Source organism: Electrona antarctica (genome assembly GCF_951216825.1).
Source record: "Electrona antarctica genome assembly, chromosome: 13".
NCBI lineage: Eukaryota > Metazoa > Chordata > Actinopteri > Myctophiformes > Myctophidae > Electrona > Electrona antarctica.
In genome coordinates, this window is record NC_136794.1 from 16942986 (window position 1) to 17087164 (window position 144179).

The following is a 144179-nucleotide window of genomic DNA, read 5'->3' on the forward strand; positions in this document are numbered from 1 at the left end:
GGTAAAAATCTATGGGTAAGGATGATGTACAGTACATACAGGTATATGAAAATATACTGAGTAGACCACATAAGTGCTTTGAACACACATGTGTACTCCTCAAGTGAAGATTATTTCTAAAATCACTCCAAGAGTACAGAGTAAATTAAATTTACTTTTTTTTTGCATCTTCCGCCCAATACAGTAGGCCTATACAAGATGAAATTAGTATGGCCTCAATGTATTTCTAAAGCTCGTCCTCCCTTCAACCTCCTAAAAGATCAATTCATGTCACAAGTGGTTGAAAGTAGTGCAGATTATATCGCCAATGAATGCCAATTAATAACTTTGTAAATGAACCTTTCTATAGTAACATTGAATTGTATTAATTATTAACACATTGAGAACAACCAGTTACTCAGGAAGATAGACAATAGGATGTCTTCTTATGTTCTTCTTTTCCTTTCGACTTTTCCCTTCAGGGGTCGCCACAGCGAATCAATCATCTGCCTCCATCTCACCCCATCCTCTGCCTCCTCTTCTCTCACACCAACTAACTTCATGTCCTCTTTCACTACATCCATAAATCTTCTCTTTGGTCTTCCTCTTCTAGGCCTCCTGGCTGGCAGTTCCAACCTCAACATTCTTTTACCAATATACTCACTATCCCTCCTCTGTATGTGTCCAAACAATCTCAGTCTGGCCTCTCTGGCTTTATCTCCAAAACATCCGACATGCACTGTCCCTCTGATGTACTCGTTCCTGATCCTATCCATCCTTGTTACTCCTGGAGAGAACCTCAACATTTTAGTCTCTGCTACCTCCAGCTCTGCTTCGTCTTTTCCTCGGTACGACTGTCTCTAAACAATACAACATAGCTGGTCTCACCACCGTCTTGTACACCTTCCCTTTCATTCTTGCCGATACTTTCCTATCACACCTGACACTTTTCTCCACCCATTCCAACCTACTTGCACTCGTTTCTTCACCTCAAGTCTCCATTGCTCTAAAATGTTGACCCTAAGTACTTAAAGTCCTCCACCTTCTTCACGTCTACTCCCTGTAACCTCTCCTTTCTAGCCTTCCAGGGCATATCTCCAGATTTTACTCTACCTGCTCACTGCTCTCATTACAGATCACAATTTCATCTGCAAACATCATGGACAATAGGATCATAGACATCAGACAATAGGATGTAAAAAGCCAAATTTATTAAATATTATCTTTGTACAGATGTCGAGGGAAATTATTAAATAGAGTAAGGAAGAGAAATCCCTTGTGTTAAAAAAACAAAGAAAATAATTATATATCTCATTGAAACATCCTTAATAACTGATTACTACTTATGCAGATTCACATTCAAATAAGACGCTTTTCCCTTTAGTAAATAGGTGGTCTTATAAAAGACATGTGGAATATAATGTATCTGCAATTACACATGCAGTGGTGCCGTACAAACATTGTCAAATCTCCCCTCCGTAACCCTATGACGACGAAAACAACAAAAGTTGAACTTTATCTGAACACCACAAAGTACAAAGACTAGGAGATATCCATTTTAAAACACCCTCAGGACAGTCTAGTCAACAACTCCCCGGTTCAAGTATTCCCTCCAGACTCCATGCCTCTTCAAGTATTCCTGTCATGACTTCTGACCTTCCATTTCATAACCATTTCTTAGGTTTACAACAAAAGCTATGATATAAGTGCACTGGAAATTCATCTATACATTACAAAATAATAACAATAGCCATAATTAGGTAGTAATAATTAATCACAATCATTTTCTGCTTTCATTATGTACAAACTGTGGCATTCTCTCACTAACACATCACAGTTCCCCACCCCCTGAGCGTTCAAGTTTAACCCCTCTAGCTACCAAAATGCAAAGTTTGGTTACATAAAGTAAACACCATTACCGATCTTGGACGACCACAATGACCAGAATCAGAGTGATTAAACCTTTCCACAGAATCATGTGCTTGCGTGTGACGGACGTTTCTCGACCAGGATTTGCCCCCCCCCCCCCCGTCTTATTTGTGAAACCCAAGCAATGACAACCTACGCCCTGGAGAAAAAGAAACAGCACGTGTAACAAACATTCTCACATACAATTGGACAAATCAACAGTGGTGCTTAAACAGTCTACAAAACATATCCCAAGCTTGTGGGAAATATGGCTCACACCTGCAGACATGTGCATTCGCTCTGTTCACACTTCCACCAAGGATGGAACACACGTAACAAGAGCGTGGCACGTATCTTGAGGGATCAAACCCCCTCACCTCAGTCCCTTCTTACAGGCCTGTAAGTTCTTATCAGGGGGCAGCAGCAATACAGCCACGGCACTTGTACAACTTCTGATCATGGTTACGGATGTGATTCCTCACATTCCGCAGCCGAAAGAACGTCTTGCTGCACAGCTACATCACGCCATGGGAGAGAAAGGAAGCGTTAATGAGAAAAGGGATGTTTTGCAGTGACAATATGAATGGGAAAAGACAAAATATGTTTTGATGTTTTTGTAGAAATTGCTTACCGGACAGGGCCAGTGCTTGCCCTCAATGTGCTTGAGGGAATGCAGGATGAGGGCATCACAGTCCTTCACAGACGCATGACACTCCACACAGTTGTGGGCTCCCTTCAGAGCCTTGGGAGCTTGACTGCGAGGACCTCGTAGCTGCTTCAGCCGCGCCCGACGGATTGACTCCAATAAGACAAACTTTTTATTACTCGTAGGCAGTATATTACCCTTCTTCTGCAGCTACAAAAAAAAGAAACACGTTGTGTGAGTGCCAACTGCCAAGACATGTCCAGAAACATCAGCCTATCAGATACATACAGTACGTACAAAATAAATGGCATTATTATGAACCAGTAAAATGAGGAATAAAGACAACCTAAAAGCCCATTAAGCGAAAATAACTGTACAGCTATCGTTCCCACTGAAAGATAAAAATGGCTTTCTATTCACTTGAATCCCTTCACTTCTGTCGCTGTGTGTTGCTTGCGATGGGACAAAAGTGTTGATGTCAATATTTAGCACGTATTGAATAGATAAGATCGTACTGGCATAGCGACACAGGATGGGATGAGTAGGTTGTTGTGGTGTATCATTCAGATTGTGTTATCTTTTTTTTAATGTGTTGACTTAATTGAAGGAGAGAATTTTTTTGAAAATGTGAAATATTTGCATGCATTATGTTTACAATTTAAATTAGCAGACAATAGTTTTTTCTTATCTTCTTACTCTAGAATTTATGAATCTACCCAGATAAGTCTTGTAAAGTGTAGCTTTATCCTAATTTGGATGCAGGTACAAAAGTATGCCCTCTCCTACCACCTACCTTTGGTATGTTCCGTGTGGTCTTTGACACTGTGCACTTTGCCAGAATAGGAGTGTTGTTATGGTTGGAGTTTGTCTGGGATCTGTGGACCATTCTTTGACTCACACTTCTCTCATCCCTCTCCCTTCTTGTGTGAGGTGGGGTGGGCGGTCCACTCCTGGCCCTCAGCACCCTGGGCTGAGCACCCTGAGCTCCGAATGTCTCCCCCTGCGACACAGAGCGCATCAAACAGATATCCACACTCTCTTCCTCCCTCTTCCCTGCCACCATTGCCCCCCCTGCTGGGCGATAAAAGCTGAAGAGGAAGCCTGGGTCTAGTAGCTTGACAGGGGGCTTGCTCTGGCGTTTTCCCCGGTCTGGGGAAGGAGGGTCTGGGAATGGTACCGTCACTGGCAGGGGGTCTGCTGGCTCCTCTTTAATGACCTTATACAAAGGATTGTTATAAAGGGATGAAGGAGTTGACAGGTCAGGTATTTGGAGTCCTGTGGATTTGTTATCCTGAGCTCTGGGATTACAGTCCATCAAACCAGTCAGTACTTTCCTTTCCTCTCCTCTGTTCTTAGACTGCGACTTCTTTGCTCCTCTCACAGCGCTCTGCTTCAGTTTAGTCTTCGCTGCTGGCCGACCACTGTTGTAGCGTGGCATTCTGACGGTGTCCAGGGTGATCTTGGTCCTAGTCCGCGTCCTCAGCGGAGGAGGGGGTTTGTAAGAACGCGCAGGGTTGTGGCGGTCATGGGATGGAAGCAGCTGACCTGAGATAGAGTAGTCAACTGGCTCTGGTTTGATCTTGACCATGTTCCGCGCCAGAGCTCTGGAGCTGCCACCGCAAGGAGGCAGCCTGGCAGCGGCAGCATCTCTCCTTGCCAAGTGTCTGAGTTCCCTCCCACCGAAAGCGGGCCAGGACGCAGGTTGCAGAAGATCCGGAAAAGTGACTTTACTTCTCATGCTCCTGTCGCTGGGAGGGACTTGCCGGGGGGTTGGTTTTGACCTTTTCCGCCTAATTTCATTCACACTGACTGGATCTTCAGGCTCCGTCTTGATGATTTTCTTGATGAAGCGAGTATTAACCGGGTTACACAGGGGGATTGACAGGGGCAGATCCTCAAACGCCATTCCTGGAGTCGGGGGTTGAGTTTTCCTCCGTTTAGTCAGCGAGTAGTTGTTTGCCTTCAGTTTCCTCAGACGTTTCTTCTGTCTCCAGCCAATCAGATCTTCTGGTCGCGGCAACAAGGCAGTCCTCTGCAGCCCCAAAACGTTCATGAGCCGGTACTTCTCCTGTGCCCGTGCGTAGTCCTGCTCATCCTCTCCCATGTTTTCGGCTTCCTGCTTCACCCTCAACGGACTCCCCATGGTACTGGGTCTTTGTCTGGACATGGGGGAAGGCCTAGGAACAGAGTGAGATTTTCGGTTCCGCCGTGGACTTTCTGGCCGGGGAAGCAACTTCAGAACCTCTTGGGCAGCCCCGGGACTGGAACGGAGGAGACGGGCGGTTGGCGGGGAGGACGCGGGGCGATTCCGTGACTGCGGGGTGAGTGATGCATTCCGGGGGGCTTGAGGCCTCTTGCAGGAGGGGGATTTGAAGTCCATGAGCTTCATCCTGTGTGTGGGACTGAGGGGGTGTTCGTTGTGTCCCTGGACTCCTTGTCTGAGGGGTCTGCGCAAGGAACGCCTGGGACTCTCTGCTAATGACTCATCTGATGCGTCCAGTGTCAGGGAGAAGCCATCGCCCACTCTGTCCTTATCAGGTGAGACCTTCTTTATTTTTCTCTCCCTCAGTTGGTGGTGGAGCTCTGAATGAGACCCAGCGTTACCCAATGGGAAGGCCATGCCCAGGTGCCCTGTCCTAGGACAGTGAGAGGGTGGCTGCTCCTGTTCCCTCTGGAGGGCAGAGCAGGCTTCCACAGCGGGCCACATACCGAGGTGGCGGGCCAAGGTGCCGACTTCAGGCAGGTCCTCCTGGCGCACACACAGTGTGGAAGAGTACGAGAAATCCAGCAGAGACAGCAAACTCTCCTCACTGAAACCTAAAATAGAGCAAGACAGAGGGCCGTTAATCAGACGTGTTCAACTTTGGACTGTGAGTGAGATAAGCAAGATGCAAGTGAGTGACTGTAAATAGCGGATTAGAGTTGGGAGAAAGACTACCACCAAAGTGTAAACATGAGTGAGGTGATTGGATTTGAACAACTGCTTTAATCAGAGCAGCTTCTGTCTTGATCAGACAACTTCATCAAATGTAAACAGTGTGAAAAAAACAAGCAACCCAGGATGCTGTAAGATTTATCAAAGGCGTTGATATTCAGGTGTCTGATGGCACTTTATACCTAACAAACGGAGCCTAACCTTAAATAAAAATGAATATTAAATAAAATGTGCATTACATTCAGCCATTCACACACACATTCATACACTCGACAGACAGCAAAAGACGACCATTGTGTAACTGTAAGGCCAACCCGCTGATCGGGAACAGTTAAGTGTCTCTTGCTGAAGGACACTTTGGCGCTATGTCAGGAGCCAGGGATCGAACCGGGCAGGAAACTTCTGATTCTCAAGTGGCCACTGCAAGAAAATTAGCGAGAAGTGGCACATACGTATAAACCACACTGTAACGGTGCCTATCCGGAACCAGCAGCAAACTATGGCCATGAGATTGCCACAATACAAGTTTTACTGATGAGGTGGCTAAATTTCCACTATCGTTATCAAAACCAGTTTGTCTCAATGTGTTATATACTCACCGGTGAGGTCTATGTCAGCCTTGGCGCTCAATTCCGTCTCTGTGAATATTTCCTGGAAGTACTCGCTGACGGCAGCCAGAACGGCCCTATGAGCAGAGTAGGATTGTCCGTTTGTCTGCAGGGTGATGTCACAGAACAAGCCTGCCTCCCGCTGACTCCTCAACTTACTCAGCACGTCACCGCTGTGTGACAACATTGTCTTTGACACACGTCCTTCAGTGCCCCTGTCCTGTGATACAGACACAAATAATACAAATGAGGTATAGGTGTAAGGCAGACACAGGAGGAGTGCGCAAAAACAATGGACGGAAAGAAATAAGGGTAAAAATGGGTAATAGAATAATTATATGATATGTTCAGACACTGATTTGTATGTATAATTAGGGGAAGTTAGCAAAATGTGTAAATCTGCAAAAAATGCTTATTAGCTTTCTTCACAAATGTATTCACAAACATCAGTTTGTTCCAAACAAACTCCCTTGTGACAGCTAGCTGCTGTAAGTGGGTGAAAGTTGGGGTACCATTAACAACCTATATAAGGCAAAATTTCCCCAAATTTCATTATGCTTTATATAGCATGTGACGTGTCAAACTAGGTTGATTTTCATGATTCTGAATCCATTGCAAGCATTAGTTTTGCACGAAAAACACTCCTTGGGCTGAATTCAGCCATCAGCAGCTATCAAAGTTTCCCATGGTAGTTGGGTTGGAACAAATTGATAGGCGATAGTAGACACATTTTATGAACACATTTGCGAAGAAGCCTAGTGGTAAGCAATTTTTTGGAGAATTGCCACACATTTCGATACACCTTTTCTAATTAGTAGTCAGTTATACAGCCACTGTGCGGTGCTAGCCCTCCCTGGCCTTACCTCTGATCTCTTGTTGTGCTGCCCCAGGCATTCTGGACAGCCCAGGACATGTTCTCGAATCTGGAAGTACATCCCTGAAAAGAGAACAATGGCACATACATTACAGTCCCAGACAAAGAAGAGCCAGGGCCATGATTAACATCTCCATTCACAGACTTGTGGTTTAATCTTTAATTTAAACATGTCAGTATGACAGTAACCTAACTTCCCTCAAAATAGAATGAATGACCAGTCTGCTCAGATAAATAAAACTACAAACTAAACTGCAGAACAAAACTACACAAAACTAAATTTAAAGGGGGAACTCGGTCATAAACTCATAGCTACGGTACAAATGATGATATCCTGTCTTCCCACCCTGCCTATGCAACAATGTGTAAACAGTGGGTCAGAACGCAGAACACATGCTGTTAAGTCGAATACATTATACATGATGGCTAGCTCTGGTCCATAGCTCTATGCCATGTCATTAGAGCTATGGACCAGAGCTACATGATGGCAGACATTTAGCCGACATACCGTCCCACCAGTAGTTCTCAGCCACACATTTGTAGGTCTCCTCCAGGGAGAGGTGGCGTGTGCCGCCGGCGGGCCGCCTCCGGTGGAAGGCGGAGATCGCCTCGTGTCTCCGGTCCTTAGCCAAAACCTCACGGTAGTGGATGAAGCCCCGCTCCAACTTCTTGCGGTACAGCAGACCGTCGATCTCCTCAAAGTTGGACGAGCGCGGCATCGGCCCACGCCCTTTCAAGTTTCCGTCTGAATCAACCTCTCCGTCTGATGGTTTGGACGGACAAAAGGTTTCTGCCCTCCCGTAGTGTGTGTTGTATGTGCAATCGCCGGCCATTTTAACGGGGTTTAATTGTCTTATGTGTGTAACTTTGTCTTTACCAACGCCAGATGCATAGGCTGCCTTTTGGCCTCACCGGGGCGGCGGAACAAACACAAACTCAAGCCTCCTTTTGCACCGAAGCCAGTCGCCCCTTATGTATCACAGCAGGGAGCCCCAGTCACAACTAGAGTCTGTCTAGACCACTGTCCCGACATCAACTCCACGTGAAGACGATGGCAGTAGACCAACAACAAATAATATAGTTATGTCTCCAGAAGACAAGTGCAACTCCGACACCTTAATTTAAAATGGGCATAATCCATTGCAAGGCAGTAATTTCCTTTAAACATGTATCGGCAATTCAATTATGTTTAAAAATGATGTCTTATGAATAGCGTTTTTGAACAAAAAGGAAAACGTTTATTTATATTATAAAATACAAATATGACCGTCCTCACGAGTCAAGCAGCATCCTCTTGGATCATTTCCATACATTCCAGGGTCGTGCATCGTAGGCTACAATTTGCCAAGTCGAGGTCATCCCATCTCGCTATCTAAATAGTTGCAGAAATAAAAGCTACACGTATTAAATCATTCTTTCATTGGTAAAGTTGTATGTAAAACACTCCGTTGTGCCTCGAGGATCTTGCCGTCAATAGGCTATAGTGCATATCAATAACAATGTTGACTGATGCAAGTGGATATCGCGCCAATCTCAGGCTTCACGCTAAATGATACAAATTAACCAGTTTTAGAACGGGTCGCGTTCAACGGCAGTCAGTCTGGTTTATCGATAGATGCCAGTCCATTGTTTGTCTGCCTTTAATGGATCTGAGTGTGATCTTTGTAGCTTTACCTCTGGTGTAACTTGTGATTTGTTTCGGTAAGTCGAGTCGGAAGCAACATGATGATGCAGCTCTATCTATCCAGCATCGCGGGTTGAACGACCTAAAAGCGGCGTCACCCCGAATGTTGCAATTCACACCCTGATCCTATCCAAAGCGAGCCAACAATCTGTGGTTTGATAGCCGACATATTCCATATCTCTCCCATTTGCGTAAAGCGAGTCAGATGATCAAATAATCCAATATTTTAACTCGTAACCTTCTGGGTTGTTACTAAATATCAGCCAAACTAAGACATCTCAACCCCGCCTTCAGACAAAGACCATTAGTGGATGCTTTAAGGAGCCACAAAAAGAAGAAATGCGATTGGCTACTACAACAGTCATTCCGAAGCCCCCCCACCATCACCACCACCACACACACACTCACGAATCAAGATAGGCTGTTAGCACAGTACTATGACAGTAGGATATTGCCAACGCTATTGCTTGCCTCACTGTGAAGTAAAACTTAAATACTAATCTTGATTCCTCATTGCCATCCGGAGAATAGTCTGATTTTGTATCCAAGCCCAAAATGTGATCCAACCACACCACAGTATTAATTAGTAAAAAAAAAAATCATATGGACTGATGATCTTAGTCTTTTGGAAGTTTACCCTATCAAAATATATATAATCTTTATGCGTCATCAATATTGCAAAATGGCATAATACTGATGGCTAATAGAAAACTATGTATGATTTGACTGAATGTCAACAACCTGATATAGCCAAAATGTCACAGTGATCATCATCTGATACCTTTTCCTCTTGATACAATGGCTACCCATAACTGATTCTACAACCTAAACTGTCTCTAACCTGGGGATATGTTTTATTTATATTTGTTGATATATGATAAAGTGACACTTTAATATACACAGGGCTATATTTTCGTCCATGCTAAACCCCTTCTCCCTAAACTACCTTGCATTTTTTACCATTTTGAAAATGTTTGAATAGTTCAACTAGCCGATCTACACCTCATTGTGAACTGAGCTCGTAGATCAGGGGTGCCCAAAAGGTAGATCGCGATCTACCAGTAGATCACAAAGGCTGTGCAGGTAGATCACATGACATGCCCCTAAATAATATTTGATTTAAATATATATATATATATTTTTTGACATCTGCCACTTGAATTAAGTTGACTTGATTGATTGACATAAAAAAGGGCCTGTCAGCTCAAACCCATAATGCAATACTTTGTTTTCAAGAGTGTTGCTGCTCACAAATGTCAGCAGAATTACAAATTAAATCCAAAACCCTTACCTATTCCATTTTCTCCCTCTATTTGCCATTCCAAGTGCATTTGTCTTATACGCAACGCCAGCGCCGCTATTCCAAAGCCGCCCCAGGTACATTTTTAAACTACAGTATTTTCAGCAATGGATTTTTTTTTTTCAGTGGGTATATCTTGTTGAACTGGCCATTTTCAAAGTACCTCTCAAGTCAAAACAGTGTGGGCACCCCTGTGTAATTGTTTTTTCAAAATAGTAAAAAAAAGGCAAAGTAGTTTAGGGATAAGGGGTTTAGCATGGTTGAAAATAGAGCCCTTAGTCTTTCCATTAGGTTAGTGAGCCTTATTGCATTTGGCTCAATGACAAATATTTGCAGTGGAGTTTCAGTTTCACATTCAAGTTCTTGATGAGATGTAAACAACAAAGAGAGATGGATCATTTTATTTTATAGATAACTTTATTCTTCTAAATGTTACTAACTTCGGCAGTATATAATACAATTATCAGTTCAGCGAAACGCAAAAGAGAAGGATAATAAGACCAGGCAATTTTCTTTCACAGACAGCACATGCACTGATATTAAACCTTTATCTAGGTAGATAAAAAAGAAACAGTCCATAAGACCACTGAGCATCCTGCATTTAGCACTAAGGCTGAGTGACATTGCTCTTGGCTGGTGGGTCACTGGTCTTGGGACGCTTGGGCTCAGGGGGCTGGCATACTGGATCAGAAGGAGGCGATGGGCGCTCTGGAGGAATACAAATAAAGGGATCAATGAAAGAAGGGTTACAACCATAGACATAATATACGTAGATGCCGCATTTACCACTGGATCATTTGTGGCATGAACCCTGGTCAAAATAATTAGTAGAGTGCAAAAACAATGTAGCCTAGTGCTTTAAAGCAACAAGGACACCAGGTAAACATTATGCAATGTACAGTAAATAACAGGTCAAGCAAAACAAATCTAAATAACATTTTTTTGAGTGGTGTAAACCACTCCTACAACTGGCTTTTTTGTGCAGAAAAAATGAGCATGGTTGCTATGTTCACCCTGTTGTAATGACGTAATGAAATCACACCCGGGTGAACAGGGTGAACATAGCAACCATGCTCATTTTTTTCTGCACAAACAAAGCCAGGTAATGAAATCACACCCGGGTGTGATTTCATTATGTCAGACATGATTTCATTACGTCAGACAGACCTTACACCACTCAGTTCACACGGGTGTGATTTAAAAAAAAAAAAATCACCATAGATCAGCATAGTATAATTAGCATACCGGTATATTTTAAAGTGGTACAAACACACAAAGCTGGGCATAGGAGGGGCTAGCGCCAAAAAGGACAAAGGGATACACAGAGAGAGGGGGAGAGTCTGAAGTGGTCAGTTATCAGACTTTTGGGAAGGTTACAATCAGAATAGGAAAATGAACAGTGGTGGTTACTGGCGCTGTTCAGATGATTTCACACGTCTTTAATTATAACTACTTTGCCAAAAACCTGACAATGACCAGAGGCTCAAATCTCTCTGCCACCTGGCTCGATAAAATGCACCTGCTAGGGCTCAAGTGCTTTCCCACACTTACGGTAGGTTTGATATATGTTCATGCTCATAGTATAGTCACTTCCCTAAACTGAGATGTCAGGAGGAACTATTATCACACATCAACAGGAAGTGTTTTAATAGTTTTTGAATGTTGAACCGTGAATTCACAAAAGCTGTGACGGAACTGAATGACCTGTATGAAGTATAATTCAAAAGGGGGCCCAAAATGATGTAGCTTGAGTGCCAACCTTCTTTTTTCTTCTATAGGGATGCACCGATATGGAAGTTTTTGGCCGATACCGATGTTTAAAATAACAATTTAGCCGATAAGGATACCGATTTATTTAGTTTTTGTTGTTTTTATTTCCCCCTTTTGTGACAGGGAAACAAATACGGAAATACGGAAACAAATACATCTTCAATACAAGAAATAAATGTTCAGAATCTACAGTTTGGTTGGCTGCAGATAACCAACACACCAACATAGCCAATGCAAAATGTATGCATACATCGGTGCATCGCAATTGTTTTTTTTACCTTGACCGTGGGTGCAGAATGTTTAAATGTATCCAGAACCCATGGTATGTAGTTTCATTCAAACCCAAACGAAGAGAGTAGAGAGGTGACAAGAAAATGCAAACTATAGACTACTAGAGTAATAATGACCTTGAGCATAGCATACTGAAATGTGAGCTTGCTGAAGCCATTTTGAGTGATACTGAACACCTGTATGAAGCTTTACTGAAATCAGACCCTAAAAAGGGTGGTAGAGTGAATAGACAGTTGAACGGCGTATTGTATTACAACCCGTCGTTGACAGCCATATCATAAAAATGACTTAACCTAAAGGTTCCCTTTATAAGGTATACTGACCGTGTTTGGCCTTCTCAGTGGAGGAGGGAGTGGTAAAGAAGGGGCAAACAGCTGGAGATCGTACCCCGACAGGAGTCAAAGATATCCGCCTAGAATGAAGTGAAAGAGACAAATCAATAGTAGTATTGCATACATACTGTACACATGCACGTGTGTGTGTGTGTGTGTGTGTAACTGTATGTATGCATGCATGTGTATATAAACAGATTTATTTTAAACATAATCCGGGTTTGAGTTAATTCACTTGCTCCTATCCTCCCTGTTTTCTCATCTTCTCAGGATGAATATCTGTTTAATTCTCCATTACTTTTTCTTTAGATCTTGAATCAGCTGCCGGTTCTGCACCTTCTCCTGTACCTATCTCTCTGGATCTTGCATCTCCACTGTGTGGAACAAGCTGTATGTTTGTATTGGTGCTAGCTTAGCGTTAACACCTATACATCTAGCTATCTATAAATGCACCATGTCTCTGTCTGTGTGTGTGTACTGTTGTAATCCACGTTACTCGAGAACCGTTCGCCCCACCGACTTCACACCACCACAGGGAGTGCAGTGCCCGGTGTAGAGTCGGTCGGACCCACAGTTGTCCAGAACCGCCCCAAAAAGGCCTCTGCCCAGGCTCTGGACAAGGCCCATGCCCAGGCTCTGGACAGGGCCCCTGCCCAGTGTCCATATATGGAGCTGGCCTGTTCGGACATCATTCTGACGTCTGCATAGACTCCATATATGGGCATAAAAGGGACACAGGCATAAAGGGACACAGACATAATATCTGGGTGGGGCATCCATTTCCAAATCGCAACATTAAGAATATTGTGAGTAAAAATGTTCAGTTTTCCTGTGGTATATAGAGTACAAACTGTTGTAAAATACATTGTGAAAATGTTTTTTTCCCCCCCCAACAAATATTATTTGTTGCATGTTTTAAATGTTCAAAATGTGCTGCAGTCAAATCTTTGTCTTCCTTCTGTCTCCAGTCTCCCCTGCCTGCCAGGGCTTGTGATAGCAGCAGCATGAGTGAGCAGCGCTTGTTTTCCCCCACATATCACGTGTGGGTGGTAGGTTGCAAACAGAAAAAGATTGGTTGGTGCCTTGCATTGGTTCCTCTGTGTGTGGATGGGTGAATACTTTACATTAAATGCAGTCCATTTATCATTTGATGTACACGATCTGTCCTAAAGTAACTTTAGAAAGATGACTAAACGAATTCCCAGAAGACAGGTACAGAGGGATCTTCTCTACAATGTACAAACTCATGTAAACAATACATCACTGTTCATTGCCTACTTGATAAATTATTGGCTACTACTAGCCCAGTGACAACTGCCAGGCAGACCGTTGTCTGAGCAGTCTGTTAGAGACATTGTATAATAATCAGCAGGAGGTCCAACGAATCCTCATACCAGACAGGGCTTTGTTCTCTCAGTTCCAGTATTGAGCAGCACACTCAAAAAACATATTTTTAACTGAAACAGGCATTTAAAAAGGATTCACTTCTTGAATTAAATGTAACAAAAAGATTTTGCACTGCCACTACACTTCTGAGCACGATGCTTCGTCAATCTCACTGAAGAGAATCAACTGTGTTGACATACTTCCTCTGTATAGTTACGCAAGTCACCAAAGACAGAGAGCATTAAATGCTCTCGGTCTCCTTTGAATAGGAGTTGAAGATTTACATATGCGGTGTGGGTACGTACACACCGGTTTGCCCCTGCATGCTAATCTACATGGTATTGCAATTGCTTGAGGAAAGGTACAATTTATTCATCTAACATGAATACTTTGGGAGATATATTGATGATTGACAACAACTTTTTCTTGTGTAGGTAACTCAAAGCAGTTACAGGATTTTACATATCTTAACTCTTGTTTTGAATACTTCACGTCATTCACTTAGTTGGGACTTTCAATCAGTCATGTCAACAAAACACTGAATAGAGCTTTACAAAAAACCGACGGCATGGGATACATTTTTGAGAGACGATTCCTGTCATCCTCGAAAGACCACCTGACCTCGCCCTCAGTTTTGTGCATTAAAACATTTGCATTAAACATTTGCATGCATTAAACAAGATTATCTGTAATCAGTTTATGCTTTATGCCATAACATTGGCATATCACAAATTCAAATAACCAAACTCCTTTTAAAAGAGCCCCCCGTTTGTTTTTTTTATTATTAATCTTTATCCCACGATTTTGCAACCCATTTTTTCACCCAGTGTCAATTATCTAATGTAATCCTGGGCGCTACACTTCCTCTGCCAACCTGGGGGGCAGCAGACTGACCTCATGCTTCCTTCTATGCATGAGGAGTCCAAGCTGCTTCTTTTCATCTGACAGGGGGGGAGTTTCCCCGGCCGGATGTAGCGTGGAAGGAACACGTTATTCCGACCAGTTCCTTTCCCCTCCATCAGGCGCCCCGGCTGCTCAGGGGGAGGTAGCTTAGAGACCAGGATTACTGCATTTCTTTTGTGAGGGTACCTACCCTAGGGGACACGGGGAGAACATGCAAACTCCACACAGAAAGGCCCTTTCACCAACCCCACCTCGGGTATGGGCACTGATGACGCGGAGGAGAGAACACGCCCACAGCGTCCCCAGCAGGAATCGAACCTCAACTCAGGACCTTCTAGCTGTGAGGCGACAGCACTACTGACTGTGCCAGCGTTCCCCCCGTTAGTTTTTAAACATGGAAAAACCATACATGATCGTATGGTCAAATCACATTTACCTCCCTTACCATCACAGACCCAGACTACTTTAGTTCCCATTTCTGACAGTAATCACCGTTACATGTACTTGTAATCATTCTACCTCCATCATCTACAGATGCAGCACCTATTCTCACACCATACATATGGGAAAGAGTACCCCAATTAAACTGCAGTAAGTATTTTATCACCAAATAAATAAATGTGTTAATTTCATTCAGTCAAAGTTGATGTGGGAGGCTGGGAGCTACAACACCAGCAACATCTACACACCTCTGAACACCATAGAGCACTATCCAATGTAGTAGCACCTCATTTTGTTAAAGAAAACCATCCCATCGTTACAAACTAAAGCGGGCCTCTTTGCCCAGAAGAGGTGGCGGCTTAAAAGCTGATGTAATCCATGTATAACACAGGCAGTGAGGTGCCTTGAGAGTCGTCCATGCCAACAAGCAAAGCCCCTGGTGAGTGTAAAAAGACTCAATGCTGCAGCTGCAGCTGCACAATAACATTTCCAGTTTGTTTTGGCTGAAACTAAGACAAAAGTCCCATCTGTGTGAACTGAGCGGTGCAACCATACGTACTGTTCTGGCCCTCCTCCCTGGCCTGTGTGTGTGACGCTGCTCAACAGTGCCATCCAGCTGTATTGGCGAGGTGTTGAGCTGTCTGTGCTCAGACATACAGACACAGAGACATACACACATAGCTGCATAATGGAGCGGTTAGGCACCGCTCAAAACTGCTAGTATTTACCTTGGAGTGGGACCCTTTGGGGTGGTGGTAGCTTTAGGAGTACTGGGCCCAGGAGTGCTGTTGAGGACTTTAGGAGTGGCAGGAGTGAGGGGTGTAAGTTTAGGTTGAGCTGGGGAGGAACTGGTGGGGGTAAGAGGGGTGGCATCTGGCTGGGGTGTGCATAGAGCGCTGGTGCTCTCAGAGGATGGGGTCTGGGGAGCAGAGGGTGTGGACTTATGGGTAGAGGGTTTACCCCAGCCCTCCAGGGTGTTAAGTGTGATCCTACGGGACTGAGGTTTCGTTTTGACACCAGGGAGGTTCTTCTTGTCCTCTGGTAGAGCAGGGTTCTGAGGGGAAGCGAGGCGTGCAGAAGGGTTCTGAGGGGACGTGAGGGGTGCAGAAGGGGAATCTTTACTCAGATTAGCTTGGGATGTGGTGGTCAATGTTTGGGGCTGGGGTACTGGTGACCTGGTCCTGGGCAAAGACTTTTTCCCCCTTTTCTCAGGGCCGATATTTGGGGTGAATACTTCCAGGATAGGGGGCTCCTTCAGAGGAGTGCCCAGTTCCCCAGGAGAGAAGGCCAGGAAAGAGCAATAGCCATCAGTGGAGGACACTGCCAGTAAGGAACCATCCCGAGACCTAAACAGGATAAGTTAATGTTAGTGGCAATAGCAAAAATCCCGTGATATGGTATAATAATGATGGTTCTTCTACAGAAACAAATGGGAATAGAGGGATTTGAGCTGGCCTACCAGGTGAGGTCGCTGAGAGTGTGGTAATGGATGTTGGACACAAATGCAAAAGGAAGGGCTTGCTGTGTATCATATAAAAAGACGGAATCTTCGGATGCCACAGCAAACACCATGCGATATGGCAACTGGAACACATTGGGCACTGCCTCCACTGTACCATCTGTTGAACAGAATGGGAAATAAAGAGAAGAAAAGTGTTGACATCATCATCATCATGTGTAATAATAGTGTACTTATAGATAGTGTTATATACACGCTGTTACCTTGCGCTTTCTTTGTCCTCAATTCAAAATAGACAGGACAGCAGCGCACAGCCACGGTAGCCTTAGCCGGACAGGGGAAGTGAGCGATCGGCCTAAAACACACAGATTTACAGGTCTATTAGTTACTATGCCCACCACTGCAATTCTAGATAATGTCACGGTCATAGTCATAGCAGAGGTCACCTCTTGAGGCCCTTCCTGGAGAACATATAGGTGGTGTTCGTAATGTTTTCTCCTGCCTCCACGCAACCAGCTGGTAAACAAGACAGTGAAAGCAGAATCAGAATGAGAAATATGTCTCTTGATTAAGTATGTTCACGATACGAGGCATAAACGGGGAATTTGTCTTTGTGCATCCGACAGGAAAAGTATATGATAATCAGAGGCAGGTAAGGGCTGGTCTTGCCCGAATGAGGGTATGAAACGGAATAACGCTTCACAGGATATAACAGCACAAGGTATTTCCTGTTCCCAAATAAATATTAGACAATAAGAGCTGCATCTGTTCACATACCTGGTACGAGCAGGAAGGATCCGTCCGGTGTGAAGGTAAGGCGTCTAAAGAATGACCTCATGCTGTCATCGTGGAACATTCTATACTGTTTGACCTGCAGAAACACAAGAGATGACAGGCAAGTTAACCAAGTGCGTGTATGTTGCAATATGTGCCACATTCACATTTTGACATAATATACCAACGAGCATGCCCAACACTGACCTCTCCATCTCCTGGTGACCCAGAGGTCATCTTACTGACACAGTAGGCCTTCTTCCTGGTGTGAGTGCTGAACACACGCATCACTCTGAGTATGGGGGGAGAAAAATACACGCATGTTTAACAGGAGACATGTTTAACATTTAACATGTTTAATTGTTAAGTTATTTTCTTTTCTTTTAAGAGTAAAAAAAAAATCACACCCGTGTGAAGTGAGGGGCTCTCTTATCATCGTACATCATCATGACGTAAAATAGACACTATGCCCATTTGCTCAGACACCGACAGAAAATTGTCCATTCATTGTCAAAGGGAATTTAATCTTTGTGTCGGACACAAATAGACACTAAGCCGATTTGCTCAGATACTATGACGTAAAATTCTCCATTCATTGTCAATGGGAATTTAATGTTTGTGTAGGATGGAAATTTACATGAATAGCTGAATATAGGAGGGGCTAGTGCCCCTCAAAAACAGGAGGTTTTCAATAGGATTTCTCTACCTGTCACAGCTGAGAGTGGCAATGTATTGTCCCAGAGGATCCCAGGTCACCCCCTGCACATAGCTCTTATGGTCATTGAAGATGAACAGTTTCTGACCTAAAGACAGAAAATGTTCAGAATAGTAGTGACAAACATGACAAAATATGAAATGTTGATGCACTGAACACAACACAAAAGCTTAAATGCTCATCAAACCTTTGGTGACATCCCACATGATAGCAGTATTGTCCACAGATCCCGACACCATGGAATTTCCATCACGGGTCCAGGAGATGTCATAAACATCTTCTATGTGTCCCCTACAAACATTACCACGGTTAATAATGATCTTTGTTGTTTGTCCATTTATAATATATAACCAACACATTATTCGCATTACAGCATCCTCAATAACCAAGAACAGCATCAGAGCCTTGATATCCGAGCAGCACCATGAAAAAAAAGAAACTAAAACAATGCTCCTGTTGGGTTTAAAAAAATCAAAATGCTTGTCATACAAAAAGTAGAATAGAAGACCACAATCAACCTTTTTCAGTTAATAGGTAAATGGCAGGTAAACTGCAGCATTAACACCTTGAGGGCCCGGGACAGAGGTCTCCGCCTTATTCATTAATTGCGCCTGATGCCCAACACGGAGATTAATCAAAAGACGGAACAGTAGCACCATAGAAACAGAGCGCACCACTCCAACGGCTGGGAGCACCTATTTAGCAACATTCGATGCCATTTCCGGTTGGGACGTCATCCAAAGTGGTCCCTCTTCATTTTAGTGGATGAGATCGAAAATCTTAAAACGTGAATAACTCTTGATCTAAATCAATGCTTCCAATTCTAATCAAAGATTATGTTTTTGACGGGCCATCGTGGTCCCGTCGCTAGTCGGTTAGAAGTAATCATACCTCCCGTTGTTGTCGAACCCCTCTGGGGTGTTTTGGCTACATCTAGCTACTTCAGCTAAGCCAGGATGGTGCCTTGTGCACCTTGAAAAGGGCTCCGTAGCTGCAAATCGCTGGGCACACTGATTTACTGGTCCCAACTACATCCATGCATTCAAGGTGTTTTGTGGGTATTTTTCACAGCCAACTCCTGTCTATAGTTAACTCTGGCACACAGATAAAGACCTAAACGAAACATAGCCAACATTTAATACCATTAACTTCAGCTGCAACTTATCAACATGTGATAAATCCATCAGCCATCATTGCTTGGATGCATTTGGTCAATCTCAAGTTTCAAGGGGGTTTATTTATCACTCATTCATACAAGTGAAATCAGCTTTTGACATGTTGTGCAAGACTGCTAACGATATCTAGTGACATGTCACTAAATTCTTGCTATGTGGTTGCCCTCCGGTATGTCACATCCAACAATCTGACTGGCGACCGGTCGGGCTGCACCGCTCTGCCATCAATCCCACAACCCCATGCGCAAGACAATACAATTCCATACAAAATGGAAACATTTTATTTAATATATAGATTAAATCACTTTGTGGATCTGTACTGTAAGACTACAGTGAGGTAGCTGTTCATAGTTCATCACCTTAGCGTCTTCACCACAGTCCAGCTCTCCTTGTTGAGCTGAGCATCTTCTTCCTCTTGGAATGCGGTAGTTTGCTCTGGCTCTTTACTGTCATTCAACTGCCACAGCAGGATGGCAGCATCTACACCATATCAAATCACAATAATTTATGCCTCGAAAGTTGGTGGTTACTTTACTAAGACATAATAGTTCATATCAAAGCACAATTCATTCGCAATGAAAAATGCATTTAACACAAATTAATAATGTCCACCAATGTGCAATTTGTAACACACACACACACGTTTTGAGATATCTTGTTTTGGCCAAGAGTGTTGGACAGACCAGCTAACATTGCCATCTTTGGACTGAGTCATGCCACTAGGACGGCTAAAAAAGAAAACCCAGACATGACCATAACCCAGTAGGTAATGTGTAGATGTGACATACCATCTCCACCTGAGGCAAGCAGCTCGCCGTTGGGGCTGAAGCGCACCACGTTTACAGCCTTTGTATGTCTGGTCAGGTTAGATAGGAACCCCACTACAGCTTTCCCATCTGCGGCTGTATCAACCTGCCACAGCTGCACCAGAGTATAGATTGAAATGATGATCAAAATGCATGACAGCCAGGCATATTTGAATAAATCAAAAACCAGTATGGCTGCACATCTGAATTATGTATGATGATGGTAAACCGTAAAATGTGCTACCGTTGCAACATTCATTTATACAGTCTGGATATAAGCAGGCTATAGACACAGCTGTTTTCATCATGGGCTCCAGGATTACTATCAAAACTAAATGTAACATTTTACAAGATATGTAGATACAAAATCACAGCATTCTAGAAGAAATACAGTAAGCTAGGTGTTTGTGTTCAAGAAGTCCAGAATCCAGAGAGCAGCACACACATCCTAAAAAAAGTGTGCCAAACTAAAATACGTACGTCTGACCTAGCGGTGAAGACCCGATGGGGTCGAAGAGCTGTACCCGCTTTAAATCAAATTCTATGAGCTGATATACAGTGTCAGTCTGCAGACTTCCTTCTTCAAATGTTTACAATGGCTCAGTTATTGCCATCTATGTTCATTATTTATGTATTGATTATACTTTATACTCCTGCCTGTACGACTCTTCGTTCAGTTTCTTTTTAAGGTTGTTAAATTAAGATATTATTAAATGGAAATGTATTGTCAAAAATACATATAACACACACACACACGATCATTCAGAAGTTTTAACAGTCTTCTAGTGGTTAGCCAGAAAATACACAGTGATTTTAATGTACTTACTCTGACAGTGGATTCATTTCCAGCTGTAGCCAAACGATGGATGCGACCATCAGAATTGTGTTGGAAGTCCAAACTATAGACAGGTTCCTTGTTGTGCCATGCAATCTCACACGTTACCACCTTCATGTTTCTGTCTGAAACCGACTTCTGTATATAATGGAGAGGTGTGTGTGTGTGTGTGTGTGTGTGTGTGTGTGTGTGTGTGTGTGTGTGTGTGTGTGGGGGGGGGGGTGACATTATATAGTTAATAACGAGTACACAATACAATAATTTGCAACAATTTGGGTATTTTGTTTTTTGTCCAGGTCATAAGCTAATAAATACTTAACTAATGCTGTATGTTACCGTTAAAGATAGCTACTGGTTTAGCTTTCATGTTGATTTGGCATTATTAAACACGATTCAGTTTTCAGTCTGTATTAAATCAATATCATAGCAGGACCTTGGACGTCATTAACACGCCGTGCTAACATATTAAACAATATACACATTACACAAGTCATACCTTTCCCCTTTGTTTACTATGATTATTGCTGTCCCTCGTAAAGTCTCCCTGAACTCCACGGGTGAAAACAACACTGCAAAAAATAAATCTAGAGTTCCCGCGTAGCGGCGCGTACGATTCTCTGACAACGTCCGGTGTAGGAAAGGGCAGGGATTGGTGGGGAACAGTAGGGTAGGCTCGTTTTGCCTCCATCGTGTCCCAGGTTGTTGTCAACACAGAGACCCCAGAGATCAATACTACATTTCATTAAATAAACCATGATGGGTTATGATAAATGTTGTGTAAGCATAACCCGAGAACTGTAAGTGTCTGATTCAGAGTGTATTTTACTTTACCACCCCGACTCGAGCACTCCGTCTCCTAGCCCTGAAACATGACTGCCATGATAATCATCATGACAGTCATGACGCAACTGGAGCCTGTTTTACGCGATCGCTACATTTACAGTCCAAACGTGTATATAAACATTCCGTTTTCAAATATAAAGTACTCACAATTTGTCCCACGGGTGTTAGAGATTTGTTGGTACAGCGATTAGCATTGCTGCATCCCGCGTTGTTTAATAAAAAGCATTTTTATCCGAGCTGTTTTTTTGCCATTGGCTTTCAACTACGCGCCCCTATCGGTCGGGAGGAGTGTGGCAGTCTGAAACACTGGGTGTGTTCGATATAGGCACGCTGACAGCACTGCCAATACAGACTAATAGGCGAGTGCGCTCCCGGTGTGCAACTTTGTATTTCCCAAACGAACCCCGTTTGAGAAAAGTAGCCGGGGAGATCGGATAAAAATGCTTTTTATTAAACGACGCGGGATGCAGCAATGCTAATCGCTGTACCAGCAAATTTATAACACCCGTGGGACAAATTGTGAGTACTTTATATTTGAAAACGGAATGTTTATATACACGTTTGGACTGTAAATGTAGCGATCGCGTAAAACAGGCTGCAGTTGCGTCATGACTGTCATGATGATTATCATGGCAGTCATGTTTCAGGGCTATCCGTCTCCCTGTCCAAAGCACAGAACTGTGTTTGTGTTCTCAGTTGAGTATACTGCCTCTGGCGGTTCACACAGGACGGCACGCTTCCATTCAATTCAAGACCAGAAAATGTTACCTGTGAGATCTGAGAAGTCAAAAATGGAATGAACTCACGGTGCCCATACATGGAGTTCTATGAAATCAGACTGGGTTCTGAGAAGAGGTAGAGCTGCCCAGAAACACTTGATGTTGATAAGCTGTTTAAAGCCTATATACTTGTCAGATGGATTAAGAGCGTCTGCTAAATGCCTAAATTGTAAATTGTAAATTGTAGATGTCTGGATACTGTCAGATGCATGTGTAATAGATTTCCCCTGTTTCAGGGGTAGGCACTGGCATATACACTTGCACATTACATTAATTTGAGTGTCACAATTTTGTGATTTGTGTGTATTCTCTGACTATTCCATTATTGCCAATGTCTTAATTTCAGTTGCTAGACAATCTTCATAAGAAACAAAATCCATAAAGTGAAACACTACTGGAATTATATAAACTATTTATCCACTAGATGGGGCTCTGACACCTGTATTTCGTATGAATGGGCAGACAAGCAGTTTAGTTTCTTATACAAAACTATGCCATGCCCATGAGACAATAACAAAAGTTTGTGACTGGATTTGCTAGGTGGAGTTCAGATGAGCTTCACACTGATAATGCCAAACTATTCACAAGCAGTGTTTGAGTTTCACTGTAGCCTGTGTGTGGGCATATGCTCACAGTATGGTCTTGATTTTAATATAAAATACAATGCTAAGAAAAGTAAAATCATGATTATCCGAAGTAGGGAAGACAGACATTCAGTCTTTCCTGACTTTAAAATATGTTTTTTGGCCAAAGCGATAATACAACAAAGTATATTGAATGATCACAGACATTAGGTAGGCCTATACGCCAAATTCTGGTAGTGAGTTTTTAAACTATAAAGGACACCACTCCATTGTTTTGATGGCAGTTTACGTACGTGGACGTAGGATCCTATGGCAGAATCTGATGGGGGGGTGTTTGCTGAATGCACCTTTGGTTCGGCACTGCAAAGTGGCAAACTGGATCTCCCAGCCCCCAAATACTACCTGGAACCACCGTCCCAGCAGTGCCACACGTCTTCATAGGAGATGCTGCATTTTCACTGGGTGCCAATCTTATTGTATATATAATATATGTTATATTATATATGTCTCCCTATGGAGGTATGTTGCTAGGACTTTTATGCTTCCAGACGATTATCATTTACCCCTATTCTGTATTATAAATGATACAATTCCGCATGAATGCAGTAAAATGTTACCACTGTGTGTGAGAGCACAGGCCAGAGAGATTCATGTAATTGAAAGCAAGGTTATGAAGTGTATGAATATCCCTTCTCTTACTCTAATACAGGGGTTTTCAACCCTTTTCATATCAAGGCCCATTATTTATTGGGCATTTGAGCCACGGAGCACCATTTGATGACATTTAGCCTCTCAGACCCAAAACTAAAGAATATGTACACTTTTTCATGCTGTATTGATGTATCATTATGTATCATGTATCATTAGGATAGACAACATGCAGGCAAATTATCAAAATAACAATTATACTCATTGTAAATTAACTAATGCAGATGTTTAACATTAATGTAACTCTTGAGAATGTAAAATGAAACCAAATGGACAGTTGAAACCAAATGGACAAAAACTGAATGTCACATAGCTGAAATGGCAAGGCGTTGTGAGCTTGTAGATTTTCACAATATTTATCTGTGGAACTGACTCCAGGGTGGGGGGTCCCCAGTTCAAATATGAATCTTATTCTGGGGCCCCCCCATCCTGCAACTTGCAATCCTGCTTTCCACTGTTGACTCATATCGGAACATTATGTGACAAACTGACAACTCTAAATTGTTTTGTTTACACCTTTTATGTAGGCTACAGCTCGCGGTCTTGAGGAGAAGCAGCAGATCTACAATAATCGCCACTCAAGAGCCCGTATGATGATTGATTGATTGATTGATTGAAGAATTTATTAACAGTTTGCAGAATTACAGTACATTTCAAGCACAAACTCAATACAAAGGCTGTTAACTGTGAGTGGACGACCCAATTAAGCATTACACTTGTTTCCAATAGGGTCCACCATGTTCAAATCATCAAAACATTTAGAGACGTACAAATAGACACTTCTATAGACAGAACAGGAATTCATCATAAAGGAGGTAAAAAGGGAAAATAAATATATACAGTGAGGGGAAAAAGGCGGGGGGGGGATTCAGATTTTACAGGGGCCAGTTTCGAATTGCAGCCATCCGTAGGTGCCCTTTGAGAGCGGTTTTGAAGGAGTCAAGGGATTCGCATGTCTTAATGACAGTTGGTAGGGCGTTCCACATTTTGGTGGCATAGGAGCGAAAAGAATTTAGTCCCTTGTTTGTGCCGAATCTGGGTTGTACATGGTTCGTTGCACTCCCTCTGGTGTTGTGGGTGTGGACTTCGTTAACATTAAGGAAGTATCTAGACAGGTACATGGGTATCTTGGTGGTGTATCGAATCTTGTGGACCAGACCCATTGCAAGATGCTGTACTCTGTCGTCGACCCTAAGCCATTCCAGCCTGTCGAAGTGGGCAGGGGTGAGGTGGGTTCGGGGGGCTAGATCAAGTAGGAGCCTGACCAGTTTGTTTTGGGAAGTCTGGAGCCTGGTTTTAAGGGCCTTTGAGGTGCTGTGGTACCAGGAGGTGCATGCATAGTCAAAGAAACCCTGTACAAGGGCTCCTGTTAAGGTCTTCAAGGTGTTTTTGTTGACCAGTGAGGAGATCCTGTAGAGGAATCTTGTTCTATGGTTGACTTTTTTGATTACGTTGGTGGCCATTTTATCACCGGAAAGATTAGCCTCCAGGATGGAACCTAGGTAGGTAATTTCATCTTTACGTGTGATAACATTGTCACCCACTCTAACCAAGAAGCCATTTGCCTTGCTGAGATTACTAATAGAGCCAAAGAGAATGGATTCAGTTTTTCCCAGGTGTAAAGATAGTTTGTTATCAGCGAGCCAGGTGCAGATTCTACCGAGTTCAGAGCTGAGGGCATTTTCAACCTGCAGTTTGTCCCTGTCCGAGACCAGCAGTGCTGAGTCATCTGCGAACAGGAACAAGTTGCAGTCACAAGCTGAAGTCATGTCGTTTACATATATTAGGAACAGTAGAGGCCCTAGTATGCTTCCTTGTGGAACGCCACAGCTCACTGGGAGGGGGGGGGACAGTGTTCCGTTCACTTCCACCATCTGTTCTCTCCCCTCCAGGTAGGATTGCATCCAGCTCACTGATGTGCTATCGAAACCAATTGCTTTTAGCTTGTTAACCAGTATGGAGTGGTTCACGGTGTCAAAAGCCTTTTGGAGGTCCAGCATGACCATGCCGCAGTATTTGCCAGCGTCCACCTCTTGTTTGATGTGGTCGCTCAAATAGAGAAGGCATGTGTCAGTGGAGTGGGATGTTCTGAAGCCAGATTGGAACTCGTACATCAGATCAGACTACCAAGACCTTTTTCTTGTTCATCTGTTCCAGATCACAGGATCAGACTACCAAGACCTTTTTTGTCTTCCTGCCGTTCCTGGCCGAGGATCAACTTGTTATTATGACCCCATTTAGTAATTATTATTTTTTTGCAGTCTGTTCTTTTTTGTTCTGAGGCTATATGATTTACAGTAATATGTTTGCAAAATCGTGGGATAATTTGTTTGTACCCCTTTTGGTAAATAAAGTTTTTGGGGATCTTTCAAAACGGTGTGCAGACTTATTCTTTCTGTTGCAGTCTGTTCTTTTTTGTTCGCACACCCGTTGAATGAACCCGGGATGTGCGTGCACCTCCTGACCACAAGCATCAAATTATCTCTGAAAATATAGTTAAATGAACGTTTGGTTTGAACAGACTGTTACAGACAGATTTATAGTTGTAATATAAAACTTGTCTTGTTTTAATTTTAGAATCAAATGACAATTAAGTCAAGTAACCTTGGTTTGAACAGACTGTTACAGACAGATTTATAGTTGTAATATAAAACTTGTTTTAATTTTAGAATCAAATGACAATTAAGTCAAGTAACCTTGGTTTGAACAGTTACAGACAGATTTATAGTTGTAATATAAAACTTGTCTTGTTTTAATTTTAGAATCAAATGACAATTAAGTCAAGTAACCTTGATCCAGTGTTAATTTTGACAGCAACTGTACTTGTAAATATCAATTTAATGATAAATGTTTTTTTAATGCGTCTGCAATGCATCTTCAAGGTTTAAGGTTTTTATTTCTTTTGTTAGTCATTGTAGCAGCATTAATAGTAATACAAGTTTATAATACAGTACATTACAATAGAATATTCAGTAAATACTAGCATAAAATAAATCTTGAGATGATTTCTGTTTCAAAGTGTATAAAGGGGAATGTGTTATAAAAGGTGTTAAGACAAGGTGTTGTGGAATGTACTAGAATGTAACACTGAAATCATGCCATATGAAGAGCCTATCGGAAGCTCGCACACGCACACACACACACACACACACACACACACACACACACACACACAGTTCAGGAAGAATTCTCCTTTTTAATTACACTGTGTGGTGGTCCATATTTAAATATAACATAAAACCCACAATCAAGCATGGACATAGCTTTGGAATAAGTGTCATTCTCATAGCATAATAGGAAACAGAAAAACTGATCAGATATCAAACATGACATGTGTCAAATATATACGATATATACATGATAAATAGTTAACAGTGGGACGAGGTAGTAAAACAACAGTAGTAATGTAATAACATATGACATGTGCATAAGGTGTCAGGGGGACAAATGGACCCAAACCATGGCAGGAAAATAGAGGCCAGAGCATAAGAGCTGCCAGATCCCCTCATCGAAGGGGGAACATGATGGATTTGACCAAATGCCTTCTTTCCACATCTCCCTACAACAGTGCCTATCGTTCTTAAATGTGCAATTCTCTTTGAGGGTTTTACTGCAACGTGTAATTCTAGACACTGTACCTGCTGATAGATAGTATGATCATGTACTGCACCTGACCCCATTTACTGAAATTGCCAGAGATACATAACTGTAACTAGTAATACATGCTTATATGCTAGCCTGGCTTGGACAGCCTCATAGCGGGGATTCACTGAAGATTCTTCCCAATCTTCAGTGAATCCCCGCTATGAGGATGGCCAAGCCAGGCTACTTATATGCCTCCACCAACCAGTTTTTGCCATTTACATCCATCTGTCCAGACTCAGTGAATTTAATCAATGTGTTTTGTAAGGTCACAGTGACCTTGACCGCCTACTTCTAATCAGCTCATCCTCGAGTCAAGTGTCATGACAGGGAAATGTTATACCTCGGGCTACAGCTTTCGCCGGTGGAGGCATGTCACTTCAGTCACCGTTCCAATTGAAAGTCTGTGACTGAAGCTCCTGCCTTCCATGCCACAGTAAATAAGATTCCAAGGAGCATGATCAGATTTGAATTGCTTAATTGTATCATGCAGTGCATATGTATGGAAGCATCTATACTTCTCCACTCATTATTCCATTATTCAGGGCTTACCTTTAATTTGTCAACTGTCTGTATCCACTATATAAACCCGTTTATAAGATAATGAAGGAAATTAGGGCAATTATGCTTTAAAAAACTAAAACAAAATTATAATTGACATTTATTCAAAATGCTTCATAAAATGACAAGACAAGTTTGGAACAGAGATGAGAACAATTGTGCTAGCAAAAGGTAAAATCTTTACATTTACAAATAAATCTGTCATAAAAAGTATGGGTTCATGAGCAATTATTGCTCTAATACGTATAAGACTTAACAGTAGAGCAAAGTATTGTATGTATCGGTAGGCTATATGAATGAATGATTTACTCCATTTACAGTCAAAGTATTGTATCGGAATAGGATTTACTGCATTTACAGTAACAAAATTGAATATTTGAAATCCTTCATAATTGAGTTAAGTCTGATAAGTTCTTTTTTCCATAGTCGTATGGATCATTATCAAATGTATACATTCAGAATGTGGCAAAGGTGCCCATACCCTGGATGGGGTTTGCAAAATCGTGGGATAATTGTTTGTAAAATATAAAATAAAAATCAGACCCGTCTGACATGAGACATGACGTGCTGTACTGTACTTGTGCTGTACGTACTGTACTGTACTGCACAAGCCCTCCTCCCTGGCCTGTGTGTGTCTGTGTGTTAGGCTGTGCAACAGTGACACTTGGTGGTGAACAAACGCTATAACGCTATTTTCGTGTTCGGCCACAGCCACACATAGCTCTATAGGAGTGGTTGCACCATAATAATAAATACAAAAAATAATAAAATAAAAAAATAATAATGTGGCAAAGGAACAATAGAAACTTCAGATCTGCTTCTCTGACCCCATTTATACCTTTCAATTTCATTTCATCTGGATAACAAAAAGCATCATTTCTCCGTGTCTTGCAGAAACTTGTCCAGCAATCCATCAATGACATCAGTCTCATAATCAATTTGGCTAAAATCAGTATGTGGATGGAAAGGCACCAGAAGGCGTCCAATATTGTGACGTAGCTTGACCATCCTGAAGGACGAGAGAGAAAGAGAGAGATTAGAAGGGGATGAGCGATTGGAGAACATCTAATCATCAGAAAAGTGGACAATAATTGAATACTCCGACCCACCTCCTGATCTGATCTGAACCCGAGGCTGTGCTGGAGTGTTCTGCACCTCCAGAACGCTCTGTCTCTCTTGATGTTCCCGGGACACAGGCTGTGCTCTGCTCAGTGGAGGGACCCTCTTCTGGGTTTGCCTCCTTCTTCTCAACCTTCAACTCCAGCAGTTGAGATTGGACCACCAGGTTCACACACTGCTCCTCCACAACCACCAACTTTAGTCGACCACAGATATCAAAAGAGGAAAAGGGAGCATAGTAGCATGAGGAGATAATATTCTCATATTTGCCTTCGTCAAACATTTTCATGCTTGCGAGTCTGTGACTCTACATAACTGACAATGTTGAAACAATACATCTTTGGTGTGATATGAAATAACAATTCAACGCCTATGTTTTTCTTCCAAGTCAGCTTATTCTGTGCATTGCAAAAACTTAATCAAATCTCAATATAAAAATACAAAAACAAATCTAATATATTAATCATCTGGCTTGATTCTGTGGCTAGGTCACAGCTCAAACTAATTTCAACTAATGAAACTGGGAAAGCCCGATGGCTGCCATCGGCCATATACCAAGGAAGCTCACATTAGGAAGAGACGCCGCTGAGGTCATGGTACATGCCATGACACTTTCATTGACACTTTCATGGGAGACAAACTTCGCAACGGAAGTTACATGAATACATGGCAGTGAATGGAGCCGACTGGACCAGCTTATAACAAACATTATTTCTGAACAGTTGTGACCTTTGTCATATAATGCACAGTACATAATTTTATTTGAGGATCTAAACAGCAGAAGGTATCGTTTGTCTCAGAGGTATCACAAGATTTAGCTGCCAGACAGTAAACGGCGGACAGTCTCGCGATACTTGGCACATTCAGAAAGGTACCATGTGCTCTTTAGATACCTCTATAAAATTACACAGTGTACACATCGAAAAGCAACACAGCAGACAATAATGTCTTCTGTTATTTTCCAGAAGCGATTGCTTTACAAAGGTTGCAGTTATTCAGAAATAGTTTGTTCATGAGCTGGTCACTGAGCTCTCGCTGACTCCAGTGCATTCCACCGAACTACCGGGTGTAATTTGGCTCCCATGATGCGACAAATCTGCCGTCTGGAATTGCATGATAGCGAAAATGAAACTTGCAATAAACGTGACCCACACACCTTTGAGTTCAAATCGTCCCTTTCCCTCGTCCTTTCCTCTACTTCCTGCATGAGAGCTTTAATCTGTGACAGGGTCTCCTCACTGGGTTTATGCTCAGCTTGTTGGTCGGCACTGGAGTTGGCCAGACTAGCAGCCAATAAAGTCTCGTTCTTCCTTCTTAATTCAGCCACTTCCCGTTTGACCTGCTCATGCTGACTTCTGTAGTCGTCTGTTGGCTCTGACTGGCTGGCCTGATCCTTGCACTCTTTGTTCACAGTGGTCTTAGAAAGCTGCAGTCTTTGCTCCATGTCACTGAGCTGTTGCGTGAGCTGTTGGACCTGATCTCTTAAGGTGTCTCTCTCCTGGGCCGTGGCCTGCATGAGCTCCATGAGCTCATCTTGCTGTCTTTGCGCATCACTTATGTTGTGGATGTCAAGCGCTGGAGATTCAACAGCTGCGAGATCTGGGCGAGAACAACTGGCTGCTTCCTCTGTGTCCTGCTGATTTGCTGGAGGTGGTCTCTGCTCAGATCCCTCTATCTCACCTTTTTTCACATCTTCCTCTCGCTTTGTTTCCTCCTCTTCTTCGACCTTTACTCCGGGTGGTTGGGTCTGAGTGGTAGTGCTCGCATGACCTGGAGGGGGTGGCGAAGAGGGCCCGGTCCCCACTGCTGCAGTCTCTGTGGAGATCATCCCTGTATCGCTGCATTGCTCCGTCTTCACTTTAGACACGTCAAAGCCGGACTTTTCCGGTACAGAGGTACGGGCAATGGCATCATCATAGACGATGATGACATCATCGTCGTCGTCGTCGTCATCTGAGATATCAACACAATCCTCATCCTTAACTGTCGTTGATGCGGAGGCCGGTGAACTCTCCTCCGCTGATGAAGTCTGAGAGATGCTTCTATTGAACCTGGGTCTTTTGGATTCACGTGCTGGAGTGAGATGTTGTGTTCTCTTCGCCCTGCTGTGCACAAAGGGTCTAGTGGGTTATCTGATCCCTCATGTACAATCCCCCCACCTCCCATTAAAACACAAGTATTCAGAGAGAGAGAAAGACAGACAGAGAGGGAGAGCAAGATTTCTACCTTGACCTTGATGGATGGATTGTTGCCATTGTTGCCAGAGAGCGTACACCAGAAATCACAGGAAGACTGCCACTAGTGGAAGGACTGCAGGCTAGAGAAACAAGTGAACATACCGTTTTTATTCCCGGCCTAAACCATCAAAAACACAAATAAAGCAAGCTACAACTATCAAATATTACTTTAACCTGGATGATAACAAATCAACAATTACAATATTTGACCAATTTCTTTCATGATTCTTGCAAAAATCTTGCCGTGATACATGGTGGCAGTTAATCCGTCTTCAAAATGTTTGAAGGAGATGGCATTTTAAATATACCAATAGTTGTATTAGCACAACAAAACAGTTGTACTTCTATGTGAGCTGTGAAATGTTCAAGTTCACGATGAACTTCCTAACCTGACTCCGCCAGATGTGGGCAGTATTGATTCACTAGTTCACAATCCAGCATCTATCTGGGCTAGCTCAGGGATTGGCGTTGAACCGGGTGTGACGCCATTGAGAAGCGCCTGTTGCAATTGTATTTCCTAGCATCTTAAAATTGGAAAATCGTCTATTCTAGAAAGCAAGCAAACACTTTTATCGTTCGCGGGGGTTGTTTACTTTCCTGCTGGCGCAGCTACTATTATGTCATGTATACACGTCAATTTGATTGACAGACGGTCCCATGCAACCACCTGCCAAGTAGCTTGAAAAAAGGGACGGCTTTCTTCAGCGATTGGGCTACAGTGATCCCAGATGGAAGTATGCTGTGAAACAAATGTGATTGTGCAGCAAGCGTCACTTCCATCTGGCGGAGTCAGGTTATGAACCTCCTGCCTTAAAATTAATTTCCAGGTACCTCCAGTGAAAACCACTGCCTTTGAAGGACTGTGGCTAGTCAGGCAGCTTCTGTTTAAGACAGCCACTGAGTTAAAACAACCATCTTACCAGCTTGAGACAGTTTAGATGAGCAGCGCGGAGAGGATGCAGCCCCCCCGTAGCGTGTCGCAGGAGTAGAGGGAGTATGGACAAGAACTGAAGAATCAGACTGTGTGTCAAAATAGCAAAAATAAAAAACATATTTTATATGTAATTATACTCTTAATTACACTAGTTCATTGAATATCATGTATTATACCACAGGTCGTTTTGAGGAAGCAATCTGATTGGTTGAAACAGCCTTCTAGCCGTGGGTTAAACCAGCACCATTCACCACCTAATCAAAACAAAGAATTCAGCTGCTCTGTTCTCCCAGAGCGCTAGCAAACTCGGTGGCTAGGCTAGCTAGTTTCTTGGGACATTTGTGGTCGTAGTGACTACATCTGTCATTAAAAAAATATATTCTTTCAGCGATTTTCTTAGTTTTAAGGGTAACTGTTGTATAATTGCAATATTACACTCGAGGGTGTGGGTTAACGTGATTATTGCCACTTCAGTGATGCTTGCGGAACTCGACTTCGTCTCGTTCCTCACCGCATCCCTGTCGTGGCAATAATCACGTTAACCCACACCCTCTCGTGTAATATTGCTTAAGTAGTAATCCAGTTTGTAATTAGCAACACCTGGGTGACAGAATCACAAGACGTTTAAAATTTAACCAGTTACAGTGGAAATCATACAGACTTCACAATTTTGCCATGGTACAAGCAGGAGAATGCAGTCAGTTAACAAAAACATTACATACGAACATTATATTCGTATGACCGTCTTGCTTAGAGTGGATAATCCCTTACATATACTCACTCACCTGTCCTTTCAACAGCCTTCTTCTCAGCTGCTCTTCTTTCTTTTCTTTCTGTTTCCTTTTGTCCTCCCTCTCCCTGTAGCAAATACATCGCAGGAATAATGACCACCATGACAATAACAATCTGTCACAGTGGATTGTTACATGTATAACTTTATGTAATGCTACAGCTATAAAGTTACCTGGCTTATCTTGCATGCTGTCTAATGTGTGCATGACTAGGGCTAATATCAGGGCCAACATGGCGATGTTGACTTACTGTTTTCTGAAGGTCTTTTGATATGGCTGTTCATCGTCCGAGTCCTCTGGCTCCTCCTGCGCCTCGCAGGTCCTGGAAGGACACATTACAACATACATCAACGTGATTGTAGATTAATTAGCAGAAATAAGGCGTGGGTTAGTATATTCTCCAATTCTCCACCATGACATATCTTAAAATGTTTTTTTGTGGCTTTCGCCTTTATTTTATATATTTTATGGAGGGACAGACAGTAGGCTGACAGGAAATGGGGAGAGAGATGGGGGGGAAGACATGCAGTAAAGGCATAGAGTATATATATAATAGAGACTGAACTAGCGCGAAGCTCCGCCCCCCCAGCTATTCATGTCAGTGGAAGTTGCTCAGTGGCGTTTTGAAGCACCCGGAAGACTGCCGGAAGTCCCTCCCAGGACCTCAACTTTGAGGTCCTGAGTGACGTAGGGCAACTGAGCGCTCAACGTTAAAGCCCAGCTGCACGGGGTTTCCCGGTCATGAATCCACGGGTCCGCCTGTAGTCCCTCGTCCTACCACTAGGACCTAGAGCTTCAACGTTGGAAAGCCTGCCTGCCCCCTTGAGTAAAGGCCGTCGGGATCGGGAGTCGAACCCGCGGCACACTGCCAGACTGGATTACCAGCCAAGGTGCCTGGACCACTGAGCCATGGCCCAGGCCACCATAGTGCTGCCGGAATTGTCCAAAAATGACATTCGGATATTCGTTTAAAAAACCCACGTGGATTCGACCAATTCGACCCATTCGGATTTCGATTCCGATTCGGGGCCATTCGGACTTTTTAATAATTATATTTACACCAATACAACCTGAGACATAACATTTAAGATCGCATTGCTGGCGCAACTCTCTCTCTCCGCGCATTGGCGCTGCTGAAAACCGAGTTGGAACACAACGCATGCATTCTCCCTTCTCCCATAAAACTTAAGTATTAATTCACAGAACAGAACACGGCATTGCTGCTGCTGCCGGACCGGCGCCGCAGTTCATCCTGTTCATTCCTGAAGGATAAAGTCGCTTCATGATTGAAGATTGATGAGTGATAGATCTGTGTGTTGTTGTCTAAAAATATACTCTCCCGTCCGTCCGACACAACACAACACAACACAGCAAAATAAGTTTCGGTGTAGGCCAGGCCTGTCTCTGATTCTGATCACTAGGTACGCTGTTGACGGAAGATGTCACCCTTCTGAGCAGCGTACACTCACTGCGCAAATAACGTAAAAGGCCCCGCCCGCCCTGTGCTCACCGTTATTTGCGCACCGTCCGTACGCAAATAACGTAGTGCGCTCTTTGCCGACTTTGCGCAGGGCGGGCGGGGGCCTTTTGTGAATCGGAACTACGCAGCCTGCGTAGTCTGCGTTTAGGAAGAGTGCGAGGCAGCTGATTTATTCTTCAATGTATGCCGGTGTCGGCGCGTGGCAAATATAACTAATCTACAAGCTCACAACGCTTACCCACGGAACTGTCTTGCGAAAACTTGCACAGCATTTTCTTTTTTTAATTCGAATCTTAATTTTATATATTCAGTTATTCATTTATTTTTTTGATTCGAAAATTTGTTCGAATATGGAATATTCGTTGGCAGCTCTAGGCCACCATGACATATCTTAATGCTAACATTTACAAATATTTTGTCAAAAGTAAAACGCCACCTAAATATATGTTTATGAATTGAATACATAAGACCGGAATGGAAACATTCCATTCCAACATTTTGGTGGTATCATTGTAGACCAAGTCTTTGACCATATATTGCTGTTTAGCATTTCTGTCTAATAAAGTATAAGGTATTCAATCAATCAACCAATAAATAGCTGCTATTATAGCAATGCAAGCTCTCAACAGCAATCTCTACTAGAATTCACACAACTCTTTTTTTACAGTTCTTAAATTACATGATATTAAAATCTCTCTGACAGTATTCCATTTTGTTCAATCTGGTGATTTCTCTCTGTCTGTTGTTGACAACATTTAGCGGGGGGTGACCTTGCGTCACTCCACCTTTTAGACAGCCAATCTGAAAATGATGAGTTGTAAACAATCATGGTTTGTAGATCAGTAGACTAGCTAGCCTGTAGGCTGAGTTTTGACGACCAAGTTCAACTGTAGTAGGTCATTCCTCCACACTGCAACAATCACTGAACTTTAATCCATTTGTATATAGAGAATATACAGAACACATACATGTATGTATTAAATGAATTTCACATATCCAAATGGTAATACTAATACAAATATATATGGGGAGGCATCATTGGCAACATATTTGTTTCAAATTACCTGAATTGAGGGTCAGGGTTCTTATTGCAGAACCATTTCTCTGGGAGCTTGTTGCAGTCAACCCCATCTGGAAGTTTCCGCCAGCGCAGACAATCATCACACTGAACCCAGTTCTGATCTGGTCGTTTCCTATCAGACACAGAGGCAGACAAAATGAAAATGAAGGACTAAAACACATTGGCCCTCTGCTTGTTTATCAATCGAATGTAGGAATCTGCTCAGATCTGACCGCAGGAATCTCCCGCCAGGGTTCACGTGGGATTTAGGAAATGGCCGTATCCCACCAATCACAGCTATTTGTTGTGTGTTGATAAAGGCAGTGGCTGCAAAGGATCATCTAAAAATAATAAAATATCATGCCTAAAATCCCTTGACTTTGCAACATGAAATAGAGGAATATGGCGAGGAAGAGAAACTTCTCCAACATGGAGAAAGACATTTTAACATCACAAGTCAAATGTCGTCTGGGGAAAATAAATCATTGATCCGGTCAAAAGCGTCAGAGATAGTAGTAAATCCTGCACTTCTAGCCATCAAAGACACAAAGATCAACCAAAACCTGAAACATGCAAACGTTGTACGTTTCCTGCAATGAACGGCCAACTTGCCAAATATAATTTTAAAAGCGAAGAATGAGGTCTCTGTCTCCTCTGTCACTGTGCTCTTCACCTCTATGGCTGCAACGGAACATCTAATGGACCATTATAGCAATATTATGCAGAACGCCAAAGGTCAGAATGTCTCATTCTTTTCCTGCCATGGTGTGTACAGTAGACACCACACTGCTGATCCATGCAGCCAAACCATGCATGTTTTGGCACAATGTGGACCTGAACTGCTGCAGTGTTTGCCAGTGCGATTACAAGGTTTTCTGTGGGTGGATCATCTTTGTCACTCAGTAGATCAATAAAACCAAAAAAACAAACAAAATCATGATTGGAATACTTTTTGGATAATCAATCACAAGAGGAAATAACTCCATCCTTACAGTGCACCTTGGAGAGATGTGTCTGTACGGTGGTTTTGCAGAAAATGAACTAAGTTGTCTCCTGGTTTGGTTTCACACACAAAATGGTAAATGGTGCATTTATATAGCGACTTTATCCAAGGCGCTTTACATAGATTGTGCATCAATTCACCCATGCACGCACACATTCATACACCGATGGCGGCAGAAACCATGCAAGGCACTAGCCAGCACATCGGGAGAAATTTGGGGTTCAGTGTCTTGCTCAAGGACACTTCGACACTAACTCTGGGGGAGCCCGGGTTCGAACAGGCAACCTTGCGGTTACCATCCAGCCACTCTACCCTGGCCCTGAGCCACCGCATCCCTCACAAAAGTACAGTCAATCGCAACATTCACATTAAGAAACCCCCAATATAGGAAAACACTCGAACCGTACCCGATAACGGCAATATTTGGAGAGACTAGTTGTGCATCAAAAGAACGCTTTTGCCTTTGCCTCACTGTTGGCCCGTCGTCTCATATTGGTGAATTGGAAAGCAATAAACCCACAGTGATTCAAACAATGGATCAATGAAGTGGTGAGCGCATTAAAGTTAGAAAAGATTAGATACTCTGTAACCGGAGCAAGAGAGAAGTTCGATACAACATGGGCTCCATTCATGAGATATGTAGAGAACCAAGCTGTCATATAATAACATAAACCAAGCTGCCATCATCCTGATTCTCTTCTCTCTCCTTCCCTCTTCAGATACACTGTGCAGACTACATCGCTGTCCATTCAGGGCGGCAGGCGCAAGCCCCCAGTAAGGCTATCCAACGTTGAAGATGCCACTACCTACTGGCGAAATGTGGAATTGCAGCACTTAATGGAAGTGGACGGACGTTCATGACGTCACGTGAAAAGCCCGGACCTCAAAATTGAGGTCCGGGGCTAGGCTAGCCTAAACTTCTGCTCGCTCGAGCCATTGAGTTATAATTATACTTCCGGAAGTCTTCCGGGTGCTTCAAAACGCCACTGAGCAACTTCCACTGAAATGAATAGCGGGGGGCGGGCTAACGCTAGAGTTCGGTCTCTATCCTTTATATACTCTATGGGTAGGCGGAGAGGATGTGGGGGAGGTAGAAAACAGAAGAAATAAAATCAGTATAGGAAACATCTAGTGACTCTCTCGGAGGCCTGACCATGCCTATTGTATTTTCTGTGTTTTTGTTTTCTTTTTCATTTCTACTATGTCTACCATTATTAATATCTTACATCCATGGAACTGGTGTAATCAGGGACCTCTTATGCATACTACATTGATTAACACTATTACAGTATTGTTACCTTCATCACTATGTCTCATGTTTATATCAACAGGTTCTATTTTCTGTATTTTTATTTATACTCTCATACAATTCTCATCACACAGACAATCACTCTATGCAAATGGAACAGACTGTACGAACACTCGGACACTGACTCTGGTGCGGGAGGGGGGGGTTACATAATGTATGTATACAGGCATATAGAAAAATGGGGTGGGGGGAAATGGCACATGATTTACTGTGAAATAAAATTGAAATGGAACACTGAGTGGGGAAAGATAATGTATGGAGAAAAAAACAAAAGTATAATAATACTGTAAATGTTTATGTTGATCACTCTCCTCCCAGTTCTGTACAACTGTCTGAATGAAATGTTTTGTATGGGGAAAGGAGATAATGGATAGTTTTCTCGTTTTAAATTGAGAAATGAGCCGTTTTCTTAATTCTAACTCTCTATTTTCATTTGGTCCCTATAACAAGAAAAGGAGAAATAGAGTGGTTTTCTCGTCATGCAGAAAACGAATATATATATATATATTTTTTATCTCCTTTTCTTTGTAATGTTTATATGAACGACTAGGGTTGGTGACTCACTAATTAATCACCTGATGTATGTGGATGATTTGGTCATTTTCAGCCCGTATAGTGCTGCAGGTCTCCAACAGCTTCTGGGCATATGCTCACAGTCACAGTATGGACCTATGGTCTTGATAATTCATTGTACGAGTGATGTTTGTTGTACTTACTTGGTATCCTCCACTGGTAGGCTGCCTGGGTGCTCTGTGCGTCTCTTATAGCTGATTTCCTTCCAGTACTCCTCCAGTTTTATCCCTAAATTGTTCATCGTTTTCCTGCAATAACAAGCATAACCATTGTGATGACCCATCCTGTTTGTGTGATGTTGCTGTGTTCTGATAGTGTTGTTCTCTGTCCATGTGTAGGAGGAGGGGACCAGCCTGCAGGGCTGTGCCTAGAGGAAGAGGCACACCTGACTCCAATCTGGCTAGGAGTATTTAAACAGGCTGGTCAAGGCCATTCTCCCTCTCACCCCTACACAGGATTGTTTGGTTTTGGTTCTTTTGAGTTAGTTTGGTCCTTAGTTAATGCACCTGCACATACACTACATTCTCACACATCCATACATGCACTAGACTACACTACTGATACAACTGACTACTCACACCCCACTCTAAAAGTAAAGTATAATTTATGTTTAATCTAGTTTCAAATAAATACATTTTTGGCATTTCTGTGTGTCGTCTCCCATATTTGTCATGATTTGAGTCAGTTCATGACACCATCCTTCTAATTGTGCTTAAAGGGGAACTTCACTGATTTTGCACTTAAATGCATTTTAATGGTCTGACTGGAACTACAGGAAACATGGACTGTAGTCCAGGACAGACACAGACACAGACACAGACACAGACAGACAGACAGACAGACAGACAGACAGACAGACAGACAGACAGACAGAGACACACACACACACACACACACACACACACACACACACACACACAGACACTCTCTCTAACAGTCCTGGGTACATTGAAGGTACATTTAATCGATACAAACTAACTTGTCATGATATTTAACATGAAGCGAATACTATTCAGCCTGTAGCACTTGCCCTAGCCTCGACGACTAGGGATGTCCCGATCACGTTTCCTTGCTCCTGATCCGATTCCGATAATTCTATTTTGAGCATCTGCCGATACCGATATATAGAACACATTTATGCCATATCACAATAGTATAATACCCCAAATCACAGACAATATCCAGTCTAATATCATGATATGGATATAATATTGATACTAGGGATGTCCCGATGGCCCCGATTTCCGATCCGATCGGGACAACCCTATCAACGACCTTACATGTGTATGCAAAGGCTCAACCTATGTAATTTAGATAGCATTTTAGGTAGACATAGCACCCTATAGAGTATACGCATCGCATAGTTTCATTATATAGATATTACACTGTTAGACGGATGTTAGGTTCTTAGCTTGCTTACGATTCTTGATGACTATTTCTGTGTATTTGATGTATTTGATGTGTTGTTCTTGCTTACTGTAAATTGCTCTGGATTGAGAGCGTCTGTCAAATGCCTAAATTGTATTCATTATTTAACGGTGACCACAATGGGAACGGTGTGCTCAAAATTGAGCAAAGATATCTGCTAGTAGGCACGGCCAAATAAAAACACCTACACATGACGCACATGAGACATGCATGCACGCAGCATGCACATGCATAATACGCATCATGTGTGATGCAGTGTGGTGTTGGGTTATGGTACGCACTACGCACACCATTTTTCCTCTCTCTTTCTCTACGAGTGTGAGAGCCGTATGGAAGACCTGATCTGATGTAGCGACCTTTATAAACTTCAGTGAGATGAACACTACTTCACCACAACAATGTTAGTGTAACTAAAAGATTCACTGGAAAATATAAACTTCTAGACACACTACTGACTCCCACAGGTTGGCCTGTTCAGTGGGATGTGGAACTAGGAGGGAGTGTGTTCTTCCGAGTGCATTAAGTACTCCAGGTGAAACTCTTCACTGTCAGGTGAAAAGAAGTGGCCTTCCTAGGACCTGTTGTATGAGTAAGCAGTGACAAGAGAGTAGAATACACAGGGAAGTGGCATGAAGACTAATTTGGGAGAAAAAAAGCTAAATATTGATATAGCTGTGGGTTCATGGAAAATATTCTGGGAATGAGTTCCTTGGCCTGCTGGCAGAGTGCAGAAATACATTTTAGAGTAGACACTGATCATTGTAGTATTTTGGGAGATTAGCCGTGGACAGACACAGATGGGGTGAACACAAAACTCTCTGCCCTACCATTTCTGGCCTGGTGGAGCTAATTACCTTGACAGTAGCGCTCCTACCTGTAGTTATCAGTATTGAGAAAATCCTGCTTGTTGTGGGTAGGATCCAGAAAGTTGCATTCGACAACTCCAATGACTCCAACACCTTTGTTGTTGGCCTGTAGGAAACAAAGATGGATGAGACCTAGCCTAATTACTGTGGGAGAATGGAATGGAGAATACATGCATGTTAATTCAAACACATGCTTTTACCACAAACTGACCTTGAGCTGGCATCCTACACGTTCATAAGGTTTGATGAGGCGGTTTTTGTGATACATCATTATGCCGTATTGGTCTTTACTCTTGGTGTTGTACCCAAAAGTGATAGGGACTATCACAGTATTGAGACCATTGCTCTGAACATTGACTTAAGGAAGATCAGAAAAAGTAAAAAGGAGATATACATATCCCAAATCAACATACATCCATCAATACCGGTTCTTAACGTTTTATCTGAAAACACATGGTAAAACTATAAATAAATATAGAAACGTCGTCTTGAAAATGCGTGAAAAGGATACTAGAAAATTGGGCCTGTAGTGGTCCTTGGCAATAAAAGCCAGACTCTTAGAGATGAGCTGAGTCTTCACTTTCTGGCCACGAATGATGATCTGCATCCGAGGCTTCAGGTACAGAATGCTGCAGTAGGCCTAGACCCATTAACACAACTGTTATTAGATATTATAAATTAAAAGCTTAACCACATACATGACAACTAGCTACACACGACAAAGCAAACAAAAGAATACCAGTAAAGATTTGATAAGCCCCAACTTGAAAGAGTATGTCACATACGGTTTCCAAATCAGGAAACGAACAATACATTCATTAATGTATTATGTAACTTTATTCCTTACACGCAATGAAAATTCAGTTTCCGGGATGGATGAGGCGAGGCTGTCTTGTTGAGGGTCACTGAGGGTCTCATAGTACACTTCAGTTGGAATTATGATATTGTATCGGTCTTTCTCAAAATCAAACTCTGACTTTCCACTGGTTGTCCTGTAAAAAAGAAATGAAGATAATAATGTTATTCTACTAGTCCAGTCTCTATGGCAAATCAAGTGTGTTTATGCTTATGGGTGTTTATTAGGGCTGTTGGAACAGTATCCGGAGAACTCGCCAGTTTACCAACTCGCCGCAGCGAAAATTCTTCATCAATGTCTTCATCGTTATGCTAACATGCTGTCTTCATCAGTATAGTATGTCAAACCCACAGATGTTCCAAAAGTGATCAAATTATTTTGTGCAATTAAATGGTCAGCTAGATAATGATACAAAGTTGAGTATGTGAATACCAATGATAGTAGGCCTACCAATTCAGGATATTGTTTACTAATGAATTAAATGAGGTGAAGTAAAACAAAAATTCACTAAACCGTGGCGAGTTGGTAAACTGGCGAGTTCTCCGGTATCAATTGGAACGAATTCCAGAAGTTGAATGTAATTATAACGTGTTTTTTAAAAAAAAATCTTCGAATGTTGAAATTGACATTCGAATGTAGTAGTTTTTTTTGTTTGGTTTAGTTTTTCCCTAAATGTATAGAGCACCGAAGTCTGACGTCAATATCGGTAGAGGGCGCCAAGTCCACGGGTTCATGTACTTTTCTATTTGCATTGTAACACCTCATATAAGAACTGCGTTTGAAACGGCCAGGATGATTTGTTTATTTTTCATTCATATGGATATGAAGAATCAAGTGACTGAGAGAAAACACAAATGTTACTGCTGCTGAATTAGTTACATTTTCGCTAGAAACAGAAAATATAAAATATAATTGACTGACTGTCGTAAAATGTAAAATAAAATCATTCAAATTCTAATGAGATTAAAGAGGAAGATTGACAGCCGTTTATAAGTGTGTGAACTGAAAGGACATACTTGCGGAGGTTCCAGATTATGATTCGGGTCCCTGTGCTGCCCATGGGGGTGGAGGAGATGGCAAGGATTTCCGTGATCAGTTCAAGTTCTGTCTTGAATGGGGAGTAGCGCAAAATGTCCTGTAGACTGGCTTCATGTTCGTCTTCTACACTGAGTTGGTCCGAGGTCAAGGACAAACCAGCGCTAAATTGATAAAGACAACCTAAAAAGACTGTGGCCCTTTTAAAGTCTTTAAAATTTGAGACAAATAATGGCAGTAATCTTCATTTTTAGGTGAAATATATGTGTATAGTCTTCTTGATTTTGCTATTATCGTCTAAATCAGAACATTACAATAAAGGATACACATAATTTGGGGTGACCTTGTTAAAACCAACAATCGGTACAATGATCTGCTTAGCCTCAATCTCCTTCAGGTAGCTCTGGGAGAGCATCCCAACGCACATGGCATCTTCTGACTTGGAGAAGACAATGGCATCACTCCCCAGGCGCATGGAGCCAGACTTGAAGCCATTACCATAGATACCAATAGGAAGTACACCATTTACTGGCTGCTTGTCACTGTATCCAAAGCTTGAAGGTAAAAAAAAACAGAGACATTAGTAACGTAACATGTTTAAAACATAACTTTAAAGGACAACTTTAGTTTTTTTCAACCAAGGTTCATGTTTTAGGTTGTTATTAGAGAAAGTAAAAGATGAGTGTTATTTGTTTTTCATTTGCTGCTTTCGTTCGTTTTAGGGAGTTAAGCTGTTTTTGACAGGGGGGCGGGGGCATTCGAACATGGGGTTAAATATGTATTTTTACACAATTTTATAGCGATTTATTTTTTTATTATTTACTACAGTCCTACTAGACCCCAGGAAATTACATCTGGCCACAAAAGATCACAGGATCTACTGAATGTGAAGGGGTGACAAACTGACATGTTGAGCCATACAACACAGTGTGGCAGCCCCCTATAGTACCCCCCCTTCACATTCAGTTCATCCGGTGATCTTTTGCGTCCAGATGTAATTTCCTGGGGTCTAGTAGGACTATAGTAAATAATAAAAAAATAAATCGCTATAAAAATGGTGTAAAAAACGACATATTTAGCCCCATATTCGAATGCCCCCGCCCCCCTGTCAAAAATAGCTAAAATCAGCAAATGAAAAGCAATTAACGCTCATCTTTTACTTTCTCTAATAACAACCTAAAACATGAACCTTGGTTGAAAAAAAACTAAAGTTGTCCTTTAAAAATCAGATAATATTAAGACAATATTTGTGATTAGGTAAAATCTATAGAAGTGTCCATACCTGAGCATCTTAAGCATCATTTCATAGTTCAGCCCTTTTCCATTGTCCATGAAGATGAGACAGTCTTCTCCTTTGATCCGGGTCTTATCAATCCAGAATTGTTTGGCATTGACATCAGGGTCATAGCCATTGTCTTGGGAAAAACAGGTTGATCAATGATTCAACTTATAATGATTGAATCAGCATTCTTACTAATAAGAAAGAAGGCAAGCCAATCAAAGATATGACAAAAAGAGAGCGATTGAAGGAGAGAGCGATATCAGAATTAATCTGTCTGACAGACACACAGAGAGACAGATTCATAATTTCATTCTGATTCAAAACTTTTGGCAGTAGCGTGTGCATCATTTCAGCAAATGACAGCAACAGGTGACCACTTCTTTAGCAGCTTTCATATAGGTTATACTGCAACTAAATGTGTATATTTTGCCATATTTTAAATTAAATCCTGTCCATTTGAGAAACTGTTCAAGCAATTGTCTAATGACTCACCTATGAGTTCAGCTATGGCACCGAAAGGCCATTTGTGGCTGGTGGAGTTGGTATGAAGAAACTTGGGGCAAAGCTGCAAGAGGAAGAGCTGATTAAGTGCTAGTGAATTAAAAATGAAACAATAAAAATACCAATACAACAAGGAGGAAGAAGAAGAATTCAACAAATTATTTTCCATAAGAAATATGGTATTATTTCTTTGAGCAAAAATTTACTTTTTTACTTCTTGGTGCTCTAAAAAGCACTAAAATGTAGCACTGTTTGTTTAACAGTTGGCCATCACTACAATACACACAACATTTTTATTCCTGATGTTTTTTTAAACTGGCAAATTACAATTCAATCATTATCATCACTGCCTTGGTCAAATTTCTATCTACTGCTTTGCTTGTAAAACATCTCGTAATATTGTCCCTGCTTTTTAATGCAGATCATTTGTAAACCACTTGGTCTACTAGTAACAATTTTGTAGGATTAAAATTAAGATCAAAAATGATTAAAATAACATCACAAGCCCGGTTTGACAAACAACAACCATGGCTTTGTGGACAGTACTACTGCATGCTTAATTGTTACAAGTAGAAGTAATTTGGTTCTAAGGAGACATGCAGTGAATGTTGATAGGATCATGTTGTGTATGGTATAATAAACCAGTGACTCTCAACAAGGCTAGAAGTGAAGTGACCAATGAAGCCCACCACCACAATGTAAGTAGTTTAGTTACTTGCGCAAGCAGAGCTCGCAAGTACTGTAATGGGCTGCGTATGTCGGTGTGTGTATGTCGGTGTTGTCCGTCAGGCAAATGGGGGACCGCCATTCTTGATGACGTAACTAAGGTACGTGGGTAAGAGTGGTGGTCCCTTATTGGCTATTGATGGTGACGTTTCAGGGTTGGTATAGGGTCAATAACAGGTCTAAAGGATTTAGAACAGTAGAGCAGTTGTATTAGACATTAGTTAGTAGCAGTACTTGCGCACTCTGCTTGCGAGACAAGTAGGCTATGTATGGCCTACTTGTGTGCAAGGTGCAAGTTGGCACCTCGACAGAGTGCATTTCTAGTCTTAAATGTTTTGATACATACTTGAAATTGTTCCCGATAAATTGAAGATTTATTGATTGATTGCTGAATACTTTATTAACAGTGTGTAAGGACAGGCACAGGGATGTACAGTACAATACATGGTCTGCTAAAAGGATGAAACCAGAAAAGCCTTTCCGCTTGTTTCCTCCTCCTCACAGACTACATTCGAATGTAGCTCCAAAGCAGCACTATTGATATTTACAAATACTGCAACAGGAAATAAACTAGCTGATATTTACAAATACTGCAACAGAAAATAAACTAGGACCAAATTAGGATGTATAGGATAGTATGATGATGATAGTCAAAGAGATGAAAGTTGCATGCTTTGGCTGAGTGTAAATAAAATACTGATGATCTAAATGTTTTAGCCCTTTTTCAGTTTAAGGGAAGTCGTTACAACTCGTCTCTTGGAGGAGCTTACAGCAATTTGTCTCACAGATTGTATCAACAATGACGTTTATAAGGGGGAAAAGTGTCTCGCGTCGTTGACTCGTTGCTATCATTTCAGAGAAATCGAGAAACATTTCTCTATTTCTATAGTCGTGCACGTTCGTTCCACAATAGCATGTTATTTTGGTTGGCTAGCATAGCCCAGAGCCATAGAGTAAGACAGAGTTACGACATCATGCAGCCTGGAGAGTGACAAGCTGGAGTTTGAAATATTGTTTTCAACGAGGGCGGCACAAATATCAGCAATTTTAGGCATGTGTGCAACATGACAACTGTTTTAAAGTATTGTACAGTGACAAGTGACAACTGTTGTATTATTACAAAAAAAACCTCTCAAATAAAGGGATTTAAGTCAAGATCTTTAAAGATGGGCTGTTGCCTGGTTCCGGTTCAGGACTTTGGGCTGGCCCCATGAAGTGAACGGAGATGTCGTAACTCTGTCTTACTCTATGGCTCTGGCCTAGCCTAGCAAACAAGCTAGCTGCTGCCCCTGTATGCAAAAATACAAAAATACTGTACGCCCTTCCAACTGTATATACTCCCCATTTTCAACTCTTTTATTGTATTTTGACACTTGCTTTGGCAATGTTAACGTATGTTTTCTCATGCCAATAAAGCTCCTTTGAAATGGAATTGTATGCTAAGCTAGGCTAGCTGCCATTTACTTATGATGATACGATACGGTCGGACGACGAAGAGGTGTATGCAGGCAGCCACACATGCACAGACCATGTTTATTGACAGTTGTTTTGTTTACAACTCAAGAGAATAATGCCATGAACATGCTAGAACACAGTATGCCAGATTGTACTCACAGCGCTTAGAGGAACTCCCCTATCCGAAGACATCTTTGAAGGTGAAAAAAAGACAAACGAAACTTAAGGAATTCCATGCATGGATTATGGAGTCTCAGTGCAGTGGAGATAGAAAAACACGATTCTGCCGGCCCGCGCTACAGCCTGTGGGCGTGTCCAGGATAGATACCAGACCGGGGAGGGGCGGGAGCCCCCGGGACACGCTCCTCCCCCGGGAGGACTAAGGTCTTTCTAGGTGACAGGACTAGGCCAGTCCAGATCACAGCCCATATGAGAAGCCGTTACTACTTGGCCCATATGGGGATGATCTTTACGTAATTTCAGGACTACTTCACCAGTTGAAATAATTCATCTTATTCTGGCCCAGAAGATCTGACTAGTTATGATATGACAAGTTGATTTGGCCTCGATCATGGCCAAATCATGACTTTACTGTTACTGGCCCCAATCGAGATGCCACCAATTCGTCCAGGTCCTGACCATGCTTGCTGGGAGGATGAGGGAGGAGGGTAGAGGAGAGGAGACCCAGATGATTGGCGAGGCCCAAGTGTAACGGACCCACAGGGATGTTTCCAGGGTCAATATGTGTTTTCTTTGTGGCTTTTATTTTGAAACGTTTCCTGCCCAAAAGTCAGTTCTCCAGTGCTTTTATTTGAATGATTTCCTGCCCAGTGACAAATCAGTTGCAATTAAAATGATCAAGTTCACCTGTGACTGAGGACAACGCCCAGGATGTGGTTGCACACTGAAGCTTATAAAACTGTCACTTGCCCACCTCGTTGGTAGAGGAACAGATATTGCCAGATTTGCCACAAGAGAGGAATGGTAATGGCAAACATGGAGAAGTTTATTTGAGGAAGGGAAGGACGGACGGACGGACCGCAAAGGAAGGAAGGACGGATGGCCCAAACGAGCCCTGGAACAGACTGTTTTGCACAAGCCACTTTAGCACCGAGCTGGAAGGGGGCAAAAGGTGATACTTTTATTGTTGGTCAATCTTGTATGAGGGATATTGATAATTAGTCTTATTGTTGTATGTATTGTCTGAGGGTTATTTATTTCTATATTGCATGTTGATATGATGGATTAAATATTGTATAGTTTTGTGATGTATATGCTCATGGATGTTATGGAAAATGTATTATGCCTTTTGATTATGGAATGTTATATTGATATAGCCTATATGTTATGTCCTTTTTCCAGTTTCTACGTTGGGTTCTGAATAAAGAGAAACGTCAAACTCATCAGTCGGCTTTACCCAATTATTATCCAGCCGGTCCGCTACAGTAGAAACTTTACCCAAGGACTGCAACTCTTCACCACTCATCTACACTGGAGCTCAAACTATGCCATCAGGCCTGCAACACATCGGACAGTCAAATGAATCTGGTGAACGGTTACATTAACACAAACACTACAACTGCAGGACAGAACATTACACTGTCAGGAGACGGAACATATATGGACATATTGTATATAAGGGTTCTTGAATTTAATTTCAGTTAATGGTTTACATGCAAAGATTATGGTGTTTTACAGTGAGATTGTAATACAGTGATTTAAGGTCCATTTGTTTTTGTGTTGCATTTATTTATGGTTATTGTATTCAAGGTCTTTATTTTCAGTCACACCCATAGCCTGTTTTTACATTTTATTTGAAATCTAATCCAAAATGGCAGACATTAGCATGATGGTGAATGAGTCAGATGACAATGCAGATCTAGAATTTGTTGAGAATAAGGTAGAGAGGCTTCTATCTATGTATGACCAGTGGAAGGCTATTGCATGGATCACAAAGACACAGTTAAAGGCCAACATTGCTGAGAGCGACCCAGGACATGTCCTTGACACTTTGGTTAAGTGTAAGGATATTTCAAAACTCTACTCTGACATCTTTAAACATGGCACCCCAGATGATTATGTGAGAAGAAGAGTAAATGCTTGTAAATTTATATCGAAGGACATTTTTGAAGTTCTTTTTGAAAGAATTGTTGATAATGAATTTGGAACGGGGATGCAGGATTGTTTTTATGAACTGCTTGGCCATGATCCTTTTCACTATCTTTTTGGGACTTCATCACACGTTGGTACCAAGAGTAGCTATCACTCTGCATCTGTGGCAGTGGAGCGTGCCAGGAAGAGGCAGGGGAGGAGTTTATCAGAGCAGATTGAAGATGAACGGGAGGAGCAGATTGAAGCTGAACGGAAGGAGCAGATTGAAGCTGAACGGAAGGAGCAGATTGAAGCTGAACGGAAGGAGCAGATTGAAGCTGAACGGAAGGAGCAGATTGAAGCTGAACGGAAGGAGCAGCAGGAGAAACCCCTGACTGCCATGAAGGAGCAGGAGCAGCAGGAGAAACCCCTGACTGCCATGAAGGAGCAGGAGCAGCAGGAGAAACCCCTGACTGCCATGAAGGAGCAGCAGGAAAAACCCCTGACTGCCATGAAGGAGCAGCAGGAGAAACCCCTGACTGCCATGAAGGAGCAACATGAGGAGATTCAACAAAAACGGCCAGGCCCGGGTGCTCCGGCTGGCGAGGAAGAAAAGGGCATCAAAAGGCAGCTGGAGGTGACTGAGGGAGCAGCAGCAGTGAAGCCCAAAGACCCGGCCCAGCAGGGTGCAGCTGCCCTGGCCTCAGATCCCGAGGCGCCAGGGGTTTCAGTTGGAGCTGGTACTCTACAGGCCGGAGGGGGCGATCCTAATGCAGTGGCTGCGATGGCCTACAAGGTGACTACCAAGGAAGACACCCCGGCTGCAGTCGAGGTGGAACGGCGGCCTAGAGGAGTGCCACTGCAACAACGACAACCAGACGAAGAACGGGCATCCCTGCCCAAACAAACCAAAAGGAAACCAGCCAAGGCTGGAAGGTTCAAGGCCCAAGACACTATGCTCATCAGTCAATGCTCATCGGAAGTCAGTGCTGAGCATGTTCTCATTGGAGATGGAGTATTTAAGGTGGGAGGAAAGGTGGGAGACAGACTGCACAGCCCCTTCCTACATATTGTATTTAGAATTTTAAATGAGTATGGGGTCACGTAAATTGACAAAAAATCTTTGTGATTATGCCAAGTTTTTAAATCACTATGATTTTGGTGGGAGTGTAACGGACCCACAGGGATGTTTCCAGGGTCAATATGTGTTTTCTTTGTGGCTTTTATTTTGAAACGTTTCCTGCCCAAAAGTCAGTTCTCCAGTGCTTTTATTTGAATGATTTCCTGCCCAGTGACAAATCAGTTGCAATTAAAATGATCAAGTTCACCTGTGACTGAGGACAACGCCCAGGATGTGGTTGCACACTGAAGCTTATAAAACTGTCACTTGCCCACCTCGTTGGTAGAGGAACAGATATTGCCAGATTTGCCACAAGAGAGGAATGGTAATGGCAAACATGGAGAAGTTTATTTGAGGAAGGGAAGGACGGACGGACGGACCGCAAAGGAAGGAAGGACGGATGGCCCAAACGAGCCCTGGAACAGACTGTTTTGCACAAGCCACTTTAGCACCGAGCTGGAAGGGGGCAAAAGGTGATACTTTTATTGTTGGTCAATCTTGTATGAGGGATATTGATAATTAGTCTTATTGTTGTATGTATTGTCTGAGGGTTATTTATTTCTATATTGCATGTTGATATGATGGATTAAATATTGTATAGTTTTGTGATGTATATGCTCATGGATGTTATGGAAAATGTATTATGCCTTTTGATTATGGAATGTTATATTGATATAGCCTATATGTTATGTCCTTTTTCCAGTTTCTACGTTGGGTTCTGAATAAAGAGAAACGTCAAACTCATCAGTCGGCTTTACCCAATTATTATCCAGCCGGTCCGCTACACCAAGGAGTAGTATAATGAAACAATGGGCAGTACCTTACATCAACAGTGGGATCAGGGATGGCAGCAATATGCTGACAGGTAGGCTATCTAGATGTGCCTCGGCTCGGCTCCCAGTGTCAGTTGGCTCCCAGTGTCAGTTTGCTGATGATGTCTCTTTTCTTACAGGGGTCCGTGGATTATTTCCTTATTTTCCTAATGTAGCAGCTTGGTTGAAATGAGTTTGAGATATCCCAGGCAAAGTCCTTCTTTCCATTTATTTAAACAAAGTCATCTTCCATAGTTACATCAGGTACAAGCATAACAAAGTCATCTTTCCATAGTATAGCACATTAAGGCCTTCGTCCCAGGCAGAGCGCCTGGTGGTCACCAGTTTCTCTCTCAGTTCCAACAACTGTCTAACTCCCAGTTATTCTGTGTCCCCCATACTTTATTTCACAAACATCAAACAGCGCATATAGTGGGTGTCACCTAGTGTGTGTGTGTGTGTGTGTGTGTGTGTCGGGGGAAAGTCAAAGACCCCCAACTATGACAGTCACTGTAGTACTAATAAAATGCATAGCTAAATAAATGGAGAATTACAAAGTGAGAGACAGTGTGCCTATCTGAGCCCTCTGTCATAAAGATGGCTCTGGTCAACCAGGATAACCCCAGGTGGTCTATTTTGAAAGCATCCCTGCACAGTAAAACTCTGATGCTGGCATTCAAAGCAACCAAAGGCATGGCCCCCCCATATCTCACAAGTATGATCGTACCCTACAAACCCTCCCGCGAACTCAGATCAGCCAACGCAGGGAAGCTGGAGGTACCTTCACTAAAAACGCCGGGACAACGCTCCACACGTCCCAAACTCTTCTCCCTTCTGGCTCCAAAACTATGGAATGCACTTCCCAGTTCCCATCACAGTCAGAACTGCAGCCTCACTCCCAATCTTCCGCCGTAGTCTGAAAACCCACCTCTTCAGACTCCACCATGGCCCGTAGCACTTGCCCTAGCCTAGCCCCTTAGATAGCACATTATGTAGACTTAGATAGTATTTTAAACAGACCTATAGCTTGTTACGTAGACAGCTCTAGAATTGCACTTTATGTAGTCATAGCACTTTATAGTACACATGTATAATATATTATATAGTATAGTATGTATAGTTAACATAGATACTCCACTGTTACGTTCTTAGTTTATGATTCATGATAACTACTTTTTATATATGTGATGTATGCCATGCTTTTGTTATTGCTTAATGTAAGTCGCTCTGGATTAAGAGCGTCTGCTAAATGCCTAAATTGTAAATTGTAAAACAATAGCCTAGGTGTTTTAACAGCTGCTGTAAGCCAAGGCCTGTGGTCGCAGACCCTAAAGATAATATCAGATCAAAGATCACTTTGGCAAACTGGCTCTCTCCAAGAATTATCAAGTCAAAGAGTAAACTTACAATTTGGAATGACTGTCTCTCAGCCAGAGATTGGCTAGGCGTCAGTTAAATGAAGTCAGAGGATAAATACAGAGTTAAAGTTATATGTACAATTATGACTAACCATGTAGTTATTAATATGCTATATGATTCATAATACACCACACTGACTTTGCTCGCCATAAGTTCCAGGTGCCTAAGGGTCGATTCATACTCCTATTTTACCGCTGTAGTGCAGAAATGATTTCGGCTCGTCAGAAAATTTCAGTAGCACCGAAGAGCCTACTTTAGGACGGCACCCGCCCCCCCCGAACCTCAAATGACGTCACATTGTAGGCTCTACAGAGCCGAACCGACTTTTATTCGGCTCTAAAATAGGAGTATGAATCGCGCCTAACAGTGCCCAGCTAGCCTCATCCTTCTCTCCCTGACCTCGTCTGTGACCTCTTGGAGGCCCTGGCCTGTAGAGGTTCACGTTTCTGGTAGGACCACACCAGAAACGTGAACCTCTACAGGGGCCTCCCCCATGTAGAGGTTCACATGCCATTCATTAGCAACAGTGTAGCCATCCAGGGCCTTTCCCTGCTGTATTCTGGAGTGTCTCAGCCCTATACAGCAGCACTCATTCTACTGTAGCCACAAACAGCCGCCTCTTGAGGTCATCTCCTATTGCAGATTTCCACACTCACCATATCCCGTACAAGGTATTCTAGGTAAGTGCCCTTCTGGCCTTCAGATCCTGTTCCGTTGAGGCAGTCCTGGCTACTTGGAATGAATACGCACAGTAGTTCATAGGCTTTCCGCTTATTTTATTATGTGCTTCTGTTAATCCAAAAAACGATGAGATCATTAAGCATTCAAAATAAATTACATAAACATTCAACAATTGAGGAATAAAATTGTGGCCAATGGTAAAAGTTATCCATTAACAATTAGAAACAAAGACTGAGTTCCCTTAATTCAAATACCAATAAATGCCAAGCATGTATTTTATGTATATTACTGTAGATATTTAAACATTTTTTTCCAGTGTACACAAATCACATTCAATAACTTACCCATACAAGTCTCACATCGACTTCAACTACTGGAGCTAAAAGGTCCAGTACTGTTTATCCAACTATAAACAAGCTACATACAGTATCCAGTCTTGTCCTGCCTTCACATTGTCTTTAATTACATTCTAAGAGTCAGACAGATGTGTGCTAAAAGGACAGAGCATGTTTAAGGGAAGGTTACAGCTAGTGGGACATCACTGGTACACTGAATCTGCGGTTAGTGTCAGTGGTACTCTAAAAATGTTTGCATCAACACTATTATTACAGTAAGGCAATCCTTTTGAATGTTATAGTCTGAAGAACCAGTTCCTTTAAATAGACCCTGTTACATCTTCACTGATCAAATTAGAGTATAAACTATGCAAAAGAAAGGGAATGTATGTAATCTGAATGTGGAACATGGAGATGCCACTGAACCTACAGAGAAAACAAAGCATCCCACCAGAAGGTTTACAGCAGTTCCCCAAAACATCACAATATCCAAAAAGTGACACTTGCAAACATATTATCCAGAACAGATTGAGCATGGGAGTACGTCAGAGGTAAACATGGAGAGATATGACCTGGTAAGACACAACTCCACATTAAAATGGAACTCCAAAGCGTTTTCCTTTTCTTTTTATACAATACAACATTTTCAGTGGTTGTGTGCCTTTTCTATATTTTCCACTTATATGCCTCCAGTGCAATTTTCCCAGGGTAGCAAAAGCTGAAAAAGAAGGCTTGATTTTTAAAATGAGCCCTAATTCTCGGTGGAGTCTAAGAACTCTTCCTCAGTGATGATCTCCAGCCTCTTCAGGACTGCATCTGTGCTGGCTGCTGGGTAAACTGCTACTGGGAGCTGGGATGAAGGGTAGCTTAGCAAGGATTTATCCAGGCGAGGGCCCTGGAAGGAAACACAAAGCGTGTAGAGGAATGGCACCAGTTGGGTTATGGATGTCAGGGAGCGTTGTGTCAGGAGCGGGAATTCCAAGCAGTCTGTGGATGACTCCTCACTCAACCCATTTAGTGCCTGGGATAGAATGAAATGATATCATCAGTATGGGACATGGTCATATTATGTTTGTGCCTGATCACCCACACAAGGTGTTAATGTGTGTCTACATACCCCATATCTTAGCTGTATTTTATCCAGTACTCTAGCCACATGAGGCTTGCTTTCCTGCTCTCCTTCCAGAAGAGCATTCTCTGGGCCACTGTAGCGATCTACATCCACCTCAGGGACAAATGCCCAGCGATACCTGCACATACACACCCCACCCCGACACATTGCTTGTCAAAGATTCTAGAGGTTGGCATTCAGAGAAAGTACGCAAAATAAATGAAACACATAAGTAGGACACCCAAGCAAGATATTCCAGTGTTGTGATTCTTACATCTGAAAAAGCGGCATCCTTCCTGGAGGAAAAGCCAGGGAAGTATCTAGAAACTTGCAGGCCGACAGATACATGTTCAACTCTGGCTGGGAGAAATGCACCGGACCGTTCCTTTCAAGGGCTCCACGCACCACTTTGGCCAGCCTAGGTTGTAAGCAGGAAAATATACATGATCCAATCTTTATTGAAAAAGTTGTGACACAAAATAATGAAGTGGATTTGTGTTCGTCATAAAAGATAGAGTTTTCATGAACAAACTCACTTTGAAACTTCTTTATCTGCCTGCAGGGTTTTCTCTAGCCGTACAAACGTGCGGATCTGGAGAAAAAAGGGGTAGAAAAGTATTTAACTGTTTACTACAGCCTAAGGAACCAAACGTCATTGGCAATTTGACGCTCCTTTTCTGAAAGTGGTACTTCACAAGGTCTAACCTGCCACACTGAAGACCACTAGTTGAGCAGACAGGCTTTGCTCAAACATTATTTTGAATCAGGCCATGTCTACAAATTGAACTATTCATAGTTGTTCGAGAAAGTGCTTGAATTGGGGCAGTAGTATTCACTGTTACAGAGAAGAGGTTCTGCTGACCTTGCTCAATATCTTTTTAAACAGCGGTCCATTGCCAAATACATATTATTTTGGGGGTCCTGGACATGAAAGTATTTGAGAACCACTGGTACAGTATACACATTCGTTTAGTCCTAGACGTGACAAATCTGTAGCCTAAGAGTGTTATGTTAGCCTTTCAATATTGGGAGTGAGTACGCATGCACGTGCAGACAAAAAGTAATCTGCACCGATGGCCAAGGAGATGCTCTACATCCAGACTTAATGAACCATCTCAATCCATAACATACAGTCATTGTGAATATAAGGGCATACCAGTTCAGTAACCATGATAGGCCAGAGGGAGGTGAGGTGCTGAGGTGAGATACGTAGCAGCAGGACACGGAACATCAGGAAAATCTGAGCTGAAACTGCAGGAGTCTGGCTGGTACGCAAGGCCTCAGTCAGACGCTCTGAGGAGAAAGTCAATTTGAAATATACAGTATGTCTTATTAACCGGTTCAATCTGAAACTACATTCACACTAATACACATACCTTGGATGAGGGGAAGATAGAGATGATACTGGTCTAGTTCTCCGCTGAACATGGCAAAAGCCTGGCGCTTCAGCAGCATGGGCCTCTGTTCTGCACTAGCAAACAGTTTCAGGGAGCTGCTCTGCATACCTAGAAGGCACACAAGACAAAAATATAATAGCAAACACATATTCAAGCATATCCCTGGATTTGACATTTGAATCGGAGATGGATCTATACTATTGACTTCGGCTTCAATTCTGCTCCATCATAGTTTTGCACTTCCTTCTATTTCCATGTAAGCGGTGTAGTGGAGGGAGGTTGGGGGAGTGGGTGAGCAGATCCACTGAGGACAACTGCCCCACACATGCACGTGCAAGTTTATGTGATTGTGTGGGGCTAGGGTTAGGGTTTTTGATCAAAAACAAGCATGCATGCTACCAAACAAAACAATTGCACAAAACAATCACACTCAGACTTGTGGTATTAATTAAGTGATTTAATTAGTTAAGAATGTGGAGTGTGGAGTAATTGGGTTTGTAATATCAGGTTGGTTATAATTATGATGGGAATAATGATTGTAATGTAATAACTAAATGATAATAACTACAAGGTAAGGTCACATATGTGTGTGACCTTACCTATGATGACTAATTATTGTTTACCAGTTTAACATTGGGAAACCTGGCAGTTATAGAGAAATACCATTGAAAAGACAAGTAAAAACCTCAAACATGGGAATGTATGCCAGTAACTACTAACTAGCCTGGGCAGGAAGTTACAATGAATGTCATGATGTAGTATGACTTTATGAAGGTTTTTGGGTGAAATCTTAATTATTATGATATGATTTTATGGTGTTATGTTTTATAACAACTTTTATTATGCTTTTACTTAATCATGCTTTTATTATGAGACGTTGGTTAAGGAAAATAGTGGCAAATGAAGATAATTGTAAAGTATTATAACAATAGGAGTAATGAGGATGTGGGCATACTGATGCTAGGAAAAGGCAAATCTAGCAAAGTTTAAAGCAATGCAATTGTACCAAGAGTCAATCATTAATGGCTGAACCCAATTCTTCATGTCATATGTACCGAAGGTACAGTTAGTTAGTGGGAACTCATGCAGGCCTTTTGTGAGGTAAGATTTGATTTTGTGTACACGCTTAGTCATATGACTAGTGGTAGCTATGTCTGTAAGAATAAATCTATCTATAAATTGCAGAAACCTGTGTGTAGTTTCTGGAGGCCGTACTTACTCATGAGGTCTTTGAACATGGTCTTCTCATGGGTCAGAAGGTGGTCAATGATAGATCTCCAGCTATAGAGTCAAACACCGATTAATTAATTCAGTTTATTATGTAACACAAAAATCTATTCTATATTTGTTGTGTTAAAATAAAGCACACTTATGTCCTTACTGGGGTGTGCAGGAGGCATCCATGGTGAAAAAGAGTGGATCCATAAAGAGTTCAAATGCCTCTTTCTTCCAGGCTCTTTTGGTGTAAGCGTACCCGCTCAGGTTGCTCAAGAGCTGAGCACCTGCTCCAAAACTGGGCATGTTGTAGGCACTAAAAGATAGGAATGAAAAGCCATTGTGGAAAATAATAATTTGCACTTACAATGAGAGTTGAGAGTCATATTGTGGCCAGTGTGTGACCTGCTGTGTATATCAATGAAAAGCAAGCAGGCAAAGCTACAATGCCTACATTTTATGTCCGTTGTCTCCCTCTCTAGAAGGAGAAAGGTAATTGCAACAATGTCCGAACTACAATAATGTCCAATACAGTGTGCACCTACTTCAAATAACTTTGGTCTGGTCTACCTGGCACCTGGGTAGAAGTGGGGAAACCACTTCCAATCACTGCAGATGTGCCAGTTATATTGTGTTATTGTAATTTGTACCGCTTGGTTGAAATTTATTTTTTGAAATCAATGATAATGTTTTATTCCATTTTGTGTCCATTTATTAATTATGAATGGTAACTGGTGAGCAGGTCTTTGTTGAAAAATAAACGCCTTTAGAGGGATAAAGACCATGCCGCAAATCACCCTGTCTGGGTTTAGTCTGTGAAGAGTCGCGGTAGAATTATATTATAATATTGTTATTAATGTTGCATACTGTATATCTAACGCCGGTGCTCCACTGGACGCGTCAGCATTGCGTCTCCGTCACCGTCAGGGAATGTTCCCTTTTTAATCAATGAAGGGTGGCTCCACTGCCTACGATGCTTTGCGTTGCGCTGCGTTCGGTGACTGCTTTAAAATTGCCCCGGTTCGTTTTTTTGACGCACGCACGCACGCACGCCTCCAGTGGAGCCACACCGTGACCCACACTCTATTAGTGTCTTGATATGACACGATAATGTTGTGGCTCATAGGAGCCAAGCTGACCCCACTAGGCCTGACTGATAGCTATTGTTTTGGTACATCCTGTGTTGTTATGGTTCAGCTTGTCCTTGTACCATCTAGACTCTAGAGTATAACAACACAACACAGATCCTTGTGTTGGTCACCACCGACCTGAGTGTTATTGCACTTCCCTCTCCATGATATTGTGTATATTAAACTAAAGCATATCCATCAAAGTCAAAGTCATACGATTTGTCACACACATTACCGGAGTGAAATTTGTTCTCCGCATTTGACCCATCTCTTGGAGCGGTGAGCCGCAGCCAAGGAGCGGTGAGCTGCAGCCGTGCCACGCTCGGGAATCATTTGATTAGTTGATTTGACCCCCCAATCCAACCCTTTGATGCTGAGTGCCAAGCAGGGAGGCATTGGGTCCCATTTTTACAGTCTTTGGTATGACCCGGCCGGGGATCGAACCCCGACCTCCCAGTTTCAGGGCGGACACTCTAACCACAAGGCCACTGTCTATATGGTCACATAGAATATTGTCTACGGCTCCTCTTGCCTCAACAATTACCGGTTGATCAAGAATTACACGACACCTGCTTAACATATAGTGGAGCAAATGTATTATTGATTATTGAGTGGAGCAGTGCATCGATACACATTCCAGTATATGTCAATAAGCATCCATTCCAACAGCTTTATAAAAGCACCAGATTTAACTTGTGGTAGGTCAGGGAACCTGAAGTAATGCTTACCTGTGGTTCTTCAGGTAAGGGAAAACATAATACATGAGCCGAGAGATGAGAGGAACCGCTTTCTCCTTTTCATCACTGCGATACACCATGTCCAGTAGCGGGGCCAGAATCTACAAAAATATAAAGCACATTAAATTCACTTGCACAAAATGCTGAATGCCTCACAAAATTCTAGCGTGAGGGCCTACCCTCACACACTAAATATAATTCAATATACAGACAGGTGACAAATTAAAGGAAAAAAATCACAGTGCTCTTATCATCATACATCATCACATTCCGGCCAATCACAACTGGCGTTCTCACCTTTTATCCTCAAATCTGTGTGGTACACACAGACACAGAAAGCTGGCTATTGACCCTATGCAGACCACGGCCATCTTGCCAGCAAGGTGCTAACTAGATGCAACTTCCCATTGACACAGCCCATTCATCCAAACAGAAAAGTCCTATCCGATTGTATTAAACAACGTCAAACTCACAGCTTTCTAACTGCAAAGTCTTTGTTTCATAAAAATCCACTGTAGAGTGTAGACATGTTATGAGCTACTTCCTGTCAAGACGCATGCACGGTGTATCTTACCTCAGCCAAGAGTGCCAGGGCCTGCACGCTGTAAACAGAGGGGGCAGAAGAGGAAACCATGGTGCTGCCCAGAGCCACTGATTCTGGAGAAGACACAGGAACAGATGGAATCGATTGTGGTGGAACAACTGTGGAATAACGACCTCTACTGCTGCCATAACAACCACTCATTAGTCTTGTGTTGGCAGACTGTTGCCTCTCACAATTTTCGAATGCTTCCGTCATACAGTCTGGAGCAGGGGTGGGCAACTGGCGGCCCGGGGGCCACATGCGGCCCCACCTTCACTTAATGTGGCCCTCAGGTTAATGTCAGAATACTGATATAATATTGGTTTCAGCTGTTTACAATTCCACAACATGCAAACATGACCCGCTTTAATTACTTCTAAAGTCTAAGTCTAAATTAGTGGCTCAATGCTCAACACAAGTATAAAATTAAAGGCATTTGAAATGACATAAAATTGTTAATTTTCAGGATTCCAATTAAAAAATAGCAAAAAATAATTCAAGATTTCAATTCGAATATAGCAAAAATAGCCGATCTACAAGCTCAAAACGCGTCGCAGCGCGACGCGTTTTGAGCTTGTAGATCGGCTATTTTTGCTACGACAGTAATATATGGCTCTAGGGAGTGAGTGTGGAAATATAGTGGCCCTCTCCATCATCAAAGTTGCCCACCCCTGGTCTGGAGCATGGAAACTCTGATCATGAGTAAGCAATAAAGCGGAAGTGAAGCCCCACTTCCGTTCCGTTTATTTATCCTAATATAAATATAAATCATCTAAACATATACCGGTATGTATAGCTTGCTGCTTAGCAGAAATGGAAATAAAAAAATAAAATGTAAAGATATTCTTAAATATATTTTTGTGAACGGAAATGCCAGCTTCATCACTCGGATCTCAGGAGGTGTAATTCCAGACTCTATATAGCATTCGGAGGTTGTGTAATAGTTATCTGGCTATGCGAGACTAACCCCTCATGAATGCTGCTTCCAGTGAATACACATGATTATAATTTTCCTGAATGATAATAGGCCTCAATGGAAACATGCCTGTTAGATTGAATGATATGTAATCTAAACACTGAAGTGAACTTCTGATCGGTACAGAGAGCCTGTATTGAAAATAATTAATACTGTATATTACTTTTTTCTTTTTTTCCTTATTGATCTGACCATTTCTGCAACCTGGTATAATGAGATGACAATTAAGATGTGTAACCTATGTAGAGACTCATACGAGTATGTCTGTGTGCAGTAACATAAAATATTGTGCTGTAAGCAGTAGTCTTGATGCATACATACTGTAAGTAAGTATGAGTGAGTGTCTGTATCTTTTTCTGTCTTCATTGGTGTATGTTGTGTTTGACATCCATAGTTACCATAAAGTTCACCTTCGGCCTCTGCCTCATCAGGCTCTTCCGTCTCAGGGCACACCTGTGATTGAACTTTGACCTCCAGGTTGCGGCTGAGCCAGCTGGTCTGCTCCAGAGACGATCCAGCCACACCCCCCACTGCTTCCAGGATGCGCTGAGTCACTTCCTGCATGGTCATTGCCAATATCGTTATCATAAACAATCAGTCATTTCAGAAATACTGCTGGAGGAAGTACAATACCACAAAATAATTAGCACTACCACAATGCAATTCTGTAAAAGTACTAAACTACTAAAGTAGCAAATCTAAATATATTTACAATAGTAACATTTGTGGTCTTTCCTGCCTTTATTTGATAGTACAGTGGAGATTATCAGGAAACAAGGAGATAGCCCAGGAGTAACAGGCAGCAGGGGTCCACCCGGCGTGGGAATCGAACCCAGGCCAGGACTGCATCAGAGCCTGTGGGCCCTATTTTGCGTGTCTTAAGTACCAGGTCTTATGAGTTAACTTGAGAAAAAAAGGTGACTATCCCCAAATCCCTCATATTTTTTACGAGTTTGCCGTCCTTATTTTAGTCTTCTTACTGCTTTTGTTATTGTATAGTGCATTGTGATGCTTTTTTTTATTTTATGAAAGTGCTATATAAATTACCAGGGTTTTATCAGGGTACATCATACCTGCAGATCTCTAGTGTCCTTCTTATTATTGTCCAGGTTAGGGAGCCGGTTAACCACGTTGTTGAGAATTCTGTGAGACAGAAGCCAATAAATAATAATAATACATGAATTACTGTAGGTGTTAGTATTTGTTTTCTCTCTCTCTTTTGTTTTTACCATTTTATTGGTATGACCATTAAAAAGAACAAACATTTACTAGGAGCAGCACAGGTTTAACATGCAGTTTATGGTTCATAGCACTGTGTAAAGTCAAGTGTAGCGTGCACTGTGTAAGAGTAAATGTATAATATAATGTAAAACAGACCCCAACAGTAAGAAAAACCCCGGAGGGGCCAGGTTAAGCTGGATAGACTCGCGCAGCAGGCTGAGAAGAGGAACAATGTTCTCCTGCAGTGCCTGAGTGGAGATACTACGTACAGAAAGGCAAAGTGATCAGATACAGTTGGCACATTAACGTGTGCACATTTTGAGCATGCATTATTTAGTTGACTGTGGCTAGAAATGGGGATCTGAGTCGTAGATTTGTATGTGTACCTCTGGATATAGGCGTAGCTGAACTGTAACATGGGGATGTCTACCAGGGTGGACTTCTGGTTGATATCATGGACGCAAGAAAAAAGAAAAAAGGGTACAACATTAAGTGATATGAATCAGCTCATATTAAGATAAGTAGTGTGAGTTATTAAAGAGTATAAGACTGAGTTTGTGTCCGTTTTTACCTGGTCGCCCTTGATCTGATGTGGTTTCTTCACCACCTCCTTGACTAAGTGTAGTATGTTGTCTGCATGCAGGGTGTGCAGTGATTTGACCAGATCCACTATGGTCAGGCGGGACTCACTGGCCACAGGCAAAATCTAAGAAGAGAGAGACATACATGCATGTAAGCATGTAACCAACGCATCGCATCGTCTTAATGCAAAGGGTTCCCAAACTTCATCTGCTTGAAACCCAAAAGAGAACTTTTGTGTCTTCCCAGTACCCAAACTTACAAAAATACATTATGAATTCTTATGAATGTATTCCTTATTTCAGAAATAGTGAAAATAACCAAACCACAAGCTCACAATGCGAGTAGAGTGCTTACCTCTTTTTTGTGCCTCCTCTTATTTTTCCTGCTGTTCCACACCGCTCCCACTGAGGCCATCAGTTGAACCCCATACTGACCTGTTAGAGGGATTAGGAACTCCAGGATTCGCTGTCGTAGTATCTACACAACACAATCATGGGTGTTAAAATGGCTCTTAAAACAGACTGCTGTGATCTTTCTCCTGCAAGGTTCTAATGCTTAAATATATGTCGCGGCCACACAGCCAACTCAAGGTATGGCCACTGAGCCGACTTGGGGACCCAACGCAAGGACAACACAAGAGACGGTCACGGCCACACAGCCAACTCAAGGTACGGCCACGGAGCCGACTTGGGGACCCAACACAAGGACAACACAAGAGACGGTCACGGCCACACAGCCAACTCAAGGTAGGGCCACGGAGCCGACTTGGGGACCCAACGCAGCTCCTCCAAGGAAAACAAACAAATTAACGGAGCTGAACGTGAACCCCCCCCACCGCCCACCCCTTTTTTTCCCTCACTGTATATGTTTCTTTTCCCTTTTTACCTCCTCTATGATGAATTCCTGTTCTGTCCTTTGTCTATATAGAAGTGTCTATTTGTACGTCTCTAAATGTTTTTGATGATTTGAACATGGTGGACCCTATTGGAAACAAGTGTAATGCTTAATTGGGTCGTCCACTCACAGTTAACAGCCTTTGTATTGAGTTTGTGCTTGAAATGTACTGTAATTCTGCAAACTGTTAATACATTTTTCAATCAATCAATCAATGCTCCATTATATGATGGTGTGTCGCGCTGAGCCAAGAAAGATTTTCTGTCCAATTATTTTATGAGTTCCTTTATCCTGAACACACATATGTGCGCGAACACGCACACGCACTCACACACCTTCGTGCTTCGGAAGTAGACAGAGGTAGAGGTATGCCTGATGTACTGGGTGGAGTCAGAGCTCCTTTTCAGAGAGTCTTCTTTCCTGATCACGCCCCATAACAGTGCCATGCTACTGAGCATGTGTGGCAGCTCCTCGATCACGGCGTTGCGTGCGTTACGTACATCTGCAGCATCACAGGCAACCAGGGACTGACGCAGCGAGAGAAAGAAAATCATAAGAAAACATTTAAAGTTCACAGCTAAATCAAAATTGTTTTGTATTGTGTGATGCGGTCTGTGTGTGTGTGTGTGTGTGTGTGTGTGTGCGTGCGCTCGCGCATGTGTATTTATTGATGATTGTCCTCACCTTCTTATTGTCCAGTAGACAGTGGTGTGTGATGGTAGTCAGGCCTTCAAGTAGGGTGAGAGGGTAATCAGGGGCAATGTTTTCTTTCCTGCCACCCAGACTGGCCAGAACACAGAAACATGAACATTAAACACACCGAAACTTCAACTTCTAGAGAGCAAGCACAAGTAAAAAACAGGCAAAAGGCTAGATAAATATACTGTAAGTTGATTAGCTCAAAGCTCTATTGTTAACCCTGCAAGTCCCCTGCAAAACGTGGAATTCAGTTTACACATTTGCACACAAAGGACAACAAATGGAAATAAGCTCTTCAGTTTTTTTTGTGTTTTATCCTTTTGACAGATCTTGTAATAATATTTAAAGGCATGTCTAAAGGCATGATTTGTTGGGAGTGAGTGAGTGCATATATTATGTTGCATGCTATTGGTGTACCTCTGATTGGTTTTGCCTCCGTCGTGCTCATACAGCTTCACCTGCTCGTCTAAGTTCCGACAGATCTGAGCGATGAGGGGAGCCACAATAATGCCCAGCGAGCGGCCCAGGTAGGGCAGAGTGGAGCACAGCAGCGCCACCCAGTGGGGGTGCATGGTGTAGCCGTACTGTGGCTGCAGTGCTCTGGTTGCTGCGGACACAAACATGCCCTGGGCTGTGATGGGATGGCTCTGGACATACTGGACGGCCTTAATGGACTGCTGGAAGAGAACAGCGGTCTGCCACTCCCTGGTGAGGGGCGTGCTGGCTGTGGGGGACTTGCGGAGCTCTTCCTGGTGTCCTGGTGTCCCTGCTGTCCCCGTGGCAGAGACGGCCCCACCAGGCCACACGTGGTGCTCCAGCACTATGAGGGCCCGGAGGAGTTTGAGCAGCTCTATCTGTAAGTTGTACTGATCCTGTCCGCCTCCAGAACCCAGGTTCACCAGGCTCTCCTCGGACAGCCCACCCTGGTCCTCCAGAAGCTCCGCGCCCCTTGGGCCCCCCTTGTCCACCCCCCGCTGGCTGACATACATGGATGCGGAGAGGGTTAGCAGCGCAAACTGCTGCACTTTACAGCCAGAGAGAAGCTTTCGGATGGGCTCCAGACTGGACGCATCACCTTCCTGCGCCCTCGCCACGCAGCCCAGCTGGTCCACGAGCCGGGTCAGCACCTCCACGCTCTTCACCTGCACGTCCCTGTTGCCCTGCAGGTCATGTGGACCCAGGCTCAGGTAGGAAGGGTAGTGTGACCGCAGGATCCGCAGGCACACGCACACCAGCAAGTCAATGAGCAGGGACGGGGGCACGGAGGGGGTGGAGGCGGGCGAGAGTAGAGGGCCGTAGAAGCCCATACCATCCTGGGCCTGTTGGTGGCGCTGCAAGAGGTTGGAGACCAGGTTGAGATGGGCGGCAGAGCTGGTGTCCAGAGAGGTGAAGGACAAGGCGCCCACTAACTGGCGCTGGGCACTGCTCTTCAGCAGACTGTCCAGCAGGGCCAGGCCTTGGAGCAGATGGCGCCAGCCACCAACTGCAGGGTACAGCAGCACATGACGGAACAGAGAGTCAATGGCCTCCCTCTTCTCCTGCTCCTGTTTCAACAGGCGAGACCGGGCCATGGACTCCAGCTCAAGGTCCTCTTCATCCTCACTTGTTAACGAATCGGATGCCTGCGTGTGCTCGGACTCCACCCTCTGCAGGCCGTTGGCCACACCTCCTCCCTCAGTGCTGTCGTGGTAAGGGACAGAACCCGAGCTGGAGTTCTCCGTGGACACCTGGGCGCCGCTGCTGTCAGCTGACTCTGTGTGTTCGCTCTCTCCGTCCTCCTCCTCCTCCTTTTCTTCTTCCACCGCGTCCTCCTCTTCGGTCTCTTCACTCTCGCTTCTGGACGCCGCTACAGTGTCCAGAGCTCGGGGGATCTCCGGGCTGCTCTCTAAATGTGTCCACAGGCATTCCCGGTCCACAATGCTCATGTAAGTCACAGTGCAGTCCTCTGGTGCGACGGCATCCACAGAACCTTTATTTGAGCTTCGACTTCTGTTACTCAGAATCTTCAGATTACCTTCAGTGGAAAGAAAATGTTTGTATAATAACAAGAATTATAGACTAAGAGATAAGACAATACATGCTTATTTATTAACATACCACACACACGCACACGCACACGCACACACACACACACACACACACACACACACGCACACGCACACACCTACCAGCAGTGAGGTTCTGCTTGATGCTCTGAATGGAGCAGCGCTGGGTGGAAGGATGAAGCAGTAGTATTAGGATGGGCTCCAGGATGCGAACCACATCATTGAGGGACAGAGCCCTGACCAGCCAGCACTGAGCTGCAGCGCTCATCGAGGTGTCTGGGCCATTCAGACTATCCAACACAACGCAAAGGCACCTGAGACCCACGTTCACACAAACAGATTGAGATACCAAATTAGCTCTTGGACATTATATGAAAAAAAACCAACAGGTAGAATTCTAACACACTTTGGCCCCACGTTCTTTCTTCCTACCTAATTTTGAACCAAATTAATTGGTTCAGAATCAGATCCCTAAAAGGAACCAAAAAATACTTCTTCTTGCCCTGAAGTGGGAACCGAAGTGGCCATGTCACTATTCAGGTTGGAAGATGCAGAACGGAACCAGTTCTAGAATCAAAGTTCTTTTGGGAAATTGGGGGCCAGTGTTTTGCATTCCCTGGTTTCTTAACCAGGGAATGTGATATGAATGACAATCTTCAAGAAACCTCTTATACCGGTATTAGGTTATTTGGGATGAACACAAATTTAGTGACCTGTACATCACTAAAGGCTAACGCTCCGGTTTATATCCTTCCTCTATCCTTGTATTACTATATGGATACACTGTGCCTTAGGTTGTGACCAGGCTTTTCTCTTCGCAGATAGGTAAGGCTGGGACCGAGGCTAATCATTTAGTATATACTATCAGTTCACAACCTTATATGGATCAGGGCCTACTTGAAAGCTGTCACGGCCCACTGATCCGACCAATAAATCAATTGTGTTCCGGCTTAGATCAATGAAACCAACGGGATTAGGAACTTCAAGTTCCTAGTCATTGTATTTGTCAAGGTTTTAAATAAAACAATACCAGGACTTGTATTTATTATTACTTTTATTTATTTTTATATTAATGTTATATTATCATTCAAATCCTAGTCTTTTGCCAATGATTTGGGGGCCCACTTGCAATATTTTCACAGTCCACCATGATTACATTATGTTACATAATATGTAGTCTCACGTGGCCAGACTGTTGTCTCTCGCAATTTTCAAATGTTTCCGTCATACAGTCTGGAGCAACGGAGGCTCTATCATGAGTTCCGTTTTTGTCTTTACAGTCATGCAAATGTATCATCTAAGCATATATAGCTTGTTGCTTAGCAGAAATGGAAATAAAAAAATAAGATAAGATATTTTAAAATATATTTTCGTGAACGGAAATGGCAGCTTCCTTACTCGGATTTCGGGAGGTGTAGTTCCAGACTATATATAGCATTCAGAGATTGTGCAATAGTTGTCTAGCTACATGAGACTACATAATATGTAACATAGTTACATAGTGATTACATTAGCACAAGTTAACCAGCCAGACCCTACTCAAACATACACAGTAAAATCCTCAGTGTTCATTTATCCATTTGTAAGGATGCATTTGCCTTTTTAACACGGCACACACATTTCTGCACTTTCAGAGAACTATGAGGATTTTATTGTGTAGCTGGAGGAAATTAAACGAGCAAAGGATGTCTCCCTGCGTCTCTCACTTCCCTACTAGTATTTCAACTGTATGCAGTACTAACCGGTCAAAGGAGCGGTTGTGGGACATGGTCCTGTTGGTCTGAATCTCCCGGGTCAGATGCCACAGAATTGAAAAGCGGTGGAGCGCCTCCAGCCTCCCAGCCTGGAGCAGACAAACAAGACATAACAGAGCGTCCACATCCCTCAGGGTTGTTTGCACATCACATCACATGAGGTACGTACTGTAGTTGCATTTGCTCGTTTTATACAGAGCACATAGTGAAATACTCAAAAGCAGGTGGGAGAGTGTGTGTGTGTGTGTGTGTGTGTGTGTGTGTGTGTGTGTGTGTGTGTGTGTGTGTGTGTGTGTGTGTGTGTGTGTGTGTGTGCGTGCGTGCGTGTGTCTGTATACCTTGTCTTTGCGCAGTAAGGCCTGACAGATGATGTCTTCACAGATGGTTGCTGAGGGAGCCAAACAGTGAAGTCTGTAGAAGAGTTCCACACAGGAGATGTGCTGTTCCCTCCTCTCTGTGTCCAACTGGCTCCACAGCACCTGGGACATCCGCTGAGATTGAAGATTGAAGATTTAAAATGTAAATCTTTGCTCTGAACTAGCCATCATTTAAAAATTAGTTTAAAATAATAATGTTGATAGAAAAAAATATACAATGATAATGATAATGATAGACAGCATAATACAATTATTATTATTATTATTACATTATGTCTCTACCAGTGCGACCTGTGAGGCAGCAGTATTCTGACCTGGTAGAAGTCTGTGTCCTCCTCTATGGCGCTGAGCATCGCAGGGTAAATGGGTGGCACGGTGACCATCTGGAGTCTACCACTCAGGGGATTGGTGTCAGACATCTGGTATCGCATGTGTTTGTCCTCGATCACCAGGGCCAGGGACTGGGAGTGGTTGATGAGTTCCAACAGGGAGGCCACCGCGGTGTGCTGTATCACGTAGTCCCGGGACAGGCAGCACAGAGTCATCAAAGACCTCAGCCACTCTGGCAAGCTGCCCACATCACTACCTGTAGGGAAGAAATAAACAAAATAGAAAAAAACAAGAATGACTCTGTCATAACTGCCAGGTGCAACAAGCTCTTGTAGCGCCCATTTTCGTTCGTTTACGGCGTTCTTTTGTTGGTTCACTCACTGCGTTTTGTTATGGTTGTCCTCTAGCTCATAACATTAGCTACTGTTGCCACTCACTCCACGTTGCGGAGTTCAGAGTATGGGTTTTTATGCCGTACAGGATATCATTGGCTTAGGAGGTAGCCATGACTAGGTCGCTAATAAGGTCGCTAGGAGGCAGCCAATCATTACTAGGTCGTCACTAAAGTCGCCACTAATGTCGTCTTTATGGTCATCAGTAGTGGTAGTCCAGGTGCTTTTCAAGCACCTGGCAAAAATGTAGATGTCCTTGTGTCATTTAAGAAAGTGCACAATAGGTGGCATGAGCCTTTGCACTGACCTGTGTTACCGAACATGTCCGTGTAGAGAGCCATGCTCTCGTCTTCACTCAAGTACACTGGGAATGTGGTGCACTCTAGCAGCAGGTGGCAGGTAGCAGTGAAGGCCTGTCGACAGGCCTCGGAGATCTCTGCCCTGCCGCGGGGCATGTAACCTGCCCCCCAGTCCAGCACCGTTGCACGACAACGCTCCTTCTTCTTCTCCATGGCAATCTCTACGAGGTGGGCATCAGGTTCAGGGTGGAGCTTCGCCTTGTTAGGGGTGAATAATCCAGCCAGTTTGTCTTTTATCTCTCTACCCCCCATGGCTGTGAACGAGGGCTTCCGATCCAGAAGGTCGGCCTGCGGCTCATCCTCATGAGCCCTGGTGTCCTCCACCTGAACCAGCAGGTATCTGAGATGGAGGGCGGAAAATGTGAAAACGTAATTAAACAGCCCATTTACGGTAACTTCAAGTTATTGTCTCCACCAGGCCGAAGGCATGGGGAGAGAGTATGTTTTGCACTCCGTCCCTGGATGCCAACGATGAACCTCTGCCCCACATTTTCCAGAACGGCCTGTTATAGCGCCACCATGAGGCAGCTTTTCACATTTTTTACCTAAAACTGCACCGATCTGCGTGAAACGTTGCATGCACACTCCCTAGAGGCCAAGGACAAACCTTTGACCTGCATTTTCCGCATCTGCCTTTTATAGCGCCACCAGGAGGCCGACCTTTGTAAAACACATTTTTTGATATTACTCCTCCAGATTCTGTCCAAAAATCTCACAAATCGTTACACAGTATCTCTATAGTCATGTGCTCAAGTCCGATCTGTCTGATATTTCATATTCCATCCTAATTGGCTATAATTGGCTTTCAAAGTTTGCAAGATTGCCCCATTTTGAACAAAAGCCTCAAATCATGAACGCAGCATGCAATTTACGTGAAATCTTTCTCACATTTTCTCACGTTGGCCTGTTATAGCGCCACCAACAGGTTGATTTTTGCAAAACACATTTTTGGAACAAAATGCAAAATCCCTCAAATCATCCAATTGCCATCAAAGGCGTATGAAGAAATGGCACCCTTTTCACATTGGCCTATTATAGCGCCACCAGGAGGCCACAACCTGACCTGGCTTGGTGGAGACCTGTGCCCCGAGGGGCACTTTTTCTAGTTGATGTTGATTTATTTTTCTTCATATTTAATTATATTTATTATCAACAGTAACATACTTGCAACAAAACATTTCATTGTTCTGTCTGTGTATACATGAATGTTATGTCTATATTGAACTGGTTTTATTTGGTTCACCTGGTATTAATGAAGGCCAGGATGTCCTGCAGATAGTGGGCCATGGTGTCCACACTGCCTCCCTTCCTCCACATGGCCTCGCCCTCCCTGGTGGGCGCCATTCCCTCGGGCTCCGGTCCCGCCGCTGGAAGGAGGTGCTGCGCGGACGGTGAGGCACTGATGCCCAATCCGCTGTCTTCTGATAGGAGCGATGGGAACTCTGCACCGTCCACAGGCTCTGCCTCTTGTCTCCCATCACCGTTCATCTCTCCATTTTCACATCCACCATTTACCTGGCTGACATCACCGCCGTCTCCCTCTCCCTTCTTCTCCTCAGCCTGGATAGAACACAAAAAAGAATACCTTGATCTAACAAGCAGCTGTTACCAAGCTGTTTGTACAAGCCACTTTACCGTTCAGCCAATCTGTGTGTAACGTATAGATATCTTTTGAATTTGTTTTCATTTCCAGTTTTTCTCCTTGCACTCCCTCTCTCTGCTAACCTGACTCCGCCAGATTGCGGCAGTATTGAGTTCACCAGTTCCCTCCTCCTGCCTGCATCTGGGATCTCTCAAGCAGAAATGATGAACCCGGAAGCAGCGGGACAAACATTTGATATCTCCATAATAATTTCGAGTTGTAGTCTTGTTAGGTTGTGTTTACATTTGCGCTGTGTCGCGTTGATCCCGCCTCTAGCGGCCTCATATCGCTCCGGACAGAATTGGACCGGAGTACATCATCTCTGCCTGAGAGTTCCCAGACTCTCCCTGCTGGCAGAATGCAAATGTTGTCCAGCAGGGGGAGTGGTTTCACCAGGCTATCTCTCTGCCTCCCCTCTCCCCTTTCTTGCCGAAAACAATTAAATTATGGAGAAATGTGAATTAGGGTTAGTAACTCAAATTAGAGTTAGTACTGTACATCCTAACTGCATGTAACCTCTATGCAAACCGCTTATTCTTTGTTTGGGTAATTTTCTGTTGATCGCTTGAATATTATTAGATTAAAAACGTTTCACTCTACAGTTAAATATAGAATATGGCCTTTAAACACTTGAGCCCCATAGATTTGCCTGAATACCTGTTCTACATGCTCGCGATGCTACGTATTAGAGCTTGTACAGCAGATCTGCTGTTTTCGAAACAATTTTGACAAATCTTCTCTTTTGAGGGTCCCTACTCCCTAGCACAAATTATTTTCAAATGGCGTCCAAGGCCAAATACATATCAATTAGGGGGGCCATGCCATAAAACATTTGTTTGAGTTTGAGAATCACTGCTCTAACCTGATCTTGTAAGTCTGTCTCCTCTTGAGCCTCGGCTTCCATGTCTTTGCCGTGCGATCCTGCCTCCACATCGATGTAAGACACGGGCATCTGGATCTTACTCAGCACTTTGAAGCATGCACGCAGTCCCTGTGTGAGGTCAGCCAGGTCCAGAGTGTACATGTGGGCGCACAGGCCCCGTAGCATGCATCCCAGCATCTCAGGGAGGTACTGGGACTGGATGTCAGCATGGAGCTCCTGTTGATGAAGACACACAGATCAGTCACATGCAGTTACACACATGCAGAAATGTGGAACGATAACCAGAAACATGGGAGCTGAAGACACCCCATGACATCGGGTTGGCTCAATCCGTGGATGTTTTTAAAAACGTTAAAAGCATACCTGTATAGCAGTGGTTCCCCAACAGGGGTGGGTGCACCCCTTGTGGTGCGCGAGCACCTTCTAGGGGGTGCGTGACATGAAAAGGCTAATTGTTGTGCTATGTTTTATTTTAAATATATTAAAATATTATACCAATATATGGCAAGTACTGTATATGCAGAATATAGCCTATGATCCATATATATGCCATATTCAGGTTCATATATGTGCATATATGTGAATATATATAAAATATATGTCTCTATATAGCTTATGCAATTTTTGAGTGGTGTAAACCACTCCTACAACTGGCTTTTTTGTGCAGAAAAAATGAGCATGGTTGCTATGTTCACCCTGTTGTAATGACGTAATGAAATCACACCCGGGTGAACAGGGTGAACATAGCAACCATGCTAATTTTTTCTGCACAAACAAAGCCAGGTAATGAAATCACACCCGGGTGTGATTTCATTACGTCAGACATGATTTCATTACGTCAGACAGACCTTACACCACTCAGTTCACACGGGTGTGATTTTTATTTCCACGTGGGGGGGTGCGCCAGCTAGGTCGGGAGGTAACAGGGGGTCTGGGGGTGCATGGCCAAAAAGGTTTGGGAACCGCTGCTGTATAGTATTGCCTTGTGTGCTAATAAATGTATTATTCATTTTTATATTTTATTAATCAGAAATAGTTTATTGGCCATGTACACCGTGTATACAAACAACATTTAACAAAACGGTCACACACTAGCTGCTAGCACAATCAAAATAGAAAATAAGAAAAGTTACATAACTGAGCGACCTGCAGGTTTGTAGTGTTTTGGTGTACAGGCCTGGTGAAGTCAGACAACATTTTGCACTCACTGTAGTGCATTTGTCGAATGTTTACATAATGGTGCACTGCATATTGCATGTTCTGCATGCATACCAGAGGTATAATGTCCATCAGGAATATGATGAGCGTGGAGATCTCCGTGACAGAGGGAGCAGGGTGGCTGCGGTCCTGGTGAGGAGGCGTTGGTGGATCAGCCGAGCCACTGCGGAGCAAGGCCACAAGAACAGCAAAGGTATTGTCAGAGTTGACTGTAATAGGCTATATGCACACAGAATAACTCTTCCTAATTCTGGGCCCCTTCCCTACGTCCTTCACAGGTGTTACCGATGATAATCATTGAGGCTCTTTTCCATTTTGTGTACAGTGGTTCTCAAACTTTTAATTTCAAGGACCTCCATAACTCTGAGAGTGTACAAATGGAACCAAATGAACCCTTAAGGGGTCCAGTCTTCTCTATTAGAGCCTCCCATCACTGGAATAGTCTCCCTACAGAAGTAAGAGAGACCTCCAACTATTTGAATTTTACCTTAAGAGGTGGCTAATCATGAGTAATTATCAGCTCTATTTATCACTGGTGTCACTTCTCACATCACTCTGCAGTTGTTCTGTGACTGTCCCCTGTACCATGTTTATTTGTCCTTGTATTGTATTGTATGTGTTTTTGTATGGATAGTTTTATGATCATTTGTAAGAGGAGCATGCTCAGGGACTACAGATGGAAATTAGCTTCTGGCTAACCCTGGCCCATTTACATGGATGTGAAAACTGACGTGTTGATTGATGAGCATTGTCCCTGTCAAATAAATAAACAATCGCTGATCGGTAACGCCTGTGAAGTGTGAAGGAAGTAGGGAAGGGGCCCGAATTCTTTCCAAAATGGCGTGTGTGCACTGTGCATAGAGATAAAATGTGTTCTGGTGGCAACTGGCCACAGCGACTCACCTGAGAGAGTTGCAGTAGCGTCGAGTCATGTAGTCCCACAGGTACTCACTGTTCATGGAGCTCACCAGCATATTTACCGTCTTTATGATCTCCGACGCATTCTTATTCTGCTTCATCTTACTGCTCAAGACAACAGAAGACAAATTGCATCCTTTAGTATTCTTTCAACAAAACGTCAAAAGCCCAACTAAACTTTTTGCAAGTACAATCAGATACCGGTGGTCTGGCATATTTAGACCCTCTGATTAATTATTCACTGTATACTAGACTAGACAGAACTGACAAGAAAAGATGTATGAATGAAAATCAAACATCCATTAATTATTAACCAATCAATTGTGTTCGACCAACATTGAATTGAAGTCTAAAAATCACACCCGTGTGAACTGAGTGGTGTAATATAGCCTGTCTGACGTAATGAAATCATGTCTGACGTAATGAAATCACACCCGGGTGAACAGGGTGAACATAGCAACCATGCTCATTTTTTCTGCACAGACTAACAAAGCCAGTTGTAGGAGTGGTTTACACCACTCAATGAAATCACACCCGGGTGAACAGGGTGAACATAGCAACCATGCTCATTTTTTCTGCACTAACAAAGCCAGTTGTAGGAGTGGTTTACACCATTCAAAAATCACACCTATGTGTCATTGTACATCATCATGACGTAAAATAGCCACTATGCCTATTTGCTCAGACACTATCACGTAAAATTCTCCATTCAGTGTCAATGGGAATTCAATGTTTGTGTAAGACAAAAATAGACACTAAGCCGATTTGCTCAGACACTATGACCTAAACTTCTCCATTCATTGTCAATGGGAATTTAATGTTTGTGTAAGACGAAAATCTACACAAATAGCTGAATATAGGAGGGGCTAGTGCCCATCCAAAATAAAGCCATTAATGTGTCTAAAGGCCAATTCATACTCCAGTTTTAGATAAGGTGACCACAGAAAACTACGACATGACGTCACGCTGCGGTGGTAAGCGGCTCACCGCTCACCCAAACACATCTCTCTGTTTTTAGTAACAGTCGTTTCGGTAATCACCTTATCACCTAAAGCTGGAGTATGAATAGGCCTTAAGTTTGAGCACAATATATGGCCAAAGCTATGACTAGACTATGGCATGTATTAACCCATTTTGGGCGGGAACCCCTTTTGGTGTTAGCATTTTGTTATGCTTTAGCTATTGAAAAATAGCAGATCTACAAGCTCATAGCGCGCCACCGAGTGGCGCGCTACGAGCTTGTAGGTCTGCTATTTTTTGAAAAATCGAAGAACGACATAGAAACATAGCTTTTTCAGAAAACTGTCAGGATGTAGAAGACATTTTTAGAATCTGATCTCAGGTCAAAACGGGTTAATGGCAGTATGGCCCTTCCCGCATGTACCAATCCCCCCACACACCTAGCCAGATGGTTTCCGCTGAGCCCAGCACTACTGATCAGGTCTTTTCCCAGCATCTCTCGGCAGTAGTTGTAGAACGCTCTCACCACTTCCAGCAGCACACTGCCCAGAACCACCGGGCCTAAGGAGAAATATCACAGCAACATGGCTGTGTGAACAGACCACAAAGCATCCGGAAACAAACACGCTCTAAAGAAAGGGTAGTTGACAATAAATAACAAGGCCTGAGCCTTGAAATGCAGGATGACTTGCTTTATTGGACAACAGTGTGCAGTCCCTTCTTTTGAAGGTTCTTTTTTTATTTTATTATTTTGTACGTTTTCTTGCACTGACCCGCACCTCCCACGTTGGGGTCTAGATGTTCACACAATATAGCCGTAACATAAAACAGTCTATTTAATTGTATTATTTGTTATTAAAGCCAGATTCGTGCAACTAAAATAGCAATGCTGCAACACATGAGCTTACTATTTTTGGTGCGTGACACGATACGCCACACTACGTTCACACAATATAAAGGAAACAGAATGAGAAACAGTGTAGTAGAGAACATATTAAACCTCGTTTAGCTCATTACCTATCTCTGGCTTATCCAGCAGGCTGATAATAATGCGGAAGGGCCTGAGGTAACTGATCACATTCTCTGGGTCAGCCTCCACATCCTTCATCTTCAAGATGTTGATCAAAGCCTGAGGACACACCGCACGAGAGAGAGAGTTGCATAAGAACACCCACACAAGGTACACAGGACAAACAGGTAGAACACACACACACACACACACGTGAACTGTAACTGTACATTTATATTTTAAGAAAGAAAGATCTTATATTTTTGTGTAAATTGGAAAAAAGGGAATTATACTAATTTGGGAGGTGTGTCGTGTGTGTGTGTGTGTGTGTGTGTGTGTGTGTGTGTGTGTGTGTGTGTGTGTGTTACCTGCACAAGTAGATCTCTCGAGTATGTTTTGAAATAGAAGGTCATGTGTTCCTCTTTAGTGTTGGAGAGACTCGAGTGTGGAGCCACCATGTCGCCCCTTGTATCCATGCCTAAATGCAAAAAAGGTCAGACACGTTTCATGTTCTATTTGTGTTTAACTTTTTTCATGAATTAATTCCCTATTTTACAGTGTCACTCATAAGCAGCGAAGATTGCCGTTCTATAAGTTCACAACACGGCGCTCCAAAATACTGGCTGTGTCTCCTTTACAGTAATTAATGGCTTCTGCGATGCAATTAAATGACAACACAGCAATTAACAGGGTCGCTATGATGACATATCCAGACCGCTCACAATGTGTTGGTGCTGCACCAGCTCTCTGCTCAATCTAGTGTTTAGCGCGTTTTACCACTCATGTGTTGCCAACTTCAGAACATTCCACCACATCGTTTACGGCAATGAGCTCTACCTAGGAGCCAGGCGTAGAGCCGTCTGTTGAGGGACATGTCTCGGCGAAGCAGCGTGAGGGAAGCTGCAGAGACCACGCTGACCATGTCCTCATCGCTCATAGATATTCTGGCCACCTTTGGGTTCTGGGACAACAACAGGATTCCAGAATTGGAGATAGTGAGTTACAAAGACACAGAGAGTAGAGTAAGAATCTGAAAAAGTGTGTGTGTGTGTGTGTGTGTGTGTGTGTGTGTGTGTGTGTGTGTGTGTGTGTGTGTGTGTGTGTGTGTGTGTGTGTGTGTGTGTGTGTGTGTGTGTGTGTGTGTGCGTGCGTGCGTGCGTGCGTGCGTGCGTGCGTGCGTGCGTGCGTGCGTGCGTGCGTGCGTGCGTGCGTGCGTGCGTGCGTGCGTGCGTGCGTGCGTGCGTGCGTGCGTGCACACTCACCTCACAAGTAGCAAAGGCGAAGAAGTACAGGAGGATCTCCAATGTGTTTCTTTGGACCAAGACATTAGTGTCCTGCAGACACAGACAGACCGATTTCACCTGTGGAAAGATGGAGACAAACTGAGGTGAGAGACCTGACCGAGGACACTCTGATTTTAAAATACTTTTGTTCTTGCCTAATGTAAATCGCTCTGGATTAAGAGAGTCTGCTAAATGCCTAAATTGTAAATTGTAAAACCTTTTTTTGGCGCTGCCTCGTCTGATCTCTCTTATCTTGCAAGCATGCATGATTGAACCCTACAAACCCTCCCGCGCACTCAGATCAGCCAACGCAGGAAAGCTGGAAGTACCCTCACTAAAAACGCCGGGCCAACGCTCCACACGTCCCAAACTCTTCTCCCTTCTGGCCCCAAAACTGTGGAATGCACTCCCCGTTGCAGTCAGAACTGCGGCATCACTCCCAATCTTCCGCCGTAGTCTGAAGACCCACCTTTTCAGACTCCATCATGGCCCATAGCACTTATCCTACCCCCTTAGATAGCACTTTTTAGACTTAGATAGCATTTGAAACAGACTTATAGCATGTCATGTAGACAGCACAATAATTGTATTGTATATAGTCATAGCACATCATAGTAGCCTACATATGTATAGCATAGTATAGTATATATGTATAGTTAATATGTATAGTGTCATTATATAGATATGTTCTAGTTACGTTCTTAGCTTACGCATGTTTCTTGATAAATGCATTTTATACATGTGATGTATTCCCATACTTTTGTTCCTGCCTAATGTAAGTCGCTCTGGATTAAGAGCGTCTGCTAAATGCCTAAATTGTAAATTGTAAATTGTAAATTTAGAACGTTAATATTCCAAACAGAACATTGCCGTTCAAAACCATGGAGAGGTAATCCAGGCTGACGGCGTGCCGCAGGTTCGAGTTCCGAGCCCGTCGGCCTTTGCCGCAAGTCTTCCCCACCCTTTCTTGTCACATTACTGTACCCTATCAAATAAAGGCAAAAAAGCCATAAAAAAATATCGTAAAAAAAAATGGAGAGAGACAGTTTTGTCGGTGGTAAGCGACTCACCGCTCACCCAAACACATCATGCCCGAAACATGTCCACCAGGCGTTGCCTAGCAACGGCTCTGTCAAAAAATAGATTTTAGCGATCCGGTTTTCTATCATTAAAAAAGACCTTAAGACGTCCCCCGGACGTCATGGGCCTCCTACGGGTGTAATTCTAAAGATGTCTGGGGCACAAAACCTGTTAAAACCCCTTTTTAAAAACGTTTACTATTCCTGTGTGTTTTTTTAGAGCTCGCACACAGAGAGACAAGCACACATACACAGTGTCATACAGATACAGATAGATAGATACTCACCACAAGTTGGTGTTCATAACCCAGCATCTGTGCTTGCTGGTGCGGGAGCGCCATATGGTCAAAGTGTGTGACAATGAAGAGAGAGGCAGGCAGTCGGACAAGGGGGCTGACCAGCATGCTGCCCCACAGGGCGCCATAGAACACCTGCTGGCCCATCAGCACAGACAGCTTCAGCAACAAGGCATCAGTCCTGAGTTGGGAGGACAAAAGGGTGAGAAGTTGAAACAAGGTATAATGCAAATAATTAATCCACCTGGCTGTCTGGTAGAATATCAAATGTTTTGGTTCTCTGTTGGATGACAGATTAAGAGTTAAGATTGTGTGTGTGTGTGTGTGTGTGTGTGTGTGTGTGTGTGTGTGTGTGTGTGTGTGTTTATTTGACCTTTATTTACACAGGTGGAATTTAGATACAAGATCTCTTTTACAAGGGATAGCAGCAGTACAAAATGCAACATCTTACAACCAACAACACAAACATTTACATATTAAATAACAAAATGAATGTCATAAGGCAGAATATACAGTAATAGGAGTCTGCCATCAAATCAGACAGAGAGAGAGAGAGAGAGAGAGAAATGAGAGAAAGAGAGAGAGAGAGAGAAATGAGAGGAAGAGAGAGAGAGAGAGAGAAATGAGAGGAAGAGAGAGAGAGAGAGAGAGAGAGAGAGAGAGAGAGAGAGAGAGAGAGAGAGAGCGAGAGAGAGAGAGAAATGAGAGAGAGAGAGAGAGAGAGAGAGAGAAACGAGAGAAAGAGAGTTAGAATGTACCTGTCATAGACCTCCAGGCCCTCCTCCAGTCCTGGCAGTAGTCCTGTTATGAAAGCCTGGAGGCTGGGCAGTAAGGCCTTCTGAATAGGGAGGTAGTAACGCTCGTACAGCGTCAATAAGACAGGCTTCACGGCCATCGCTGCATGGCCCAGCAATGGGAACAATCCTGAGCTAAAAGGAGGAAATTAAACACACACAACATATTGTTGTAATCAGTCCTACAGAGACACTGGTGCACAGACACGTCACTAGCCACACAATGAAATCCCCAGTTAATTTACCTCTGAGAGTGTAAACATCATGGACCCTATTAGACCCATATCCCAGAGTAAAATTACTGCACAGACTCAGTCTCAGATATGTTCCCTCTTTTCTCACCTGTAAATGAACAGATCCTTTGCCAGCCATTTTGTCCCGATGATTTTGAAAATGATTTCATAGGTTTCCAAGGCCTTGAGGTGCACCCCGCTGGGCAGGGCTGGGTGCAGGCACTGGGCCAAACGCTTCCCTATGATCAGCCTCTTGGGCAGGAGGGAGTAGCGAAGGTTACTCTGCAGTGCCTGATATGCAGAGGGAGAGGAATGGGGAGAGAGAGGACAGAAAGAGAGAGAGGGACAGATAGACAGAGAGGTAGAAGGAGAGAGAGAGAGGGAGAGACACAGATGAAGAGGGAAAGAGAGAAGAATTAAAGAAATAGTAACTTTACAATTCCAGCCATTACAGTAAAATCCTCCATTGGAATAAGAAAAACACACACACACACACACACACACACACACACACACACACACACACACACACACACACACACACACACACACACACACACACACACACACACACACACACACACACACACACACACACACACACACACACACACACACACACACACACACACACACACACACACACACACACACACACACACACAATATATGTTGACTTATAACTACTCTGGAAATCTAGCTTGCTCATTATCTACATCAGAATCTCCAAAAAGAAACTAGAGCACAGTTGTCTGACTAATGTTTCAATGAGTCTTCATCAGAGTAAAGAACAGTTGTTCATTATCCCTTCCTCACATTCTTCATTGTAAGCTATCATTCTTTACAAATCCACACATATGTGACACTCCAAAACAAACTCTGTGAACATAAAGGTAAACGTATTGTCCAAAGTCTGACCACTGAACTGCTGTTGAGGGAGAGAATGTACTACAAGGTGGCATACTGTATGAAGTAACAACTACCCTATGATTTTAGAGAACTTGAGCTAATACGTCAACATATAAAGGTCCTTTCAGACGGGCAGTGATTAATGCACACATTGTCGCCTGGATCAACGACAGGTCTGCTCCAGGTCTGCTCAAGAGAGGCGTGACAACGCAAGCGTAAAAAAAATAAAAATCACACCCGTGTGAACTGAGTGGTGTAAGGTCTTATATAGACTGATCAGCTGTGGTCTGACGTAATGTCTGACGTAATGAAATCACACCCGTGTGAACTGGGTGACCATAGCAACCGTGCTCATTTTTTGAGCACAGACAGACAGACAGACACGTAAACTAACAAAGCCAGTTGTAGGAGTGGTTTACACCACTCAAAAAGAAAAGCTAAACAGAATCCAGGTCTGGTGAGTCGCGGGCATATGCACGAAACGATCACCCACACGACAATTTCACGGGACCGTGCCCACGTAAGTACGCTTGCGTTGTTGCCCCTCGACTTCTCTGCGCGTACAGAAATAAACGCAGGTTTCATTGTAAATGGACTATAGGCACGTTAAATCGCTGCCCATATGAAAGGACCTTAACTTTGATGTTGAATACTGTATGTCTATCCACAGTCCACACCTCTAATTGAAGTGTTCAACTCAGTGTTCAACTCAGAATGTACAAATGTGGGTATTTTTTTTACACACTCAGCATTACATTTTCACAGGATTTTACTGTGTCATGGTAATAAAAATACACCAAACTTCATTCAAAACAGAATACAGATTGTTCAAAATAATGAGGCAATTCATACCCATTTTTCTGAAATTGTACCAAAAGGGAATGTCAGTAACACATGGGAGAACATAATAAACTTTAATCATGAAACAATAATGTTTTGTTTGACAAAGCCTTCATTGAGTTACAAACTAAAAAAGGCAAGATTTCATGAATCACATTTGTACTTAAAGCTTGTCTAATTAATCCTTGAAATAAATTGTTTGTAGTCATGAAACATTGGTTTCAGTTTGTTGAACTGTTGCAGAATGTTTTGCTTTTGGTACTCTTTCTGCAAGTTGCAACAGTCGTTCTCACAATTGTAAATATGCATTGAAATGATTGCATTTTAGCACTTTCATTCAAGTTTAATGACTTAATAATCCACCTGAAGAATGTCACGAGGAGCTGAAGGTTATGAACTATACCTTGTTGAGCTTGCCCAGGGATGAGATGAGATCGGCCCACTCAGTGGAGGACTCAAAGTTTCGCAACGCCTTTTCGATGACTGCCCCGTAACTACGGTAACGATAGTCATTCTGCAGCTCTAGCTCCTCAGGATCCATGATGCATCAGTCTCGTCCCAGCATGCTCCGAATAATACGTCTGGGGAGGAGCAGGTGAGGCAAAGATCTTGGTTGAGAATGGGACAAACGTGAGGAGGGGTTTTATCAAAGTATCATCAAGTATCAATTCCCCACCACTGTCTATGTCTGTTGCCTGTTGCATCTGAGGGATGTTTGCAGAAAACAAAATTAGCCAATTTGTACTGTTCACTGACACAAACCCATGGCCAATGGGGACAAAGTTCTCATTCATGGCCGGGTCAGCCAGGTCTTGTCTGGCTGACCGGTCTCTCATTCAGAGGAAGGAGGAGTCCTTCAAACACACACAAATAGTAGAGCACACTGCATGCACTGCCATAAGGAAAAAAACAAGCTGTGACTAAGCTAGGATAACACAAACAAGGATTGTTGCATCCTGCATGCAAAATAGGGAGATGCCTTGGGGTTGATGCAAGAACTAAAATCGGACCGACTTTAGACTTTATTGTCCCACAAGGGGATATTCCTTTCTATGGCACTGTACAGGTATGTGTCACTACTAGGGCTGCAACTACTGATTAATTTCTTTGCAATTATTCTATTGATTCCTTTTTTAATTGAATAATCGAAAAAGGCAACAAAAAAAATACAATTAAAATATTTAAAATCAATTAGCCTGGTGATTAACCACTTAAGCTATGTTATTCTTTGTAATACAACAGACATGTGCAAAACTAGCAATAATAGCTGAAGTGATGTATTTTGAACTTGTATAGATATGCTATTTTCTGTTTTTGATATTTAAAAAAACAACAATTCAAAATGTACCTACAAATACATTTTTGATACACTTTTGCACCCGTTTTGCTGTCATACAATAAAACATATGACGACAACACAGTGACAGCAATACAAAACAGTAATTACAACAGAAAATATCAGACAGCAGTGCACAGCTGCACACACTCAGACCTGTTCAGTGAGGCTGTATAAGGCCAACTATGACTGAAGGTATCAGGCTTCTCCCAAAATAAAGCTCTTTTGCGCCTCAATGTTCTGTACCATCACCTGGAGCGGGGCATTAGGCTAAGGTGGTGATTCATGTTGATTAAATGCCTAATGGAGACCTTAAAGTCACATAATCACTAGTATGTACTGTATCAACCTGAATGCAGTTCAAAAAGATTCATCGTAATCCAAGTGAAAAACTGTATAGTGAGTAGAGAGTTGGAGATTTGATACAATATCCTCCAACTTTTAATACACATGGCAGAGGCTGTGATCTGTGGATGAACAGAGAGGATTAGAGCACTAGAACTCTAATCATTACAGTCATACAGACAGCCTGGACATCTGGACTGTAGCTGAGCTGAGAGAGGCTTTGTCATCAACCCTTAAAACACGTGCTAAGAGAAAGGCTCTGCCTCATCGAGTTGCTGCCTGGGCAAGGGGAGTACATACAGTAAATGGCATATTGGAGAGAGAGAGAGAGAGAGAGAGAGAGAGAGAGAGAGAGAGAGAGAGAGAGAGAGCTTAGTGCAGCTTCTATTGACCAACATTGCATATAACAATATTGCAATCAGGCATGATGTACAGTTAACTATTGATGATTTACAGAGCCTGGAAATGTTACCTAGTAAGGATTGTGATGACACATCGAGCAAAAAAAGAAAACGTTGAGATTATCAATGCAAATCAAACTGTGGTCTAAACAAATTAAGTAGAACAAGAACTAAGAAGAAAGATAAACACTTTCACTTCCTGCTAATGTCAACATGGGTGATACTGATAATAATGCTGTGTGTGTGTGTGAGAGAGAGAGAGAGAGAGAGAGAGAGAGAGAGAGAGAGAGAGAGAGAGAGAGAGAGAGAGAGAGAGAGAGAGAGAGAGAGAGAGAGAGAGAGAGAGAGAGAGAGAGAGAGACACACACACACACACACACACACACACACACACACACACACACACACACACACACACACACACACACACACACACACACACACACACACACACACACACACACACACACACACACACACACACACACACACACACAGAAAGAGAGAGATTATAAATAACATAAAGTTAAACAAATAAAGTTGTTGTGGTACCGTATTTGTACTATTCTAAGTAACACAAATATATTTCCTCATTTGGTTGTTTTGTTGATGTGGTGGGGAGCAATGTCTAACATTATGTCAGTACAACATGTCCCATATGGTGATTGCAATGTGAAGACATCATATGCCATTGTCTTCGCATTGCACTCACCATATGGGACATGTTGTACTGTTCACATAATTTTCATAATCATCATCAAATCTTTCAGTGACTGAGTGACCCCTCGTGCCCTGTGGACAGGGTCACTGTTATCCTGGAAGCAATAACTCCCATCAGGACCGAAATGTCATCATAGGATAAATGTGAAAAAGGCCCTCACTCACAACATAAGAGAAAAGCATTCAGAATCAGGCCTGTACCATTGTCTTGGTGCTCAAAACATGCACCTGCCAACTAGTGAATATTGTGAGGGATGACTCATCTCACCATTTCCCTTTTTTTACACTCCTGCTATGTGCCATAACACCCTAATATCACTCACTTGGATCTTTCTCTTTTGATCCACAATCGAGGTCAACTGTTCATGATCAGAATTATTTACATGCCACAATACATACAGTAACATAATGATAATGTCTTAATTGTATCATCAGTACACCTGTTATAAGCATCTGTATTCATTGTGTTTTTCTAGACTCATTTATTCAAGGTTTCCCTATTAAATGTGTCACCCGTGGCCGTCTCTGTGATATACAGTACAGTAATTTTAACCTACATCACTGAAGACTGCCAAATCATGACACTGACTATCTTGGCTTTGGCCTCCATGAGTAGCCTATTGCAATCCAGGGCTTTATTATGTGCCAGTACCAGTAGTATAGCGCACATACTGTACAGGAGAAAATCGATGTCGACCTCAGTTTATGCCAGTATTTATTGACCACCACAGCAAGTGCACTGTATACATGGCTAACACAAATAACACTTCACCATATTGAAACATGCGCTGCATTATAGTGGACACACTCGCGGTATTCTGATAGCTCACCATTCAAATGCTATATGAGTAATTTGTAATTTCTCTGAATGATGAAACAAATCTACGCATCAAAAATGACAAGTCCTGTGGACAAAGTGTAATGGCGTGGTGGTCAACAACAGTTTAGCTATATAGATGATGCATCATCAACATGACTCACCGAAGGCGAGCACTTCAGTCAGATAATCCCATTCAAATATCCGATGGTCATTTATCGTGGACATAAAAACGAGCAACCAACTCGTTATTCGTCAGGTGAAGAACAGCTGTACATCCTCGGTATGTATCCGAGAGACAGTCATAATAGCGCAACGGGGTGGGAGCCTCCGACTCAGCTGATTTCACAGTACTGAATACGAAGAGTGCACTTCCTGATATGAAGGGGGTGGGGACGTCTCCATGTTAACACTAATGTGTCTGCGAAGCCTTCCTCCACAAAGTCAACAAAGCTTGCAGCTACTACCCTATACCTGTTTATAAGAAAATTACAGGCTCATTCGAAGCTTGAAGCCAAAAAATTAAACCTGTCTCTCCACAAGCACCACAAAATTAGAGGTGTTGTTTTTCTTCTAAACCCACTTGCTTTTGGTACAGTCCAGGATGTGCAATGTTTACAAACCTCTCACTTCGCTGTCAGATATTTGGGGGCAGAATTCTGCGCAGCGCAACTGCTTTGAACTTATAAAGACACACACAACATAACCCAATTGTTTTGATCACATTATGATTTATGAAGCTATTATATTATATTATATTATATTATATTATATTATATTATATTATATTATATTATATTATATTATATTATATTATATTATATTATATTATATTATATTATTATAGCATTAACACAAATAATGTATTGTCGGTGCAACGGTTACCTTCCCCAGAAGTGCACCTTTCTAGTTTTGATAACATTATATGAAGCTTAAACAAACACAGTTAACCCTAATAATGTATAGTTAAATTGCAATTTATTTTTTAAGAAATTCACGTTGTAATCTATGTTTAATCAATGTAAAACGTAGCCTATAGTAAATAAAAATCACACCCGTGTGAAAGTGAGTGGTGCAACTCCGTGTGGGGTCCCCGGAAGTTCCAGACCCACAGGATGCCGGCCCAGAGTGCCGGCCCGGTTCCGGCGAGCCGCCGTCCAAAACAGTAGAGAAATGAGAGTTACCATGTGGGGGTCCCCGGGGGTCCCCGGAACATCCAGACCCCCAGGAACGTGGCCAGGGGGCCAGGCCGATTACAGCAAGCTGCCCCGCGTCCGAAACGGTCCCCCAGGGTCCCTCTACTGTACTGTCACTGTAGGCTACTGTCACACCTGAAATCATCATAGATAGGCCTACAGTTAATGTGTGTGTGTGTGTGTGTGTGTGTGTGTGTGTGTGTGTGTGTGTGTGTGTGTGTGTGTGTGTGTGTGTGTGTGTGTGTGTGTGTGTGTGTGTGTGTGTGTGTGTTAGGCTGCGCAACAGTGACACTTGGTTGTGAAAACCAACCAAACGCAATTTTCGTGCTCGGACCCAGCCAGGGACCCAGGGACACAGCCAGGGACAGACACACATCTCTTAATGGAGTGATTGCACCACTCAAGTATGAGATATGTCTTACACCTGAGAACTCAGGCCTTTTCAGAGAAAACGGCCATAGCTACTTTTTTTGTGCAAAACCAATGCTTGGAATGGATCCAGAATCATGAAAACCCCCTAGTTTCATACCAGTATGTCACATCATGTGACTCACATGCTACTTAAAGAATGATGACATTTTTATTTGTTTGCCTTTAAATAGGATGTTAATGGTATGGTCACATATTATAACCTGTCTCTGCCAGATTGCGGCAGTGGTTTTACCAGGCTACACATATTATGCTAATTAGGCTACTCAAATTGCTCAATGTGCAACTTTTAGCAACCAAGCTTAATCTCATCTGCTAAACCTATAGATGACATTTCTGGGTCTAACATGAGACCTGAGAGAGAGAGAGAGAGAGAGAGAGAGAGAGAGAGAGAGAGAGAGAGAAAGAGAGGGGGATTGAACACTAGATGGCAGTAGAATAACAGTTTTGTCATTTCTGAAAGATAGTTTTAGTGAATATTTCTAGTTTTACTCAAAGTATGTAACACAGCTCTGTTTACACCTTTAGTGGTTTTTATTCCAAGTGTTAATGTAACACAACTCGAAACATACAGAATGTATCCATTGTTTGAATATAGTTACATCTATTCTTATACAACGATAAAAGTTTAAGTATAATTTGGTAACATTATGAAGCCCTTATCTATAAACACACTTACAGTATAATGCATTACAATCTGCTTATAACACTATATAATTATATTTATAAAACATTATGAATATTTATACTTTATACTGTATTTAACATACATAATTTGTAATGCAGTTTATACTATATAAGGACTGCATTACCGGACTGTACAGTGTAAGTAATGCATAATATAATATATTCCATTTACCATTACATACATTTATCACCTTTTAGTCCATTTGACACTTCTATCTGTACAATACTAAACATAGAAATGTTGTTTTATATTAAGTTTTTGTTGTTTATTTGTATTTGGTGACCTAGAACAATTTTAGCTTGGTTGCCCAAACTCAAAATGGCCACTGAGCACTCTGGCTTTTTTCTTTTTGCCTTTTCATATGTGTAAAATTCATTCCTGAAGCTATTTTGTTTTATATCAGGTCAATCTCTTCCTTGTCGCCATTGACTGGATCACCACCAACACCACAGCTGACAGACCGAGAGGCATCCAGTGGACCCTATTCTCCCAGTTGGAAGATCTTGACTTTGCTGATGAACTTGCTCTCCTATCCACAAACCACAACAACATGCAGGCTAAAACTGACAGGCTTAACAGGCCAGACAGGCCAGACAGGTCGGACTCGGTATTAACACCTCAAAAACACAAGTGTTGTGTGTTTTTCAAAAAGGTCAACCATAGAACAAGATTCCTTTACAGGATCTCCTCACTGGTCAACAAAAACACCTTGAAGACCTTAACAGGAGCCCTTGTACAGGGTTTCTTTGACTATGCATGCACCTCCTGGTACCACAGCACCTCAAAGGCCCTTAAAACCAGGCTCCAGACTTCCCAAAACAAACTGGTCAGGCTCCTACTTGACCTAGCCCCCCGAACCCACCTCACCTCTGCCCACTTCAACAGGCTGGAATGGCTTAGGGTCGACGACAGAGTACAGCATCTTGCAATGGGTCTGGTCCACAAGATTTGATACACCACCAAGATACCCATGTACCTGTCTAGATACTTCCTTAATGTTAACGAAGTCCACACCCACAACACCAGAGGGAGTGCAACAAACCATGTACAACCCAGATTCGGCACAAACAAGGGACTAAATTCTTTTCGCTCCTATGCCACCAAAATGTGGAACGCCCTACCAACTGTCATTAAGACATGCAAATCCCTTGACTCTTTCAAAACCGCTCTCAAAGGGCACCTACGGACGGCTGCAATTCGAAACTGGCCCCTGTAAAATCGGAATCCCTCAAACACGAACGCAAGGACAACACAAGAGACGGTCGCGGCCACACAGCCAACTCAAGGTATGGCCACTGAGCCAACTTGGGGACCCAACGCAAGGACAACACAAAAGACGGTCACGGCCACACAGCCAACTCAAGGTACGGCCACGGAGCCGACTTGGGGACCCAACGCAGCTCCTCCAAGGAAAACAAACAAATTAACGGAGCTGAACGTGAATCCCCCCCACCGCCCACCCCTTTTTTTCCCCTCACTGTATATGTTTCTTTTCCCTTTTTACCTCCTTTATGATGAATTCCTGTTCTGTCTATAGAAGTGTCTATTTGTACGTCTCTAAATGTTTTGATGATTTGAACATGGTGGACCCTATTGGAAACAAGTGTAATGCTTAATTGGGTCGTCCACTCACAGTTAACAGCCTTTGTATTGAGTTTGTGCTTGAAATGTACTGTAATTCTGCAAACTGTTAATAAATTCTTCAATCAATCAATCAAAACTCTACCCCCACACAACCCATCCTTGTCGATGAAAAACCACTTGAGTTTGTGGAAGATTTCACTTATCTGGGCAGCCTTATCAGTAAGGACAGTGGGGCATCAAAAGACATCAAAGCAAGGCTGGGAAAGGCTCAAGGTGCCTTCTCCCAACTCCGATCCATCTGGAGATCAAAACAATATAGCCTAAAACGAAGATGCTCCTATACAACAGCAATGTCAAGTCTGTTCTGCTGTATGGTTCTGAGAGCTGGAGAGTGGTCAAAACAGACACTAGGAGAATAGTAGTGTTCCACAACAGATCTTTTGGCCGAATAAAATATCAAACAATGAACTGTACAAACAAACAGGGAGCCGGAGCATTACAAAGGACATTACACACAGACGCCTGAGATGGCTAGGACATGTACTGAGGATGGAGCAGGACTGCATCACAAAGGTGGCCTTACGATGGACACCACCAGGCAAAAGAAAACCTGGGAGGCCCAAGACCACCTGGCGCAGAACTGTGACGCAGGAGCTGGAACAGATGAACCTGTCCTGGGGAGAGGCGCAACATGCTGCCAGGGATCGGATGCAATGGAGAGCGCTCATTGAAGCCTTATGTCCAATAGGGGACGAAGATGAGTAAGTAAGTAAGTCAATCTCATGTGTTAAAGTTAAAGGTCAGGTCAAGGTGCTCTGATCTGGCCCAGGCGGTGGCGTAACCGTCTGGGCACCCGACTGGTAATCCAGTCGCAGTGTGCCGCGGGTTCGACTCCCGAGCCCGACACGGCCTTTACTGCATGTCTTCCCCCATCTCTCTCCCGTTTCCTGTCAGCCTACTGTCTGTCCCTTCAAAAACCAATAAAAGGCGTAAGCCGCAAAAAAATATCTTAAAAAAAAAAAAAAAGGTGCTCTGATCTTGACTTTGCACACAGATATGAGGCTGCACAGGGCTGTCCCATACAATGCTCCATCTGTACTTTATACTGTAGGTCCACCCGATACACCCCGTCCCCAATACACCAACAAGACAAGCACATCGGTTTAAAAAAACAGACAAATAGGGACCAAAGTCCCTTCGGGCTTGGCCCCTTAATTAGATCGCGCTCACGCTGGGCAAGAGTGTATGGAAGTGCTGGAATTTGGCGGAAGTAGCGGGATTTTGGAGGAAGTACCACTCAAGGAACTTAGGTTGACGCTTTACAAATCTGTTTACATCCTCCGTGAATGAAACAACTGTTGTGATTGGTTGAAAAATATCGTATCTGGGGGAAATACATCTGACGGATGTTCCGACCCGCCACTTCCGGGCTATATACTAGTACTCTATACCTTAGGTCGTGACCAGGCTTTTCTCTTTGCAGATGAGTAAGGCTGGGAACGAGACTAGACCGTGCTAGGAAGCGACAGTCAGATGCTCAAAGTAGCGAAATAGATGAAGGCCACACAAAGAGCCATAGAACCTGGTGATTGTCTGGCCTGCATATTTTGTGATAAAATATCCCCTGCATTTGACCTAAGACAACATGAATGTGCCCTGTAAATGATGACAAACTATTGCCTAAATGTGGTGGCGATGCCATAGCACAGGAGCTGAAATACCATTGTGTGCAGCGACGTCAACTATGGGTGCCGGCGGGCTCGGGCACCCTTGAAGAATTTGGAACCACAACTTAGCACCCCTGAGCTCCCCTCCCCCATTTGGTCAATTTTTGGTGTCCTGATTGTCCTCCTTTACGTTGTCAGAGCACGCATCCGCCTAGGTGACATCAGACTATGGGCGAGCTCTGGCGCTTTGGTATGGGGGGTCAGATCAACATATCCACCTGGGTGACAGCAGACTGCTGGGCGAGCGCTGGTGCTTTATGGGGGTCAGATCAACATACGGAATGTCAGAACAGATCAGCTCCATATATGGAGATCTAAGGGTAACAGCGGGGGCAGTGTCTTGAGTGTACACTGTACAGGGTTTGATGAGGGACCAGGGAGGGCCGGGCCTTAATTTTCGGGCCTGTTGAGAGCGTACATATTGATGACATCAGGGATCTCCATATATGGGCTTAATTGCGACAGCAAGTCGCATTTACTATGACATCAGGGATCTTCATCACTGATGATGTCAAGTGATTTCACGAGACCTGGGCACCATGGGCTTTCCCATGTATGGGGATTTTGAGTGATTCGGGGCCATGCTTTAGACAGGCCATGCTTTAGACTGGATCAGGTGTGTTTAACCTCAACCTCAGAAAATAAACCACAGAAGGTCATTTCAGCCAGGCATTATTTTTTTTCTTCTCTAGTAATCACAATATTGTATTGTTTTCAGTTTTAAGTGCTCCAAAAATAGGGGTATAAGACAGATTTTTAAGTTAAGTCCTAAAGATTAATGTATCTTTCTCAGAGTAGCTTGAGCAGGGAATCCAGGGATCCATTATATGTTGTCTTGAATGTTGTTAGGATCTCCTCAAGGCTGTGAGGTCCTCCATAATAAGGCTTTACCATAACAAACTTGGTTGCAGGCCGGATGACAGACGTGCTGAACTGCCGCACCTGTAGAGAACAAAAAAGAAAATGCTAAACAATTATATTTTGCTAAGCAAAGCAGATCTATGGCTATGAGGTCACTATACTGTACTTGGCTAGCTTCAACTTTGTAGCGTATGGAAATCTCTCTCCGGCATATGACAGTCAGGCACGTGCAAGGGGGGAGCTTTTGGTGCTTGGACACCTACTAGGACTTGGACAACTCTAGATACAACATATTAAAAAAATCTACTGTTGCAAATAGCGGCTATAGGCTGTCAATGGCTAGTGTTGCAACTCTAGATTCAACATATTAAAACAAAATCTAGTGTTGCAAAATGCGGCTACAAGACCATAGTAAGGAATGTCTAATTCATTTATATAACATTCAATAAAATATTATAATACAAATATTATAATATTATATAATTTGGCATCCTACAAAATTCACAGTTAACAGTAAGTTTAGGCTTTAGGAAACCAAACTAATCAAGTGTTTGCCAAAAGTAAGGACATCTTAGTGGTGAAATCTGCAGTTGTTTTTGATTGTGGATACTTAATGTACCTGTATACTGAAATGAAGGTATTATTCAAGTTCAAGGTTTGGTTTACATAAACCTTTTCAAAGGTAAATAACACACTGCTCTGTATAAAACACATGCAATGCCCAATTTGCCCAAAATAACTCTGCGAATTAAAAGTAGAATACCATGCACATAATGTTACAATTTATATTAAATACATTTAATAATCATACTTTCAGACCCATTCTATAAGGTCTGAATGCTGCCATTGTATTTTCCTCCTGTGCTCGCGCCGTGTAGCCAAGTCAATACGTCACAAAGATGTGAGGCTTTCTGGGAGATGTAGGTTTTCATGAAGTGGAAATTTCCAAGCTAGACCTCACTGGGGGAGTGAATGGAAATTTACTATATTGCCATAACGATTCTCTTTGTAACCAGCTGCGCAGGCAGCGCAGTGCATACGTGAGGTGAGGATGTTTTGCAGAAAATCGCCCATGCAGTCTGTCTGAAAACATTATATTAAATCTATTAGAATAAACTATTGCCAACGAAAGTAGAGATAATTGACAACATTAATGTCAATGATGATGGCTGGTTGACTGATTTACAATTGCTGCTTTCATGCTCCAGTGAAGTCTAATAATTATTTTGAAGCACCGAATCACCAAATGCAGAGCCAAGTAAAGGTGATCAATGTAATTAATCAGAATATGAATTAATTGATTGATTGATTGATTGATGGAAGTATTTATTTACAGATTGGAGAATTACAGTAGCCTACATTTCAAGCAAAACTCAGTACAAAACTGTTAACTGTGGACTTCACCATAAAGCATTACACTTGTTTGTTGTTTACAATAGGATCCACCATGTTCAATTAATCATTACACACACACACACACACACACACACACACACACACACACACACGATCCGCAATTTGTGTTTGTGTGCACATAGCCTACAAACTGTGAGGTTATGACATGATGCAAACCAGCATGTAGGCCTACTGTATAGGCCATACTGTAGCCCGCAGTTACAAATGCACTGCAGGTCTTTCTCAGTAAAGGTTTTGTCTGCTATTAAGGCTCCAGATTCCTCTCATATTTAATAAATCATGTGATTCCTGTGCGTTTTAATAGAGAAGGAATTTTAAGCCTAGTTCGAGTAGCCTAAGTAGCATTCTGAATCACAGCCAAAATAGCTGGCCAAGCTATTATTATTCATATCTTATATAGGCATAGCCTATAAGCGTTAGTAAAATCTGATTTTGATCATCACCATATCATCACACTCATGATAACATGTTTCCATCAACAGCAAAATAATTACATCACAAACTATGGTCTGTGTGATGTTGAATTTAAGTTGCATTCTAAAAAAGCCTATACTGTCAAACACAAAACAGTGTCAGAAATGTAGTTAGGAATAATGTCCATGGGAATGCAGGGCAAAAACAATGGTTTCCAATATAATTAGAACAATTCCCAGTGGGCGTCATTTGGGGTGTAGACCTGAATGATGCCACTGCCTACTTAACGTGTACTCCGTCGTACTACGGGGTCACGCGCCAAACACAGCAGACGTACAAGCTCACATGTGTCGCATCGCGACTTCGTTGTGAGCTTGTTGATTCTCTCTTTTCGGCGATCGACTCCTCGTACGACGAAGTACAAATCGAGCCATATTAGGACAAGAGGCAGGTTTAAAGGGACGGGTGCCGTTTGACACTGACATTCAGAGGTGTGAAGAAGAGGATCAACGCACTACTGGAACTGGAGACATAATTCTTCATCAACATCCTCCTTTTGGGCGTGCGAATTACACCTCGTTAGCATATTATAGGAACCGGTGAGTGATTTTATTCCAGTCAGTGACAGGCTGATTTAAGTGAGATCGCATGGTTTTATAGCGAAAGAGTTTTTAATAGGAATTAGGCTACCCTGAACCTGAACATATTTTGTTAGATTAAAATAAACGAATGTGGCAGAGGTCGTTGATGATGAGTTCATTGAGGATGCATCCTGACTTTAGAGCATTTTAAAATGTTACATTGTTAGCCACGGTACCCTAAATTAACGTTATTTGCAAGTGCAACTGATGAAAAGAAATGCACACCAGTGGAAGATGCGGAAGGAAGGAAGGAAGATGCGTAGCCCACTGAATGAACCGCTAGAATAGTAGCCTAGAGAATCTTCTAGAATTGCACCACCAGGAGGTGCGTACATGTCTCATTGTCTCATGCGTAATACTCTAAGGTGCGTATAGGTGCTCAGCTCTACGCCAGATGTTGGACGCACAATTATTATGCTCCGTAGTACGACGGTGTGTCACAACCTCATCTGTTGCCATGGCCCTTCCTTGTGATGCTGATCAGTGATATTATTATGAAAATATTGTTTTGATTGATTTGATTGTTGAATTAAAGACAGCAATTACTCATACGGGTTTAATAGGCCTATACCGTCGGGCGTCGGTTGATTTATCTTTTCATATATTATGCGCAATTGTGTTTTTTTAATTAATATTCCAGTGTATTTTGAGTGCATGATGTGCATCAGTGCCTGGCTGTCCCTGACTGTACACTGTGTACAGGACGCAATGGTGGTGGTAATCATGTTTGAATAGTAGCCTAGCTATTCTACAGTATATATGAATCATTAGTTGAATCATGAATGAATGGCGTATTGTGTGTTTAGGCTGGTTTCTGTTTTGCAAGAGCACATGGAAGATGACAGGAAAACAAACAACAGACCTGGGGATGGAATTGAATAGACTTGTATATCACATTTAAGCACAATCTGTTTAAACATGTGATTAACATAATGCAATTATAGGCTACTTGAACCTGCTTGACATGCAGGCTATACAGTATAGTGTATGCCTTTATTTGGGGGGTGGGGGTATCAATAGGCGTATTTCACTTTTAAACACTAGGGGTCATTTTAAAGTCTGCTGCTCTGGCTTTTGTGTAGGAATACCAACGAAGTCTGGAGCCTATACACCCCAGACCGTTTTAATGTTGCTTGATTCAATATTTTGATATTATGCCTAATAATCAGACCCCTCCCTCCTATATGAACCAAATCTTCAAACTACATTTTAACCATGTTAATATTGAACATGGCCGAAGTTAATATCGCCGAACACTATATAGCTGGCAGCTATATATAGTGTTCGGCTATATATGCCTTTATTCTTTAGATTAATAGGCCTATTGAAAACACCCCTGGTTCTGGTGACTGATATTGTCCTAATGCATGCAGGGTCCATGTTTTCTCAATGATTTTTTTTCTTCGGTTTTTTGTATGATTTTCTTTAAATGAAAAAAACAATATCAAATATGTTATACAATTTTATTTGAAAATAAATACATTAAAATAATATCAAATATGTATATGCTTTCTTTCCCAGCCTCATAGCCCAAATCAAAATAACATTGATGATGGCTTTAGTTACTATCTTTTGATGTTTTGAGTGTGTTCAGTGAATGATGTGACCTGTAATCATCATGTTGTCATCTTGAGTCTCCATTTTTTGCCTTGTTTCTGTCTTTTACCCGCCCCATAAAAGGCCTTTAGTATAGGTACTAGTAAGTGGGGAAAAACCTGTTAGTTGGATTAGGCCTATATGTGGTGATTGGTGAAAGATGTTTAAAAATGTAAGATTTGTGTCATGGAGAATAACAGGGCCATTAGGCCAGTGGGGCCGGGACCCATAGGCCCTTGCTCTCAGGGGACCTTCGGGGAAACTGGACCGCACAGTACTGGGTTTGAGGCCCAGACAAGGGCTCCTGGGGCCTTCCATTGGCTGTTGATTGTGTTAAATTTAGGTCAAAAAGATGATAAAAATGTAGTCAGGGAATATTATCAGTATAAGAGTCAAATCTGGGAATACATTTCTTACCAAGAATTTTCTTCACCAATGTGTTTGTAAAGGTGTCTACTAACATATCCCACATTGGTTTATATTCAACCACCCTAGGGGAATTTTTGACAGCTGCTGAAAGTTCGGGTACCATCAACAGCCAATATATGGCAAAATGTTCTAAATTTCATTATGCTTTAAATAGCATGTGACGTGTCAAACTATGGGGTTTTCATCATTCTGAATCCATTCCAAGCATATGTTTTGCACGAAAAAACACTGAAATTTAGAACATTTTGCCTTATAATGGTTGTATGGTACCCCAACTTTCAGCAGCTGTCAAAAATTCCCCTAGGGTGGTTGAATATAAACCAATGTGGGATATGTTAGTAGACACCTTTACAAACACATTGGTGAAGAAAATTCTTGGTAAGAAATGTATTCCCAGATTTTATTAATATCCCCTGACTAATGGCTTTAATCTTTTTTAAGAGATTTAAAAGCTTAATGGAAGTCAGTACAGACTAAAACAGAGTAATTGCCACAGAGTAAACATTATATGACTAATCTTGTTATTGATCTGCTGTTCAGATACAAGACTCCTAGGTAAAATAATTTAAATTAAATTACAATTTATAATTAAATTAATTAAATATGGTACAAAAGCCCTGCAATAACACTGTGGGGTTATTGCTCTCTCTCTCGCTCTCGCTCTCTCGCTCTCGCTCTCTCTCTCTCTTGCTGAACAAGCTCTACTGTTGCCTACCAATGTAAATTTGCACTGACGTCTGGCATGTCCATTCAATATGGACGTGATCATGCCAGTTTGCACTGACGTCTGGCATGTCCATTCAATATGGACGTGATCATGCCAGTTTGCACTGACATCAGGCATTTCCAGTCCATATGGGCATGTCATAATAGGCCTGCCTACATGACATGAATGTGACATAAGACATATGACGTGCATTGCATTGTATATGCTGATTTGCACTGACATCAGGCATGTCCAGTCAGTGCATATATGCACATATCTGCACATGCCACACAAACAGACAGACACCTACCTGTCCACCACAAATTCAACTTTACATATCCATACAGCTTTTGATGCTGTGTTTCTGTCATGTTGGCCAATTATCGTCCCTACATTATCTGTCATATCGAGACATTACGCTTATAATTTATTAACATTTGTGTAGATGGGTGTCGATCATGTCAAATTCAACTCAAATTAAGGCTCTAATGAGGTATTTTCTTTGTCTTTGCTGTTTTGCAGGAATTTTAGGAATCTAGAGTTTACTAGACCAGAGGGCTGCAGCATCCTCTGCTAAAAGTAGAACATCCTCAGTGCCGGTGGATAACCTCCCGAAGCACACCCTAGTGAATTTGACCTGACGGTGGATACTACAGCTTCCATCCCTGCAGACAGCAAACCAAAGGCTTTTATAAAACCACAAACTTTTGTTTTGCACGACTTTAGGCGGTTGTGAACCTTTATTTAATTTTTCCCTTTAACGTTAATCTGTAACAATGGCTCCTGGAATGGAGGCAGCTGACATTGCTGTTGTAGCACTTTATTTTGTCCTGGTGCTAAGCATTGGGTTTTTTGTCATGTGGAAGGCCAATCACAGCACGGTAAGTGGCTACTTTCTGGCTGGGCGCTCTATGACATGGATAGTGGTTGGAGCATCACTTTTCGTCAGCAACATCGGCAGTGAACATTTCATAGGTTTGGCTGGATCAGGAGCTGCAAGTGGCTTTGCTGTGGGAGCATGGGAGTTCAATGCTCTTCTGCTACTGCAGCTACTAGGCTGGGTTTTTATCCCTGTATACATCCACTCAGGGGTCTACACCATGCCGGAGTATCTGTCAAAACGATATGGAGGCAACAGGCTGAAGGTTTACTTTGCTGCCTTGTCTATATTGCTCTACATTTTTACCAAACTCTCTGTAGACTTGTATGCTGGAGCTCTGTTCATTCAAGAGTCACTGGGATGGAACCTTTATCTGTCCATTATCTTACTGATTAGTATGACTGCACTGCTCACTGTAACCGGCGGACTGGTGGCAGTAATGTACACAGACGCTCTTCAGGCAGTGTTGATGATTGGTGGAGCGCTCAGCTTGACAGTGATCAGCCTTGTTAAGGTGGGTGGGCTGGAGGGTGTTCGGACAAAATACATGCAGGCTGTCCCCAATGTTTCTGCTATCTTGGCCAGTGGCAACTTCACCTATTCCAACTCCTGCCGCATCGAGCCCAAGCCCAATGCTCTGCGCATCCTTCGTGGACCTTTAGACGAAGACATACCTTGGCCAGGGTTCCTCCTTGGCCAAACTCCGGCTTCCATCTGGTACTGGTGTGCTGACCAGGTAATTGTTCAGAGAGTACTCGCCGCAAAGAACATTGCTCATGCCAAGGGTTCCACACTCATGGCTGGGTTTCTTAAAGTCCTGCCCATGTTCATAATTGTCATTCCAGGTATGATTTCCCGGATCCTATTTCCTGATGAGATTGCCTGCATTGGGCCAGAGCACTGCCTGGCAGTTTGTGGCTCTCGAGCCGGCTGCTCTAACATCGCTTATCCACGTCTGGTCATGTCTGTGATGCCTGTGGGTCTGAGGGGTCTGATGATGGCAGTCATGATTGCTGCCCTGATGAGTGATTTAGACTCCATCTTCAACAGCGCCAGCACCATCTTCACCCTGGACATCTACCAGAGTGCTCGAAAAGGTGCATCCCAGAGGGAACTACTGGTTGTGGGCCGACTGTTTGTGGTGGTCATGGTGGTCATTAGCATTGCCTGGGTCCCTGTCATCATTGAAATGCAAGGCGGGCAGATGTACCTGTACATACAGGAAATAGCTGGCTACCTAACTCCACCTATTGCTGCTCTCTTCCTTCTGGGCGTGTTCTGGAAACGCTGTAACGAAACAGGTGCATTCTGGGGAGGCATGACGGGCATCACGCTAGGTACCCTGCGTCTGATCCTGGCATTTATCTACCGTGAGCCTCTCTGTGATCAACCAGATGATAGGCCTTCCTTCATCATAAATGTCCATTACATGTATGTGGCAGCAGGCTTGTTTTGGGTGTCAGGGATTATCGCTGTGGTAGTCAGTCTCTGCACCGCCCCACCAGATGAGGAGCGGATTCGCACCACTACTTTGTGGGGGCTCCGCAACATTAAAAAGATTCTCCTCGAGGATCGAGACAACATAGACAAGAGCAACCATAATGGAAACCTCCATAAAGATCTTCCCCTGGATGTCAAAAATGAAAGGTGTCTAGATGGGGCAGATGTCAAACTCCTGTTCCCATCCACTGATCATGACCCAGCAACACCTAGCACAGAGACAACTCCAGCGACCACCCCTGGAGAACAGATTGGGAAGGCAGAGCTGGTCAGGGATGAGGAAAGCTGCCTCTGTCAAGGAAAGCGTGGCATGGGTCTGAGTCTGCTCAATTGGTTTTGTGGATACAACTACAAGGAGGAAGCACAGACCACCACACCAAAGGGAAGCAAGGAGAATGAGAGGCTTATTATGGAGATGCTATATGAGCCTCCCAGAATTAAATTGGTGCTTAATCTGGGCCTGCTACTTGTCTGCTCATTGGGCATCTTCATGTTTGTTTATTTCTCACTATAGTTTTAGCCAACACTGAGGGCAGATTAGTTTGGTACAGTACAGGGATAGGAGTTGAGGAGGGGTGTTATTGTCGATAAACAGTTGCATTTGCAAAGATTTGCCAAGCTGTAATATTTACAGATGATTATTGTAGTTCTCTAATGGGAATTTGACCTTATTCGACTGCATTTTTTAAAAATGACTGAAGCTTCCTGTGTGACTATAAAGCTTCATTGGGACTGACATACCAATATTGGTTGTTTGCTAATTGGTACTGTGATCCTGCACAAAGAGTATACTGGGATGTTTTTAATAGTGTTGTACTTTAAGTGAATTAAATATATGCCTTATTGGACATTTTTCCAATTTTGTATGGTGAATAAATGTTTTCTGTTCAGAGCTCGATCCCTCCCCTCACATTGCATTTTGCAGGTGTAACAATTAATTGTCCGGGTCGTCAATTGATTTTCCATTATTGGCCATGTTATATGATTCTTTGCTAATCTGTCTATTCCAAGTTGTAAACTAAGTTAAGTGTTAAAAAAATCACACCTGTGTGAAGTGAGGGGCGCTCTTGTCATCGTACAAATTTACGTCATATTTGGCGGACATTTGACCTAATTTCTCCTTTCATTGTCAAAGGCAAATATGAGACGTGTGGGGACTTTACGTCATATTTGGTGGACATTTGACTCAATTTCTCCTTTCATTGTCAATGGCAAATATTGAGACATGACCTAATTTCTCCTTTCGTTGTAAATGGCAAATATTGAGACATTTGGGGACAAAATTTACGTCATATTTACATATGACGTAATTTTCCCCTTCATTGTCAATGTTTAGTGTTTGTGTGCAAATTTACGTCATATTTGGCAAATTGGCGGACATTTGACCTCATTTCTCCTTTCATCATCAATGGCAAATATTGAGACGTGTGGGGACAAAAGCTGTATATAGCCGGAGGCCCTCAGAAATAACTGAATTATTTATTAACATTAATAATCAACTTAGCCAACCACACAAACCACGGACATGAGCCATCCATATGCCAGAATCAAGAGCCATCCCACCCCAGACACAAGTGACTTGCATACCATTAAAGGTGCAGTAAGTGATTTTCTTTTGGTAAAATAAGTGTTAAACAGCTCTATATTCTCGTAGCAATCATTGGTATAGACTCGACTGTTTGTTCAGTAGCGGGGGTCTGCCTGTCTCGTCTCTTTAGTAAACAGCCAAAAGCAAAAGCAAAGTTACTATATTTACCCAGGGTATCTGGGCTAAGCTCAAGAACTTGTTTCCAGCCAGGCCCTGCTCATAGAACATTTCATGGTAGTGGTTCAATGCCTTGCTCAAGGGCACTTCAGCGGTGGTAATTTTAACGTGTCGGACCGCTGATTCGAACTGGCGACCTTCCGGTATCAAGACCGCTCCGCAATCCGTTCGGCCACCGTTCGACCAAATGTATCCAATCAGGAGAGTGAAGTGGTCAGAATACATACTGTACAGGATAAACGGGTCAATTGGAAGTGATGACACAAAGAAATGAAGAGACATAATGTAAACATGTATCACTATAAAATGTCAACCCACCTGCCTGAATGTAAAGAGATGGAGAGACGGGGAGAGCCCTGTTATTTGAACAAACTATAAACACGATAGCAATGATTATGATCGGAATATAGTGCTTTTCACTGATTACTTTTTTTTCAACTAACAAATTACAAATAATATCACTATGTCTGTGCAACAGTCACCCCACAACCAGTCAATAACCAACAATCACCAGTAAACGGTGCTCTTGAATGTGCTAAAATGCTGTCTCTACTCTACGTGTTTTTTCACGAGGTGCTTTTGCCTACAGTAAGATGCATTGCATCAGGGGCAGTACATCATTGGACTTATTTGTCAGCCTTATGTATCAGCTTTATTGAAAAGAGAAGCAGAAAAAACTAAACAAACAACTTAATATTGCTGTTAATATACATTTCCCTCCCCCCATTCATAAAGAAGAAACCGCATCAGTACATTGTTACCCGCTTTTTGGTTGCCCATTTTGTGAGTATATGTAGTGAGTTTTGTTGACCAAAATTCAAGTCATGAATGTAGTGTTGTTTCTGTTTACAAATATAATTTTTAGCTAATGTTAACTATGATTGTATAATATATTGCATTTTACAGCTAGTGAATGCTTTAATGCTTTGCTGTCACAGCTTAACAAAAAGCCACAAGTACCAATGCACATATTTTGTATAATTCATACTTTTCAAATCTTTTTTTATTTTTTACTTGGTGCAGTCTTGTGTTGAATTTATGTTAGGTTCAGTTTTCCATGGCCCATGAGATCACCCATTATAAAACCTTCCATTTATTTTGCACAGTGCAATGCACAACTGTCTTTTATATCTTATTTAAAGTGTCTTTTCTAAACCCATTCTTACCAATTGTGTCTTATTTGTGAAATATTAAGTAAATAAAAAGTGTAAGTCAAACTTTCACTGTTTGGTCCTATGTGACAGGTGCATTTGCACTTTACAATTAAACTGTTCTTCATCTTGCGGGGGACCCCTGGAACCCTCTCAAAGACCAGTGGGGGTTCCTGGACTTTGAGAACCACTGCTTTAGTGGAATAGTTAGGCTACTATGATAAGTTTGGTCTCAGGCCAATCTTTTTATAAGCCATGATTAGATGATGGGCCAGAATTTAATGGCTTGTTTCAGAACTGGAACGTTCAATAGGCCTCCTTATACTGTATGCAATAATAACTACCGGTATATTGCTAGAAAAGTTAATAAATAAAGATTTGTGTGGTATAACTACATGGCCTATAGAACGGTGTGTATAATCAAATGTTACAGGTGCAGATTGACATTTCTGTGTAATGATTATGTGCAGGCCACATCCTTGAATGTGAGGATATTTACAGTAGTTAGTTAAATAAAAAGTTAAAAAGGACACAGAAACGCATACTACATTTTGGAACAGTGATAAAGAGAGCTCTTTCATTCAAGGTCTCTTGGGGAGATAAACGGCGAAATGTAAAACACCTTTTTATGCAAGATCAATTTCTCATCCAAAAGTAAAAAATCACACCTGTGTGAACTGAGCGGTGCAACTATAGATTTATTGTTGTAGTTACTGTACTCTACTGTGCTCTGTACTGTATTGTTGTGTACTGTGTGGGGGCCCAGGGTGACGGCTTCGGTGAATCATGTGTTCGTTGTGAACGTACCACTGTGTTTATTAGCAAACTGTAAATAAAGTACCAAACGAAAAAAATATGTTTTTTCCCCCGTTGCGCCGGGGGGGCACCCCTGACAGTTATAAGAAGAATTCGCCCCTGGACATACGGACATACAGACATACAGACATACGGACATACAGACATACGGACATACAGACATACGGACATACGGACATACGGTCATACAGACATACAGACATACAGACATACGGACATACAGACATACAGACATACGGACAGACACACAGCTCCGTAATGGAGCGGAGGCGCCGCTCAAAAAGGACTGCATGTTGAGAATGATCATACCCAGACTGCATGCTGACTGCACTATGAGGGGTTCAGCACCTAGTGCACCTTGCTGCAATTCACATGTCTGTCTTTTACTCTTAACATGGACAAAAGTATATAATCAGGTGGTACAATCTAGAAGTGGCTGTAGATTCTCTATTTGGACATTTATAGTCTATATGTGGGCTGTCATTAGATATTTTAAATGATTTACAAACTAATATCATGGTGGGCCACTGCATTACTTTCATGAAAACATATAAGACCTGTGTAATCATGTGTTTCAGTAGAATATTATAGTGTGTAATTATGGATGTCGATGGTGCAGCAACATCAGGCTAAGAATAATGTGTATTGGTGGGGTAAACGCCCTTTGTTTTGTGCTTGAGCCCCTGCCTGCAAAATGAGAAGGCCCTGTTAAAATGCTTTTTACAGACCTCAAATGTATAGATGCATAGATGGAACAGTGCTGCTCTGGTTGTAAGAGATACTCTTTCGTAATAGTCTACCTGCAGCTTGTGGTCCCACACTGTATCCATACTACACATGTGCAGCCACATTTTGAGTGTTAAATTAACTCTGAGAATATGGGTCTATTTTTACACACAGACCCAACTCAAACCCTCCCTCTGTCTCTCCCAAGAGGAAACTAATGATATTGTGGAAAAGTACTGGCATACAGGCCTGGCTTTGTTTATTGTCTATTTTTTGACTGAAAAAAAGAACAATTGCGTGAAGTCGCAATGGCCTCACAACATATATGATGATACTACTATACCTCCACTTACATAAGAACACATCACATGTACTCACTTGAGTGATGTGGACGATAAGATACCATTTGCTTTCTCAAATTTGGAGTTATGACTGATTGCCATGGAGATGCATCTGAGAGAGACAAGAACAATCCATTCAAGCCCTGGTTCTGGCAATGGAGAGGCAGAAATACAAGTAGTACTGACCCAGCTGTGAAATGTTGTTACTTAACATCAACATTTCACAGATGGGTCAGTCAGAAAGGAATTAAGTGATAGTTAGGCACATGTCTAAATGCATTGATTTTGTCTTGGGGGTATAGGGAAATCAGGGATGGTTTGGACACAGGCCTCACCAGAGATGGCTCTATAAACTGACTGAGAAGTCACTAACGGAGTGAGTGAGTGAGTTGAGTGTGAGCTATGGAGACCAAATAAAGGAAACATAACTTATACTGTCTGTAATGTAACGTAATAAACAGTATAAACGTAATAGCTATCTAGTATAATGTAAAGTAAAGACAGACAATGATGCTGGAAGACAGACAAATCTTTATTCATTAATGAAGGGAATATCAGGTGTTTGAAACATCATACAGGTAAGATATAGTTATAGGCTTAACTAATAAATAGTGAGATGAAAAAATAAATACTTGATGATGACCCTTCACTCCCTGTCAGTGTCTCCAGACAAAAATGTCCTCTGGCTCTATGACCCATCTACAGTATGACTGACTCCATATTCGGAGGTTTCACACAGATTTGACCATTGATGTTCTTTTGATGGCTTGACTCTGAAGTGGTGAGGTCATCCTTGTGCAAATTTGGACAATCCGAGCCCTAATGAGTGAATGATGACAATTTTAGATTTTGTGTGTGTGTGTGTGTGTGTGTGTGTGTATATATACGTTGTGGGATTCTACATTAGCCCAGTTGAGCAGTTGATCAGGTTAATGGGATTAGCTCTGGCCAGTCACACAGACACTTTTAGATGGCTACCTCTTTCAGCGCCACACAGTAAACATTTATGTATTTCCAAATGTACGAGTGGTGTATCCAAGCTGTGAATGGTTGGTTAGCGAGCTAATTGGAAAGCGTAAACACGTCACCGTAATTCCCACTTCTTTGGGTGATGGAACGGAAGGAGTCATGTAAGGAATGTGTTGTGATCGTTCCAATATATATAGCAAAGCCATACTGTGGCATTCCTATCATTCTACACACACCACTGACTAAACTATGGCGGCGTGCCGGAGATTCTGCAGATCATGGACATTAATCCATGGAAAAGGGCTTCAATGCCAAAGGGAAATACGCACCTTCCCCTAGGCATAACCGTGGGAAGACTATAGGCAGTGTGTGTGTGTGTGTGTGTGTGTGTGTGTGTGTGTGTGTGTGTGTGTGTGTGTGCACGTGCGTGCGTGCATGCGTGTGTGTGTTGGGGCCGGGAATCTTGTTAAAATCATCACTGTGATGGGCTGGATGGAGGGGGAGCACTTCCACTTTTGTTTCACTCTCTGTCTCAATTCATTGACACAAACTATGGCAACATAGTCTCCCATCCCTTAGAAGATGATTCCTCCCTTCAAAATATATTTTAACCAAATTCCCCGCCACACCAATATGCATCTTCCTCTTTTATTCACATTCACTTTAACACATTAGGGAAACAAAAGCACACATGTATGTATATACTATATACAGTATAGGTTACGTTTGTATAGCCTATATTGCACCTCACTTGGACTTTTTATCTCCAGTCTAGAGAGTAGAACTTTCACAGAATAAATTATGGACTTATATGGTTTATTCGTCTCAACTGCTCGATTATTTTTTCTCTTTTATAAAGTATATTTATTGGTTTTACAAACAACAACCAACAACAGACAACAGACATTACACAACAACATTACATTACACAACAAGAACATAACAAACAACAAAAGAAAAGAAAGAAAAGAAAAACAGCTCAGGCACAACACTATTATAAATAAAAAGATTGAATATACAAAGACATGGCAAGAACAATGAACCATAATGACAATAAGTGGCTTTTGAATTTTGATAGACTCCCATTCAGGAAATACATCCATACAGTATATAAATACATATATTAAAAAGGCAGACAATACAGTTATCATAGGCACCAAATCATTACAATAAGAGCAGACCCATGCATACTCCACTCAAAGGCGGCAACCCCCCCCCCTCCAGGTGGCAGGGCCACCGCCCCAGAAGCGGCCCCGATGCAACGCATCGAGACCCCTGCCCGGGCGACCACCCAACTGCTCGATTCTTTTTTATTTTTTATGGAGGGACAGACAGTAGGCTGACAGGAAATGGGGAGAGAGATGGTGGAAAGACATGCAGTAAAGGCCGTCGGGATCGGTTGTCGAACCCGCGGCACACTGCCAGACTGGATTACCAGCCAAGGTGCCTGGACCACTGAGCCATGGCCCAGGCCAACTGCTCGATTCTTGATTAGGAAACCTGTTTTGGGGAAACAGAAATCAGGCAGAGAAAAGAGCAACAGAGTTTGGTTTTAAAAGTAGTGTAAGTGATATTTTACTATATAATAATATGTAAATGGTAATAGGCTGGGTTCTATGCCTCTACATTATGTTGATTCTGTGAATGAAAGGTTCCAACTACTCTGACAGCCACTTTACCATTGAATTTGCCCGCAGGTAAACAACATGGCTCCTCCCTTGAGTGTCAGTGGGCAAATTCTTGATCAGGAAACCTCCTCGTCTCCCCAGCTCTTTAAGAAACAGAAAATACATTTTCAGGTGGGTTGCCTTTTATTGGCAAAGGCAATTGGTATTGGGTACTCATTCCGAATACCACCCGATTGTCTGAAATTAATTGGCAATATCAGGAATGAGTACCCAATTGCATTTCTCTACCCATTACTCCAGCAATGATTGCTATCAGAATAATTATAGAGAAAAGTACCACTAATTTTAATAGAAAATATCACTTAGTACACCATAATGGAGTAAAATATCACATGTCCCCATGCCTTAGAGTCATAATGCCTCCTAACCCCCCCCCCTCTCTCTCCCTCTCTCTCGCACACACACACGCACGCACGCACGCACAAACGCACGCACAGCCTGTTCTGTTGTACTGTTCCACATGTTTCTACAACATACTGTCCATGCCTAACAGAAACAAACTTTTCAGTATTACCCGTATTGCTTACAAGATTATCGGACTTCCCACACCAACACTTTCTGATATGAACAATAAGGCCATCACACGGCTAGCACTTTCAATATCACGTGACACTGATCATATCCCCTGTATCGCTTTTTCAACCTCATGCCATCAGGACAAAGATACAGAAGCTTACCATGGAAAAAGGTTCGTTTCAATATGAGCTTTGTCCCCTCAGCCATCGCGGCATTAAACAAACTGCCACGCCGATAGGATGGTTCTGTACACATGGGGACCTCATGTTTCTGTATTGTCTTGTTGTAATGTTTTTCTGTACTATTTGTTGTTTTGTTGTGGGTGTTGAACAGACCTGTGAAGATTAATATCTTTCGGGACAATAAAGATTATTATTAAATGAGGCTTTAAGCCACACTGCAGGTTGTACGTTTGCCCTCATTGCAGTGCAATATACAGTAGCAATAGGCTGACTGAAGGCCGGAGAGAGGGAAGGGCAGAGGAGATGGGGAGATTTGTTTGCACCTCTCAGTCCTGGCATAGTAGTTCCGGAGTGGTACCAACGGATTGTGTGGCCCTGGTCTTTCCCTACTAGTGGGTCTGATCGAGGTTAGCTACTGGGACGTAAGTCGGGACTTGATCACCCCGGCTGGGTTACCCGAGTGAGGGGTATGATGTTCGTGAAACCCCGATGACCTTTGCATATGTAAGGTAGTGGCCTTTTGACGTTTATACTGTACATGTTTTTTGAGTGGTGCAACCACTCCAAAGGAACAGCAATGTCCGTCCATCCTCACCTATGTGTCCTCACCTATGTGACTATGAGTAGCAGTAGGGGCAAAAGTGGTGCCGTTGTGCCAGAAACAGAGAGAGCGAGATAGTGTTTCACTGTTGCCTGCTAATTACACAGAGAGAGAGAGAGAGAGAGAGAGAGAGAGAGAGAGAGAGGCAGGGGGAAAGGGGAGTTGCACCACTCAGTTCACACGGGTATATATTATTCTGGTTATTGTGTTTCACTGAGAATTTTAGGTGGTTAACTGTTATTTAGAATCAGGACATATATTTACTAGTTTTTGGTGTTTCTATGTGAAAAGTGGAAACCAAACCATACTACAGCGATTACCAGCAGCAGAGCCTGTGAACCTGGCAGATAATACATACAGCAGTCTCAACCACGATCCAGAACCGCTGTGTCCAGTGTCCCTTCTCTCCACACAACACCCCAGAACATAATACTACAAACACAGCGCAGAGGCCAAGGGTGTGTAGAGAGGCCCGTAACACCCCATCTGGCGGAGTCAGGTTACGTAACACTGTGGGTTACAGATACATCACTGAGGATCACGTCCCAGTTGCATCCATGTGATGTATTTTCCTTTCTGCATACTGTGGAAAGGTACACATTGCACACAGAGCACACTGTTGTGCTCTGTGTGTAATGTGTGTGAAGCTCTGTTGGCTTCACATCACAAGCCAACTTTGTGTTACGCCCAGGGGGCTCTCCAAAGTTTACATAGTACAAAAGAGACACATTTGTCATACAACCTGCAAGACATGACCTTCTTAGTCAAGTAGCCTATACAGTGTACCACTCCAGTACTGCTATCAATGCAGTACTCACAAGTATCATTTGGTACAGATGACACTTGTGACTTTCTCATATCAAGCTGCACCAATAATCTTTCTAACCCTTCACTACTATCAAGACATTCTGTAACACTCCCTATTTCTGTTTTGACTAGAAATAAACTAAACAAGATCGGTCAGACCAGTCTGACCAGATCTACATTGCAAACTCATCTAATTTGATAAACATTCTGGGCCAGCCACAATCTGTCTTGGTAGCTTGTATGACAAAAATCACACCCGCTTATATAGCCTGATCAGCTCTGATCTGACGTAATGTCTGAGTAATGAAATCACACCCGGATGAACTGGGTGACCGTAGCAACCATGCTCATTTTTTGAGCACAGACAGACAGACAGACAGACTAACAAAGCCAGTTGTAGGAGTGGTTTACACCACTCAAAAATCACACCTGTGTGAAGTGAGGGGCGCTCTAGTCATAGTACTTCATCGTACATCATCATCAAGAATGGTGGTCCCTTATTGGCCAAGGTTTCCAACGACATACATATGCCGATTTGCTCAGTCACATATGACGTAAATTCTCCATTCATTGTCAATGGCATTTAATGTTTGTGTTCAGACAACACAAACATAGCACCCCTCAAAAAACATTACCCAATTGTACACCTGCAAACCTGTGATGTAGCTGGACTTTCCCTGATTGTATTGGCCTGCTCCTGTGTGGACATAATTGGTATTACAACACAATAGTATGGCCTTTAAGGCAAAGTTGACAGATTCACAATAAATCACAGATAATGTTATAATGCCTATAACAAAATACAAAGTAGTGTCTGTGAACAGTTCACTGCCTTTGTTGTAACATGTCTTAACTTTAAGAAGCCACTGACAAAAACTGTTTGTTTATAGTTAACTACCTTTAAAATTTTCGATGGAAGATAAAGTTGGATTGTTCAATGATGAGATCTTATAAAATATAAAGTATTGAGTCAGTCAATTCAATTCAGACAGTTGTTTGTGTTAATTTGGAGTAGAGAGGCAATCCATTTGTACAATCAATATTTCATGTTTTAGAGTATAGACTATTATATGTACCCATGTTTCCCATGCATAAAAGCTGCTCTTATTATTGTAATGCTAGTGTAGTTGTTAACATTTGTGTTGCATGCATACAGTACAGTGTGTGTGTGTGTGTGTGTGTGTGTGTGTGTGTGTGTGTGTGTGTGTGTGTGCGTGCGTCCTTAAATCTCCCAGCTCTTTATCCGTTTTACTGGTTTTCAAGGTCATCATCAAACACACACACACACACACACACACACACACGCACACGCACACGCATACGCATACGCATACGCAGAATAGTAAAGATAAGATGCAAACCAAGTACAAGCGTATGGTATGAGTGTTTCTTTGTGAGGAGACATATTGTACAGACCAGCAGTGCTTTCTGGCGACTTCTCCACCCTCTTCAGTTTACTTCCCTTAAAACCTGGATCCCCAGACAAACCTCCAGGGACATCTTGAAAAGGTTGGCACAAGAATATTGCAAATTGTAAAAACAAATGCAAAAATCTATTTTGATGTGGAACTGAAAAGTAGCTTGTGTGTGTGTGTGTGTGTGTGTGTGTGTGTGTGTGTGAGAGATAACGATCTTCATTTGAGGATGCGCATTTACCCCATTGACAGGGTAAATGCAAATTGTCAATACCAAAACATCGAGAAGGTAAATCTTTGTTGTCCTACTCACTAGATGAATGCACCAGTTGCTTGGTCCAACCTCACCCTCCACCTTCAGGATTCCCTGATCAGTGCCTTGGGTCATTACCTTGACAGCTGGATGCGCAACAAGACGGCAGCAGCAAATGCCCTGGACAAGACGTTAGCAGAAGAGAACTTCAACAATGTTAGCTGGTACCTGGCGGTGATGATTGGCATGTTTGCCTTCATTATCGTGGCCATCCTGGTCAGCACAGTGAAATCCAAGAGAGGGGAGCACTCGGACGACCCTTACCACACATATATTGAGGAGGACTGGCCTTAACAAAGTAGGCTATAAATGATAGGCTTTACACACACGTGGGTCATTATTATCGTCATTATCTTCTAGGCTATCTGACATCATCATCATCACTATCACAGATTTTCACCTTGACCATCACCAATTGATAAATAATGAATGTTGATTTTTTGTTACCCGAATAAACAGTTTTAATGTGCATCTACACAGAACCATTGGTGGAATCTTATTCCACCAAGAACAGTTCTACTTTAGCTGCCAAAGATGCTATAATTAGTGGCGATATGATATCGATATCACCAAATGTTTTTTATGTATTTCTTTCATTTAAGCTTAATTTATCTAGATTTGATATTTATCTTTTTCATTGTATTACTTTTCGTAGTGTTTTGACTAGAAAGATAGATCTTCCTAGCTTGTTCACACAAAAAGGATCTTGTTGGATCTTGTGATATCAGTCATCTATATGACGTATCTACGACTATACATTTGAGTAAGGTTTCAGCACACCATTGACTTCCATTCTAAAATAAAAGTTTAACATTTTCATAAAATATACAGTATGTGGGGATCTTTATGGCTTTTGAAGATTATGTCATATGCAACTGCCAAGTCTATGGGATTTTTAATGTTTGTTCATACCACTTATGACGTAAATCGGTTGCCTGCCAAGTCTCTATTCTTTTATCTTTCTTTGTTTTACTTCTGTGGCCTACTGGCAGTGTGTATACAGTGGTCTATGACATTAGCTATATAGTCCAGTCATAAACCTGGAGTGTACTGTTACATGGTGAACTGATGATGACCAATAAAACATTGAAAGGTGAAAGTGGCATGATACTGACACCAATACTGACTATGATACTGACATGATACTGACCATCCAATCCAATCCAATCCAATCCACTTTATTTATAAAGCACATTTAAAACAAAGTGCTGTACACAAGTGCTGTTACTGTGTGTGTGTGTGTGTGTGTGTGTGTGTGTGTGTGTGTGTGTGTGTGTGTGTGTGTGTGTGTGTGTGTGTGTGTGTGTGTGTGTGTGTGTTTTTTGGGGGGTGGGTATTAGATAATAATAATAAACTTTATTTATTTTTTTAAATAGTTTTTATTAGGCTTTTTGTATTATGACATAACTTAAGAATATCATTGACAGATAATGTGTAATTAAGTGACATACAATACATAATAAAAAAGGTACATAAATGTGATAAAGAAAAAACAAAAAACAGTTAAACAGTGACAAATGTGAACAGACAAACAAAATAAAGACAACAGGACAGACACTCTTGCTCTCAAACTTTCCCAACACGACATTCTTCTTTTTAAATGAGAAAATAAAATAAGAAAAAACACTCAGTTCCTTTCTCCTTTTTTTTCTTCTTTCCAATTTTTGATTTTGTTATCTATTGTGTAGGAGGGGTTAGCGTGCACCTATTGAAATAGTCAATGAAGGGTTGCCATGTCTGGTAAAATCTATCTTCACTCCCTCTCAATTCAAACTTTATCTTTTCCAATTGCAAATAGTGCATAACATCTTTCATAAGTGTAGTGTGAGTCGGAACCTGTGCTTGCTTCCAGTTCAACAGTATCAGTCTGCGAGCCAGTAGAGTCACATATTTTACCATGTTATATTGGAAAGTAGACAATTTGACCCCGGGGCTTTTAACTCCTAGAACTGCTGTCAGTGGATCCGGGTCAAAAGGTTTTCCAACAATGTCTGATAGTGATTTAAATATACTTTGCCAATATGATGTTAGTTTAGTGCAGTGCCAGAACATATGCGCCAGAGTAATAAACTTTATTTATAAAGCACTTTTTAAAACAATGTTACAAAGTGCTTTCCAATACAGGTTAAAATACAGTAGTAGAATAAAACAACAACAATAAGCAATATTAATACAAGTAAACAGGTGAACACAAAATAAAACGATCAATAATTTAAGTAAAAGCCATCGTGAACAAGTGGGTTTTTAGCTGTGATTTAAAAGAGCTCAATAGGGTGATTTGTCTTAGGGCCTCTGGTAGGGCATTCCACAGCTTAGGTGCACGGGCCGAGAAAGCCCGGTCACCCATGGTGACACGCTGGGTAGCCGGAACTACCAGGAGAGCCTTGCTTGCCGATCTAAGGCTACGTGTTGGCCTATGGGGCTCCAGCATATCTTTTATGTAGATGGGGGCCAAGCCATTTAGTGCCTTAAAAGTGGTAATTCAAATTTTAAAATCAATCCTAAAATGAACAGGCAGCCAGTGGAGGGAGGCGAGGACAGGGGTAATGTGGTCACGCCTTCTGGAATTGGTTAATAATCTGGCTGCTGAGTTCTGGACCATTTGAAGACGGGAGATAGTTTTTTTATTGAGTCCGGAATATAGTGAGTTGCAGTAATCTAAGCGTGTTGTGATGAAAGCGTGGATTACCTTCTCAAGGTCAGGGAATGAGATGAATGATTTTATTTTTGCTATATTACGGAGTTGGAAGAAACAGGATTGTACAACCTTAGTGACTTGCTGATTAAATGAGAGACTGGAGTCGAACATCACGCCTAGATTACGGGCTGCATTTTTTATGTTATTGGACAGGTTGCCAAGCTGTGACTGGAAAGCGGGGATGGAATTTGGGGGGCCAAAGAGGAGGATTTCTGATTTAGAGTCATTTAGCTGGAGGAAGTTCTGGGACATCCAGCACTTGATGTCTGATAAACAAGCTAGGATTAGGGATATATCTGTGCTGCCAGGTTTGAGGGGGATGTAGAGCTGAGAATCATCTGCATAACAGTGAAAGTTTATTTTATGTTTTCTTATAATATGGCCAAGTGGGAGCATATAAATAGAAAATAATAATGGGCCTAGGATTGAACCTTGAGGAACACTGGAGGTCAGGGGGATCTGGGAGGATTTTGCATCCCCAATTGCCACCGAAAAGCTCCTATCAGAGAGGTAGGAGCGCAGCCAGTTAAGGGCTGTGCCTCTGATCCCCACCCACTCTGACAAACGGTCAATTAAAATGGAGTAATCCACAGTGTCAAACGCCGAGCTAAGATCTAAAAGTATTAAAATCGAACAATCTCCGGAATCAGCAGCACGTAGAAGGTCATTTGTGACCTTTAAAAGAGTTGTTTCCGTGCTGTGACCGGCACGGAACCCAGATTGAAAGTCCTCAAAAACATTATTGAAATTCATAAATGAAATAAGCTGATTTGAAACTATTTAAAAAAAAAATTGGATAAAAAAGAAAGATTAGAAATTGGTCTAAAATTATCTAAAACAGAGGGGTCTAGTGTTGGCTTCTTCAGGAGGGGTTTTACAAGAGCAGCCTTAAAACTAGAGGGGAAAATACCAGTGTATAAAGAGCAATTAGCGATGGTTAAAATGTTGGGTCCTAAAACATGTAAAATCTCCTTAAAAAATCTGGTTGGGATGGAATCCAGAGTGCAGGTGGAGGATTTCATGTGAGATATGATTTCTTCCAAGGTTGACAGGGAGACTGGTTCAAAATGAGTGAGCATAGCAGAGAGGGGGGCGGGGCATTCCCCTAGTGCTAGCCTATCCTTTCTCCATCTCCGTTCAGCTCTACGACACTGTCTTTTCATTTAATTTGTGTGATCGTTCAACCAACGCAAGGTGATTGGTTTTTGATGTCTAATTTTGAAAGGTGCTATTTTGTCCAAAATGTGTATGCAATTACTGTTAAAATGGTCTACTAGCTCATTCACAGAGGGTTGAGGCTGAGCAGCGATGTAGGGCGGAGCAGCTAGGAAGGCATTTTTAAAACGGGCGGCAGAGTTTGCATTAAAAACACGAGAGCGGGACGATAAAAGGGGCTTGGGAGCAGGATAAGGAAGCAGGGTTTGAAAGGACACAGATTTGTGGTCAGATGGAGGGACATCTGTGATAATTACAGTATTTACAGAGAAACCAAATTAGAGTATCAAATCAAGTGTGTGGCCCTTCAAGTGAGTGGGACCAGTAACAGATTGAACCAGATTAAATGATTCATAAAGTGTGATAAAATCAGCTGCTTGCACAGATTTGGAGGGACAGCAGACATATAAATTTATGTCACCAACCAGAAGGAGTCTGTCATATTTTGGCATAATGAGTGATAAGAGGTCAGAGAACTCATCTAGAAACCGGTGCTTTTCGGGGGCCTATAGATTAAAACGACTAGGAGGGAGGGTGTCTTGCAATTTACTAGAAAGCTAAGACTTTCAAATGAGGAAAAACTACCAAAGGATATTCGGGAGCACCTAAAATTGTCTCTAAAAATAACGGCAAGACCACCACCACGGGAGGTTACTCTAGGCTCATTAAAATAAGCAAAGCCAGGGGGCAGGGTCTCCGTAAGAGGGGCCACGTGGCCTTCCTTCAACCACGTCTCTGTAATAAAGAAAAAGTCCAGGTTATTGGACATAATAAAATCTTGACATAAAAAGGATTTCTCCTTCAAAGCCCTGACATTTAAAAGAGACATTAAAATTGGGGTGGTGGCTGGAGTAGTGGGGGGGGGGGGGGGGGGGGGGTTGATTGTGATGAATTGCAGGTCTGACTAGGTTAGTGAAATTTACTGTAGATAGAGGATGAACCAGCACGCAGGGCCTCTTACTGATAAGTACAGGAATATGGAAGTGAGTGGAGGCAGAGGTGATAGGGTGATAATAGATAGGGGGCACTGGCCCAAACAAGGTTGAGAAACACTGATGTAAAGAAAAGCAAACAGTTTATGTATAATGGAGCCACATTGCCATCTACTGGCAACATTCATGTACTACTGTATAGAGTGATTATAATGTTCCTGCTGTCTGACTCTGAGCCACATGCATGTCTTCTCTCACACCGCATCCATAAATCCATAAAACCCAGCATCACTCCTCCACATATTTAAACCAACTCACCCGAGCCATCAAACCGTCCAACCGGAGTTAATTTCTCCCTCTTAATCCTATCCATCCTTGTCACTCCAAATAAGAAAATCGTAATATCTCATCTCTGCCACCTCCAGCTCTATCATCGCTAGACTTCTGTCACATTTTCCCCCACCCACTACACCCTGTCTTCACTCCATTACTTTGGACAGTTTTTGAACCCAGGTATTTAAACGGAATCCTCACAATTCCACTGTCTTACTCTTCCCACATTTTCTTGCCATGATCATACTCATACGCCTCTGCAATCCCAAAGTGGCACTAAATTACGTCTTACGTCATCATTTAGTGCCCTAAACAAGCATTAAAGTCCAAAGACTTGGCTGGCAAATACTTTACAGTTTACATCATACAGTAAATGCTCTAAAGTCTAAACAAACGATTTACGTCATACTGTAAGTGCTCTAACAAACAACGCTCTGGCAATGCTCCACACGTCACAAACTCTTCTCCCTTCTGGCTCCAAAACTATGGAATGCACTTCCCATTGCAATCAGAACTGCATACTCACTCCCAATCTTCCGCCGTAGTCTGAAAACCCACCTCTTCAGACTCCGGCAGTATTATGCATGTCTTAAGTACCAGGTCTTATTACTTAACTTAAGACCTGGAGGCGTGGTCAATGCCATTTGGCTATTCTGAGTGGCCAAACAGCATTGACCACGCCTCCAGGTCTTAAGTTAAGTCATAAGACCTGGTACTTAAGACACGCATAATACTGCCATCATCTTAGCCCGTAGCACTTGCCCTAGGCCCGACGACCTTACAGGCTTATGCAAAGGCTCAACTTATGTAACTTTGCATTTACAGCATTTTATGTAGACATAGTACCATATGGTATATATGCATAGTTCATTTATAGATATTCCACTGTTAGCTTACGTATGATTCATACTGTAAATTGCTCTGGATTAAGAGCGTCTGCTAAATGCCTATATTGTAAATTGTAAAATTGTAAACAAACATCCTCAAAGTCCATATAGATGTAAGGCTGGCAAACGGTTTACATCATAAGTGCTCTATTAACAAACATTAAAAATCCCATAGATTTAGCTGCCATATGACGTAATCTTCAAAAGGCATGTATTGGAGGGGCTAGCGCCCCTCAAAAAGAAGACAATGTTCATGCCCCTAACTAATCAGGGTTCATAACCACAGACAGATACAGTAGGTATAGCCCCTAACCCAAAAACACTAATTTGTGTATTTAGTTTCACCAAATATTCAGATATTATTGTCCAAATTGTACAACTGCCTCAAACATAATTTAATCAAGTTGTCCCCTCACATAAGTGTAATGGACAGAACCACACCTTATACTCATCAAATAGTATTCATTCATATTCAATCATTATGCACTTGCAGGTGACATAGTGGGGCATCACACTAGTCTAGATTCCCTTCAGTATGTGCTTTAATTAGAGTATAGTCACTGAATTAAAATCATTACTTTCTGACAACAAGCTCTATATGTTGGTCACATGGTATCTGTACATCTAACATCATGTCAAGCAGCTGCAAGAGTGCCTGACTGAAGTGTGAAACTTTTCTTTCAAGTGAATAGCCTACCAGCCTTTCCGTTGTGTGATCTGAAAATGTCTAACCAGAAGTACAGGAAGTAGGTTACATGGCTACATATATGTCCAGAGCCATTGCATATGGCGTAGGCCTATATGTCCTACGAAGGGGGCCTTCATGTAGCACTGTGTACTTCCAGTTTGACACTTTCATTAGAACTTAATATCCTGCCTAACATCATAAGGTAATTTCGTGATGGCACAATGACGTCACGTTTGGTTCAAACCAGAGCCATAGAGTAAGACAGAGTTACGACAACTCCGTTCACTTCATGGGGCCAGTCCAAAGTTTACAGAATGCATTGGAGTCTATAGGCTTTACAGTGACAAACAAGTTACATGAACCACGTGACCTGGCTGTTTTCTGCCCCCTCAATGTTGCAACTCTGTCTATACTCTATGGCTCTGGTTCAAACTATGTTTGGATTAACAAACCATAGCATCACCACTTACGTCATAACGAGTCAGGCGGGGCATACATATAAGTATAACCGCATCACCAATCACCACCTTTTTCACAACGAGTCAGGTGGTCTATAATGCGTGGGCTGTGACACCGAGCTATTTGCTGCTTATGCATTCACCTCATGTGTAAATGTATTAACGCAGTACATGTCGCTGCTGTACCAACTTGCACTCAACATTGTTGTTATTTGTATACAATTTGCATTGTATAAGATTATATTGAAACCCAATCTGGTTCGAGTCCAATGTGAACACGGCGTCAGACAACAGGCTCCCTTGGCTAACGTTGATAAAGAGATGAGGGAAAAGTGGAAAGAGTTCCAGACGGAAAAGTGGAAAGAGTTCCAGACGGAAAGGTGGAAAGAGTTCCAGACACAAAGGGCTACACAACTACGGGATCTAGATGACCAATGCCATGAACTGGAACAGAAGTGCAGAGAGAGACACGATGAGATAATCTCCCTTCTGACTGTTCTCAACGATCAGCTGGATAAAATGGAAGAGCGTCGTAAAATGGAAGCGCGCCATTCTAAAGAAGAGCTGGACAGATTGGTGAAAGAGAAAGATGAGAGAGAAAAGCTATTTATGTTAGCGATGGCTAGAAAGAAGAGCTCGCGGAGAAAATTGCTTAGCCGGAAAACACGTAGAGGAGGCGAGAAGAGCTTGGAAAATAGATTGTTTGTATGGAAAAACAAGAAGAGGATGCTACACAACGTTAAAAAATGTACTGATTTAAAGATAGACAAATGAGTAGACATACAATATCAGCCGCGTAGTTTTTTTTAACCAGCTGTCCTGACTATTATTAGGGGCTGGGCAGTAGGCAGGTAGTCCCTCTTGGATTTGCCTGTCTTCAGGAGGTCTGCCCATTCATGAAAATAAACACAACTTTGCACATAAGTTCAGTCCTAAGGACTGAGGTTAGGGTTGCGACCTAGTTCGGAACTAGAACTGCACTCTGTCGAGTGCCTACTTGCTTGTTGCACACTAGTAGGCCATAAATGGCCTACTAGTGCGCAAGCAGAGTGCGCAAGTACTGTCGACCGCTACAAACTGTCAAATCTCAGCTTCTCTGTGAAAGAACGTTTGAAATATTGAATTATTAGGTTTAGCTATTTGCTACGTACCTAGTTTTTGGAGGTAAAAAAGTAGTATTGGTAAGAGACGGCTTTCGATGGTGACGTATGTCGATCAGTGTCGGGTGGATTAAAGGAAATGCCTCTATGTATATGTAATTTGTAAATTGATTAGCGGTATACTGTGGTTACTTTGTGTATGCCCCGTTTGATGCGTATGTATCGTAGCAGCATATGACGTCAGGGTATAACTGGTATAACTAGCTCTCAATGATGACGTAATAAAGATGTGGATTAAATTGGTTTTCGATGGTTACGTAATGACGATATGTTTTAGTGTCGGGAGGATTAAAAGTAATGCTCCTATGTATACATGTATGTAATCTGACACCACTGCCATATCAAGCACAAGTAGTCATTACGTCATACGCTGGCACGGCGCATACACATCAAACGGCAGCACTGGACAAAAACTATTACTTGCTTGCTCTGCTTGCACAAGTAGTTATGGGAGGTCGAAATGTTACCATGTTATCTAGCTGGATTCTCAGAATTCTGTCTTGATAACTGCATTTTCCTATATGCACTATACTATAGTTGTCTAAAAATCGCAGCTGTGTGTGTGTGTGTGTTTGTGCGCGTGTGTGTGTGTGTCAATCAGGAGTCAAGCACAGTTGTTGACGTAATAAGGGTTGTAAAAGGGATAAGTCAATAAGTCAATAAGGGTTTAAGTCAACTGACTTAAAGAGGTGTGTGTGTGTGTGTGTGTGTGTGTGTGTGTGTGTGTGTGTGTGTGTGTGTGCCCCTATAGCACTCGTGGGCAATGCTGCATACAGCGGGGGGTTCAGACCATAGTTAGGCCTATATTTGGGCAGACCCAGTGATCCGGCCTGCAACTTCCTCAAAATAAACCAAAATTACCCCCACCCCAAATATTAATTATAAAAGGCAGCAGGCTTTGAGGCAAATGAATTGAACTTGATTCCAAATATTGGCAATTAATATAATACAATTTATGTCCATACCAGCATTCCACTGATGCAGGTAACTACGTAGCCTATGTAGGCCCGTACTACACATTTGAGTAGGCCTATATTGTAGGTAAATATTTTGAAATAGTCTTCCTTGTCTCATCAGTGTATGTCTGAAGTGATGGATTATGAAACACTGGCCAGATATAAACTAGAAATGCACTCTGTCGAGCTGCCTACACAAGTAGGCCACACACACACACACACACACACACACACACACACACACACACACACACACACACACACACACACACACACACACACACACACACACACACACACACACACACACACACACACACACACACACACACACACACACACACACACACACACACACACACACACACACAGTAATTCAGCACTATGTCTTTCACTAAGTTTTGGTCCTTCACTCACTTCATCGAAGTCAGTAAGGCCCTCTGGGAATAAATGTTGCCCACAACTGGCCTATAGGCTGCTATAGAACATTTTGTGCAGACGGCCTATTCAATGGTGAATCCAGCTGGTCAGAAATCTTAACCTATTTTAACCTCTCAGATTCAGAACACTGGTCTCCTAGCTGTATCTAGATTAAAATCTAAACCTATAAATCTGCAAATCATCAAAGTCGGGGTGAAACCCTGGTTCCAAAACCGTTAGGAAATGGAAGAAATAACATGAACACAAACTCTTCATTGGTGAAAATTTACAAAACCCAGTCAGTAACAGTGTAACGGAATGGTAAATCAGACTGGTGGTGGTTTCAGGATAATTCAAATAATGTCAGGGGGAGCTGTCAATCACACAAAAGATTGACATTTTCAAATAGTCTACACTGGCCCTAGCAATATTAGTAGACCCCAACTAAGTAAAATAACAATAAGCACACTTTTTGCAGAGTAGCCATTGTGTGTTCACTTCTACTACTTAAAGGACCACTTCACCACTTTTCAATCTTCATGGGCCCGTCCACCAGTGACATCATCGATGCATGGGGAATCCAAGCTAATACAAACTGCAGGCTTTCTAGTCTTGAATAGTTGCCATGCGAAAATGTAAGCCATCGTTCTCACGATAATACAAATCTAGACATTTTTGTAAAAAAGTCCTGCTTAAAAGAATATCTGCCTAACGATGATGTCACTGGTGGATGGGTTTCTGAACTGCCCACAGACCTCCTATGAGACACAGACTGAGTAGAAAAAATTGTGCCATTTTATCATGATCATTAGTGAGGACCAATTATATGAAGATAGGTTGAAAAGTGGTGAAGTGGTCCTTTAACAGAGAGTTATTCCAGTTGCCCTTTGCACACCTGTTGGCAGATTGTCCAGTGAGCTGTCTCTTAAAATACATGAGCAGTTTCCCCTGCAGCAGCAAATTTAAAATGCACTTTGACTCTTGCCCCTGCAGACTTAGACACCCCAAAATATCTGAACCCCTCCAAATCTCTGGCTTAGTCATCTAGTCACCTAGATCCATGCCTAACGGAGCCATTATTGAGAGCATGCTTAAGGATCCCGTAAAATGCTATCAGCCGCTCTCTTGTCCTGTCCCTCTTTCTTGCTCACCTCTTTATTTTTAGCCTCCAAACAACTGGTCTCCTAAAAATGGGCCTGTCTTGCGTGGGTAGGAGGAGAGGGGTGCTGTGCTGCTATGTGTGTGCTATGTACGGTATCCAATCCCCAGTCTTCTACAGGCCTGATAGTCCTCCTCTTTTGCCTTTGTCTCTGCTGGAAAGAGTGTGATACAGGGTCACTGGTTCCTATATGCACATGGTTTGGGATTACCAGGGACATCTCAAGGAGAGCTCACATCAAAGGACCAACGTTTACTGCTGCACTATTTCCTTTTATTTCTCTACTGTTTCAGGGGACGTGGTGACCTTGCCAGCTATACAGTTCTGCATATTGTGACCAAACCATATTCTCTGACTCTCAGGGTGTGTGGATGGTAGTTGTGGACCATGCGCTCCCTGTGGTTGTTCCTGCTCCCTTGCCTGAGTCTTGTGCCTTTGGTCCCTGCCGAGAAGGGCCTGGAGTTCCCCCGCTATGATGGCAAAGACCGCGTTCTGGACATCAGTGACAAGAACTACAAGAAGGCCCTGAAGAAGTACAGCATGCTGTGTTTGCTCTACCATGAGCCCATGCCAGAGAGCAAGGAGCTACAGAAGAAACATCAGATGACCGAGTTGGTGCTAGAGGTAAGACACTGCCAGGGAAGAGGAAGAAGAGAGAGAGCAGGGAAACCACTCCACGAGATGGTGAATGGAGATAATAGCTCAGGGCGGATTGACAGTGTTAAAAAGATATATGAAGAGAAGTAAAAAGGAGAAGGGTAAGCAGGCGTGCTGTGAGTGGGAGAGGCATGAGGAATGGAGGACTTGTAGGGGTGAATAGGTCAACTCAGCCCATCGCCTAGGCTTGTTGTATAACGGAGTTGCTGTACCAGAGCATACAGTAACATCCGAGTCAATGTTCATTTATCTATTTGTAGGATTTGAGTGTACAAGTGTCCATTTGGTTACATTTGTATACCCAGTTAAATGAACACTGAGGGTGTTATTGCAGTACTTTGGCCCCCCACTAGTCAAAAAACCCTCTGATGAGGTCAAAACCCCATATACTTAATATGTGACATAACCCTTTGTAAGAACCGCATATCAATATACAGAATATTCGGCCTGCCATTTAGATGTTCCCACATATATCCTATGCATGTGTATGTCTGTACTGTATGTGTTTCAATTCATGTGGGTCTGTCTGTGTGTACGTACAGTTGCACAGTGAGATACAATTCTGTCAGTTATGGTTATTTCCGCTAGGCTAATTGTGCACCCGAGTCTCACAGAAACGTAGCCCTGTCATGCTTCCCTGGCTCTCCAAGAGTGGCAGAAACAGGCCAGGGGGTCATCTATGTTATGTTGAACTGCACATGAAAAGGATACTGTATTTCTGCCCATTATGTTTGATTATCACTTTTAAGGTCATGGAGATTGAAGTGGTATTGTTGCAGTGGTTCCCAAACCTTTTAGCGTTTGGAGATCTGCTATTTTCACTATGTGTTTTTGTTTTATTACAGTAGATCTATTTTCAAGCCCAAGTATAAAATGCTAAACATGGTAGCTTATGGTAGTCAGATACAATCCTAAGTGACAATTCAGAATCCTGCACCGGGTGAACTGTTCATTCTTTGTCATAGTCTGTGCCGAGTTGCTGCCTGATCTCTAGGATGTAACTTGAGACCTAGTAGTATTCTAACTCTGATAATAGCCGTGTCATTTTACACAGCACAGGTGGGACATATTAGGGGAAACTATAGGCACCACACCACTGTACTCATGTGCAAAGACCAATATGAACTTGACGTGTACTAAAGGTTAACTATACAGTATCTGACTACAATACAGTATAGTGGTCAGACTCGGAAGTGGTTGGTCAAGCAGCTATTTAGTTGCACTTGGTCCATGGCACATTACAGAGACACATGCCTGTGTCCCGTGGGATATTGTTTGTGCCAACACAGTCAGATGTTTAACTTTTTTTTATCCCACAATTTTGTAACCCATTTTTCACCACTGTGTCAAGATGTTTAACTTTTGAATGAAACTGATGCTGGTATATGTCTCACACAGCTGTGGTTGGCAGAAGATCACACACAATCTCACATCCTGTCAGGGGACTGTTTGTCCCTGTCCCTAACACTAGCAACAACTAGTCCAGCTTCACAGCAGTAGTCAGAGCATCCACACACATGTAATCTGTCAGTACTGGCAAATCTAGGCTACATAAAATAAAAATATCACACCCGTGTGAAGTGAGGCGTGCTCTTATCATCATGACGTAACATGTCTATTTGCTCGTCCACATATGGCGGAAATTCTCCATTCATTGTCAATGGGAATTTAATGTTTGTGTAAGACGAAAATCTACACTAATAGGTTAATATAGGAGGGGTTAGCGCCCCTACATTTTTTCCCCTGGATTCCTTGGATCATGTGTAACATCCCATAAGGGCCTCGCCAGATTCTTCCATTTTACATTTTCTTAAAAACACACATTTTGCTACTACTGTCAAACAGAGTTTTAATACCCCATTCTGTTTGCCTTTAATTGCTTTAATCACACCGTGTGAAGTGAGGGCGCTCTTATCATTATACATCATCATACATCATCTCATGTATCACATTAAACCTCTCTTTAATGTTTGTGTTGCCACAAATGTACGTCATATTTGAGGCACATATGACCTAATTTCTCCTTTCATTGTCAATGGAAAATATGAGACGTGTGGGGACAAAAGCAGTATATAGGAGGGGCTAGTGCCCCTCAAACATATGAGGGTGGGGCCTATTTAAAAAAATCACAGTCGTGTGAAGTACATCATACATCATCATACATCACATTCCGTGCTCAGCCAATCAAATCATCACAAAAGTCAGTCCGGCCAATCACTTTTGGCATCTGCCCTTACTTTTATCTTCAATATGTAGCCTACGGTACTTTGCTCAGTCAATCAAATCTATGGGATGATCAGCCAATCACAAGCCAATGTTTGTGTTCACACAAACCCAGAAAGCTGGACATAGAAGGGGCTAGTGCATCTAAAAAAAAACATGTCATGAACACATCCAATCATACCCAAATTAGAGTAGTTTTGCAGCATTTGTATACAAACTATCTCCATGCAACCATAGCTTTGAAATGCCTCTGTTGTGTTAGGGTTGGTCTCCAAATCTCATTTGCTTAATCTAATTCACTGCACAATGGCTATAATGGTATGCTCAGGTTATAAATAGACCACAGCATTTTTGGATGATTATATAACCGTTTCTATGGTGGCCCCTGGGCTGTCCTTTCTCTGGGCTGTGTTATCATGTCAATATTAATTCCACCACCACTAATCCTTTGCTCAGCTAAATGGAATTTGACTGCATGCAGGCATGGGTCTGTGTTGGAGTGCATATAGTACACTATCTATGTATCTGTGTAGTTCATATTGCATTTGATATGCTGTAAGTCGCTCTGGATAAGAGCGTCTGCTAAATTCTGTGTGGAGTTTGCATGTTTTCTGGACCCCGTGTCCCCTAATGTAAGTACCCTATCAAAAAACATGCACGGGGCGCCTGATTGAGGGGAAAGGCACTGGTTGGAATAACGTGTTCCTTCCACGTGCTACGTCCAACCAGGGAAACTCCCCCCTGTCAGGTGAAAAGAAGCAACTTGGACTCCTCATGCATAGAAGGAAGCATGAGGTCAGTCCGCTGCCTCCCCCAGGTTGGCAGAGGAAGTGTAACCTGACTCCGCCAGATTGTGGCAGAGCAGGAGGAGGAACTCACTGCTGCCACCAGCTGGCGGAGTCAGGTTAGTAGTGCCCAGGATTACATTAGATTGACACTAAAAAATGGGTTGCAAAATCATGGGATAACATTTGTGAAAAACAAAAAAAAGAGCGTTAGCTATTACTTCCCTTGCTTCCAAAGTTGTAGTAGGTACTCTCATTTCATTAATCTTGAAAAATCAAGGCCATTATCTGCACAGTAATTTAGAGCTAATTCAGATATTTCACAAACACAACCTCTCTTCACAAGTAATATTAACCCTATACTGATCAGTAGGTCTACTGTAGTTTACAGTATGACTCTGTTCAATCATCATTATTTTGCCCTCTCATTGTTTCTCATCATTGTCTCCACCAGGCCGAAGGCATGGGGAGAGAGTATGTTTTGCACTCCGTCCGTGTGTGTGCACGTGTGTGGGAGTCCGTGTGTGAGTCCGTGTCGTGTGTCCATGTGTCCGTCTGTGTACAGCTAATTTCCGTTAACCAGGTGACTGTGTGTGTGTGTGTCACCGTTAACCAGGTCGATGCCAAATTTTGCACACACACTCCCTGGATGCCAACGATGAACATCTGCCCTACATTTTCCAGAACGGCCTGTTATAGCATCACCAGGAAGCTGACTTTTGAAAAACACATTTATGGATATTACTCCTCCAGATTCTGTCCAAAAATCCCGCAAATCGTTACACAGTATCTCTACAGTCATGTGTTCAAGTCGGATCTGTCCGATATTTCATATTCCATCCTAATTGGCTAACATTGGCTTTGCAGTATTGGCCTGTTTTGAACCAAAAGCTTCAAATCATGAACGCAGTGTGCAATTCACGTGAAAACTTTCACAGACTTTCCTACTAGGCTGAGGAATATATCCCACCCTTTTCACATTGGCCTGTTATAGCACCATCAACAGGTGGCACTACACATTTTTGGAACAAAATGCCTCAAATCATCCAATTGCCATCCAAGGCATAAGAAGAAATGGCACTCTTTTCACATTGGCCTATTATAGGCCACTACCTGACCTGCCCTGGTGGAGACCTGTTCCGCGAGGGGCACTTTTTCTAGTTTTCTCATCATTTAGTCTTTGATGATATTTTCTTTCTTTCTTCAGATAACTGCCCAGGTAATGGAGGAGAAAGACATTGGATTTGGAATGGTTGACTCTCATAAAGACGCCAAGGTGGCCAAGAAACTTGGTAAGTGAAGTATTACAGCTTTGTGTCAAGCAAACTGACTGATTCAGGAGTCCCGAGACCGGTGATGCTAGACTACACTCTCACATCGCATCAGGTGGAAGAAAAAATGACCATTTAGGGCCTGGGCCGGCCGAGCTGTCCAGGCACCTGGGCTGGTAATCCAGTTTGACAGCGTGTCGCAGATTCGAGTCTGCTTAAACTACATGATGTTACCTGCCTATACTTCAATAATTTTTACACTATTTCCCCCCGGCCTATACTGTAGGTCTGGAGGAGGAGGGCAGTGTTTACGTGTTCAAGGCCGACCGAGTGATCGAGTTTGACGGGCTGCTGTCTGCTGACACCCTGGTGGAGTTCCTACTAGATGTAAGTGGAGTGATTGTAGGCCGCCTGCTTCTACTAATCAACACACTAGCATTCGGTGCCAGTCACGAGCCAAGTGTTCTGCCCTCCTCTCACCTTCTCTTTTGACGTGTCGCTGTATGTTTGTCTCTAGCTGTTGGAAGAACCAGTGGAGGTGATAGGGAATGCTGCGGAGCTGAGGGCCTTTGATAGGATGGAGGAGGACATCCGCCTCATTGGCTACTTCAAGAGCGAAGACTCTGAGCGTGAGTGTGTGAGGCTGTTAGGATGAGTGAGCTGTGAGTGTGTGACGATAATACAAGTGAAATGGTGCATGAGCTTGATTTATCCTTAGCACACCAGTATTGTGCATAATGAGCTTGTAGATCTGCTATTTATGCAATATGACACAGGCAGGGGTGGATTAACCCTTCGTGGTGGCCGATGCTACAAACCCGCTGTCCGTTTTGTCAGCGAGCGGTGCAGGGTTGGAAATTTGACCCTGCACTTCCGCATATCACCGTTTTAGCGCTCCTTCAGCAGCCTTCGCTTCTACATTTTGCTGCTCTCACAGCTTTTTCTTTTCACTTTCTCCTTGCCGTTTGGTGCCCCCCCAAGGTTGGTGCCCTGTGCTGCAGCACCTAAAGTCCTTCCATTAAGCCGGCCCTGGACACAGGCTTCACGCCTGTGACCAAGTATAAATCAAGCCTATGTGCATGTGCTGCCTTGAATGTAACGGGTTTATGATACTTAGTATATCTGTGATGGGGTCTTCAAGGTGAATATCCTTCATTTTATCTCATCTCCAGTGATTTACAGTTCCATTTTTACCACAGCTTTACATGCAGCTGCCGGTGCCTGTTTTACACGAAGAACTCACTGAAGTGCAAATTGCCTCTGACTAACTGTGGGAGCATGAACCAGGGAGCAGAGTTCAGCTATTTCAGTTCCCTGATGTGTCTTTGACATCTCTCCTGAGGCTAGAACAAGCACGTACTGAATGATGTGTGTAATAATACTATAGCAAAAATAATAAAAATAATACAAAATTTGTGATATGATCATAAATAAATAGTAGTAATAATTATTGTATAAATGTGTGCACAACTGATTTGTTGTTTAAGTTTATGGACTTTTAATAGCAGATCTACAAGCTCACAACGCATCGCAGTGTTTGTTTAGAGCCTAAATAAATTCCAGGCTTGATTCTATAGGCTTAAAATAATGATAAATATTTTGGGAAATCACTATCCTAATACTTTCCTCTCCTCTTTCATCCTCAGACTACCTTGCTTTCAAAGAAGCAGCAGAGCAGTTTCAGCCCTACATTAAGTTTTTTGCCACATTTGAGAAGTCTGTAAGTAGTAAGACATGCTCTTTCACAAAGAAATAAAATAAAGATTCATGAAACAGCATCCAACCTTGAGTGGGACACAACTTTGCCTTGAGCTGTCTTCGACCTTGCAGGTGGCCAAGGAGCTGACACTGAAGATGAATGAGGTGGATTTCTATGAACCCTTCATGGAGGAGCCCGTAACCATCCCAGGCAAGCCACACTCAGAAGAGCAACTTGTGGAATTCATCAACAAGCACAGAAGGTTAATTGTTGTTGCTTTTCCTCTAATGTGGATTTAGGCGTAGCCTACAGTCTGAATGTAACAGCTACGTTGTTGTTAATATTATCTTCCCTGTGTTATCAGACCAACCCTGAGAAAGCTGCGAGCTGAGGATATGTTTGAAACATGGGTGAGCGAGGACCTCTTGTCTTGACTGCACATACAATTAAAGACAGATTGATGAAATAATATACTAAAAAGAAAGGATTTCTATTTGACATTTTGTGACATGCCATGATGTCTTTCTCAGGAGGACGACGTGGAGGGGATCCACATTGTTGCTTTTGCAGAAGAGGAGGACGCTGGTGAGCCCATTGGCAACGTCATGATAAAACATAAAACCATTACCATGTGTTTGACAAGGCCAGATGGATGCATGAACCCATAGAAATGTTTTGGTCTAGACCGCTTGTTCTCAACATGAGGTCCAGGGACCTCTGTAACTCAGAGAGCATACAAATGTAACCAAATGATTATTATGGGTACATTTGGATTTTACAGTGTAGATTGGGTCCCAGAGATATTTTTTTTTTAAATGAACTAACTAAATGAAAATACTGGAACCCAAATCTATACACTGTAAACTCTGCTCCAAGGAAGGCTGAGGCCGAAACGTGTTAATAAATAGAAGAAATGTGCATCTGAGCCAGTCTTGCAATCTTTATTTTGGAGGGACACTTTTTCCAATTTTGTGGTATTTCAACTACACTGTAAACTCCTCAGTACTTAAGAGTTACATATACTTGTGAGGATCTATTTGGACACCTGGTTGTCCCCCGACCCAATGTTTAGAACCAGTGGTCTGCAGACACCATGGAGTAGAGTTCTGCAAGACTTACATTGTTTGTCCCATCATGTGGTGTTGATTTCTTGCAGATGGTTTTGAGTTCCTGGAGATCTTGAAGGAGGTAGCCAGAGACAACACCCATCTCCCTGACCTCAGCATTGTCTGGATCGACCCTGATGACTTCCCACTGGTGAGACAGACACACGGAGAGAGGGGAAACCATAGAAATATACAGTCATCAATGTAAAGTAAAATCCTCTGTGTGTTCATTCAACTCTGAGAGTCTGAGTTACAAGTGGATAAAAATAACACAGAGGATTTGACTGTGACTATACCACCCTCAACATATTTCATTTAGTGGTCTATTTCTTTCTAATATGCTGTTCTTGCTGCCCCCCTCAGCTGATTCCATACTGGGAGAAGACATTTAAGGTGGACCTGTTCAGACCTCAGATCGGAGTTGTCAATGTTACAGACGTAAGTCCCAGACCGGCGAGCCAAGTAAAACCAATGGCAATCAGACTATAGCATATTGGATCTTCCCTGTTATTTAACAATAGTGCCCACTTGAAAATCTTGCAAGTGTTCTGTCCACTTCACTAGTAAGAGACCACACCTCTACTTTAGTTTGACAATTTATTGAAACAAAATGAATGTGGAATGGAATAAGGAACCCAAGGTTAGAGCGAGACTCAGGGTCTTGAGAGCTGACGGCCATCGTTGCTCTACTCGGGGAGCGGTCGGTCGTCTCTGCTCCTTCACTGCATGCCCGCCTGGATTTACTAGAGAAATAGAGACAGAACAAAGAAGAACAAGAATCGAGGAGGAAGGAGGAGGTTGGGGTGGAGGAGGATGATACATTTTAAAGCAATGAATAGCAGAAACAGCCAATCTTATCTACATGCACAGTACTCACGACCCATGTTTTCGAACATAAACATCAAATCTGACAACACTCTCATCACTGACAACCTTGATGTGGCCAACTACTTGAATATCTTCTTTACAAACATATCAACAACTCTGGTTAACAAACTGCCCTCCCACTCTGGGCTCTTTGGTGTAGAGCACATTACAACCTTCTACAAAAACCTAGGTGTTTGTAAAGACGATTTTAAACTAGTTATGGTAACAACTGATGAGGTAATTAAGAAACTGAGTGCCCTCCAACCCCACAAGGCCACAGGACATGACAACATTCCCTCCAAATTTCTCAGAGACTCAGCCATCTCTATAGCTCCAATCATCACTCACATAGTAAACCTCTCCATCAAACAGGGACAGGTCCCCCAAGATTTCAAACTGGCCAAAGTAACCCCCTTGCACAAGAAAGGGAGTAAATTAGACCCCGGCAACTACCGCCCTATTTCTATTCTTAGTTCCATCTCGAAAGTGATGGAAAAAATAGTCTATGAACAGGTTGAAAAGTATCTTGCCACTAATAAATTATTGTACGAGTTCCAATCTGGCTTCAGAACATCCCACTCCACTGACACATGCCTCCTCTATTTGAGCGACCACATCAAACAAGAGGTGGACGCTGGCAAATACTGCGGCATGGTCATGCTGGACCTCCAAAAGGCTTTTGACACCGTGAACCACTCCATACTGGTTAACAAGCTAAAAGCAATTGGTTTCGATAGCACATCAGTGAGCTGGATGCAATCCTACCTGGAGGGGAGAGAACAGATGGTGGAAGTGAACGGAACACTGTCCCCCCCCCTCCCAGTGAGCTGTGGCGTTCCACAAGGAAGCATACTAGGGCCTCTACTGTTCCTAATATATGTAAACGACATGACTTCAGCCTGTGACTGCAACTTGTTCCTGTTCGCAGATGACTCAGCACTGCTGGTCTCGGACAGGGACAAACTGCAGGTTGAAAATGCCCTCAGCTCTGAACTCGGTAGAATCTGCACCTGGCTCGCTGATAACAAACTATCTTTACACCTGGGAAAAACTGAATCCATTCTCTTTGGCTCTATTAGTAATCTCAGCAAGGCAAATGGCTTCTTGGTTAGAGTGGGTGACAATGTTATCACACGTAAAGATGAAATTACCTACCTAGGTTCCATCCTGGAGGCTAATCTTTCCGGTGATAAAATGGCCACCAACGTAATCAAAAAAGTCAACCATAGAACAAGATTCCTCTACAGGATCTCCTCACTGGTCAACAAAAACACCTTGAAGACCTTAACAGGAGCCCTTGTACAGGGTTTCTTTGACTATGCATGCACCTCCTGGTACCACAGCACCTCAAAGGCCCTTAAAACCAGGCTCCAGACTTCCCAAAACAAACTGGTCAGGCTCCTACTTGATCTAGCCCCCCGAACCCACCTCACCCCTGCCCACTTCGACAGGCTGGAATGGCTTAGGGTCGACGACAGAGTACAGCATCTTGCAATGGGTCTGGTCCACAAGATTCGATACACCACCAAGATACCCATGTACCTGTCTAGATACTTCCTTAATGTTAACGAAGTCCACACCCACAACACCAGAGGGAGTGCAACGAACCATGTACAACCCAGATTCGGCACAAACAAGGGACTAAATTCTTTTCGCTCCTATGCCACTAAAATGTGGAACGCCCTACCAACTGTCATTAAGACATGCGAATCCCTTGACTCTTTCAAAACCGCTCTCAAAGGGCACCTACGGACGGCTGCAATTCGAAACTGGCCCCTGTAAAATCGGAATCCCTCAAACACGAACGCAATGACAACACAAGAGACGGTCGCGGCCACACAGCCAACTCAAGGTATGGCCACTGAGCCAACTTGGGGACCCAACGCAAGGACAACACAAGAGATGGTCACGGCCACACAGCCAACTCAAGGTACGGCCACGGAGCCGACTTGGGGACCCAACGCAGCTCCTCCAAGGAAAACAAACAATTTAACGGAGCTGAACGTGAATCCCCCCCCCCGCCCCCCCCTTTTTTTTCCCCTCACTGTATATTTTTCTTTTCCCTTTTTACCTCCTTTTTGATGAATTCTTTTTTGATGAATTCCTGTTCTGTCTATAGAAGTGTCTATTTGTACGTCTCTAAATGTTTTGATGATTTGAACATGGTGGACCCTGTTGGAAACAAGTGTAATGCTTAATTGGGTCGTCCACTCACAGTTAACAGCCTTTGTATTGAGTTTGTGCTTGAAATGTACTGTAATTCTGCAAACTGTTAATAAATTCTTCAATCAATCAATCAATGGTCTGTTGTGAAGCAGAACAAACAAGCCGGTCGAGAGATTGCAGGTGTATTTATTCTGTGGTGATTGCAACAAGGATTGTCTGTGGTGAGTGGAGGCAGGTGTAGTGGATACGGATGATTGTGAATGGGGATTGGCTAATGAGTGAGGGCAAGTGTGGTAACGATTGAGAACGGGGAGTGGCCTAGAACTAACATAGTATACTTTAGGTTCTTATCAGTATCACAATAATAACTCATTTTTAAACGTTTTAAAGATAAAATATAATGACATTCTTTTACACAATTAAAAAAATATATTAATGTTATATTATCAATACAATCTCTGTGTTTTGCCAATTATTTGGTGGCCCATTTGCAATCCACAGGTTGGGAATTGCTGATATAACTCTTCTTCATATGCAGGCTGACAGTGTGTGGATGGTGATGGACGATGAGGAAGACATGCCTACTGCTCAGGAGCTGCAGGCCTGGGTTGCTGATGTTCTCTCTGGCAAAGTCAACACTGAGGATGACGATGATGATGACGATGATGATGATGACGATGACGATGATGATGACGATGATGACAAAGTTGATGATGACGAGGATGATGATAACAATGACGATGATGATGGTGGTGATGGCGATGACGACGGCGATGATGATGATGATGACGACGACGACGATGACGACGATGATGATGATGATGATGATGACGACGATGATGAATAATTCATAAACAGTGAATTGTAAATCTACTATCATTGACTTCTTTCTTGTCACACTTGATGTTATCAGAGTGAGTGATTTCCAGTTGAACAGACCTGGATTCAGCCATGCAGCAAGGTCGTCACATGCCACACCGCCACAGTGGCTTACACTTTTACGTTTCAGAACAATCTCTATGGGATTTGTATTGAATGGTGTGTATTCTGCACACAGTAAAAGTCTACTTGGGACATAATATATAAGATATATTTTATCAAATAATATATATAAAAAAACGAATTGAATAGAGTAATATTTTAGTCAACATGAGTCATGGACCAGATTTCATACCACACTGTAAATGACTGTATGAAGATAAATGGGTGTTTACAAGGAAAAGGTACAGGGAAAATATATTATGTCAGCATTGCACATCAAAGTCAAGTCAAATATTTCTGTTTCTGAATAAAATTGCCGGCGATTAAGCCAATATAACATAGGCTACTATCTCAGGTCCTTTAAATGAGCCATGAACATTAGAGAGAACTTTACCCCAACTAACAAGTCAACTAGTACTTTAACAAAAATTGCACTTTCTATCATAATCTTCACGTATTCCCCCCCCCCCAAAAGCTGAAAGATTAAAGCATAATTCATGTTGATGTGTAACCTTCAAATCCAATAAACAAATCTGATGGTCTTTGTGTGTCCTTTTGTTGTTGTATTGCAGCTTCGATTCAGGTAATGAAGTTTGCAGGTTGTTTTTGCTTAGAGAATCCTTATGTTCTGCCCCAGCGGTCACAGCTTTGAAAACATGTCATTTGCTGGCAATCTCCATTTTCCACAGCATGACTACAGTAAACCCATCTCTCGCTCATTTATCCTTCTCCATCTTTTAGGGGTTTATTTCTCAGCTGAATCAATAGAGCCAGGAGGAGCAGCTGCACTGGGAGATAATAATCACCATTACACTGTTAGAAAGGTGCTGGAAAGCTCATTTGAATGCTAATTCGTCAAGTTTTCAATTCCTCTATTTCGTTCCTATTCCTCTAACCTTGCATTCCACTGTGCTGTCCATTTTCATCATGGACTTTGTAAGTCGCTCTGGATAAGAACATCTGCTAAATGCCTAAATTGTAAATGTAATTGACTTATGTCACTGTCCATGTAGTTTGAAGGGGGTGAATGCATTGTGGCAGGAGGGGGCCAGGTGTTCCTAATAATGTGGTCCAGGTTTGGGGGAAGGGGCCTCCATGAAGCTCACTGTCCCGCTCTGCCAAGCAAAGACCTGAGATAGTCTGCACTCTGCACTGAGTGATATCAGATGACACGCACCAACCTAGCATTATACACAGGAAAATGCTCAGTATTCATTTAACTCAGTGGTAAGGGTCCATTTGTGTCCATTACACTCTTAAAGGAGTAGTTCACCCAGAATTACTGATTTTCTATCAATTACACACCCGACGAAGCCTTGATTTCACGGAAATGTTTTCGTTTTGTTTTTGTCGCATTCATGAGCCAATAATTTGATGACCAGCGGGAGACTCAAAGAGTCTCCACTAACATAAGTCACTTTTTGGGTGAACTACTCCTTTAAGAGTTAAATAAACACTGACTGGCCTGGGCCATGGCTCAGCGGTCCAGGCACCTTGGCTGGTAATCCAGTCTGGCAGTGTCCCGCGGGTTCGACTCCCGATCCCGACGGCCTTTACTGCATGTCTTCCCCCCATCTCTCTCCCCATTGCCTGTCAGCCTACTGTCTGTCCCTCCATAAAAAATATAAAATAAAGGCGAAAGCCACAAAAAAAACATTAAAAAATAAAAGAAATAAACACTGACTGAGGATAACAATACATTAAATAAAAAGCGTTACTCAAATGTCTTGAAAAGGTCAATACAAATATTTATTTTGTACAAATGTGATTTTGACACAGCTGCTGTGATTTCACAAGTGCCACCTTATAAAAGAACCCAGGGAAAACGTAGGGCTAGCGATTGGTCACCTGGATGACAGTGAAAAGACAGCGATCACTGGTCAGTTTTTCTTTCTCACACTCATGCACGCACACATGCACACACGCACACACACAACCTTGAAAACTGCACGTGCATGCTGAGCACATACATACACACTGTATGTGTGACAGAGGCACGTGTGTGTAGATAAGGAGACATAATGTTCACACGACTATCAACACTATAAAATCCTAACTACTACACATACTGTAAGCGACAATAATAACACTTGTGTAAATATGAATGTACAGCATGACAGGCTAACTAAATAGGGTTTTAAATGCATTGAAGTATAATATTCATACAAATTATTTTCTTCTTTTTTGATTGGTGCCAGGAGAAACACAAAACTATTTCCTAAGGGCTACACTTCCAATTATCAGAGCTAGGTGGCAGTAGTGCGACACTTGACATGACTGTGGCGTCTACACAGATAATACTGACACTAGAAATACTGACACTGGGTTCATCTACATTAAAGAAGCATTACATTCCAACACTTGTTTAAACACTGACACCAGTTCAAATGTCAGCGGCTATTATGACGATAAGAAAGTAGTTTGACTATTGGAAATAAAGACCGCTGAATAATAATCTCTCTTATCGGTCTGATCTTGGGCAGACGACAAGCTCTGCCTGGGATGTATGGAGGTACTTCACTTGGCATACAGGATTTCATTGTCCAGAAATGTGTTTATATTGGATCCATTTCACGAGGAAGGAATTAGGACAGACATATGAGCATATTTTTGTCATTAAGATGACTGAGCAGTAGAAAGGGATCGTTTTGAATGTAAAAAATAATACGTTAAACCACATGAGTCAGATAACCTTCCGCGCCCTTTCTTTCACCAGTGTGTACTGCACAAAAAAGAAAAAAATAATACAGAGACAGATGTGTTCATTAATAATCACTTGGGTCGAGCTACTGTATGTCCATCTGTTCAGGCACACTGTGTTTTTGGGCACAGTCCATGGCCATGGGTGGCCAGTGTTTTGCCAGTCAGTTACAAATATGTTTTATATTATTTACAGTCACAATATGTCCACAGATATAGGGCAGACACACAAGGTAGAACAAGGTAAAAAAAACAACAACAACATAATACAATACACAAATATTGATATAAAAAGGTATGCAGGGATGGAATATGTACACGTATAAATACTATACACAAATTCACAATACATAACAGCTTAGCAGTGTAGTTGTGTGAATAGGACAATGAAGCTGAAATAGAACAGTTTTTCTGATAAGGGGTTTGTTCGTTTCAGAAGGGCAACCAGGGAATTGGAAAATGTCCATGTTGCTATAACAACAATAAAGGAGTGACTGGACACAGCTCAAGACAGACTGTGAGTGCAGCGCATGCGTGTGCACACACACACACACACACACACACACACACACACACACACACACACACACACACACACACACACACACACACACACACACACACACACACACACACACACACACACACACACACACACACACACACACACACACACACCTTCATGTGCTGGCATGCACATGAAAAAGTAAGAACACTAAATTGGGGCCGCCATTTGTAGTGCATAGAGGAATTCTTGAGCTGTATATTCTGGTGAGCATCAGTGCAGAGATCCATGCATGTTTCCTCCCAATTTCCAGCCTCCATTCCATTGTGTGTCCAAGGATGCAGAGAGCACTTCCCTTCACTTTAGCCACAATTATGATAGGTTTGTGTCCAAAGGCGTGTACAGTATGTATGTACAGGCAAATAATTGGAAAGGGGAAAATACAGTAGGTGTAAAACACAAGGTACAAAAAAAATACAAAAAATGCTTCTTCTTTGTATTATTGTTGGAAAAAACAAGTCATGATAGTCATAGAGGTCCAGGTCAGATCAGACCAGCTGTGTGTTGACTGCTCTTTTAAACTGATGTCTCTGACTGGAGCAGCAGTGTAAACTTGTGAGACTTGGGGTCAATGTACTCCTCAGTTATTCGGATGTATGGGATGCTCTTGACGGTGACAGCCAGGCTAAAATCCAGACACCGCAGGAGAAACTCGGTGCCCTCCTTCATGCTACTGGTGACTGATGCCTCGCTAACCAAAGTCCACTGGTCAGCCATCCAGCGCTCCGTACCGTACTGCAGAGTAGGGCCAGGTGCTAGGTAGGCCTCCAGGAAGGCCTAAACACAGACAAACAACCACTGTTATCAACACGTTCACAAAGAACATGCTGTGGAGAGACAATATTAGGATTTAGGTTACTTTAAGTCCTGTAGATTATGACATATTTTGTGTGCAACTACATATTTTATATCTGCAACTGTTCTAGTGTAGACCCTTATGTAAAGTACTGCTGCTACTCTTTTTACGTCACCGTATTACTGCACCTCATGTCTAGATGGCTGCTCATGTACATACCAACATATTTTTGGGGGCTTTTATGGCTTTTATTGATAGATTTACAGTACTGTAGGTTGACAGCAAGATGGGGGGTGACACCCAGCAAAGGTCATCAGGATCGGATCGTGAGTCGAACCCGTGACACGCTGTCAGGCTGTCGGGATTGCCCAGACGGCTACGCCCAGGCCGTTTGACCTGTTTCTATCGTGTGCTCTTTTTCTTATATCCTTCCTCCCTTTCCTAAAATCAACAAATAATGTAGCTTGCACGAAAACATTCTCACACACTTCTTTACACCTATAAACCTGTGATGTGACAATAGATTTGGTCTGTGGTGCTGCTGTGACATAATTCAGCAATAAAATATCCCAACCAATTTGACTACTTGAAACAAATCACATCAGCAGAACGGGGGAGTCGTACCAAAGATGGTTTATGTATGAAGATGGGCCAACTTCATTGGAGCCACTAGAGGCGAAATGGTACACAAAGCCTACAAATGGTCTCCTAAATATAGTAGGCGTGGTTTGCTTCTCCCCGACCTCCACCCTCCCCCCCTGACAACAACACTGTTTCCACACTCAGTCTAGTAGGTGGCGGTAATGCACCATTTAGGTTTGCCAACCGCCATGAAACCCGATAGAAGAAGAAGACAACAACACTGACAAGTCATTTAACAAAGTACATTGAAAACAACTGACAAGGTGTACTTTTGAAATAGTCGTTTTAGTTTCTCGAAGTCCTCCAACAATATAAATTCATGATTTGGATCTATCTCATTAAAAAGTCTCTCCCTAATAGAGTTGTAGAATGGACAATAAAAACTAAATGCTTTTCATTTTCAATTTCCTTTAGATCACACAGACTACATAATCTATCCTCCTCAACCGTGCCTACATATCTGCCTGTCTCAATATGCAAACCAAGTATGCCAGCTCTAATTTGGGCACATAAGGATAATTTCTAATCGTTTTATGTCCATTCATTTCACATTATAATATTCACATATTATCATCTTAAATATGGGGTCAGAGCCCCCTATGTGTTGACCGTGAAATTGCAGATGGACAGAGAGAGGCTTCCAGACTCATCTCAAATCTCGCGAGAGTTTGTTGCTGGGATAAAGAAATGTCATTAACAAAGTAGATTTTCTCCTGATTTGTCTCGCTAAAAGAAGCCATTTTACTATGAATATCTTGTAAATATTGTGTGCCTTGTGATGATTTGGTCCAGTATTTAGTTCAGTGACCATGGAGTTAAGGAATGGTTCAGAAGCTGTGTTCACGTTCACTCTCCCATTGGAAATGAATAGACTCCAACATTCTTCCTGTCTCCTAATAATGTTACCGCCCATCTCACGCAGATACAGGAAGTAAAGCAAAGTTGGCCTCTCTTGCTAATTCTCCTCTTGGGTCGTACTCACCTTTGGGCTCATGTTATTGATGAGACAGAAACCCAGGTGTTTCTGGATGCTCTCCATGCTGTGGCAGTGCTGCCTCCTGGTGGTTCGGAGGTACTTCTGCAGGGCGCGGGCCATGGAAGGGAAGATTGCTAGGGCTGCCTCCCGCACGTCCATGATATCTGAGGGAGATTCACGCTCGTCCTCTTTCTTCATGCGGCGGACATGTGTGAAGGCCTCCTCCACAGCCACCACCAGCCTAACATCCATGCAACACACAACATTCAGTGTCCCGCAAGTTATAAACTCTTAAGACTTAACCTAAGTCCTAATTTATACTTTATGCTTTACGACATCATTTGGCACAAATAACTGATTTGCGTACTGATTTTCATAGATTTTTACCGTTTATGTATTTTAATTGTTTTAGTTCTTGACCCTGTTTTGCATTTTAACTGGATATTGTGTTCAGTTGGTTGTAGTGTGTGATAGTTCTATTAGTCTGTTTGTACTGTATTACTGTACTGTGTTATTGTTGTAATAGTAATCATGCTGCTCTATTGGCCGCTACACACACACCACTTGATCAATGACTTGATCGCCTCCCAGGCAGTTCTCATTGGATAGACCTTGTTTCAGAAACCTCAATATTCAACGTAGCTAGCTTAGCTTTAGGTTGACAAGACGAGCCAGGCTTGCACAGGGCATGGGCATTGATCAAGTGGTGTAGGCAGCGATAGGTCACTCATGGAAAAGAGATTTTAATCTCAAATGACAATTTGAGCTGATTTTGTTATTTTCAGTCGCACAACAAAGTATAAATGAAGCTATACTCTTCAATGGTCACTATGCAATGTCAATGACCCGGCTGCTACCTTCCACTCCTCTCTTTTCCAAATCAACAGACCCTCATTTAAGCATCGTCTCTGTTCCTCACCTGGCCCTACGTTTGCGCATTCTTCTATCATGGTCAGCCTCCTCGTAGTACAGCTCATTGTGGGCACTGTCCTTGCGCTTGGTGGCAGCTGCGGCTGACATCCGTGACTGATTCCCAGTCCCAGGCTGGGCCCCTGCTGTGTTCCCTGAACCTGCTTCATGAAAGCGCACATAGACACAAAGCCTAATTTGTCCTTGGTAGCCCATCGCGTCGTGCATCGAAAATATCTGATCTACAAGCTCACAACGAGGCGCAGTGCGCCACATTGTGTGCTTCTAGATCTGCTATTATCAGTGTGCAACACTGGCATGCAACTAAGTATAAATTAGGCTTAATGGTTATGTCAGCTGGATGGCCCCTGGACATTGATAAATGGGTTTGCGCCTCATTTGGAAAAGAGGAGAACAAAAAGGGTCAGGGGAGGGTAAGCCACTCAAATGTGTTTGGTCCAGCACTAGGTGGTCACAACAATATTGTGAATAATTCGTGGTCAGTGTTTTTGTCTCACCCACCGTTTGAAAGTTTAAGATTTGAGTTATGAGGTATGCTGATTTTATACATATTTGTGGCGCCTTCCAGTGTATCTGTTGCAGTCTCAGAGACCATTAATTACAGTGAAAATAACAGCACTAGCAGTTCTGTGTAATGGTTAAACCGTGGTATCGTGAGGATGGATTAAATATTCATCAATATACACTTACAAGGCCGTAGCTCCAATAAAATGTGTGAATTTGTTAGCTTGTGTGATGTGCACCATCTCAAATGCAGTGGTGTTAGTGGATCAGGGTAAACTGATATATGAATATAGAACAGAATCAGGTCCATATTAGGCATGATTAGAGGATGCATACAGTATGCATTGTAGACCCTGCAGGTGAGGTATATAAATTATGCATCATTAATCTTTGATCTCCATACTTATGTGTGTGTGCGCGCGCACGTGCGTGTGTGCGTGTGTGTGTGTGTGTGAGAGAGAGAGAGAGAGAGAGAGAGTGAGAGAGAAAGAGAGAGGGGGGTGGAACATGAAAGCAAACAACATATTTTAACAGCCGTAATATACTCTAGAGAGTGATCTATACATCAGATTATTCGCTGAGCGTAAACCCTTATACACTCCCCTACACCACCTCCTCACCATGTGCACAAACACACAATAATTTAGGTGAACGTCACCCTGGCCTACATATTCATGTTGCCTAGAGACTGAATGAATGATAGACAGAAAGGTAGACAGAGGAAGGGTGGTGGTGGTGCGGGCAGGCGGGTGGTGGTGAAGTAAAAGGGGAAACATGAAATAATGAAGGACAAAAAGAAGGGGAAAGAGAAAGAGAACGAAGGAGGGAGGTCGAGAGAGAGAGAGAGAGACGCACGCACACACGCACGCACGCACGCACGCACGCACGCACGCACGCACGCACGCACGCACGCACGCACGCACTCACACTTAGAGAGAGAAAGAGCGAGAGACAGAGAGAGAGAGAGATCGGGGAGTAATCCGGAGACGGGGCGAGTGGGAGGGGGAGAGTGAGGGTATGTGAGGAATGAGCTTTACTGTGATGAATTATTGAAGGGTTTGAAATTCCACAGCCCCAGAGGCCTTTCTGCTGGATTTTAGCGGGGGGCTGTAAGGACACCATCTCCCAGACTGCACCTCTCCCATAGATCATTACAACAAACAATGCGAGTTGGCAGGGGTGCGTTTGGTGGGGGGAGGGTGTTTCTGCTGGTGGGGGGATGGTTTGTGGTGGTGCGGTGATGCTCTGGAACCCTTTCAACGAGAGGAAACTGTAGCATCGCTGTGCGTTTGTGAAGCAGCCTCTCTAGTTCACACTAATGTGTGCACGCGTGTGTGCTGTGCAGGCACATACACAGTGCAGTAAGTGTGCTATAGCCAGGGATGCAGTACTGTACATACAGTACATTAAGGCAGAGGAATAGCTGTGCCGTCAACCATGAGATCGGTCTGTTTCCTGTGATAAAGTGCTGTGCCGAGCGGGAGGAACCGTTATAGTTATCAGTACTTACTGTCCAAAAGGTACATTCTCAGTTTATTTTTAAAAGCTGCTCATGAAAGCACGGGGGGAAGAGAGAGAAGGGGCACAACAAGGAGGCGGAAGGAGAGAAGTCATGAATACAAATGAATCATCTGAAAGCGAATCAAAGAAAACAGATGTTGTGTGTAATTTTAATGACGTCCGTTCGCGAGGACACTCACCATCCACGTTGTAGACCTTCAAGCCTGCAAGGTGTTTGGCAGCCCGGTGCTTGGAGGCAGAGAGGAGGGCTGGGTTGTGGAGTGGAAAGTCTTTGTAGTAGTACTCCAGAATGGACAGAGCCGCCTTCTGGATACTGAGACACAGAGAATAAGAAAGACAGAGAGACATAGAGATAGAGAGACATGATGAGACCGATGGTCGAGCATTACAGAAGCAAAAATAAACAAGAAATGGGGTTTAATAATGCCATGGCTCCAATGTGGATCTCAGACTTCATGTGGGCAGACTGTATGGCGTATCTATTATTTGGGCAAGGTTTCAGCCTTAGCCAACTGCCATTCACTTCCATTATAGAAACAAATTGACTGCTTGCTGCCTACTGGCAAAATTGGCATGATAAATCCAGTGGTTTGCGAGATTAGACCCGGACAATCAAACACACACAGACCCATTTGTAGACGGCTTGCCTCCTACAGAACTATCTTACCGAGTAAAAAGTCAAACACAGGATCGGTGCCTGTCTGGGGCATATTCCCATTATGACCTCCCCCCCCCCAAAAAGCTTACCCCCTTCAAGCAAACTGGACAAGGAGACTGAATGATGAGTAACTCAATTACTGCTACCGCCATTCTTCCCTCTGGACATGAGCCTCCAATTACACACATAGAACAACAAGGGAAGGGGGGGCTACTTGGAGCTGCATGCAGTATGTATCCTCCAACAATGTCAAGACGATCTTTCTCATTGTGGCTCCTCATTTTTCACTTCAAAGCACGCACACATGCTTTCTCTAACACTTAAGCCCCCCCTAAACACAAGCGAGCAAGATGGCGTGCATGCGCTGTACCTACCTGAGCTGTCCCACATTGTAGTGGCGCGTCTCTCCGTCCGTGGAGCGCATGATGCGTACGCTGTAGCAAGGCTGCAGGTGCTTGAGCTCCAGCAGCACCACAGCCAGGTAATGAACGAACAGCAGGGAGTCCACCAGGGACACGGCAAACTGGACTATTCCGTGGTAGTCCTCGTCCTGCACAGGTACACAAACGCATACACACCATGCTTGATGCGTTCATATCCTTTTCATTTCAAGGTGGCTTTTTGGTGCCACAAAACACAAGTCATTATTCCGATGGCCCATTATTCCGACGAACCGTTGGTCCGACTGGCCCCATTATAACTAACCCATATCCCTAACCCCACACTAACCTAATGGACGGAATAATCCATGGGATGTCGGAATTGTGAGCAGACCCCGCAGTGTTTATGCCTACAAGCCTGTTCTCAAAGCCAAACTTATCTGACTGTCTGGCACATTGTCCTTAAAATTAGAAACATTCAATGGATTACACAGGATTTCACTCAGTCTTCTCATTTTCAATAGTTCACAATAGCCTCCCGGCCTTCAGTATACACGTGATTGGATTGCGTCTGTATTTGAAGGGTAACAAGGGCAGTTCTCTAGGTATAGGCACAGTCATCAATCATAGGCTATGTAGAAATAGAATGCCATACAGTAAGTGTTACACCTCCAGCCTAGGGGAAAGCTAAGCACAACATGACATTTCGCTCTCCCCCTTGTTTCGCCGGCTCCCAACGACAAACATACAGCACCAGGTTCACAGTCCAAACACACTTAGGGCAGATATCAGGGTGGACATGGCAAAAATAACAAACACAAGAAACAACAACCAGTACAAGACTACCTCCCTACACAACACAGGACAGAAATGTATTAACAAAACATGTTTCCACCCTTAAAACTTCCTGAACTGTCCGCATTTATAAGTTTGCCACACTAAACTGACATTTTACATAACATACATACTGTAGGCACACACACACACACACGCACGCACATTAAGCCGAGAAGACAACAGCACACACTGAGCCAATACAATAACCAAAGGTCATGACAAGAAGTAAAACACTGTACACGTGTGCTCCAAGCCAACACTAACACCCACCTGTGCATCAAGGATGCGGACCCCGTAGAACAGCCAATATGACATGGTGAGCAGGAGTGTGAGTGTGGCAAGGAAGGCGCGATACACACACACTCTGGGCAGGCCGGCGCGGGCTGGCCTCAGGAACAGGGCCCAGACAGCCAGCATGAGGATGAGAAGCTTGAAGGAGATAGAGAGGAAGAGTCCCTCGCAGGCCGCGCCACAGGCCTGCAGCCTGTCGGGCCACAGGACAGCCGGGAGGACCATGAAGGCCAGGGGAGAGGCCAGCACCATCATGGCCATACATACGCCCACGACCAGGGGGGCATAGCGCCGGCAGCCTCGGACCCGGTCCGCCGTGCCCTTCCCTAGGCCCACCACCTCTTCCTGGGACAGACTGAGCTCAGAGGTCCCTGTCACGGCCGTGGTGGTCTCTCCCCAGTTGTCATCCTATTGGAGGGAAGGAAGACGAGAGAAACAAAGGATGGGTTAAGGATACATTTGGCTGTAGTTTATTTATGTTAGAGAATGCTCACACGGAGTTGATATATGTAAGAAAATAAAGGAAAGGGGCTAAAAGGCCATGGAGGCACATTCATAGCAAACTTCAAAGCCGGGTTACAATTGGGAATCGGAATCAGACAACCATTATCCCGTTCTGCCCTCTACACACAAAGATAGACAGTGACTAGAAATCCCCAGGGGTATTTCTTTTCCACAGTGTGTGAATCACGGCCTTTGTGCTATTTCAGGAGGTTTTGATTCTCTTCTTCTTCTTCTGTCTCTTCTGTCTCACTGTGGCAGGCTTTTAAAGTCCGGTGGATCTAATAAAAGATGACAGCATGATCGAGCCATCCAGTAATGGCC

The 144179-nt window shown here is 42.8% G+C and overlaps 8 protein-coding genes across 15 annotated transcripts in view; 3 read left to right on the top strand and 5 right to left on the bottom strand.

The window, feature by feature from the left end:
• Nucleotides 1-1170: 1170 nt before the first annotated feature.
• LOC306934737 (uncharacterized protein) lies at nt 1171-8938 on the bottom strand. The gene is made up of 6 exons (XM_079517464.1): nt 7459-8938; nt 6940-7013; nt 6068-6296; nt 3327-5350; nt 2519-2743; nt 1171-2402 (listed from the first exon to the last, which is right to left on the bottom strand). Exons 1-6 carry the CDS (start codon nt 7781-7783, stop codon nt 2298-2300), a joined length of 2982 nt encoding a protein of 993 aa, XP_079373590.1. The 5' UTR covers nt 7784-8938; the 3' UTR covers nt 1171-2297.
• Nucleotides 8939-10317: 1379 nt separating this feature from the next.
• Nucleotides 10318-21475, bottom strand: chaf1b (chromatin assembly factor 1, subunit B). Of its 3 annotated transcripts, none has more exons than XM_079517614.1 (14): nt 21318-21475; nt 20813-20959; nt 19969-20101; nt 19540-19660; nt 18193-18296; nt 17997-18093; nt 17498-17582; nt 17294-17387; nt 16963-17032; nt 16780-16871; nt 16517-16676; nt 15786-16403; nt 12319-12407; nt 10318-10642 (listed from the first exon to the last, which is right to left on the bottom strand). In XM_079517614.1, exons 2-14 carry the CDS (start codon nt 20936-20938, stop codon nt 10542-10544), a joined length of 1890 nt encoding a protein of 629 aa, XP_079373740.1. In that variant the 5' UTR covers nt 20939-20959; nt 21318-21475; the 3' UTR covers nt 10318-10541. The 3 variants fall into 3 exon arrangements, with proteins under 3 accessions (XP_079373740.1, XP_079373742.1, XP_079373741.1); XM_079517616.1 differs by having other exon boundaries at nt 20813-20942; nt 21318-21441; XM_079517615.1 differs by having other exon boundaries at nt 20813-20956; nt 21318-21438.
• A 6549-nt stretch (nt 21476-28024) lies between these two features.
• Nucleotides 28025-46908, bottom strand: morc3a (MORC family CW-type zinc finger 3a). 2 transcript variants are annotated; one of them, XM_079518597.1, is made up of 18 exons: nt 46753-46908; nt 44404-44476; nt 43912-44044; nt 42956-43183; nt 42611-42760; nt 41586-41730; nt 41250-41378; nt 40950-41084; nt 40747-40844; nt 38588-38692; nt 35564-35692; nt 33270-33341; nt 33014-33086; nt 32215-32314; nt 31284-31374; nt 30214-31159; nt 29048-29253; nt 28025-28947 (listed from the first exon to the last, which is right to left on the bottom strand). In XM_079518597.1, the coding sequence occupies exons 1-18, from the start codon at nt 46783-46785 to the stop codon at nt 28812-28814; spliced, it is 2982 nt and encodes a 993-aa protein (XP_079374723.1). In that variant the 5' UTR covers nt 46786-46908; the 3' UTR covers nt 28025-28811. The 2 variants fall into 2 exon arrangements, with proteins under 2 accessions (XP_079374723.1, XP_079374722.1); XM_079518596.1 differs by having other exon boundaries at nt 30214-31162.
• A 219-nt stretch (nt 46909-47127) lies between these two features.
• Nucleotides 47128-50548, top strand: LOC306935499 (uncharacterized protein). 2 transcript variants are annotated; one of them, XR_013791399.1, is made up of 3 exons: nt 47128-47725; nt 47956-50277; nt 50508-50548. XR_013791399.1 is itself a non-coding variant. In XM_079518598.1 (2 exons), the coding sequence occupies exon 2, from the start codon at nt 48425-48427 to the stop codon at nt 49790-49792; it is 1368 nt and encodes a 455-aa protein (XP_079374724.1). In that variant the 5' UTR covers nt 47128-47725; nt 47956-48424; the 3' UTR covers nt 49793-50548. The 2 variants fall into 2 exon arrangements, 1 of the variants encoding a protein (XP_079374724.1); XM_079518598.1 differs by having other exon boundaries at nt 47956-50548.
• Nucleotides 50549-52800: 2252 nt separating this feature from the next.
• Nucleotides 52801-84879, bottom strand: dop1b (DOP1 leucine zipper like protein B). Of its 2 annotated transcripts, none has more exons than XM_079518286.1 (38): nt 84701-84879; nt 81321-81498; nt 79278-79459; nt 78900-79070; nt 78133-78322; nt 76746-76844; nt 76321-76444; nt 75852-75961; nt 75492-75603; nt 74915-75035; nt 73500-73619; nt 72651-72759; nt 71358-71594; nt 70097-70413; nt 68802-69193; nt 68087-68358; nt 67734-67886; nt 67384-67484; nt 65765-65955; nt 64014-65610; nt 63582-63681; nt 63233-63424; nt 62358-62480; nt 61993-62127; nt 61808-61863; nt 61578-61682; nt 61274-61343; nt 60599-60758; nt 59216-59298; nt 58633-58742; nt 56941-57090; nt 56779-56840; nt 55539-55667; nt 55319-55455; nt 54699-54754; nt 54437-54580; nt 54169-54301; nt 52801-54072 (listed from the first exon to the last, which is right to left on the bottom strand). In XM_079518286.1, the coding sequence occupies exons 2-38, from the start codon at nt 81456-81458 to the stop codon at nt 53803-53805; spliced, it is 6951 nt and encodes a 2316-aa protein (XP_079374412.1). In that variant the 5' UTR covers nt 81459-81498; nt 84701-84879; the 3' UTR covers nt 52801-53802. The 2 variants fall into 2 exon arrangements, with proteins under 2 accessions (XP_079374412.1, XP_079374413.1); XM_079518287.1 differs by having other exon boundaries at nt 81321-81525.
• An 8375-nt stretch (nt 84880-93254) lies between these two features.
• Nucleotides 93255-102355, top strand: slc5a3b (solute carrier family 5 member 3b). Of its 2 annotated transcripts, none has more exons than XM_079518494.1 (2): nt 93255-93450; nt 96746-102355. In XM_079518494.1, exon 2 carries the CDS (start codon nt 97000-97002, stop codon nt 99115-99117), a length of 2118 nt encoding a protein of 705 aa, XP_079374620.1. In that variant the 5' UTR covers nt 93255-93450; nt 96746-96999; the 3' UTR covers nt 99118-102355. The 2 variants fall into 2 exon arrangements, with proteins under 2 accessions (XP_079374620.1, XP_079374621.1); XM_079518495.1 differs by lacking the exon at nt 93255-93450 and adding an exon at nt 93587-93817.
• Nucleotides 102356-120916: 18561 nt separating this feature from the next.
• casq2 (calsequestrin 2) lies at nt 120917-133075 on the top strand. Its single transcript, XM_079517608.1, has 11 exons — nt 120917-121423; nt 125672-125756; nt 126022-126122; nt 126253-126364; nt 127382-127455; nt 127566-127696; nt 127799-127844; nt 127965-128019; nt 128591-128691; nt 128904-128978; nt 132112-133075. The coding sequence occupies exons 1-11, from the start codon at nt 121187-121189 to the stop codon at nt 132418-132420; spliced, it is 1326 nt and encodes a 441-aa protein (XP_079373734.1). The 5' UTR covers nt 120917-121186; the 3' UTR covers nt 132421-133075.
• A 1227-nt stretch (nt 133076-134302) lies between these two features.
• LOC306935320 (vang-like protein 1) overlaps nt 134303-144179 on the bottom strand; it is a 28073-nt gene continuing 18196 nt past the window's right edge. The window contains exons 4-9 of one of the 2 annotated variants that reach the window (XM_079518319.1): nt 143334-143762; nt 142221-142396; nt 141368-141501; nt 139153-139303; nt 138240-138474; nt 134303-136596 (exon numbers count right to left, since the gene is read on the bottom strand). In XM_079518319.1, coding sequence (XP_079374445.1) covers nt 136336-136596; nt 138240-138474; nt 139153-139303; nt 141368-141501; nt 142221-142396; nt 143334-143762 — 1386 coding nt within the window. In that variant the 3' untranslated portion in view covers nt 134303-136335. Of the gene's footprint in view, nt 136597-138239; nt 138475-139152; nt 139307-141367; nt 141502-142220; nt 142397-143333; nt 143763-144179 lie in introns of both variants that reach the window. The other variant, XM_079518318.1, reaches the window with a different exon arrangement.

Bases quoted from the DNA above. Each gene is read 5' to 3' on its own strand.
- LOC306934737 (XM_079517464.1), bottom strand. From the start codon at position 7,783: ATGGCCGGCGATTGCACATACAACACACACTACGGGAGGGCAGAAACC. The intron at 7,014-7,458 runs GTATGTCGGCTA...TTCTCTTTTCAG, and splicing joins TGAGAACTACTGGTGGGACG to GGATGTACTTCCAGATTCGA. The intron at 2,403-2,518 runs GTAAGCAATTTC...GGCGTGATGTAG, and splicing joins GCAAGCACTGGCCCTGTCCG to CTGTGCAGCAAGACGTTCTT.
- chaf1b (XM_079517614.1), bottom strand. From the start codon at position 20,938: ATGAAGGTGGTAACGTGTGAGATTGCATGGCACAACAAGGAACCTGTC. The intron at 20,102-20,812 runs GTAAGTACATTA...ACTCTGGTGCAG, and splicing joins GAAATGAATCCACTGTCAGA to CTGTGGCAGGTTGATACAGC. The intron at 18,297-19,539 runs GTGATGAACTAT...TAATGTTTGTAG, and splicing joins ACTGTGGTGAAGACGCTAAG to GGGACACATAGAAGATGTTT.
- morc3a (XM_079518596.1), bottom strand. From the start codon at position 46,785: ATGTCTTCGGATAGGGGAGTTCCTCTAAGCGCT. The intron at 33,342-35,563 runs GTAATTTGAAAC...GTGTCCTTCCAG, and splicing joins AACCCTGACCCTCAATTCAG to GACCTGCGAGGCGCAGGAGG. The intron at 28,948-29,047 runs GTGGGTCGGAGT...CTCGTCCTTCAG, and splicing joins GGTTCAGATCAGATCAGGAG to GATGGTCAAGCTACGTCACA.
- LOC306935499 (XM_079518598.1), top strand. From the start codon at position 48,425: ATGGCAGACATTAGCATGATGGTGAATGAGTCAGATGACAATGCAGAT.
- dop1b (XM_079518286.1), bottom strand. From the start codon at position 81,458: ATGGATCCTGAGGAGCTAGAGCTGCAGAATGACTATCGTTACCGTAGT. The intron at 73,620-74,914 runs GTGTGTGGGGGG...TGTCTTGAGCAG, and splicing joins AGCGGAAACCATCTGGCTAG to TAAGATGAAGCAGAATAAGA. The intron at 55,668-56,778 runs GTAAGTACGGCC...TGTGCCTTCTAG, and splicing joins CATGTTCAAAGACCTCATGA to GTATGCAGAGCAGCTCCCTG.
- slc5a3b (XM_079518494.1), top strand. From the start codon at position 97,000: ATGGCTCCTGGAATGGAGGCAGCTGACATTGCTGTTGTAGCACTTTAT.
- casq2 (XM_079517608.1), top strand. From the start codon at position 121,187: ATGCGCTCCCTGTGGTTGTTCCTGCTCCCTTGCCTGAGTCTTGTGCCT. The intron at 126,123-126,252 runs GTAAGTGGAGTG...GTTTGTCTCTAG, and splicing joins TGGTGGAGTTCCTACTAGAT to CTGTTGGAAGAACCAGTGGA. The intron at 127,845-127,964 runs GTGAGCGAGGAC...TGTCTTTCTCAG, and splicing joins AGGATATGTTTGAAACATGG to GAGGACGACGTGGAGGGGAT.